The following is a 144,179-nucleotide window of genomic DNA, read 5'->3' on the forward strand; positions in this document are numbered from 1 at the left end:
GTTAGCACAACAGTATAAAGGAGACCATAGTGGAAGGCAAAACCAAAACAACCTTTCTACTATTAGCAGTCTATAAAGTGTCTGTAAAAGCATAAATCATTTCTCACCCTTGAGCACATGATTTTTGTTTAATATATTATGTTCCCTTAATTGGTCCAGTGACCATTTTCAGGTCAACATCATAGGTATTGCTAACCATCACAGGGGTTAGCATTCTGTTTGTTTCTTTCTTTCTTTCTGTCTTGTTTATTTACCCTTAATTGTTTTGCGTATGTCCGCAAGTTCCGTCGTGTGACAGCACTACACTTCCTTGTACATTGTTGTCAGTGTTCTTGGTGAATCACAGCGCTTCTGATTCTCATTCCATTGTTATCATCTATGATGATAAATGTTCTTTTTTAATGTAACTTCATTGTGACTCATGCCAAGATTTCAAAGTACAGGCTGTAGGTACAAATTATGGAAATACAGGCATATTTTTCTAATCTCTTTCACTTTCTTCTTCTTCTCCATTATTTTATATTGTTTGCATGCAATGATATTTTTTTTGGAAACATAATTTTCAGAAATATGACAGAGGATGCATTTCGAGTGAAAACGACCTTCGCTGTGTTTCCCAAATAGAGGATTTTTTGTCACTTCCTGCCTCTCGGTATACACGGAGCTATATGGCTCTCAGAATTTGTCATCTACCTCAGAGAAGTCTCAGATGTTCTGGAACATTCATTGTAAGAATTAAACATCAAAACTGTGCGAAACAGATGCGAAGGGAGCATTCTGGCAGTCAATGCAGCATGCGAGAGGCGGGGAATGGGGGCAGGTCAGTCAAATGGTAGTTTGTGTCTGAGAGGGTGATTTGACACATACGAACATAAATTAAATGCTACAGCATAGTAAATGGAAGTTCTGTCCTTGAAAGAAACTAAACAACCCTCAGGACGCTGCCCAAATACAAGTATAAGCCAAACAGATCAATAATTTTGTCAGCAGATGACAAAGGATTACACTTTGTTACGGTTAATCAAATGAGAGTTCAGAAAAATTGTATCAACCAAGAGCAGCAATTGAGTTACAGCCACTAAAGGACATTTCCCACTAATCAAATTTACCTCTCTGTGTCCAAGATGTGCAAAATTTTTCAATTTTTTTTATGCCATTTACACCTAACGAGTAAAGTAATGCTTCACAACAAGAACATTAGGTTTCCTAAAATAAATATTAATCATTTTATGATAGCTCCTTTACTTGGGGAGTTTGATGTTTCTTTGCCTTGAAACCACTAATTAATTTAACTAAAGAAGTGCCAAATAAATTCCACCTCAGAAAAAACAACAACAAAAAGCTATCAAGTAAATTTAACGCACAAGCCGAATCCAAAAGTGATATATCGATATCAAGCAAAAATATTCAATGAAGACACTGATGTAGGAACTGGAGCTTACGGGCTATTTTGCCAATATGGATTCACTGACTGAGTCCTGTTCGATTCACAGTTTACATCCAGGCCAATATGACGCATCCCAGCCAACGTCCAAACATATGTATGTAAGTATGTGGGGAGATTCTACACTCAAGGCATCGTCTCTTCTTCACATTTGTTCACAGATCCAGGGAGTGACGGAGGGCGACTTCCTCACTTTGTGGTCACACTCAGCTTCTCAGACTTGGTTTCCGCGACAGATGGCGATTCTCAATAGCAGACAGATCCTTCTCCCTACCAGACAGATCCGAGAGAGCTCTTACAATTTTTGACTCCCGGGAAGGCGTCTTCCTCTCCGGATCCCCCAGGTTCGCTACATTAACACGTCCCAGCGATGCTCCCCCCCCCCCCAGCTGTGGCACCAAGCCGCTTCGCAGTCTCTACATGAGGCTCCACGCCTCTCAGCTGCCCAGCAGAAGCTCCTAAACAGTCGATCCGCTGCTCCAGAGTAGTCTGTCAAGCTGCACCACTGCTGTGCTCCTACACCCTGTGAGATACCTAGTCCACCGAACATTTCCATTTACTCTTACAAAATCATTTGATCGTGTTCTGCTATTTATACAACCAGTCAATGGCATTATGCACCAAGAATACTAATTGGGGCCTTATTGTCAAGCAATTAACAATTAGACAGATATTTCCTAATGTCTGATTTCTAATCTACATGCATTAGCTGAATGCACACACTAAACATCGTATTACCTGCACAGACTGCCCCTTTAACCCATCCACTTTAATGGCCTTCAATTCCGTTAATAAATAAAGCTTACTTAATTTTTTTTATCAGCGCCTGTGAATAACTAAAATGATCCCATTCCTCCCTGCTCTTTGTCCACTGGCTCAGTTATACCTTAAGGTCCTTCTGGCAGACAGTGGACACTGGCGTGCCATTTGGTTTGGATTTATCTAGAATGGAGCAAGGCCAGAGAGAAATTTAGTGCTGCTGGGAATGAATATACCTTATATTTACTACATCATCCTTAATATATACTCTTTTGGGGCAGGAAGGCCATTAATAAAACTTTGCAACCTGAACTTAATGCACTTAATGAACAAGTTTTTTTTTTTTTTTTTTTTTTTACACCAGAGTTTGATGTGCCTGGATGCCATTTAAAGTTCATCCATAAAAGACACATTAGCATTTTATTGAATACACTTGGCGCACGTGGACTCCGTATTTGGATTATCATCTCCTGTTAGGCAGGTTCATCACCAGGGGATTTCGTTTGTGAAAGTCACATGACCATTTGGAAAGTCACATGACCATTTGGAAAGTCACATGATTTTCATGGTCTCCGTGTCAACAGCTGATAATCTAAACCCATAAATGTTTTTTTTTAATCTTTCCCTCCATCAGGTTAACATGCTGCCCCCCTCTGATTAATTTTAAATTTAGGCTGGGTTTCTATTGAAATGGGACTGCACTTCAAAACTGAAATATTGCATGCTCCACTAAAATTAAATCAATTCAAGGGTGGAATTATGGGTGATTTCATTCACTTATTTATTTTCATGGTTTTATTGTTAACTATGCATTTGTAGATGATGACTTCATTAAAATGTGAGGAACATGGGTCAAGAGTTTAAATTCCCGCACGCTGTCCTGCCCTGCAGCACAATACATTGAGCGGAGAGCCAAAATACAATTTCAGAAGCAAAATAGGCCTTAATTTGTATTTGTATTTCAGTGAACAGATTATGTCAATGGTTTTGGGCAAAATGAAATTCAAAGCCTTTTATAAAACACAATTGATACCGAATGCTGAAGGCATATTTACTTTCTCGAAAAATGGATTAATGTAACAACTGGCTTGTGGTGCCAATAAAGCTTAACCCTGACACTCCAGTGGAAGTTCATTTTCAGGAATATCCCTCCGACCGGTTTCACTTTCCCAGGATCTGTGTGCTCCTTTAGTCTGAAACCTGCATGCTATCTGCCTATTTGATGAGCCAGCAGCTAGCTAGCTATTTAATGCTAGCTATTTAATGCTGCGCTACATGTCTGATGCTGTTTAGTTCCTATTAGAGCTTTGCAGCAGATTTGAGAGGTGGCTGGTTTCTCAAGCAGCCGATTGTCCTCGTCTCGGCCTGCAGACACAATGGGGCGATTCATCCTTCTCCCCATTATCCCCGACAAACGGGCGACTCCGCTCTGGTAGCCTCTGCGGTTGGTCCAGTGCCTCTGTTATGGCGTCAGTGATTCAGTGCTAATTGATCTGGACGGACGCACGCTTGTTAGGCGGCTGCGCCGTGGTGAAAGGGGCCCCCGCATTGAGAGATCACTCCATCAGAACCGCTGTTGTCACGTTGCCAAGCAGCTGAGTTATCACATAAGCGCTCTGCTCTGTCGTGTTTCTTGGGTAACAGAACCGAGGGGTGGGGGGCAAATATAAAGGCGAACCGTCAAAGCCAGCTATTCCTATTCATTACATTTTATTTAGCAAACGCTTTTATCCAAAGTGACATTTAATTGAGAAATCAGGGTCAGCCACTCCCTGGAGCAATTGGGGGTTAGGGAGCCCAGTGGTGACATCACTCTGCCCTTAATCAGCTGCGTTGTCTCAGTTTGGCAGTTTCTGTTGATTTTACATTATATTTTTATATTACGATATTACCTGATCATTTCAATAGTCTTGTTGTTTGAATGCACCATAGAGGTGACAAGCAGCTGGGAATCGTTCTGAAATATAACTTTTTGTTTTAGCTTTAAAACTGGAATGAAGGAGCATTATGTGCAACAAAATGTTCTTTCCATGGAAGCCAGGTGACAGCAGAACAGATGTTTTCTAAGAGGAGGGCTTCTTTGCTGAAACATCATTTTTATTATTACAACCGCACAGCATCTTCAGTATTACAGCAGCAGTTCTGTGCATCTTGCCTTTATTTCAGGTTCCTTGATTTCTTTCTGCCTTTAGCTGTGAAGGCAGACATACTAAATTCCAGAATTCCTTTGATCAGCTAGTGACCATTTGAAGGACAGTGCCAGGGCCTGTCTGTCTCGGCCACTAAATGTCAAAGGTCAACAGGTGTTTCAATTAGTGACCTCGTTCAGGCCGCGAGCTGAGCTTTGGCGCTACGTGAGTGTCTGAGTCCATGTGCATGTGTGTGGGGGACGGCGGGGGAGGGGGGGGTACCTCAGTTTGACATTTAATATACTGCCTCTGCATCCAGCCCATCTTTCCCTCCCTCATACACCATCGCTCACCGCCGCCTCTCTTTCCCTCCCTCTCGCAGTCTCTGTCATTCTCACCCTCCTCTTTTTCTCTCCTGTCACGCTCTGTCTTTTCGCCTGCCGCTTCCTTGCTGCCTCCCCGTTGTCTTTTTCTCCTCGCCTTCGTGTTCGTTAAATTCCTTCCTTTGTCCGCGACCCCCTTTCACCTCGTCACACCGAGTGGTCCTCATCCTGATCTGCCCAGTACAATCAGTGCCCAAAGTTTTGGTTAAAAAACTCCTTCTGCGACTGGATAAGCCAACTTGAGAACTAAATCCCTAAGATGCCTTGTACATAGGGCATTGGAACCCACAGCTCCTTAAGCTACACAGTCATAGCCTGTCCTCGCTGTCTTATGAAAACCAAGATTTCTACTTTTTCATGATTGTGCCTTTTTACTGTAGATGGAAAACACCCATTCTCCTCTGCCTACCCATAGTATTTGACATCTGACTGACATCCAACTGACCAATGTTTTGTGTACATACAAGAGACGTTGACATTTGTATTCATGAGGGTCGTTTGTGTGGATTATTGTACAACGCTAATTTTAAGAACTTTAAGAACATTGATAGCTAGACAGCTACCTAACTAACGTCATTGTTAATTGTGAATATGAAGCAAGATTAGGTATCTTGTGGACACTGATATATTTGCCAAACTGACAACAACCACATACATCCATTTAAAACATTAAATTGTTCTCTGATGGCTGTGCATACATAGCTTTTTGTTTGCAGTGCTAAGAGTGTCTCAAAACGTTTTAAGTTTATTTTGTAAAGTAGTTTCAGAGGGGAAAAAAAAGGTTTTCCACATTCCTGAAATAATGAATTTTTGGAGATACATGTTTTTCATTGGACAGCAACGATATAATTTCTGAGCATAAAATGTAGTTAATGTACCAGAGGATGGATGTTAGCAACCAATAAAGTCTGTAGTACATACATGCATGTTTCATTAATGTTTTCAATGTGATATTTGATATCTATCACATTTGTATGTTTGGAGCTAGCTATGTTTACAACGCAATGTCGCAACCGATGGAAAAAAGGCATTTATATTCGCGATTTAGGTGCATAAATGTTAAAAGGTCAGCAGATCTTTATTTAATATGAAAGATAAAAATTACATGGCAAAGGGAAACACAATTTGTTTGAGAGCGGTGCTTCTTGTTACCAGAAAGCAAAATAACACTCAAGGATATTGATTTATTACGAATCCACTTTTCTCTAACATTTTCTTGTATATAGAAGTGAAGCCCCCTTTGAATACTAGCTATAAGAATAAATAAGCATAAGAACATATAGCTATTTCAAGCACAAACAGTGACAGCAAGTACATTCTGCAATTTCCTTGCTGGAACAAGGCAAACAAAGGAATGTCACAGACGCACCCAAACCTCCCAAAAGCATTAATTTCATAAGGACGGTAGAACCAAAAGCCTTGCTTGCATTTTGGATGCTGTCCATTTTATACCTTCCTCAGAAATTAGTCTTTGAATTTGTTTGGCTCCTTAGTCAACATCACGTAAAAATTCCTTGAGCCACATTATATTTTGTAAGAATTTACTTGCTGCTGTTGTTGCAGTAATTTTTCTTCATGAAACCGGATTTAGTGAAGTAGCTGAACCTTGTCATTTTTGTTTAATGTCACCAGAGGATGAACCCATTTCTCTATACTGTCCTTAGGTTCGTATTAAAGAAGCACAAAAAGTCACTAAATTAAAATTGGCAGTTGTGAGCAAAATATTTGTCTTTATTTTTAATTTAAAGATCATCCATTATAAAATAAAATACTCCTAAATATGAGCCTCTTTGATAACACTCAGAATCTTTCTGGTTGTTCGGAATCTATCAAGAGATTTCATGAGCTTTGAGAATGCTTTAGTATGAGAGTTTACTTAAAATATATTTTGTCCTTGTTTCAGTTGGACCTTTTTCGCCATGCTGTCCTTTGTCATGACCTGGCCTGAGTTTCAGCCATGTTTGTGTCACAGTCCCTCCATTAGAAACCCAAAGGTTTATCTAAGAGCTTTCCAGAGTCTTTCATACATAGTCACCCTGAAGCCAATAATGCAAATTCAATGTTTCAATAACTGTCGTGAATAACATCAGCCCCTGTGCCTTGTCTTGCCTGTTGTTTATTTGATTGTCAAACAGCAGGTGGTAATAAATGAATTGCATATTAGATGCAAAACGTGTTGGAACATTAACCCTGTGAGTTTTGGCTGACAGACATAAACACCTTCAGTGAAGGAATATCAAATTATATATTGTGCTGTGTGTGTGTGTGTGCGTGTGTGTGTGTGTGTGTGTGTGTGTGTGAAATAAAATAGCCGTGCAATTTGACAGGACTTGTGATTATTTGAATATGAAAGATTTCCTCATGATGTTTATGGATTTTCGACAGCAGATCTTGATTAAACTGCAGTCGTTTTATTAACAATCAGGGCTACAAATACTCGACCCCTCATCCCACCTGTCAAATTCAATCCCCCCCCCCCCCCACCCACCCCCGCACACAACTAGTATGGCTGCCTTAATGATGCCGACCTGTGCTTCTGTGGATGTTCTCCCTCAGCCCCACTACATATAGAAAAATGACTTTTTATCTCAGAATCACACACAAAGGCTCCTTATTGTATATGCATTGGAAACAGACTTCGGACGTGATAGAGTCACCAGCAGGCCACCAGGCGAGGGAACGATGGAGGATCTGATTAAGTTGTCAGGGAGTTGACAAAGAGCACCTTCCCCTCTGCCTTAAAAACATGGGTGACTATAGCCTCATACTGGGATTTCACTATACGGTTACGGATTAGTCTGAAAGCTTGGTCTTCCCAGGCTCTTTCGCAAGCAGGAGTTCCAGTTCATTCTTGTAATGGAAAATCCCTTTTACATAAAGTGTAGTAGATCAAAGTAAAGCCGTAGCAAAGCACAGAAAATCACCAATAAATGCTACTAGCATAAGGCATAAAATGTCCTTATCTTTGCGTACATTTCGTATTTCACACATATTGTGTGTAAGTCGGTTTCTGCCAGGACATTCCCAGTTACTCTGATTAATGGATCCTGACACATGAAGCACTGGTCTCCCTACTGGTGCTCTTGGGGTTTACATTTACATTTTACATTACATTTACATATTTAGCAGATGCTTTTGTCCAAAAGGATGCACAAATGAGGGCAACGGCACATTGCGAGCATACATGCTCTCATGGAGTTGAGTAGGCATTAGTGCAGCTAGGCTGAGCTTCCAGTGAATGTTCAGGTTCAAGAGTAAGCAGTTATTGGAACAGGAGCTACACAACAACTCTGACAAAGCAAGAACCTAATTCGACTATTCAAGGATCAGAAGTGCAACATAAGAACATTCAGGAAACGTAAAGATCGGGTTAGTAGAAGAATTCATGGAATAGACATCTCTTGAGGTGTTTCTTGAAGGTGGATATGGAGTCCCACCACTTCACCAGAAACATTCTTACTCTTTTACCATCTAGCTATAACCTTTCTCCCAGCCACTGCACCAAACCCCCGATCTACAACTTTTTAAAATTGTGACTTAATGACCTAGGAAAATTATGGCTGCTGAGACTAACCCAGTTGAGATCCGCTGCCTTAACCCATATCCATACCTATTAAGGTGCTGGAAACTCACTTGATAAGCAGTTGTCTGGGTCTACTGATTTGTGGGCGTGGTGGTGCAGCAGAGTCCCAAGACCTTGTGAGCTGTGCCATGTGAGCTATACCATGTGACTGAGAACGGACGTGATGCATGCGGTTGCTGAGAAAAACTGCTCCTCGCAGTTTTTGGAAGGTCCGTTTAATGAAATCAGAGCAAGACTTACTAATGTCAAAATTACAAGCAGCCAAATGGACACATTGCTATTTCTGATGACGAAGACTACATTAGGATAAAAGGAATACTTGGCAACAGAGACATTAAAACTCACTGGCTAACTAACAAATAGCCAGCTAACAAAACAATGATTATCGCTGCTGATTTCGTTGTTTCTTTAATTAATAATTAACCTTTACGGTCAAATCCCGAAGCAAGTGAAACAGCTGGCTGTTGTCACAGCCGAGATGACGTAACTACACCAAGAGAGGATAGACGATCTCCTTACTTAATTTAAGAGCAAATTTGCATATCTTACTCGTTATGTTTTTTTGTTATTTTTGAGATGACCAATGACCTAAAGTCAGGCTCCGTCGTCATAGAATACCAGTCAAAAGTCTGAACACACCAATTGAAAATCATTTGTTTTTCAACAAGATAATGTCCATATGCACCCTTGAGATTATGTAAGTACTGTATTATCTTGTGAATAAGGAAAGAGATGAAATGCTGAGACAGATGACCTGCCCCCCACAATCCCCCCGACCTGAACCCCATACAGCTAGTTTGGGATGAGTTGGATCGAAGAGTAAGAGCAAGGCGCCAACTTGTGGCCAGAACTTGTGGAAACTCCTTCAGGACTGAAGTATTCCAGGTGGCTACATCTGGGAGCTCATTGAAAAAATGCCAAGAATCTGTAATGCTGTCATCAAAGCAAAGAGGGCCAATTTGAAGGGTCTAAAATTTAAGAAAATTGTGAGATGTTGTGAACACTTTTCTTAGTTGCTGAAATATTTGATATGTATTAATTTATTGCCTTGAGGCCTTTAACTGTAAAGTGAGTGACATAGCTAAAATAGAGACAAATACGTTAAAAGCAGGTGAGTCCAGACTTTCGTCTGTCACTGTGTGTTGCAGTATTGGGAACCAAAACTCACTCAGTCCTCATGAAATCCAATGAGGAACTTTTGTTAAATTGCCAAAATTCACAGCATCTGCAGAAATTTTCTCAAAAACGTATCCGTGGACTGAGTGGATTTTGGAAATTTGTTCTTCGACTGCAAAACAAAAGTGTTTGTTCAAGTCAATTTTTTTAGAGACCCTGTTTCAAAAACATTAGTACAGTAAATGCAAAAGACATGAATTTGATTGAACTTTTCAGTACTTGATCTGTCTGTAAGTCTATTGCCATGTACACTGCATTTGACAGTTTACGACGCCCCTCTGTGACAGGAAGCATGTTAGGCTCTGCCTCCCTCTGATCCCCACACTGCACTCTTCCACCACCACTTTGCACACACTAGGACTTTAGGCGCCGCACAAGGGACGCAGTGCTAATTTGGACCCTTGCATACCTCTCACCAGAAACAACCGGCATCCATCAGGGGCCTGACGGAGGTGCTAATTCCGAAGCCATTTTGAGATATCCTCACGTCGCCTGATACCAAGCCGTATTTTTAAGCAGTGTGCAGCGTTCAAGAACATCTATGACTCTCTTTCAGTGTATTCTTCAGATATCTTGACCTATTTATTCCTTTCTAATGAGGAACTGTTCATTATTAAAAAAAAATAAAGCAAAAACAACATGTTTTCATATGAAGTAAGCAATCATAGAGGACATGTATATATACACTGTGCAGGCTGGTGGTGGTGGTGTAATGGTGTGGGGAATGTTTTCTTGGCACACTTTAGGCCCCTTAGTGCCAATTGGGCATCGTTTAAATGTCACGGCCTACCTGAGCATTGTTTCTGACCATGTCCATCCCTTTATGACCACCATGTACCCATCCTCTGATGGCTACTTCCAGCAGGATAATGCACCATGTCACAAAGCTCGAATCATTTCAAATTGGTTTCTTGAACATGACAATGAGTTCACTGTACTAAAATGGCCCCCACAGTCACCAGATCTGAACCTAATAGAGCATCTTTGGGATGTGGTGGAACGGGAGCTTCGTGCCCTGAATGTGCATCCCACAAATCTCCATCAACTGCAAGATGCTATCCTATCAATATGGGCCAACATTTCTAAAGAATGCTTTCAGCACCTTGTTGAATCAATGCCACGTAGAATTAAGGCAGTTCTGAAGGCGAAAGGGGGTCAAACACCGTATTAGTATGGTGTTCCTAATAATCCTTTAGGTGAGTGTATATACAGTTTGTTTTGTTTATTTTACCTCCCAAATGTATTGGTATCCAAACATGGACATAGCTGTGGGGTTTTCTATATTTTACACTTTTAATCAGTACAGCTTCTTTCCTTGACACTAGTATGATTAATTTTTTATTTTTTTTTCCAAAACTTCAGCTCTGCAAATGGCTCACGGGAACACAAACTAATTAAGCGGCATGTTTGCAAATAGCAGAGACATACAGACTTTGGGTACATTTAATTTGAGGCTACGTCCCTGTGCTGGCCCGCGGGCTGGGTTTGTGCTATGGCTGCGAGGGGGAAGGGCGAGGCAGAGGCGGGCTCATGCAGATGGACCTCTGACAGTTCTAGGACTAACTCCTGCCCTCCATGGGGAGCACATGCCTCTAATTCACGGACCAGCGACCAGGCTGCATCCTACATTACACATATGATCGGTCCGTTCAGCTTCCAACCACTTATCCATGATCGGGTCACGAAGAATCCAGAGCCTATCTCAGAACACTTAGGGTACAAGGCACATACACCATATTCTCATTTTATGCATTAAAATACAGCAGATTACTAAACAATATCACAGACTCCACTGGGTTTGTGAGATTAATTTACAGAGCCAGCTTGTAATTGTCCTCCTAAGGAATTGATTTATTTTCTAAGATATGGAAAAGAATAGCCTCAAATTGTACATTGTATTGTTTATGACCTTCAAGACAGTGGCTCAGTGGGCCACACCCCTGTGTTTGTGATCAGAAGGTCACCACTTCAACCAGGCCTCAGCAGAATGGTCACATGTCCACGGCCCCTTGAGCAAAGCTCTTAACCCCCAGCACCAGGACATCTGCACGCTGGCTGACCCTGTGCTGTGATGGCCAAGCTTACTGTTCCTTGCATATCTGTCTCACTGAGAAGAAGATGGGGTAGGCGAAAAGAGAATTAATAATGAAGTTAAAAAAATTCTTCTATTCTAGTAGAAGGAAATGCAGGGAGGTATACAGAGGTGGAGCCACAGGGGGACTGGCTGAAAGCTGATTGGCCTCCACAGTCACCCCCCCCTCCCCTGTCACTCATCAATTCAAAACATATCTTTGGCTAATGATAAGGTTGTCCCCACTTACACCCCCCACCTTAAAAAAATCCTAGAATCACCCCGGAGGAAATGTAAACATTAAAAAGCCTGTCAGTGTGAGGTGTGACAGATAAGTGATATTACAGTTCGGTGTGTTACCCCACAGATAAAGTCAAAACAGATACTTAAGTGTTCAAGGACCTGAATGGGCTCTGGGACTTAGGGAAGAAGGATCCACCATCCAGATCCTGGAGCCTTTCCCAAGCGGCGGAGGGCACCAGAGAGGGGAATCTTCTCCAAGGGTTTATCACAACCACAGACCAGTCCATCACACGTCACAGACCAGTCCATCACACGGCACAGACAACAACAACAACAACAAATTTATTTTTGTATAGCGCATTATCACAACATTACATTGTCTCAAAGCGCTTTACAGCATCCCCACCCAAAGCCCCCAGTGAGTAAGCCATAGGCGACAGTGGCAAGGAAACACTCCCTAGAAGGAAGAAACCTTGGGAGGGACCAGACTCAAAGGGGGAGCCCATCCTCCAGGGGCCGGCAGGGAGAGACCAGTCCATCACGCGGCACAGACCAGCCCATCATACGGCACAGACCAGCCCATCACACGGCACAGACCAGTCCATCACGCGGCACAGACCAGCCCATCACACGGCACAGACCAGCCCATTATACGGCACAGACCAGTCCATCACACGGCACAGACCAGTCCATCACGCGGCACAGACCAGCCCATCACACGGCACAGACCAGCCCATCACGCGGCACAGACCAGCCCATCACACGGCACAGACCAGCCCATCATACGGCACAGACCAGCCCATCACGCGGCACAGACCAGCCCATCATGCGGCACAGACCAGTCCATCACACGGCACAGACATACTATGGGCAATTCAGAGACACCAATTCATTTTGGATTACTGGGAACTGGTCTACCTAGAGGACACCTACACTACACAAGGAGAAAATAAGAATTCAACACACACTGGATTCAAACCCCCAGCAGCTCCAGTCTCCACTGATGCCTCACACCTCCACCGAGCGTTTGAATCCTGTGTGTGTCCAATTCCTATATTCTCCTCTTTGTCAATGTTTGTCTATAACTGTTTGATTGACTGTATTAATCCCTATGACCCTTTAAAAAAAATGCTGTGTATGTTATTAACTGTATAAGCATTGTGTGTACTTAAGTGACTTCAAATTTCTTTTAATTTTTGACGATAGTTCACTGTGATTTCTGTTGTTCGGATACAGCATAAAACGCCAATTCCCAGCATCAAATTAAGAATGTCACAGGGAAGGTTTTGTTTATCTGGAAGGTTGTTTGCTTTTATGATTAAGCACACATCGATATTCATAAACCCCCCACACTGCAGTGAGATGAATGTGAAAGATGTCATGTCACTGCATTTAAAAGATTAATACCTCCTCAGAGTGGGTAGCCCCCTGAGAGTCTGTTAGCATGATCAACAAAATTTAATCCCAGGGGATTTTCATCCAGGTCTCTTTCCCAGTTTACATTCATCTTGTGACTCCTTTCTTACTTGGTGCACAACTACTGATTATGCATCCAATCCCCGCTCCTCTTCTGGGTCTGCATCAGTTCCATTTTAAAGCTAATAAGATCTACAGCTATTTAATTGTACCCTCAAAAAAACGCAGTTTTTCATTTTCACTCACTACTCTTTTCACACGACCGTATTTTATGCTTGCAATGGGAATTCGCCTAACTCTTACAGACAGTAAAACTGCTGGTTTACTCCCACGTATGTATGTGTGTATATAACCATTGTAAGAGGGAGGGTAAAGTCAGGCAATAAAGCCAGTGTAAATACCTGTGCCTTGTTGCAGATAATATAAAACAGGCTTTAGAACATATCCTCAGACCTGGATTCCTGAACCCATACCCAGCTGTAGCCCTTCCCAAACCTAGCATCCATTTGGCGTTTCTGCAAGTTCCCCGTAATTTGCTTCATTCCTCTCCATGGAGCGAGTCTCACACCCATATTTTACACTTTCCTGCGTTTAAATATTTACTGATGTAACTCAGCTCATCAGTACGTCCCCTATTGGGAGCCACGACTTCTGTATTTTTAAAAATCAAAATAAAAACTTGAATATTTTGGTCTTTCATTGGCATTCATCAAGACCTTCTTTTTCCCTATGATTTATTAATACTTAAGAAAATAAAAAGGTCGATCTGATTCGTTAATTTGAGCCATGGCATGTCTGAATAATTAGACACCTGGATATTAACCCACCTTGCATGTATAATTAATAGTATCAGTGTCAGGTGGACCTGATTATAATCTTAAATGGTAGAAGAAAGACTTAAGGTTGTTCTGTTCTAATGCAGACCAAGGAAGCACCTCTTAAGTCTACCTCTAGCCTTGAGAATATTACGGCCTCCCCTGAATTTTAAATAGGCGGCTCTTACGGCGCATTAAGAAGCACAAATGACTTGCGTGTATCTGACCCTTTCAGAAGCAGGAGACCCAAAGCGGCGTATGAATGATTATTGTGAATCCAGTTAATGGAAGCTGCTCTGGATAAGAGAGTCAATTAAATTAAGAGAATGTAAAATGCAGTGTGGTTTCCCTTTATCATTTATTTTATATGCTTATTATTACTCGTTATATAAATACACAGTAAGGGCTAAAAATGTGCTTGCAGATTGTTAATATAATGGCACACGTGACACTTCAGAGGCGTCGTGTTAAATTAGGAACATCTCCGGATCTCCCACGGCGTCCTTCTCGGCCGGCCAGCAGAAATGATGCTCTTGTCGTCGTTTCCAGGTGGATCCTCCATGCCCCACCAATCTCATCTCCTGGCCTCCCGGAGAACCTCTCCTGTCACTGATAACCCACCCCAGGGTGTTAGAACCCCCTCCTTGATGATGAGCCCAGCCATTTTTTTCCGAATGAATTGCCTCCCCCCCCCCCCGACACCGTCCCCCAGAAGCACATTTGTTCTTCATTATTTAAAGTCATTTACTGGATGGCCCAGGGCATCTCCAATGTGCCAGCAAGCTCTCTAATGGGACCTGACTGCAGGAGGCAGCTACCGGAAGCAAGGGGGTGCTGGGGAACAATCAGGACTGATAAATCACTCCCTTTTTCTGGGGGGGGGCACCCTTATAGTAGTCATATTTTACAGTGGGTGGTAGGAGGGCTTCTATTTTACTTATTTGTCTTCACAAACTTTAACGACTCCCTCGGTACTCTGAGCATCTCTCTGCAGCCCTCTGGGGGGCACTCTTGCCTTTTGCCCCCTGTCACCCGTGGGTGAGTTTGGAATTTTTTTGAGGTGGGGGGCATGACTCATACAAAGGGGCCAACCTTATCATCAACCAATGATGTGTTTTGAATCAGTGAGTGACAGGGGATGGAGCATTATGGGGGCCAATCAGCTTTCAGCTGAGGCCTGTCCCCACCCCAACTCAACCAAAAACAATGCAATGATACGCCGCATTTATGATCACTTGTTTCTTACTATCAATTATACATAATATCAATAATGAATAAGTGGTGCATAACTTTACAACAAATTTAGAGGCTCTGTGGAGTATGAACAAAATCATTTTTCTGATAAAACGCCTCCTTTGTTCTGTTTTGTTTGTTTTTGTTGCTTAATTAATTGCAGTGATTAACTGCTTGAGTTTTTATTTATTATAAAAGGTGATTACTTGAAACAATGTAATAGCTATTTTAAAACTTCATAAATTGATTAATTAAGGCATGATAATGAAATGTTTTTTGCTGTTTTTTTTGGAGAGGTATTTCAGTTCCTGGTGATGTATTGGCTCAAATTAATTTCTTTAAAATTAAGCTTGGTAACACTACTTGAAGATGTCAGCTATATTGCATTATAGATATCTTCATAATGCATTAGTCAGTATTAGAATTAAGAATGAAGGTATCTGTAGGGCATTATAGATGAGAGCTCCATAAAGCTTTCATACTGTAATTCATAATAAACATGTTATAATGTGTTATGCCTTATACAAATAATTATTGCCATGTTTATAATGTCTATAATTCCTTATGAATGCATTATAATGTGTTATGATTGTGTTCATAGATTCTTATACACATGGTATTCATAGAAAGTGTTACCTTAACTTTCCTTTAATAAAAATTCCTTTAATAAAAAACTTTGCTCATCTGGCTACCAGAGAGAAATGTTTGACATTATCTCCCTTTTCTTCTCTATATCCTTGTGCCACATGGAAGAAAGGGTCTTTCTTATAGTTTTTTTCTGGTTAATCTGGTCCTTAAATTTTTCCCTGAGATTCTGGTGCCTGTAGTATCAGTTAAAGCAAAATGTGCCTAATCTCCACAAGTTTATAACTGGTTAGGCCACAGTCATAAATGGATGGATGGATCAGTATCAGTTACAGGCATGTTGCTGATTTATTTTTTCAGTTGTTACATGTAAAACAGTCAACACAACTCAAACCCACATCTATGCATACTATATCTCTCTTAATGGTGCTTAATATTGAAGGTAGTAGGAATAATTCATTTTTCCATTGTCACTGCTTTTATGACAAATTGTACTAATTACAGCAATGAGTCTCGCTGCAAATTTACGTATGAGGGTTGTTTGGTTTTGTAGGTATGAAATTTACCACAGCCGGCATAAGCAACACTAAGAACATCTCCTTTGTTTTATTGTAAATAACCACCCTGTATTGTTTATAAAAGTCAAATAAAGCACAACACTTGCTTAATGTGAGATATGCCTGAGTGTTTTATGATAACCTGCTGAAATGCTCGCAGTGAGAATTTTCGGGACAATTTTAAATAAACGGTTATTCGATAACCAGATCAATTCAAGTTAAAAACAAGTCATTGAGATCTACATGAGATTTATTACCATCTCAGTTAACCACATTACATTAAAAGTAATTGATTTTCTGAGCTAAAATCTCTTCTGGTGCCCTCACTGAAGTCCTTCCAATGTATACCATGCAATCGGAAAATATGAGCTTAAAAGCACTGCAGTATATTACTGTCTAGTGACTGTGAAAGTCACCAATGACACGTACCGTGGGTAACATTACGTGTTGTCTCCCGTCTTACTATAAATTATTACTGTCGGGCGGAAAACAGCAGCAAGTGGAGAAATGAGTTACTGTCTCCCCACTTCTCTGCAGGCAACTGGTCCATCATGACAGCAGATCTGGTGACATTCATAAGTACTAGATACATCAGGGGTCCAAAATGACCATACTGCACACACAGTCATAGCCACCTATGGCGGAATGTCTCATTTGTCCATCAGACTTTGCTGTCGTAGAGAACATTTGGAAGTGACCTCACACTTGTGAGGATGAACAGACCTGGAAAGTGAAGGAAGGGTCTATGGGGTCAGAAGTTCCGGGCTAATGATCCATGACAGTTCTGTTGTGATGATGCACAGCAGCACCTTAAATATTTTCTGAACCCAGGACCTGGAAATACTGGCAATAGTACCACCTTAAAAGCATTTAAATCTTCTAACTCATAGATGTGAACGGCCCCTTACAAAGGAGAACAATAGCTATTGCTGTTTTAATAGCTTCTCCTATTGAGAAGCTGAAATCGTGTCACAATTAGGCATGTTATCAGTGTTATTCTTGTGTTTTCATAACAATTATAAAAGATTTATAGGGGATAATGGGATTAGTAATGGTGTCATGCAGGGGCGGATGGGCAACAAAAATTTACTGCAGACCCTGGGGAGTGGGGTGGGGGGTGGGGGGTTTAGTCCCCTTGATATATTTTGCCAATCGCCGCCAATGGAATAAAGCATTATCCAATAATCATCTCCTGCAATCGACCTGGAAACAAATTGAGTTACAAACCAGTTACCCAATGGTATATAGACTATATGATGTTAGGAGTGAGAAGGAAGGACCCACTGGGAAGATTCCAGAATTTCCTGACAGCCAGTCCATATCTGGTGTCATGTGTATTTCTGGCACTGAAACACAATGGATCTAGGGACTTTCCGTGGACATTGCACTAAAAACTGGTTCCTTAATGACAACATTAAAAAGACAGGTGAATACGAATAAAATATACATAATATACATCTAGATAAATGTACCAAGAATAGTGCTGTGGCCTGTTAATGTGTTCTCAGTGGGGCACACCGTCATCGAGAAAAAAACATAATCATTCTCAAATATAACTTGGCGCAAAAGTCATCCAGAGGACAATCTTTATGTTACATGCTGAAAGAAAGTCTCATCTAAGGTCTCTTTATAAAGAAATGGTCATTTTGATCAAATTTGCATATGAAACAGGACGATTACGTTCTGCATTTGGGAACGATAGAGTAGCCTCTTCCAAGTGAGCACTGGAATTTGGGTTGTTCCTCCACTGCGCCCACTAATGAAAACCACCCTATTACACGGTTGGACAATATAAGTGTTTTAAATCAAGGCAATGTTAATACCCCTGGACGAGTATGATCATGGCTGAAAAAGGCCGGCTGGACGTTTGAGGCGGCACTGCAGTGTTGTGGTCCGTGATTAAATTCTTGATTATTCCCGTTAAAGTTTGAGGTTGAGGTGTTTACAAAACCTCCCATAGTCACCAGTAGGATCCTTCATTCCAAAATCTGCTCTTCTTTAGTACTGTAATGGTTCAGTTTTTATTATTTACTGGTATTTTATCTTTAATTTATGTCATTAACAGCATCGAGCATGGAAGCTACAAACTGAATCTCGTTGTACTTGTGCAATGACAAGATATTCTATTCTGTTCTATATACAGTGCATGGTTCTGTAGCTCATAAATTTGCTTAGATCATAAAGTCTTCCTTAACCCATATTTCACGCAAGTTTATACCTTCTACAAACTAAAATGCAAAAAGGAGACACCTCCACCATTTTTGTCTGTACTTGAGAAGAAAAGAAAGTTCTGGAAGACTTAAGTAATCAAGGGCACCCTGTTGGTTACTAATTGCAAAACATTTTTAGTGGCTTTAGGCTGATTATCACTCCCCCCCCCCCCCCCCCCAACACCGCTCGATGAAATTTTAAAAATAAAAACCTACCCATTCACCCCGGTTAGCTTTGGCCATCGTACAGCTATGTTTGGGATTGTGATTGACACTTGCCATTTTTGGCGGTTTTGACACGAGCACGAGTGAGCAGTGTGAACAGAGAGTGTGAGTCCTGGGGTCTGGGTTGCAGAGGGTGCAAATGGGACCTTATACACAGCGCATTTTTACTTTTCAGAACTAAACATCATAAAATACAGTTTTTTTCTGTGGTTCTCATATATTTATGACCATTAAACTGCTTCTTGCCTAAGGCCCCCCCACTAATATGGGGGGGGGGTCATAGATTTCAATGCTGGCATTTTGCAGTTCAGGACTTAGCAACATCTGCAATATAATCTATAGCTAGATTTTACCTCATATCCATGTTTGCATGTTGGAAGTGTGTGTCCCTCTGGACGGGATTGTCGGCTGATATGATGTGTAGAGCAGGAGCAGTTTGCCTCCAGAAATTCTTTCCGGCACAATCACATTCTGACAAATGCTACTGATTTTTTATTTTATTTACTTATTTATTTTATTCTTTTCATATTTCCGACAAACAAATACAAACCAGCAGGGAACAGATGGTAATTAAATCCTTTATGAATATGGATGCTTGAAACTACTTCAGAAGCTCCTAGCTACAATGTTCTTGCTAATAAATTATATTATTTCCATGCACATGAACAGAAAAGGTCGGGTAGAATCTTTTAATCTATGTGTAGGAATCAGTTTATCCAGGTTTTACGCAGAAAGAGGAACAGGGCTGGGATAACTGATCCTCCTGTACAATGCATTTTACGCAAGTTAAGACTGGGACGACAATCCTGCACAAATCCTCTCATTATTTTGGATAGGGTTGGGCATTCATTATTTCTCTCCTCTCATTTCTTTTCAAGAACATCGGATCAGACCAGCAGATTAGTGGAATGGCTATCGCCGGCCTCCCTGATCCAAATTCCTGCATCCCACATCAGTTAATTAGCTAACCCGAACCTCGTTCACCCAAGCGAGAGAAGATGGGGGGGTGGGGGGTGGTCTCAGAGTGAAGTTAGGGACATGGGTCTGAGATGACAGGCTAGCTGGGCTTGATGGATGACTGTTTATTTGCTGCATATCCCCCTCCCCCCCCGCAAGCGCTGGAGTAAAATGAAGGGTTGATGTGTGTCATAACTGCCATCGGAATGTCACAATACCTTCCACTGTTGGGCTTCTTTGGCCATTCATACACAGCCATCCCCTGAGAATTCGGGGAGCGGGTTCTGCTTTGCCCCCGCCGGCATGTCCACACGGCACTAATCGGGACCGTCACTGCACCATCAGTGCCTCCTGATTCCCAATTACTGCGACGCGAGGGATGAGTGAAACGGAAACTGACGTGTGGACTCTGCAGACGACGGCGCCGTTTACCGTGTTTCGTATCCGGGCTACGATTGCCGGGAGGAAGCTCGAGAAAAGCGGGAACTGCAGTGATTCGGGTCAATGGAGGATCGATCTCAGTACAGCTGGTTCAGGTCCAATAAAGACAATCAGGCTGCACCTTTAAGCAAAATAGCCATCCATTCCTTTTGTCATGCCAGCTTGTTCTATGCAGGGTCACGGGGATCCAGATAATGGAAGCTATGGCCACAAAGCAGAGAATAACCCAAGATGGGGCAGCAACCCATGGCAGGAATAAAACCATCCGAAATTAAAACCGATTTTTTTTTTTTGCATTGTCTAAGGTGGAGATGGAGGGCTAGCAAGTCCCTGGATGAACATGTTTTTGACGCTTCTCATATGTTTCAGCCCTTTCCCAAGTGAAACTTTCATTCTTTCTCCCATCCCATGGTTCAATTCGCCATCCAAGCCATAGAAACTCTCAAAAAGCCAGCGGCCTGCTTTTGTTGAAGAAAACTAAAAAAGCAGCGAGGACTGCAATTAACGAGCGGATTTAGAGAAGTTCAGCAATCTCGTCCAAATTGCACTGCGATAAGCGTGGACCTTTTGTTTTGCAGGTAGACTGTAGATGGAATGCAGGAGGATAATAATAGAGATTCGTTGAACTTCCCAGCACACGCAACCGGATATAAAGAGAAGTATATAGCAGGAATAAAACTGGGATGCTGGGCAGGCTGAATGGCCAATGGCTGGTTTCTGAATCACGCATAATTGTACATGGGGGGGGAGGAATGACGTAGGTTGAGGTGTAGCCAAGTAAAATGCATCCACCAGGTTTAGAGTTCTTTAAGTCTCACCCTTGTCTTCTTTATCAGTCTATCTTTGGTTGGCGTCAGTAACCTTCCCACCTCACAGCCGTGTCCAACAGGAATTAATTGTTGTCACTTTAGCAAGGAAGAAGGGCTGCTCTCTTTTGACAGCCTAATTAGTCTTATTTAGTGCTGGTTCTGGGCTGTAAACAACCGGAGCAAAGATAATGAAACGGCCAAAGCATCCTGGCTACCTAAGAAGCGGTAAGGAGATGTTTGTGCGATTTATGGGTCATCAACACCAGGCCCGTATTAACTAGCCTTGCAGCACCTTGATTTAATTAACACCGTGTCACTGAAAGCTCCAGGTCCAGGCTTATGCCCTTTATTTACGTTACTTACAGCGTTTTTTTTTCTCTCCCTGCCTTTTCTGTTCCTTCGTTTCCGCACCTTAAGGATCATCTTTACAAGCAAACATCAAATGCGGCAAACGGTACATCGCTTCCCAGTTTCTCTTCTGGCGTTAATCTTAAGATGACTAAGGGACTTTTAAGAGGCTGATGCTTTCCTGTTGCTTATTAATCCTTCGATTACTGGTGTCAGCATTCTTCTTTGTTAGCTTCATGGAATACAGACATAAAAAAGCAATATTTCACTCGTCCTGCTAATGTAACAAATGAATGCTCTGTTTCCATATTTCATTACTGACAATGAATTCAAAATATATTTATTCAAAAGTCAACTATGGACCCAATACCCACAGCAGTGGCTAACGGTGTCTGCAAAACAGTCACGTACACACACACAAAAACTAGTTATTTTGAACAGGACCCTATATATTGCAGTCACATTTTTATATTGGTATTTTAAAACATAGATCCAAGACTCTTGGGCTGTGTTTGTAATGTATCTTGAAGGCTAATGACCTTCAAGACAATAGCAGAAGAATAACCAATGTAGGCCGAGCCAAAGCCGAACAGTGAGCTTTCCAGTCAGTAACCACAGAGTCACCAGCTACACATTTTCTGGCCATTCTTCCAAAAGATTGTTATAAATGAAGATCAGGTTCAAACGCTGATGGCTTGCGTTGAACCCATGGTGAATCCAGTAAAAAGAACGCAGGTCGTCAAGGTTCAGATCCAGTCTTCATTATTTTTATTTTATTGCATTGTCTATGAACTGATGGTACCAGTCATCTGATTGGGTAAAGCATGGTGTTTTAAGTATTTTTAAAGTAGTGAAATACTAAAACTAGGGTAAATAACTAGAAATTGGTGATCAGTGTCAACACACAACAATGAAATGTGTCCTCTGCATTTAACCCATATGTGACATCGTAACATAGCAGGGGGCAGCTAATTGGTCGGGGGTGCTTTGTTGGTCGGGGATTCAAACCTGCAATCGTTCAATTACAAGTGCACTTCCTTAACCATCAAGCCACCACTGCCCACTAATAACTATAATGCAACTCATCCTATCATTGCTTGCGAGTGACGGTAACCTTTCAATGCTCTGATGACCCTACTCTTTCTACAAATAATGTCAGGAACTTCCTTGCTCATAAACAAGTTAAGATAAAACATAGATATTATCGCATGTCATAAAATCACAGGTTACAATAAAACATAGAGCACTAGTCAAAAGTCAGGATACACCTGTGTTTAATGCATTTGTCTCTGTTTTAACTATGTTATTCACCTTGACCTGAATAAACAGTCAGATGCAGTTTAGATGCAGAAACCTTACAGATCAAGTAGCATCTAGTTTATCCTGCTACTGAAATGTTCAGTCAAATTCAGGTGATTTGACTTTACTGTCCTTTGCACATGCTAATATTTTTGAAACAGAGTCTCTAAAAATTGTCTTGAATACACACTTTTGTTTTGCAACTGAAGAACAAATTTCCAAAATTTACTCAGTCCGTGGGATACGTTGTTGAGAAAATTTCTGCGGATGTAGTGAAGTTTGGAAATTTACCTAAAGTGCTTCATTGGATTTCATAAGGACTGTGTGAGTTTTGGCTCCCAATACTGCAACATACAGTAGCAGTCAAAAGTCTGGACACCTGCTTTTAATGCATTTTTCTGCATTTTAGCCATGCAATTCACCGTATATTTAAAGGCCTCAAGGAAATGAAATAATACATGTCAAACATTTCAATGACTAAAAGAAGTGTTTACCATCTCAGAATTTTCTCAAATTTTTGATTTTTCCTAACAGCTCCTTTTGCTTTCATGACCGCATTGCAGACTTTTGGCATTTTTTCAACCAGCTCCCAGATGTAGCCACCTGGAACGCTTCAGTCCTGAAGAACTTTCCACAAGTTCTAGGCACAAGTTTGCGCCTTGCTCTTACTCTTCAATCCAACTCATCCCAAACCAGTTGTATAGGGTTTAGGCTGGGGCAGGGGGGTTGTGGGGGGGCAGGTCATCTGCCAGAGAACTACACCTCTTTCCTTGTTCACAAGATAATACTTACTACATAACCTTGAGGTGAGCTTAGAGCTGTTATCTTATTGAAAAACCAAATGATTTTCTGTAGGTGTGTCCAGACTTTTGACTGGTGCTGAATATTTCCTTTACAAAATACATTGCCCTCAATCTTCTTTAAATAATTCGTTCACCACCCTTAAGTGGGACCTGCTCCTATATAATGTGCACATACCTAATATCCTTTACTGCAGTGACTTTTTAAACAATGTAATATGCAATGTAATGTATTCCTTTATGTAATATATACCTAATCAATGTAATATATACCTAATCCAATGTGTGTGTGTGTGTGTGTGTGTGTGTGTGTGTGTGTGTGTGCGAGCGGGTTTACCTATCCTTATGGGGACATAATGTCCCCATAACGTGATAAATTTCCGTTTTTTTTCCCTTATGGGGACCGGTTTCCTGGTCCCCATAAGGGAAAACTCTATTTTATAAAAATCGGTGACTGCTTACCCTACATGTGCGTGTGTGTGTGTGTGTGTGTGTGTGTGTGTGTAAGTTTTAATACTTTCTCTTATTCTTTACCCCCCAGGGATAAAGGAACCTGCTCCCCAGCCACCGCTTCTATTTACGTGAATCTCCAAGCCAGCAAACTGTCCGCCATTCAGCACCATTTGGTCGGGGAACCACTGCACCTCAGCTCAGGAGCCTGAATTGCTTTAAACGTCCATGTGCAGTTTAAAGAACAAGGTGACATAATTGAATTTCAGAGCTGACTTCACTGAACAAATAAATAATTATATCAATCAATGACCCTGCTGTTTCCTCTTGCATGCACGCCGTGTGCTAGGAAAAGCAGGATTCATAAAGGCCAGGGCCTCCATCAAGGACCAAATGTAGATTCAGCCCATTCCGCACATCCTCAGTGTTGGCTCATCGTTTCCGTAACAGTCCCATTAACTTGCCAGCTATCACTGATGAGGGGGGGCCGGCAGGCAGGCCCTGATGGGCACCCCCATATTAACTGCCTAGCTTCATTTTCCACAACACCCTTTCCACCCCCGCACCCCCCCCCCCCCCCCCCACTACTCTCCCCAGCCACCTCCACACTTTTTGCTAAGCCTGTCAGAGCAAGTGCTCATTTTTCACAGTTAAAACGTCTGGGCTAATTGATCAGAAGAACGACATGCTTACCCCACCATGCAGATGTGACAGGCGGTTAAAATTTTCCAGACCACTGCTTTTCTACCCTCAGATGGCCTATTGACAATTCCAGCACTCTTGTCCTCAATTAATCTATCAGTTACAATGGGGAAGCTTATGTCTATCTGATTATGGTATGAGATGACTATTAAGGAATATAGATTGTTCTCCATATACCACAGTATTTCATGCACTGCACACTTGTGTCACATTAGCCTTTGAGCCGTGGATGTTGACAAAATACATCCACAGTCCAAACAGAAGAGCAATATTGCTTTGGTGATTCAAAAGACATTGTGATTCTTGTATGATGTTTCAGATATTGCTTTTAACTGATGGAAATGCAGTAAACTGGATGGGGATTTCACGTCATGTACGTCACTGTCAATCTTTTAAAAAATTTTGCTCATTTATAAATAGTCCGATATCTATCCTTGCTACGTCCCTCTTTTGTGTAAAAATAAAACTTCCTAATAAAGTCCTAGAAAGAGCCGTAATCTGGAATGTTCTGACATCCGTGTCATCGCATACTTATCCTCAATGAATGTCTCAGTCTATTAAAATTTTTACAGTGCAGTCCAAAATGTAGATGTGAGTAGACAGAGAGCAGATTAAGGAAACACACACACACAAACTCTTTTGCATAATGTCTAGATGTCCTGGCAGCTTACTTCCTCATATGGTTAATAAAAATAACTCCAGCAAGCCTTCAGTGCATTTTATCCACTGCTAATGATCTTTGAATACAAGACCTTTCCTTGTTCCTAGATGGCGGAGCACATGACCCTTACAAATAGTGCACTGGAGTGGGCTGTCTTCATGCGAAGGGACCTGAAAAACAACACGTGGGTACGTGGTGTGTCATATGAACACCGTGTCGTCTATGATCACCCTACTGGCACGGCTTAAAGAAGCTGTAAAAACACAATCAGACTCCAGGACTATAGATTAGCCATCATGAAGTCAAATTTCAAGCACAATCTGTCTCACTAATAAACAAGAGCTTCACAAGAAAACCACTGTCCTGAAGAAAATTAATTATTACCCAAGGAACTTCTAGAAAAATGGATGAGTGCTGCAAAAGCACAAGATATATGCCTCAATAACCTAAAGATGTATAACTGCAGCAGTCATCATTCTCCTGCTGTACAGATGCTTAATTCATTAGTGCTAAATCGAGGATACCAGCAGCCCAAATGCATCATTATTCCTTCAATATTTAAAGCATCTCACATTGAATCTCATTAAAATAATGATTCCCAAATCAGGTGCTTTTGTGGAATATGGTAATATTATATTTTTTTATTAATGTGTTTCAGAGGTGTGCTGTTATTTAGTACAGTGGCTGCATCGTAGCCTGCAGGGCTATGGGTTGGAATCCTGTTCCCAGTCTGTGTGCTTGAAGCTTCTTTGTCCTGTATACTCTGTCTGGATTTCCTCCAGCTGCTCTGGTTTTTTTTACATAGTCCAAGAACGTTTAGGCGATGGATTGGTGTCCCATCCAGGGTCTACTTCAGCCTTGTGGCCGGTAATATATATATATATATATATATATATATATATATATATATATATATATATATATATATATATACACACACACATACACACATATATCTCATGCTTTAACTACTTAATTGTATGCCCTCTGTTCAAGTCCGATGTTTAAATGTTTATCTAGAAATTTACATTTACAGACTTTGAAAGCACACAGTGGAAAATTTATTAGATCTGATTGAAACACGGTCAGATCAAGGTTTTCAATAACAAGCTGGTAATATAATTATTTGATCAATAGCAATCTCCTGCTGAAGAGTGATCTGAGAAAAGAAGAAATAATGACCTATTCACGCTCTGCATCCTACCTTGCGTTTCTGGGTTCCTGAGGGGCTTATAAGAGTGAATGGTGCACGGATTGTACATTTTACAAGCAATAATATGCATGAAATCACATCTTAGAAATTAGGACCCTGCTGATGAGATATGACCACCTGAATCAGCTGTTTATATGGTTTCTGACTAGATGAATTAAGCCATTACTATCACATGCCTCCTGCCTCTTGATGCACCAATCAGCTTCAGGCAACAAAACTATGAACAGTTTGTCAACAACTGCTGGGCTGTTGAACATCCTGGGAGTTTCTTGTTGTCACAGACGTCCTAGATATGTTGTGTTAATCGACACTACAATCCAGTTAGAAGTCAATGTTTTTCTAACATTGTGAACAATGTTAGAAAAACATTGTTCACAAGCATGTCAAACCCATGATTTTAGTATGTCTAGTTTTGTGCTACATGCTTTTAAATTGTGTCAGTATGAATGAATTTTCATCTTGTAAACGTTTCTTAAAGAATCACGCCTGATCTGAATTTACTCTGGTGGTTCCTTCATTTTCTGATGTTCACATTACAGTCATAGTAACTACTATGCCGTTGTGAAAATAAAATGTGGATTTATCAAGGCAAATTATGGTGAACATGTCATGCTTATGTAGAATCAGCATTAATGATGAAATAACCATCTAACATCTTGCACCTCTTGGTCAGGAAGACAATGCTGTGACGTTATGCTGGATCTATAAACAGTAAACACCGGTATCCTGTCATCTTCAACAAATGTCACTTTTAATGCCACATATTCTGAAATAAACTAACTTCCACGGCGAACCAAGAAGAGCAGGCGTTTCTTACATTATTGGATGACGTCAGGAGATGTACTTTAGACTAGCATCATGTCTACGAGGAGATGTTCTACATGCTCCTATCAACGCCGGCTTTCAAGGTGATTTCCGCTGCATCTCTTGGGATGGTTTTTTTCAGGATCATTAATTTTAAAGGCATCGCGCTCGTATTTGGACGTGACAAATCGGGGAGAGATTTCTTTTCAAGGCCGCCATTTCTCCCAACAAAGCGGAGGCCCTCCCCTGGCGTGGCAGGCGCCGACTGGTGGGGGCAGCGTCAGAACCACTTGGCAGTCCTGTCAGTCCCGAAGGCTGCCCCCACGAGGGAGTGGTGACTGCCAGAAGAAAAGAGTGAAGTAAATCAATCAATACAACTCCCCAAACTGACAAAAAAATAGCAGAGGCTCAATTTACTGGGAGCAAAATGGAATGTCATGACTTAGCGACAGTGAAGAATAAGTGGAATTATGAAAAGAAGACGTATCATGATTTATTTATCAGGTAATCCAAGCATATCGTGCATGTATTGTTGTCTCTATATAGTTCGAACTCTTTATGGCCGAAAAACACACACACATCTTTTATTGTATAAAGATAATCTGTAAAAGGAGTTAGCATTATTAAAAAGAATTGGGCTTGCTTTTCTCTAATGAAGATAATAATGACTGCTCCGACCATACCTCTCAAACAACAGAGGGTTAGGGATTATTTACTTGTAAGAATTGAATATTTTTCAGTCAGTGCTCATAAATCTGTCCCTTTTGATCAGAATACACCTTCAGTGTGTCAGGGGTGTTGACACTGACAGACAACGAAATGTATTTGTATTGTCTGAATGAAGTTATTTTATATTGTTTTATTTTATTTTATTGTGGTGCACATTTTCCTAGTGAAAAGTCTCCAAGTGTGAGATTTTCTGGAGGGCAAGTCAGGCGCTGATGTAGGCTAATTCATATTTCAGGATGTTTGGATACATTGCAATCCATCTGCATTGTTTTATGAAGTCTACAAAATAATTTTGACTGCAAGATGTAAAAGAAAATCTCTCACATCTTCCATCCAGTACTGTTGCTTTCATAAGGTATAATCTCTTGTCCTGTTTTTCTAAATGAATCCATCAATACACAGTGAAAAAAATTCACAGGACAATATTTCTGCGATTGGTACCATGTTCTGTAGCATGGACATGTGACCTTTGTCACAAATACTCTCGTGACTGTGCTCATAAGTGTTAAATTTAGAATTGTATGACTCTTTTGTCAGTGCCAACAGGTCCTCACCCCCCCCCCCCCCCCCTGTACATGTCAGTGCATTCCGTCCAGTGTTCCTCTACCTTCTACCGTGTCCTTGCTGGGCTAGATGGATGGTCTCTCCATGAGCTGGCTGTGGATATTTTCTGCATTGGGAATAGCAGTATGTCCAGAGAATCAACCTGTTCCTATTATTTTGTCCGCATTTTCAAATCAGTACGGACTGATGATTTACATGCTGTGCAGCATTTAACGTTACAGTCTTTCCCCTCACTCTGAGAATGCACATACATTTTTTTCCCCGCAATCTGGAGATTACTACATTATCAGAAAAGGGGTACAGCCCTGGTACAATTCTGTACCCCTAGGTACAAACAACATTAATGTACCCCCAATGGTACAAAAATGTTCCTCAGAGTTCATTTCTCTACCGTAAAAGGTACAATTACCTACAGCTAAGGGTGCAATTGGCAGAACCTTGAGGGTACAGCCCCAGTGACAAGTAATTGTCCCCTCGAAGGTACAAAATGTTACTTTTAAAAACTGCCTGGAAGTTTGTTTAATAGGGACCTGCATGTGTTTCTAAGATTTACCAGAGAGGACTCAAGATAAACTTTGAACACATATAGAGTGCATTTTTGCTTGTTCTATTTTCTTTTGGTTTTTGAAATTGTTCAGATTGTTGTGCAGTTATACCCAAATTTCACTACCTATATTTTACAAAGAAATGTACATAGGTTCACAAAATTATGTTCTAATATATGATTTCGTAAAACACAGCTTTGCGACTGGTGTTTAAAATACAAATCTCAGACCTGCCACTTTGAATTTGCTATGAAAGTAATCTTTCTCTTCTGCAGGTCAACTAAAATTACACAAAGCATCTTGAGTGTCTCATAATGTTTTTTTTTTTGCGCGGGGGGGGGGGGTTGATAGAAATAGAACATAAGCTGCTATTTAGTTATTGTGTAACAGGGTGATACATTTATCAGCTTGTATATTTAAGTATCCTTGACGTTTCCTCTAACTGTAAGATGATGGATGTACTGTGTAGGGAGCAAGAGCATACATTATATACCACCACCCCCCACTCCTCCCCCAATAATGAAAACCAGCCAATACAACCCCCTGGACCCATTTAAATGGGCGGATATCTCAACCCCCTCCCCCCACAATGTTCAACCCAAAGTTATGCCCTTGGTAGGGAGTATAGTTAATGTTGGTAATTAATACTACCAGAGTTACTGAAAGTCAGTGGAGCTCGACATATTCAGCCATGAAAACTAGCCGTTTTATTAAAGAATTATAAGTCTTAGACTGGGGATAACGGATAATAACACACAATGGCATGTTTAAAGTTTTCTGTACACAGCACTATAGTTGTTGCAGTCTCCTGCTTTTCACAGACAGTCCGGCGATCGTATTTCGTCCCTATATTAAATTAAGGCGGGGTGATGCAAATAGGTACATTTATGGATCATACATGTTATTTCAAACAGGGACGGCCACTTGCCGTGGCTCTGTAATTGGTCGGGCCGGGTTGTTAATGCAAACGACGAGGGCGTGCCCCGGCTACCCCTGCCATTCGCCGGCGTGCGCTTCGCTCGCAGCCCGACGAAAGCTACACCTTGGCCGTGTGCGGGTCAGCGCCGTGCCGAGGGGCGGTCTTTCTCTGGGGCTTCTGCGTTCTAGGGATTACAAACCTCTGCGGGACTGAAATTTATTGTCTTGCCTCGGTTCCCACTGTTGCGCTTGTGTGTCTGTGCCGAAACACAAGGATTGTCTCCCCGACTTACAAACCTGCATCGTTCTTTTAACAAAACCAAGCTAAACGAACAAGGTAATGGCCCGATCCTTCTAAGTGTGTTTTATGCTGTGATCATCGCTTTTTTCGTGCATGTTATTGCCTTGTTATCCTACAGACTAAGCTGCTGCAGCTGCAAACTTCATGCGTACGATACATGTCACAGACCCCCGTAGTGTGTGGATTTCATCGCTTTAGTATATACGGCTTTCTTTTTGTGCGTTTGGTGCAAATGCATTTGTTTTTTAGATTAAAGTTGTTACATTCGTCTGTTTCTACGTTGTATAGCGAGTCTGCCGGCAGTTTCTTTGATTGTAGGGCACTGTGAATGTAGTGCGGACTGTCAATACATCGCCAAAGCCGTCTCAGGTACTCTTCAGTGTCAAACCAACAACATGCATTTAAAAATGTGTAAAAGCGAAAGTCAAATGTTCAATAACATCGCGTTAAAGACAAGTAGCCTAGTCCAGTTTTTTTTCTTTTAATTAATTTTTAACTGATTTCCAGTGGCAGACTGATTTAATAATCTTATAATGACAATTAAATAATGTCTTAAGGGAGAAAAATGTAGTGAACTATAGTGAATATGACGACAATACAATTTAAGTACTATTTCTGATATTAAAGACGTTGTATACAAATGTACTTGGGGGGTATACAGCTATACAGTTACCCGCAGACATGAGTAGCACCAAAATTCATAGGAAAAAATAATGATAGGTACGGGAATTCTGCAAAGAGTTAGGTTATTTTACTTTATGCGTTAACCTTCACGGCTACTTTTTTATGTGTTTCTCACTGAACGTCGTCGTTAGGACGTCCAGAGGTTTTGTTGAGACCCATGCTGTGCTACTTCGCTGTTATATTTACGAATAACCAGTTTGAATCATTTTAAAACGATGCCGATATGAACGCTGTGAACTGCGCTCGACCACAAGCTACGTGAAACACTGCATGCAACTTCTGCGGACACTAGAGTTTATTTTTATGGGAAGACCGAACAGCTTGGAGAAGGAACGCCAGTGTGGACAGAGATTGCCGTTATTTGTCTGGTTTATAAGGGGAAAAGACGCCAGATCTGTTTGTTCATGTTCATTCTAAAACCCATCACCGAATTCATCATTCGGGGAGCGATTACAGTCATTTATTCCGAAATCACCATCAGAGGTCCTTTATTTTGAAATAATGGGTGGTCTTTTTGTTTTTTGAGTTTTTTTTTTCTCGATAATTTGTTTGAAATTAATCGTAATATAGAGGGTAAACTACACATAGTTGACAATGGCATTTGTGATCTGTAATATAAACGCATCAGATTATTTTGATTTTGGAGTTAAACGGTCAAACAAACGAGTTCAATTGTTCACCTAATGTAATTTTGGTTAAGCAAGATTGCAAAAGCTCCGTTCTTTAAGGTCAATATACGATCATTGTAGTGATTTGTGTTAATATAGGCTATTGCCATCAACTTTTTTGGCTTTCGTTTTCATAGCATATATGGTTTTTCGGTAACTCTAATGATGGTCTGTTAAAAGCGGAGACTTGATATTTGAAAGCACTAATGAGCAATTAACAACGCGTTGCCTTTTTTGCAATGGGCGAACAAATTTAATGGAGATAACATCAAATGTTTTCAATTAAGTCATCTTGCCCAGTAAATTAGTTAACGAATACCTTAGAATTAAAACCTATAGGTCGTTAAGTGGGTTTTAAAATACAGCGATTAAGTTGGGTCTGCAAATGTAATACTTCTTAGAATATGTCATATCATACTGTGCAATATCACGACTTAAACAGCAGTTTATACAGTTGCAGAAACACCGATGCTTATCCTCGTCGATATAGGCTATAGGCTAGTATATAACCTCACTGGGAACCAAACATACAGGTACCTGTATCTAACCACAACAACCCATTTTGTTTAGTCTTTTTTCATCATCAGGCGCATGAACCAAAACAACAGTATCTGTGTTAGCAATATGTATTAAACAAGCATGCCAGAAGGGAGTTTTCTCCTTTTTTCCGAATAATGAAATATCTCATCTGGTTTCTGTGTTGCGTAGGTAAAGCGGTAGGCAAACAAATGAAATGGTAAGATACATAAAGTTTAGCTGTTTCATTATAAGATAACCATAAACGATCCTGTTGATTTGAGATTACCTGGTAGTCAGCTAGACCCCGACCACGGAGCCTGTGCAGCATGAAGATTCCATATATATACAGTAGGAGTTCATGTGTGTCATGGTTTTCACATGAACATTGTGATTTAAAAGGGTAATTTGACTTCGGTGTTTTTCAACAACTTTTACTGTGTACTTTTATATGGCGAAGCCACGAGGCAGTTTGATATTGATACGCTTTCCATACAGTTAACTCTTTCATTAGGCGGTTCTTGCAAAAGTAAACTGCAGTCTGCTTATTGATGGCCATATTTATTCAATGTTACAGAATACGGGTGTCGTTTACTTTTAAAACGAGTTCGTTCCTCACAAAACCTCAACTGAATATAGTTTAATGTGATGTGTCAAAGCTTTAAAAAGTGTTCAGTGTTTTGGTGTCTGATTTTATGATAATTATTAATTATGTACATCACATATAGACACCGAATGTGTGCTCACGTGAATGACAAAAACGAAAGAAGGTCATACTGAGTTTTAATCCATAGAAAAGCCTATCACACAGCATTGGTCTGGAACAGATAGGATTGACATAGCAGTTTGGACAAAAAATGTTTTAAATCTTTTCAGTGTAACTTAAATGTCACCTGAAATGAAATGTAGATTCTCCAGGCCGCCATTCTGACAGTCACCGTGTTTGAATCTTTTAAAATTTGGTTGTTTCTCTCCCTCCCAAAAATCACCTTTTGTTTTAACCTTGAATTTGATTTAATCTTATCTGCATATGTTTCTTGCCTGATGTATATTAAGATAAATTGTTAAATGCAGCTGATTTATGTGTGTGTCGGTTAGTGGTTGCAAATAGAGGACCATTCATGCTGCGGTGCTTTGGAATAGTTCAAATCTGTATTAGTTGAAAACTCAGATTTTCCAAACAATTTCTCAAGTACAGCCACAGTTGAAGAGACGGTAATGTACTGTTCAGAGTAATTCCACCATATTTTCCAAAGGGGTTCTGCTCTTATGGTGCTGCTGACCATTCTGCCACTTTGTTTCTTGATTATGAAAGAATATTGCAACATTTTATATGTGAAATATCATCTGTCTGAAATACCCAAATAGTACCCAGTCAGTATTTGCATTAATCATTTTGGAATGTATTCTTGCTGGAGGTCATTATCTGACTTGAAAATATGGAATATCTGTTGTGGCTAGGTAGTTTTTTCTTTTTTTTTTATCTAATCTGCAAGAAAAGGTGTAATTTGTGAGCTGATACGGTAGTAGTGATCTTTGTTACCTATCTTTGCCTTTGCATCATTCTATTTAGTGTTGAACTCCTTTAGCTTGGCACCATAACATCTGCTTGGGCACTTGTTTAGAGGTCAGAAAGACCTACTGTAATTGGCAACTGTAAATCAGAGGAATGTTGAGTGTGTTTTAGACATCAACGTCTTTGTTAACATTTTGTGGGTTATGCCCACAATAACCCAGGTATCATGATGAGGCAGTCACCTCAGACCCCAAGCAATGAGTGAAGTCATGGATGAAATCCTATCCTGTTGTATCTGCTGCTGCTAGTCTTGACCTTGTGCACAGAGGATTTGCTGTGGAGTAACAGGTCTTGAAAGCCGAATGTCACACTCTATCGTGGCTGTTTATAAAATCTGTTTCAAGAGAGATGATCATCAGATGACATTCCCGTCACCATCCCACAGAGAGTGAATTTAAGCTTGGTGGCTTGTGCAGTTGCTTCTCGCTCTGGGGCTTGCGGATGATACAGGCTGAGATGGTGCAGACCTCAGTTCGTCTTTTTGTTCTTTTTGAGGTTATAAAACTAGGGGATTTTCCCAGTCTTGATGTGATTTTCTCTGTACTATATTTGAATGTAAAAGTTCACTGTGGCAAAAATGTTCTGCAGCCTGGCCTTTATAACTACAAAGTCGGAGATTCAGGGGGAAAAAAAAAAACATGAAATTTTTGCCACATGTCCAGCAGAAAAGGTTAATGGCTTCTCTTGCGTCTCTGAAGTACTTGGCCTTGACAAACAGAGAAGCAAAAGATGCAAAATTTTAAGTGAGCGTTGTACTGTAGAGTGCTTTTGTCCATTTCGAGAAGAAGCTTATCTGGAGAAACATGATCAAATGACCATTCCCATTACTTGTGAACAGCCTCTTCTTTTCGGATGCCTACCTGGACCTCAGTCACTGATGGCCGTAACTTCATAGGTGTAACTGGAGGTGCTCCTCTACTAGGATTGTTTTGTAGTCACATCTGCCCTGGATAGACACAACTGCTCATGGCTGTACCTTTAATGGCGCATTTAGCTGAGGGTGTAATTTCATTTCCATTTTGAAACGGTGCAGTTTAGTGTTAAATTAGGTGACGTCAGAGGGGAGCCAAGGATGACTGTATCTTCCTAATGGTTCCGGGGGTAATGAGCGCTGAAATCGCCTCGCCACCGGCACCAGATTGCCGTGTCCCTTCGGAAAAGATTGCTCCGCACTCCGACGGCAGTCCTCGGACTCGACTTCCGCCTCCCAATCTCTCCTCATTATCCGATCAGACGGGCAGGTGGCTGCGGTGTGTCTCCTGCCCTCTGGTTTCAGCTCAAACCTCGTGGCTGCCCCCCCCCCCCCCCCCCCACCTCCCCTCTCCCCATGAGCTGTCCTCTCTGGACAGATCACCAACCTGCAACGGCAAGCAGATGGCAGTGCCACACCTACTGGACGGGCCCTTATTTGTCATCCCAAAAAGAAAAAAAAATCACTCTGTCATTGCTAACCCAGTTTTTTTTGCTCCTGTGTCCTTGCCCTTCAAGTCTAGTGACAGATGGAATGGGATTCAAAAATAAAAAATTTTAAAGTTAATTCGCTAGTACGGTCTGGAGTGTGTGGTGTCGTATCCATGGATACTCTAAGGGATTCATTTCCTCGATCCTGATGAGAGGACTGTTACCAGATGCCTGGTGTCTCATCTTGTTCTGCACCTTGTAACTGAATGCACATGCTCAGGTACCTCGCTTTACTGCATTATAGGGTTAGCAAGGTTTTCCAAGTGCTGGAGTAAAGGAAGAAGTCTGACTGCTATTGTCTACTGATATTTTTCGTTCAAATGTACCCTCCTTGGCACAGATGGGTCTCCTTAGTCCTGTGGAATTTTTCTCGAAAGCTTTTCAGTGAACAGGCATGTTTTACTAGTTAAAACATTGTTCGAAGGTCGTTTAGTCAACTGGGAAGAGAGACCAGATAAAACAAATTTGGAGCATTAAAAAACTTATTTAACTGCATTTTACGTGTCCTAGATTTCTCATAGACTCATAGAGGTTATTTAATTGTAATCTTTTTTTTGTTTTTGTTAAAAGTAAGTGTAGGAGGTAAAGAAACACTGAAGTTGGACTGGTGACAGGTATTCCAGCCTGATTTTCGTAGCGAGTCTCTTCAGGCTGGAAGGCTTCCAGCAGCCATTTCTCAAAAGGCTTCTCCTGTCAGGCCGAGTCTACAGGCTGACGGTACAACACTGCAGCTTCAGATGACTAACAGGGGGGTGGCGTGCCGCTAAGGGGCCCCCAGGAGCGACAGCGTTTTCCTGAGGAGACAAGAGTTGCGTCACGGTTGTCATATTTCCACTTCCGTCTCGCAGCACTGTGGCTCCAGGAAAGATGGGCCTTGGTGGATGAGGATACTGTGTCTTTGGTCAGAGGTTTGCTGGTTTAGGTCCTGGGGTTGCCAGAGTGATCTTCACCATTAGGCCCCCGAGCGAGACCCTTAAATCTCAAGAGACTGTTCTCACTGACCCTGCGTTCTCAAAATAGAAATGTATGCTGCTTTGGATAAAAGCACATGCGAGAGAAATTAAATGTGTATGTTTCAGGACTTGGGTGGTTACAGCTATTGGGCTTGCCAGGTGGGTGCAGTCTTTGGTTTAATGACGGTTCGCCTGGGCTTCCTCCAGTAGCCACACCTGACCGCTTTCACTGACAAGGTCGGCTCTCTGTGCTTCCTCCCCATAGTCAAACGTTTAGGCATAAATCTTATTACTCCGGGGCTTCTATGTGTCCCCCAGTACGTAAGCACTAGCCAGCGTGGCACGTTTTTATAAACGCATCAGGTCTCATGTCAGTGGAATATGAGCAATGACTTGAAAGCACTTTGTTCAAATGCTGGATTCAATTTAGTCCTCAGGAAAAAAAAGGGTTTGCTTATTTATCAACAGACGTCAGTATTTTGGGATGAATAGCACGCTGTCCATCTGGAGGATCTGATAGTGGTGTGCTATTGGTGTAGCCCCTGCATGAGCCATGCCTTTACAAACTGTAATGAATGGGGTTTGATAATCTTCTGATTAAGGCCGCTTATTCACTAAAAAAAAAAACGGTGGTGAGGTGGCGCTGAAGCTGCCCCCTGGTGGAACCGTTCAGGGGGTGCAGATGAAATGGGATTTTATAGCTGCTGTATGGAATCACCCCAGGAAGTCTTAAAATGATGCGTCTGTCTGTCATACTCACGTCTCCAAGGTGACGTGACGCGGAACGCCATCTTACGGTTTAACGGTTGAAACGTGGCCCTCAAGTGTTTGGGCAGGAAAAGCAGTGTTTCGGTGAGGGAGACGGTCAAGGCACTTTTTTAGCCTCCAGCTGCCCCTCCAGTACAGTATGTTGCTGTTTAGTCACTTGTGAGAGGCAGCCAATGGAGACCAAACTCAGAGGATCAAATAGCTAGAGCCTAACTGTAAGCAGGTACCGACAGGTAAAACTGAAAATTGGCCCAGGGCGCGTTTAATAAGTCAGAATGTTTTGTTTTTTGATTGCCAAATGATGACAAAACAAATTTCTTTTGTTTTATGGGTATTGGGGTATCCCTTGACCTGATGAGTGGGGACCACACTTTCATTTCCACACTGGGCTTCCACCGTTGATTGTGGGATTTTTAATTGTGTGTTGACCTTTTTAGGAATTTCCTGAATCATACCAAGCTTTATTTTGGTACTTAGTTTGGTGGAGTTTGAGGGTGAAAGTAAACAATATTTTAAGTTAAGAATGCTGAAAAAAATTTTGCATTTAAATGGATAACTACAAGGCATACGTTGGCATAAAAAAAAGTGTAAGAAATCCTTATTTTTGTGAACAAAAATGAATGTGACATTTCTGGATAGAAATAATTTGCAGACCAGTTTTGACACTTTCCTTTGGTAAATGTCCATACTTGCCTCTACCTGCTTTAAGTTCTGGAGGCTTGTCTGATTGACCTGAATCATATAGGCTTTTAGTTCTCGGTTTTACCTTGAGTTTCATAAACGAATTGGAAGGTGAAGTGCAGCTAAGCTGTGCATAACGGGGAACGGTACACAGCCCAGGGTGCGGCGTGAGCCTCGGGATTCCCGGAGCACCAGCCGCTCCTTGATGACTTGACGTTATTGATTTCTCTGACCCCTGGGGTATGAGGACCGTTCCATTTTGCATTCCCAACGATCTCTTAATCACTCCGCTAATGAAGGAAAATCGCCCCGCCTCATCGATTTAGCTGCTTGCCACCTATGAACTTTAAGGCCTTCGCTTTCTCTCTGCATCCTTCTAATTACATAAAGTGGCTTCTCTGAGACGTTCACGTCGTAACGTGCACGGGCACTAACTGTAGCATGCCCGCGGATGAATCTGTTGTTGCTTCAAGGTCCGAGCATTACAATGCCTCATCATCACCCTCTATAGACTGAGCCAACTTCGTTAAGTAAAGCTGTACTCCGTTACGATGATTTGTGGATGTTTAAATGCTCAATGCCGTAGGCCATGCTCTGTTACCACCACCGGTCGTCCGTTTTATGCCAGTCTCAGCGTGGAAGCTCTGTGCCCGCCTCTCTTCTCCCTCATCCTGAAGTGCTGGTACTCGTAAACAAAGGCTGAGTCTGTATGAAACGCGGCACGGAGAGCGTTCCAGGAATTTAAGTGAAGGAGAGCAGGGGCTAGTTGTTTTTGGAAGGTGACGCGCAGACTCTTGGAGGGCGCCAAAAGAAACTGCTCAGTGTAGATGGGGGCCCACGGTTGTTGGATAGGGTGACGGGAGCAAAGAGAGGAAGAGAAGAATCAGACGAAGAATAGAGGATGTACCAGAAGGAAGAAACGAAGGGTGCTACATCTGGAGAAGCCAGAGAATCGATCTCCAGAACTGTTCTTGTGTTCAGAAGTGAGAAGGTTGCTCCTAACACTGAGTGGCTGTACAAATAAAACACTTTAATTTGAAAAGAAACAGTTAATTTAGCTGTAGCTTCCTTGGCTCACTTGAATCTGAATGTCCTGCTGTCTGATCTACTGACACTTTCATAGCTGGTTGTATAAAAATATATCTACATGCCCAAATTGATCAATACACATTCAGTTGGCAAATATATGATTATACAACCCCCCCCCCCCCCCCCCCTCCAAGAAACTACACTTTAAAGCCATGCCTCATCATCTATTCAGATATTGTCTTAAATATTTGCATTGTATTATTCCCCAGTGAAGGATCTTGATGAATAATTGAGCCAGTGTAAATACTGAGATTCACATCACGCAAATATGAGCCATATTAGATTTGTCCGTGACCCTACATTCAATTTCGAGCTGTCCAAAAAAGAAAAAAAAAAAGAAGTGGTTTCCTTCAGTTTTGTGGGAGAACTTACCGCGGGTCCTTCCAGAGTCACTGAGCACATACTATATATATGCTAATTCAGTCCATAAAGCAAAGGAGGTGGGGGGCATGTGACAGCCCGGGAAATCGTACCCGAGTCAGTCCTCTCCTTACTTATGTTTGGATGAAACATCTGGCTCCCAGAAGCGGTACGCGCCGCAGTGTGTGTGGGTGTCAGCAGGGCTCTGCGGTTACTGGGTGGGGGTGGGCTTTGCAGCCCTTTTCCTCGATTTCAGAGCCCCTCGCCCCTTCAAGCCCCCGCTCTGCTGAAAATGGGGCTATTTTTAAAATGGGCTCGTCAGGGGAGGGCTGAACTCTCCTGCCCGTGGTTTTCAGACAGCCGGACTGGAACAGAACCCCCGCCCCCATTTTTTTTTCTCTCAACATCGGCACACGGATATCAACTTTTAACGGTTACTGAACTGCGTGGCCCCTTTAAATAGGAGTCCTGTCAGGAACTCACCCCCCCCATACCGCCACCACCACTTCCAGTTGATCTACGTGGTCTGTTCCCCTCGTTCTGCTTCCCCTACATCATCACTGTGGTTACGCGGGCGGGGGGCAAACTTGCAATTGATGGTACATGAACAGCTCAAAGTAAATAAGTCCCACTCAGAAGACTGGTATTTCCTTCCAGTGCTCCATCTGTCAGACCCCTAGACGCGTATCAGCGACTTATCCCAGGGAAACTCGGACGGCCGTCGCCGTGGAAATAAGTGAAAATTTGGCTGGACTGTTTATTACTACCTGTGGAGCCTCTACATGCATTAAGTCTTCACTTGTTTATTTAAATATTTATAATATGTTTCTGTGTATATACACATATACATTATCTACGCTAGGCTTGGGTAGCAGGACTTCAAAATACCGCATATTGCCGTGATACCGGCGAAACCCAATCTATATCATTTTTTTCCCGCTCCCCTGTGTGTTTTTATGAAGGACAGGGCATCCACTCACAAGTGATGTAGGCTAATTTTATAAGCTGGAAAAACAAAGCCTGATTAAAATAAAAACAATGGGTGAATAACCGGAGGAAACGGGGATGCGGAGCAACGCTTTAAGGGAGAAAAATGATGATTGAGCGGCTAATTGAATGCACGTCGAGGGGAGAAAAGCTATTAAAATACATGGCTTATCACAGCCAGTTACTGTTGCATATTGTCTGATTAATCATTAGTCGGGGCGGTTGCCTATGTGGCGAGGGAGAGCCTGTTTGTTATTAATTCGTATTGGGTGTTTCAGTCAACGAGCCCGTTTCGAACCGAGAACCGGAGGAGCCATTCATAAGGAGGACTTTTTTTTAATTACGTTCCCCTTAATTGACTGTCGCTGCTAATGTCTGTGTCTATTTTACAACCATGCTTCACAAAGCATGTGGTATGTGTTGGATATATTGAGCTAATCGGGGAAGTTTATTTTTTTTTTTACGTCCACTCACTCGAATTTGTTCTCTGCTTGCTTTTATTTCTTTCTATATGTACTTTAGGCTGATAAATCCTTTTGCTAACCATGGTGTCATCTGAGTACTTGACGTCTTGTAATTTTAAATCCCATCGCAGGTAAAACCTGCCGCTTAGATAAACGCAGCCGTTGGGAATCTCGCGCCAAAGCCCTGTGTTTTTTTTATGGTTGGCCAGCATGGGAGTGATTAAGGATGGGGTTTAAACCTGAGGGCTTCCAGTTATCCCAGCTCGGTTTTCCGCAGTAGCGTTCAGCAAAGAGTGCCTTACTGTGCAGATGAGTGCAGTTGGTAATTTGGCGTGAGGGTTCAGGTAAGCAGCCGAATGTACGGATCGGTCCCTAACCCTGGTGCTGGACTTGTGTCGGTGCGGTGTTGCGAGACTGGCACGCGCGGTCGCCTGCTCCTCGCTGACAAGCCGCGGTCTGTCGCGTCGCAGTAATGCTGGCTTGTGATACCGGACATGGCAGCTCGCTGCGGCTGCGGCTCTGCGATCTGACTGGGCTGAGGAGACCTCATTCCACAACCCCTTATCAGGAGCGGTGGTCTGCTCCTCCGGCTGGTCCAGACTTCAGCCCCCCCGCCCTCCTCCCTTGAGAGATCAGTGTGCTGACCTTTTTAGTTTAGCTGGCAGCGGGGGAAGGGTACAGCTCCAGTGAGAGGTGCCCGCCAGCTGGACCGCAAATCTGTTAGCGCTCAGGTGCTGGAGTGCTGCGAATCAGCCTGTCATATTTGAATGAACATGTCCGGGGAATTTGCTCGTCTGCCCCCTGACATGCACAAATACTTTAGAAAAATCATTGCTTTTGTCTGCATTTGGGCATGAATGATGCTGCTTTTCGGGAGAGGGTGCTATCTCTGACCCGGTCAGTTTCTGAGGTTTCAGATGGGGTCTTTAGAGCTAAGGGTGAGTATGTAATGTTGAGTATGCTGAAGTAATAAGCAAAGATCCAGCTTATATGATCCTCCTGATGTCTCACCTGAGAATGTTCCGTTCTGCTTTTTAGTGGCCGCAGTGGAAGGAAAGTCCGACATCTAGCTAGTAACATAGTCTGGCTACTTTTAGATGTCCTCAGAGAAACCTGTCAGCTAATGAATGTTTGAAATACACACGACATTGTCTTGCGCACCGGCCATGAATTTGGCAGTCGTCTGCGGTAAGGAAAGCCGAGACTTGTTGCTTTTGAACCTTTTCCACCATGTCAAGACCCTCCTGTTGAATCTTGTTTGGATTGTCCTTGTCGCCGGAAGGACTGTTGCAACTAATGACAATCACTTAGTTTGGCTTTGAAGGCAAGTATTTTCAGGTTAGCATCTTTTTTTTTCTAAACTGATATGAGCCCTACAGGCCTACTGTAGATTGATTTGACGTTGGTTAAGGGAGCGGCCTCACATCATTCTCCTGCCAGGATTGAAGCTCGGGTGAGTGGGGCCATGGTGCATTGTGGGTAAAGAACAGACCGAGCATGCATCGAACTCCTGGAGTGAAAGCAGATGTCACTTCAAGAGGCCTGCTGATAATGTAGCAGACTGCTGTGCAGACACAGTAGTTTATACGCCCATTAGTCAGCACCCTTGTTAGAACGTCTGGGTAGATCAGGAACAAAGAGTGGTATACACAGTGAGTCTCCAGAGTGAGTATTCGGGAACCCTGATGTGGAGCTGTGTCCCACCAAGAGGGAGAGTGATGCCATTTTTAAAATCACAACTCACTCCTACGGGATTCCAGCACCTATTAAAACATTCAAGTGTGTGTGTGTGTGTGTGTGTGTGTGTGTGTATAAATGCTTGTAATTTACATTAAAATTAAATACACTTGTTTTTAAAAAAAAAAAAAAAAATCTGGTAATGCGTGACTGTATATTGAAGCAGTTACTTAATGACATGCTCTACTTTCAGGATGAAGAAATATTCAGGTATCCGAATGTAATTTCTGTTGGGTTTGGTACATGGAAAGGCTTACTCATTGTTAGTCCCTGCACAGACCTGTTAGAATGAAATATTATCCAGGTCCCTTAGGGCTAATTCTCAGAGGCACTGTCAGTTTGCTGTTGAAAGATTTCTGTAAATGTCCTGTTAGTGCTGCTCCTAAAATTTATTATTATTTATTATTTTTTTTAAGTGTCAGTCACGTCGACAGTATAGTTTCCATATAACCAGAACAGCTTGCATTTTTATTCTTTTGTGATAGTTTGTTTTTCCCAGACATAATTTAGGAGCCGGAAGGATATTGGAGGAGAGAGTGATGGGGAACCCTCCCTGTGAATCTGCCGTAGTGTGGTGTCTGTTGCAGTGTTTGCTTTTAGGGTGTAGGCTTGGATGCACAGCAGGAAGTTTTGTACATGCATTAGCTGAGCAGAGCAGCCAGGCTTGGGCGGCAGCGTAACGCAATCTTGGCGCTATCGTCTCGCTCAATTCTGCTTGCTTTGCCTAATCAGGATAGATTAAGCTGGCAGTCTCTTCCTGGAGCCTGCTGTGACTGTTCGCTTCCTAGTCTGTTTACAGCCCCCCCCCCCCCCCTTGCCCAAGAACAGATTTTTGTGGCCTTATAGAGAGTTTGCTGAAAATAGTTCGGGGATGAAGTGAGTTCCTGCCAAAGGCTTTGACAAAACAGACTTGATTACAGAGCCGGGTGCGTGAGACCTTGTCAGCTACACGTCAGGGCTGTACAGATGCTCCAGGATCCCCAAAGTAAATAAATAATCCACAAGTGGTTCTCGCCGCACTAGCTAAAGCGTAGTATGTGCCGAAAGGGTGACTTAACGATCTCTTGTCCCCAAGGGTCCTACACCTTATCTGCTAAACTTTTTAGAACAACATTTGGTGTCGTGCATTTCTACAAAGCACCTCTGAGCCAACCTTTTGTCATTTTTTTAAAAGAAACATTGAATTTAACATTTTAATTACATCATTTGGGCTACAGAGAAAAATTAATCATTAATTAATTTAAAGTTCATATGCACTGCAGTCATATTTATAGCTTGTTTATTGCTTAATACATTGAGAACTGGTAATAGCAGACAGCAAAACAAGCTGACAGATATGTGCACACTCTTTCTGGGGGAAATCTTACATACAGCCTGAACCAATCACCAACCATCGTGACCCTGCCAATGGGGGAAGCAGGACTAGTCCATAGCCTATCCCTGCGGGTTTCCCGGGATCATCTTGATCTCCCGATTAAGGGTCAAGCTGCCTCCTGGTTGGTTGTTACCGATGTTCCTCACCTGGGGCAGCCTCAGGGTAAGCCTCCCCAGGTCTGTACTCTTCAGAAAGGTTGCTCATGTTTCTGTTGTTGCTCTGGGAAAAATTAATGCTCCGTGTACTGTATACCAGATGTATCTGAAAGATTACCATCTGACTAGGTACATACTTGAAGATTGGGGGTGAGTGTAAACATTTCTACATTGGGCCAGTAAGAATGTAAGGTATGGTAGTGATGCTGAAATGTCCATCTTGGTTTTGTGACATCCGTCTCCTTACTTGGCCATATGCCTTTCTCCTGTCCCTCTAAGACTGAATTTTTTTTAACACTAATGATGGTTCATTTCCATGCACAGTGAGAGTTAATGCATGTTATATCCCACTAACAGTACCACAAACGGATGCTTAAAGCTTTGCTGAGTCTCCTTGACATTTTTACGCTCATTTTTAATCTAAGGAAAGCTTTTAGTGTTGGTTGTCCTCTGATTTTTTTCATCTTTGTGTTCTCCATCATATTCAAACTGGCACCTATTAGAGAAACATTTTGCCAGATGCCTTTCTTGTACAAAAAAGTGGAAATGCACTTGTAATTTTCTGTCTTGGAAATGGGTTTGATGCCTCCCAACACTGGCAAGAGCAATACCTGAAACCTAAATTGACCACTTTAAATGCACACTCGCCCGCATGCTGTTAATTCTCACCAAATCAGGACACAGCAGTAATGGTGCAGACTGCTGCTTAGTGATCTCACTGTGGCTCACAGAAAATGATCAAATTTCCTACTTTTCTTTCCAGCATGCAGCTGGCCCCTACCTAGCTCATTTGCAATGAATTTACTGCTTATTTTTCATTATAGCCAGCTAGCATCAAAATCACACTTCATTCAATCATCCACGCTTCTGTCCAGCTACTACTGATCCGCTTAGGTTCACTGGCATGCTGAGTGTAAACCAAGAAATACCAGATGTACCGCAGTGTAGATTTTGGCCTGTCCATCGAGAGATAGTATCCCTCGCGCTCGCATTGATTTGCGTAGGCACATGCTATGGGTAATTTAGCTGCCTAAATTTACTTGGACGGTCTTCATGTTTTGGGACAAGGACAGACTACCTGGATGCAGTCCATGCAAAGAGAGAATATCGAAGAAAAAAAACCGGTTGTTGGTGTTGAGCACTCAGCTCTGGCAATGAGGCAGCAACGCTAATCGCTAAACCACCTTGGCAGCTACCTGCCAATCCAGATTTATACTACGATATTCTGCATATGTGCACTATTTTTGTTGCTCTCAACTCTTCCAGTCTTCTTACTTGGTGACTAGCAGAGCAATAGCAATACTGGAATCCTTAAGTTGGGGGGGGGGGGTGTACTAGTGTCTTTGGCAGATGGGGACCAAGCAGGACGGCATGTTACAGATCCTCTGGTACATTCAAATTGGGTATTCTGCTCCTGAACACCAGATGGAAATTAAGTGCATTTATCAAGAGTGAACCCGTTCCAAGGGAATTTATGTAAATAGTAGTTATCGAGCGAAAATCCTTTTCTAAGCATATTTTGTCAGCGTAGCCTTGGTCATGTAGTCATCAAGGAGTGATTTGTGGTTTATGGTCTGAGATTTGCAATGTATCCAGGAAGTGTTGTGATGGACTCTACATTTCATGTCAGTGTTTGATGTTGCCACTCGTGTGAATGGTTATCTTTATAAAAAAAAATTTAAACTGATTTAAGGTGGCATATATCACTGCAGCTGAGTGTCAAGTAGGAGGGGCAATGTTGAGTAGGAGAGGTTTATCATGAGGGGTAGGAGGGGTTTATAACGAAGGTTAGGGTATCATTACAGGCCCCTTGTTATAAACCCCTCCCACGTTGCCCCTCCCACCTGACACTCGGCTCCTGGCTGCATTGATATGCCTCATTTAATGAAGAGCTTGAAGTGTCCATACCATGGATGTTCATCTTTTTCTACTCTTTGGGGGATTTATTGTCTCCCGGGCCTGTTGTGGTCATTATTGGCAGCCAATAAGAATCCTGAATCTGGTTTTGGCTGCGGGTGCTTTTCTGTGCCCTTGAGCAGTTTTTAATATGATGGAATAACAGCGTGGAGGGAGTGAAGCCTTTATACTTTACCCAATTATAAGAATGTTTTATTAAAGCAAATATTGGCGGGCTTTAAACAGCATCTCAATTCTCTGATGTACAATATGGAAGCACATCGGTACTTGTCTACTGTCGATGGCAAATCTCCAGAGCTGCTGTAATGATATTCAAAACAAATAATGATGTGAATTATCACAGGGCTACTGTATTAAGCAGCATCTCTAATAGATTTGCTGATGCAGCCGTTTTTCGGAGTGCTTCATGATACTGTGGTAACGCTGAGCAGAGGTCATGCAGAAACAATACCCACCTTTAATTGTTGCTAAAAACCTCCTTGTACATGCTTTTCTGCCCTAAATTCATCTCAGGAACCTGAACAGCACTTGGGAATTATCTCTTTCAGATGCTTCGTTGGATGTTGCTGTTCGCGGTTGTGAGCCAATCGGGAAAGCAGCACAGGCCCCCTCTTTTCTAGATCAGCTGACTGGAACCCTTCGTCTTGATTGGTCAAGACCCAGGTAGGAATCATTGAAAAGGGTAATGATATATAGACGAATGGTTTGACCAACTGGACTTCAAACGTACTCTTCACCTTCATGAATTTAATAGGCATGAGCTGTTTCTCATTTAATTGCATTGGAATTTAATACTGGCCATTTACAAGTGATTAGATGTAGGGTCCACTCAAATATCTGTCATATGCCCTTCATCCCAGTATGGTGTGCTCTGAGTACTGTACCTTTTCCCATCGTGTATTACTAAATGCCTGCCTATACATATCAAATGGGGAAGTTTGCCGGTTTAGTAGTCTACTCATGCCTCTGTAGTTCACACCTGGTTCTGTGTGTTCAATGTTTTGCTGCCGTATGCTTTAAAATAGGAAAACCCTCCAGGCTTGAGGATGAGAGCTATTTAAATCGCTGTAAGTGAGTCTGTTGGATCCCCTCTCAGTGACTACAGTGGCATCTGGATTAATGGGTACAGGCTTCGAAGTACTTTTTAAATATAACAAGAGTATGACAGCCATGACAGTATAGATTCAGATTGCTCTCTATTTGCTACGTGCAGGTCCTACAGTATGATAGAGATGCCAGGTAGCTAAGGAAGTTTCGGGTAAGAAGGAGTTCCAGGTTAAGAAGGCTCTGCCACAGGTCCTCACCTGTCTGAGCTTGGGACGGGCCTACAGTGCCCTGAGGCTGAACAGAAGTTTCATAGTGCGTTTAATGGCAAATACCTGGGAGGAACATAACCGATCTGCAGCGCAGTCCAGAAGACAAGGCCTTTTCTGTCTGTTAGTGCCAGGTGATCTGTAAATTGAGCTGCGACTTCCGGTGACAAGGTAAAGGTTTGGAGATTCTGGCAGGCCGTCACAGAGGGGTGGGGTGTGCGGTGGGGGGGGGGGGGGGGTGAATGGGAAAGGACAGATGGTCGGCCAGATGCAGAGCAGCTTTGACCTTGGAATAATCAGACAAACTGATTATTATGTCGTCAACGCCTCTGCATATCTATACGTCGGACGTGCATCAGCTGGAGACGGATGCATTCCTAACCATTTATCCAGTAGACTGTCACAGTGGGGGGTACTGGGAGCCTGTCGAGAGAGACAGAGGTCAGAAAACAGGGCACACCCTTGAGGGATGCTGGGTTTGACATGTGGCGCACGTTCGCTCACACAATTGCATACTAAGTGCAATTTAGAGACAACAATTAAATTAACAACATGCTTAATTTTTTTTTCGCTTGTTTTTGGTGGAATGTGCAGAACCCACTGGATACCCATTGAAATATCGTGTCTGTTATAAACCCTTCTCCTAAATCACTGCGTGGTATTGTGCAGTGTTTCAGTTTCCTCAGGATGATCCTTTATTTCCTACAGATCTCTATTGCTCGATCGGCTTGATCAAAAGCATCTGGTTTGGTCTCATCCTCATCTCCCTTTTGCATGATAATAGCACCAGGGTGACTGATTTCAAGCCTTTGCAGATCCGTTCGCTTCTTGAACATTGTTAGCTAACCAGAAGCAGTCTATAATGTACATAGCTTCCCTCCACCACACATTCTGCTTCTTCTAAAGACGTGATGTGATCTTATACATGCCACAGGGAGGACGCTGGAGGGATTATCCCTGCTCCTAAAAGCTCTACCTTTGGTAACCTGTGACTGTGGGTCGTCTACGGAAATGCCATCTCTCTCTTATCTTCTCCATAAGCTGCCGCCTTTGCCGCTCAGGGTGAAACTCAAAACTGATTCCTAATCCTCGTTCCTGCGTGCGTGGCTACCAGAAGCTCCTTGTTCCATATCCCTTCTGACTGGATTTATTCTGGTTCTGGGGAGTCATTTCGGGGTGTGAAGGTGTTGCATGCATAATTGGAGTGAGGAGATCTGCAAGGTACACTGTGAGAGGCTTTATTAGGCTCGCTGCTCTAGCTTGACGCACTTGGTAACTGGACTTCAACACATTATCCGATCACACATTCTTCCTTAGCATTTTTTTGTCTTTATGCACTGATATGTTTCCTGTAGTCCTGTTACTGTTGAAGAAAAAAATTATTTTACAAATCAATCCATCCATCTTCTAACCACTTCTGACATCCTGGTCAGGGTCTAGGTGGACCTGGAACCTCTCGCAGCCAGCGCAAGACACAAAGCTGGGGCTTTTAGGAATGCTGTGTAAAAATCCAGTGTTTTTGACAGTCTGAGTGTGCGTGTTCTAGATAGCCTGCACGTGTACTAGCAGTTCTCTTCTCCAGTTAACAGCTCAACTGTGAACATGCACATACAGTATGCATCCTAATTTTATAGGGCTGCACTAACTGTTTGCTGAGCGACATCCTTTGAACTATAATCTCAGATTACGGTTTGAGGCTGCAGTGAACCAGATTGGGTGAAAGACTGTCAAATTGCTGAATTTTGAATGACCTGGAGTTTAGCATGCGACACCTGCTGTAATTCTCATATATTCCCGTTAATTCCTATGGAAGGTTTCCAACTTGGAATATTTCCAAAACTCTCAAACTTAACTTCCCATGAAATGGAAAGTTTCTGGAAAGGTTCCGGAAGTTTTCCACCCCTTTGCAACCTTTTGTGTGGAAGCTGGATGCTTGTTAAAAGCAGTAGAGCAATATTGTCACAACATAATTGTAATTGTTTTTTGATAGTAATTTGAGTCTTCTCCACAGGATGGAAAGAACCCTTGATGGGGACGGTTGGGAGGAGGGATGTTTTTTGGTGACTACAGAGATGCAATGGTAGAGGGCCATCACGAGAACTTACCGACCAAGCATGAAATGGAATGTGACACACTGTGATGGGTGGCGAATACAATAATCCTCTGAACTGTAAAATGATGGAAAGACAATACTGACAACTGTGAGCGAATATCGAGCCCTCTGAGCTGAGCAATTTATTTTACAGTACAATTGTTGTCCTTATGCTATGTCATTCCAGCTAAATGGAATTTAAGTTTGACCCCCCCCATACCTGCTTTGTTTGTTCTTGTGTTATTTCATTATTTTAATTTAATCAGTGTCTTTGTTGCCTATTCAGTGGAGTGGGCTTGTTCATTTGAAACCCTTGATTAGAATAAAAGAGTGATTATGGTACGTCAGCCATTATTCCCAATGTAAGCTGAACTTGATTGCTCATTTGTTTAGTGGAAATAAAGTGCCTGCGCGGTGTGTTAATTAGCTAAAGTGGACTCCCCAGTTCCCAGATAGTTTCCTCTGTGTGTATCTGTATGCACAGGAATGGGCTTCAGCTGATGGTAGTTGCAGGATATTATGTGGACCCCTCTGCATTGCCACTGGATGTGACAGTGGTGTGTCTGTGTTGTCACTGGATGTGACAGTGGTGTGTCTGTGTGTCTCTCGGTGGGTTAGGCCCGTTATCAGAAGGCTCCCGGCTCGATTCCTGTCCTCGGCGGAATAGTCACATGTCTGTTAGGCCCTTGAGAAAGACCCTTAACCCCCCCTAAAATGCTCTAGGGGCTCTCGGTAAATGGCTGACCTTGAAAAGAAACATTTTAAAAGGTTATTCATGTCTGTCTGCAATGCCTTCAGACCCCATCCATCTTGCATATTTAGCTGTACAGCTAGGGTTTGTGCTTATAAGCTCAGGGTGTAAGGCAGGGGACACCCGGGGTGGGGCACCAATCCCAGTAATCGCACTAATGCTTTACCTCCAGTCCACCTGTATCCCAGTGTATCAGCGCCATTTTCAGCCTCTGCTTTAAATACTCTTATCTCTGAGCTCTAATGGGCTGTTATCTGTCCTGTTTGGCCAATATACTTAAGATGTCTTAATCAATGGAAAGGCAGGTCATTGCATTGCATTTTGGCTTTTGAAGCCTCCCTTTTTTTGTGCTGTGAGCGTTCCCAGCCTTCCAAGGCTCACAACACGCGGTTAGGCAGGGATCTGGGACGATGGAGGGGAGCCCACGTCGATTAAGATGCAGAACCGGGAGGTATAAGCAGCTGTTCCCATGAGGCTCGCCTAATTTCTAATTTGGAAAAACCGGTGTGTTGAGCACCTGTGACGGGATGGAGAGGCAAGGCGCAGATAATTGTGTGTGTGTGTGTGTGTGTGTGTGTGGGTGTGGTGGGGGGGTTACATATATATTGCATTGTTGAGACCAAATGTCCCCGCAATGTCATAAAAACCTGTTATGTTTTATGTTGTGGGGACTTTTATTTATTTATTCAGTCCCCTCAAGAGGAAATTCAATTTTATAAAATATCTGACTGCAATCAAAAAAACTACAAATGCCAAACTTCTTGTACTTTGTTACTTGTGGTTAAGGTTAGGACTGGGTAGGGGTTAAGGTTGTCATTGTTGTGATTAGGGTTTTTCCCTTGGAAATGAGTTGACAGTCCCCACAAACAAATGAATACAGGTGTCTGTCTGTCTGTGTGTGTGTGTGTCTATGTGTGTAATATATATTATATTGTGCCCCACCCAGCTTCGTTAATGCTTATCATGGGATGGTCGTAACTTGTAAGGGCAAGTACATCTCTTTATACTGTTAAAACTTGTTTGCAGTTTTTTTTTTTTTTTTTTTTACTGCTAGCGTCTGGGGTCAAGGTTGACGTGCCACTTCCTGCGGTCTGATTTCTCCTTTTTCATCCATCACATGCACATCCCTGGAGCACGAGTCACGTTACCATTTAACGGCCTCTCAGGGACTGATGCTGCGTCTCGTGCTCTTGGCCATGAGTTTAGTCAATTATTTTAAACCGTAACAGCTAAAGAGATGGGATTTTTTTCTGAATTAATTCCGTTTAACCGGCTGAGAATATGTAGGGCTACATGCGTCTCAATGATACTTTTTGCCATTTGCACAAGTACGCAGGAGTTTTTGCTTCTCTGTATCCCGTCTTATTCTCCTGAGCGAAGGAGAGTACAGTGTGATATCTTATTTGTCTGGTGCCCTTGTAGTTAAGGGTTTTGCGGCGACGTGATCACATTGCCGGAAGTGGGATTTGATCCGATGACCTTCTGTTCACAAGGTACAGAGCCACACACCCCATAAGGTGTTTGAGAGGCCAGGATGTTCCCACCCCAGGCCTCTGCAATATGTTTAGTTCGTCCCCTGCGTTTTGTTTTTTTTTTGTCTGGGGGTGTAAAAGACATTTCCGTCCTCTGGACAGATGTAGAGCACAAGATGTGACACACACGGACAAATGCTATTCTTGCAATTCCTGTTTCTGCCACAGGGATGCGTTCTGACGCGGTCACCACACCTCCATCTGCTCAATGGCGTTGACTGTCTTGACCCGTTGCCCTGCACTTGTGTCCGAACTGCCGTTCATCTCCATCCGTCTTTATCAAGGCCTCTTGCCAGGGCTGTGGAGTCGGAGTCGGAGCATTTATCTACCGACTCCACAGCCCTGCCTCTTGCCTGCCTGCCTACCTGTCAGAGTTTGACTCCGACCTCACTTCCTGTCCCCTTGTGGTTCTGCCCCTCCCCGGGGCAGCTCTCACACTGGCATGATATTCCTCCCCCTCTTAGTGGCTGTTCTGTCCTCTGCTATTTTTCTCTTTCTCTTCTTTCTTTCACACCATCCCATCTATTGCTTCTCCAGATTTTGATTGCATTTCTTTTGTCCCTTTCCTAATATTCTGTCCTCCCTTTCTCCACCCTCATCACTCTGTCCCAGTCCCATTTTTTTCTTCCATCCATTGCAAAAGTCTCCTATTTAATCAGCTGCCCGAGTGTGTTGTCCCACTTTAGCCTCCCAATAGCCTACTGGGACTAACCCCCCCTCCCCAACCGGGTGCTGCAATTCATAGCCCCGTAACTCCTGCTCCGGTCCCTTGCTCTTTACTCCATATGACCATCAAAACCCGTCATGTGCCTGTTTCTCTCATGGTACAGTCAGTCCGGCATACAGTATAACATGCCTCGTGGTTACTGCAGGACCCCTGAGATAAGAAGTACTGAACCTGCATTTCTCAAGAAGTTTTACCCAGTATGCGCACTATTAAAGTATGTGGTGGGGGTTCGGGGGACTGCTGGCAAAGCAGTGAGATAATAAAGGAAATCTGTTTATTTGTGCAAGGCAAATATTTCCCGTGTTTGCAAAAGGTCCACTCGGGCCTGATCGCCAGCAACGGCTGGTTCTCTGTCTGGGCTTGGACTTCTCGGGACCTCGGAGGCCGTGAATGAGCAGCCTGCTTTTCTCTCTGCTTAGCCATTTGGAAGAAGTCGCCCGTGTCCCCCCCCCCCGCTTGCCTTTAATCACTGCTTCAATTGGTCACGCTGGCGTCGCGAGCGGTCAAGCAATTACAGACCACCTTAAAGCCTTCTTGCCATCCCATGTGCTTTTTTCACATGGTCGAGGGTTACGGAAAGCGGAAAGTTTCCGAGTTAGCAGGCTTAGAAGGTGATAACATTTTCCAGGGAAATCCCTTGCCGGGACGTGGAACTTTCTGCTCCATACGGGTTATTACCTGAATGAGAGAACGGCAGCCTCGGGTGTTTCTGCTGCCGGGCTTCAGTGACGCGGCTGAGCCAGGTGCCGTTTGCCGTCGGCGGTTACAAGCCGACCGAGGGCCCACTGAGGGCGGAAGGCAGGCGTAGCCGGAAGCCTCGTTAAGCCATCAGCCGGTTTTGGATTTGGCGTTTTCGAAACTGGCAGTTACTGAGGGTGTGTTGTTCGAGTCATTATAGGGTCATGTTCAGTAAAACTTGCTGCTCCTTGTTTGTGCCGTGTGCTGGCGCGTCCTTTGAGGTTCTCTGTGCCCGGGACGGCGCTGTTAAGCTGTGCACGGGACTTAAGCCCAGCATGATTACACAATTTGCTGTGTGCCCTGCAGCTTCTGAAGGTTCTCTGTGCCGCCCCACTGGATTCTGGGAACTCTGCTTTAGGTTTGATTTTTAAATTGGAAGTGCAGTCTTTTATATTTATTTTTTAAGTGTTGGAGAGGGGAAAACTCTTCCTTTTTATTTATTTTTTGAAGGCAATTAGTACTATCTGGTATATTTTTAAAATGTTTTATTTATCTATTCGTCTATTTACCTTTCTATTCTTGGAGAAAGTGGGATCTGGGTTTTAGCAGAGTAACACGTGCGGCTGCACCGCACTCTCACCCCTGCCATGGGATTCGGAAGTTCTCCCGCCATCTGTAAATTGCCAGGAGGTGGGAGGAGAGGCAGGAGTAACACCTCTGCCCCTCCGCACCTCTGCCAGCTGTGTTGCGACACTCAGCGGCTCCGTGAGGCAGAGGGCTGCCTTCACTGCCTCTGTCTGAGAGCAGGTAACAGCAGGTAAGTAACTTGATTGGAGGAGAGTGTAAACACTGGCCCAGAACGCTTCAGATTCGACCTTCTGTCCAGAAATGTCACTGTGTGTGTGTGTGTGTGTTACCAAAGTTATAGATATTTATTACACTTATTGCCAACCTATGGGCCTCTGTCTGCCTCCCATATATATATAAAAAATGTGTAGGGAAAAGTCAAGATTTTAATGGTTCTACCAAAAATATTGGTCAATTTCACCTGACACACACGTCCTTTTCATAGAAGTCTTGAAAAAAGCTACTAAACTAGATACCAAAATCAAGCTTTTTTTAAAAGGAGATGTCATAAGAAACCCTGGAACCTTCATGGTAAGTGAGATCCACCGCTCATCAGGAAAAATTCCTAACCTGGGCCGGTACCACCCGATTCCGTATGCTGCCCACGGGCAGAACCCGGGCCCAAGGCTGGGGGGTTTTCACTGCAGAATGCACTGGCTGGCCCGCCTGGGCGCAGTGGCGGAAGTATGGTGCAGCTGACAGCCAGTGGGCGGCTTTTGTCAGTTTTACGCTAAACGGCTCAGTTTACAGTTACGGAGGAACCAGTGAATTTGCGGTTAAATAATATCTGTCATGTTCGGTGGCTGCACACCTAGGAGGTTTTCTGACAGGTCACTGTGCTGTACGCTTAAATTTTGATGCTGTTCAAGGGGCCAAACGCCCCCACAGATGTCGGCCCCATAAAGATAATGACAGTGTGCAGGGCACAGAGCCAGCTTAGTGCCAAGCCCACCGTGTCATTTGCCAGTGACCCAGTATTGCCCTCCACTACCCCGCTACCCAAGCGTATTTAGCCATGCGGGTCGGCTCTCGCTGCCAAGCTCTCTCCTCCTCAAGCGTCGACACGCTGGGCCTTCCATGGAATCTCGGCGCATTTACTGGGAAGTTCAGCGCTGTTGAATCACGTCCGAATCGGCCCGGTGCGCCGGGCACCCATGGATGGTGCTGCTGAATGCCGGCATGTGCCTTCAGGTGCCAGCAGAGGAGAAGCTGAATTGAGCCAAACTGATCATGGTTGCTGACTGAACACTCAAGAAACACATGCAAAAAATAGGTGTGAAAGGACCTTCAGATGGATAAGATTTGGAGTAAATAACATGGTTTTCTGTGCTTCTCGTGAACTGAAAGCATCAAATATGGATGTTCGCTTCTCTCTTACCTCAACAGCTGGCTGATGCTGAAATTCTGGTTTATATGGACCGACACCTCTGCCTAGAGTCTTTGTATGGCTTCAAAACCGGCGGCTCAATTAGATTCAAACAGTAAATCATCAATAAGTGGCATTTTTATCTTTAAAGTTCAGTTCCCTGCGGGCAGCCCCCTCTGTCCGGCTGAGACGCGGCTAAACAGAGGCACGCATGTGGGCCATTGGGACCAGCCGGGCCGGGGCTGCCCACGACCCCCATTTATCTTCCATTACGCCGCTGAGAGTCGCAGCCCTGTCGTGTCCTTCACATCCTGGGAAAAATGCGACAAAATAAACATCCTGCCCGGTTCTTGGCGACAGCAGCCTGACCGTAAGCGTGTGTTTGTTTCTGTGGTCATGGGAGCTGCAAAAAAAAATCTCAGTATGGATAGGAATCATTTCAATAATCTGGACTTTTTTTTTTTTTTTTTTGTATTTTAAAGTTAGTGAGAGGGCATGTGGATACAGGGATTCACTGCTTGAGCTGTTAATTTTTACAGGATTTATAGGCTGATTTTAAAAATAAAAATAGACCCCCTGACTTTGTATATGGTATCTAAATGGTGCGTTATGAGCACTTCTGATGGGTTTGTAATATGTTTTCCCATCAGCCGTCTCTCCTTAACAAATGCCAGTGGTTAATTGGTGTCCCTTTAAATGTCGTTGTTGTTGTTATCCTGGGCATTCTTATTGTGCTTTGGCTGTCCTGAGACTCTGCGCACTGGAGTTCCACAGCATCGCCGTCTGCCTGCTGTTTCTGATTCGCCACCTGCAAGCACCCCTAGCCCTGGCCCATTGATTAAAACCCACAACCCCACCCCCCCATCCAGACACTTTGAGGTGTCATGAGACTATTAATACTATAATGGGGGTGCTTGAATGTTGGATTTAATAAGAGGAAACAGGCAGACTTTTGCCAGTTAATCGGCCATGAGTGAGTGCAGTAATGGTTGGTTAGTTTGTATGTCGGTCGCTCGTTGGTTGGCTGGTTCGTTCAATGGTTGGTTTGTTTGTCAGTTGCTCATTCATTAGTTCTTTTGCATGGAGCAGGACTCAATGATTAAGGCCGATGATTCTTAAAGTTAATCAGTTGGCAGAATACACTGTTGGTTGCCTGTCTCTATCGTGTTGCAGTTTTGTAATCTTTATTTTAAGACGGAACCCAAAAACAGATCTCTGGGAAATAAAGTTTTCATGTGTGACACGGACAGCATGTGGCTCGTCACCTGACTGCGGTGCTCTCCAGTCATTTTCCACTCTCTCCTCCCTCCTTTCCCACCTCCACGCAGGAGATATTGGACCCCATGTCCAGTGTCGGCTTTTCTCAGTCGTCCCTGGCCTCCACTTAATTTGTTTTCAATTTTGCTTGAATTATTGGCTTAAGCATCTCTTCCCTCATTTTCCAAGATTGTTGTTGTTTTAGCGTCTAGTTGCTTTCCCCATCTGCACATGTGCTCTGAGAAATGACTGCCAGCTTTTACAGGCAGCCTGCAAGTGAAACCTGGTTGGATACTGATGTGAGCCAGTTGTTTTGCTGGCCAGTAGTGGCTTGACGGCCAACGGCAGCAGCTCATGTGACTGAATTCATGTATTTCTTGACACCAACACTGAGGGTTTTTTTTTCTTCCTCAGATCAGTTGATGTGTCTAGGAGAACATGTCAGATCTCTCACCTGATAAAATGTTTTTTTCAGAGGCTAAGATTCCACAAACATTCTTTTAGTGAGTTGTATGCAGTGGCAGAGCCCGGGGGGGGGGCAGAAGCTTTGCCCAATGAATCTCATCACTTTTGTGGGGGGGGAAGAAAGCACATGTCTAAGATTGTCTGTCTTAGGTATGGAGTTCATTAGGTCATTTAGTAGCTGACACAGAAACTGCAGGATATGCTTGTTTTGAAGTCGATTCTTGACCTTGTGCTGTATGCATGTCAACAAAAGTTGGCTGTTTTGGTTTGAGAGCCAGCAAGCAGCACAAGGGGGTGGGGGGGCAACTCGTAGCAACTCCTCTTTCCAAGTTTTGTGTGATTATAAATTCCTGTGACCCCGGGCTCCATTTCACACCTCCCTCAGCACGAAAGCAGCCGTTGACTCGCATTGGGGGGGCGATTAGCGAGCTCTCAGCTGTCCTGACATCAGTCTACTTGTGCACAGCCTTCTCCTGATGCTTAGCCCATCTGCGCTGCTCTTTTTGTTTTGTTTTGTTGTGAAGACCTGTGCGTTTGTTCTCCAGGCCTGCAGTACCTTTTTAAAAGTGAGGGACTCGTAAACGTCCTTTAGTTTTTACCCACAAGCCACAGAAAAGTGAGAGTACCTGGAGGTCCATTAAATATTTTTGCCAAGAGGCAGAAAGGATATATTTTTTTTAATTATTCTTATTTTCTTGTTTTTGAAGAAGATATTTGGAGAAAAGCTCTTACACATTTATGGGACTCTCCCAGGCTTTGAGAAGCCCCAAGACAACACAACAAGGCGGCTTATAGGTGCTAAGGCATTTGAGTGTGGCCACTTAGGAAAATGCCTTTCCTTTCCTTGCCTGCTGAGAATATCCTATTCAGGTTTATGCACTGGTCCCAGATCACCCCCACCCCTCCCAATATGATGATGCTGCTGGTATAAGAAAACAACACATCACCCCCATCATGGGGGCCTAAATGTGCTTCTCTTGATTTTTGTTTATATGTAAATTGCATCATTGTTTGTGGTCCTGAGCCCAACTGCAGGTGCAATTTCTGAGTATAATACCCCCCAATTACACAACACTGCCAATTAAACTGCAATAATATGCATATATTCCACCCCGCCCACTCTGAAAGGGTTCTACAGCCCCGTGCCTGAAAGATGATGCTCGACTCCTCATCTGTTATAGGGTTCATTTAACCTTCTGCGGCTCCAGCCCCTGCCTTTCTGTAGATTCATTATCCTTCATGACGTTGCTGTCGTGTGATTTGTGTGTGGGAGTGATTCTTCTCCCCCCCCCCCGGAGAAGTTACAGCCTCAGGAGAGGGATGAGGACCGCCTGCACCATGCGACGACGGCAGGTCCATGGCGTGGCCCGCGGTCCAGCTGGGAGTCATTTCGCCAACCCCCCTCCCCGCCAGGTCGCCTCGTTCCTCAGTGCTCCGTTCTTATCAGAGTCCTCGGGCAGGAAAACAACCCCATCTGTGCAAACTGGGAATAAACAAAGATTATTTGTGTGGGAGAAGAATAACAGACTGCTCTTGGCAAGCATTTTTCTCAGGCATCCTAATGAACGGTGGGCTGCTTGGGGGTGGGGGTGGGGGGTGTTTTCAGCAAGGGCAGCAGTGTTAGGCTCTCATGTGCTCCTCCCTTAACGATTCTGCTGCCTTGTCCATTCTTCTGCCCATCATAGCAAACTGGGAGTGATTATTCTGGGGGGTGGCATGTGGTGGTAGGATGTTGTGGGTGTGATCGGAAGGTCGCTGGTTCAAATCCCCTGCTCAACAGTGACAAGGGCTTAAGAGAGAGTATGAAATTGGGGGAGATGCAATTTAATAACTTATTGGGCAGTGAGATTTTACCATTGACCCTTTAGAGTGAGACCCTTAAGCACCAAATCACTTCAGGGATTGTCTGACCCTGCATTCTCCAAAAAAAATAATAATAAAATAAAACATATGTATTTGATAAAGGCATCTGCTAAATAAATAAATGGGAAAACTCCAGCACACATGCATCTTCCACAGGCCAGTTCCCACCAATACACTGGTTCTGTAATGGTATTTGGTACCATGGCTCTTCAGGAGGCCTCGCCGGGAACGCCACGCCCAGTTTCGCTCTCTTTCCACCACCGCGGCTCTGGATCAGCACAATCCCGCAGGTAGTAATCACTTTCTGGCTGAAAGGCAGCCTGAAATGAAGCCATACATCATGGGATAAACGGCGGAAGAGGAGTGGGCCGCGGCGGAGCATTGCGGCAGGGCTGGGAGATGCGTGTTGGCATTAGTCATTAGTCCCCCGATCCCACTTTCCTCCCTCATTCCTCTGCAATGTCACCCTTTTTTTTTTTTTTTTTTTTAAACGCACCTTCTTTATCATCTTAAATTCCCCAGTTCCTTTCCTCAGAATAAACTTTTTCTTTTTGCCCACTAAATCAGTGATTCCCCCCCCCCCAGTACTCTGGGACCCCTAGACAGTCCTCACTTTTGCTCCCTTCCAGCATACCAACACCAAGCATTCAGGAACACTGAATACCTGGCACAGGTTCCCTGGGAGCTGGGTGAGACAAAAAATGTGGACTGTCTGTGGGTGCTGATGGACTGGATTAAGAAGCACCGCTTTGTGTATAATTGATACACAAATAGCTTGGCACAAGGGCTGGTTATGGAGGCCACCTTTGTCCAACATTCACCTGTCTGGGTGTGACATCAGAAAGCCTGGTCGCCATGGACACCCACTATTCAACCCCCCCCCCCCCCCCCTCGAAGTAGTATAAGTAGTACAGTCGCACAGATTGATGACCTACAGTACCTTCAGTTATGATATTTTGTCATGCAACTTCAAAATTTGTTTCAAAGAGCGTCTTTTTTTTTTTTGGTTGTATATTAATCATACTTTTCAGAGTCGACACACGTTCATATAAGCTTTTAAACGGTAATGCATCCAGCTTTCAAGTTTTAAGGTTAACCTGTGCGTGAAGAAAATGATTTTATTGAGCTATGGTTTAGTCTTATCGGAGCACATTGAGCGTACGTCTCGCTCAGCCCCAGCCGGCCTGCTGGGGGAGCCGGCAGGCCCTGTCTGTCGATGGCGGGTCTCTGCTAGGTCCTCCATCAGAACAATGGGCTGCGGAAATGAGCCTGGGAGGTGGCATCAGTCTGTGTTAAATGGATGTCACAGCATCTCTCTGCAGAAAGTAGGGCAGCTCTCTGAAGGACATCCGGGTGGCACTGGGGTGGTGACGGAAATGGAAACGCACACCCCCCCCACCACCACAGCCACCTTCATTTACCGCGTCAATGCGAGAAGGTGCGGACCACTGTGAAGGGCACCCGGGGGCTATTAAAAAGGGGGGCAGGCGGAGTTATGGAAGACCTCCATCATGGATTCTGCTTAAATAGATACATTTCAGTCTTTAGGGCCAAACGAAGGTCACTGTTTAGGGTCGTCACAATCAAACCCATGTTTTATACGATTCACCTGCAGTCGGTTACGTTCTTTCTGGAAGGTTGCAGCTTCAGATTTGCAGCTTCTAGGCTCCTGTTTTTAGGTTTTATTCCTCATTTTTTTTCATGGTGAAACGTAGCCCAGCATCTATAGTTGTGCACCCCCCACAGGCAGGTCTAGACCCTATTTACGGGGAGTTCAGCACTGCTCTTTTTTTGTGTTAGCCCCCCTGAAAAGTAATTTACTGATTTGTCTTTTATCCTATGTATTTCAGACCCCCCACTAAAAATGTTATCATGGGGGACATAGGGAGTGGTGTCCTATAATTGACAAGTGCCCCCCCCCACAGGTATCGAATCCTGTTGACACTGCTGGCAACAGGATGTCACGTGCAAAGTCTTTGTCACGGTGAGTTTGTGGTGCTTTCTGAGGTACCACTAACCGTTTAGGGGATGCCTGCTGGCATTGCCCTGAAATTTTTGACTAGACGAATACATTTCTCCGTCAGGAGGTGGCTTGTTTACCGCGGCGACCGTCTGCCCGTCGTCACAAAGGCCATCCTGAAAGAGGCGCTGGTGAATATGTGCGAGCATCACACCCTTTGTGGACCCGTTGACTCGCAGAGAATTTGGCAGGACGTCGCGCAAAACAGCAATTTGCAGATAATGCAAAACAGCCATGGCATGCTTGTCATCCCCGTCCCCGTCCCGCCCCTGTTTTTCCTTCCCTGACTTGGTCATCGAGCAGCACCTCACGCTGCTGGCCGGGTCAGCGTCTGGACGCCCTGCGGGTCTTCCTGGTTGACCTCCCAGTGATTGGCCGGCCCCAGCAGGGGCGTGTGAGGGCACCGCTCTCTCTTTCACCGCACTGCAAAGGCCTTCTGCTGAGTCAAGGCGGACCGTGGGCCACGGCGCTCTAAGAGGGGTGAGGCCAGATTAAATTATGCTGAGGCCTTGTGTCCCGCTTGTAAATAGCCCTGAGCTTAACATTCTACGTTTTGGCTCGTGAAGGAGCCACTGTTGTTAGGAATGTTTGTGGGGAGATGCATGAGGTCCAAGTGTGAGTGTTTCGTTGCAAGCTTGTAATCTCTGCTGCCTCTGGTACTGTAGTAAAACCACAGTAAATCAGCTTTTGTTGTTTATTTTGAACAGGAACGACTAGGGTTTTTTATGGTGAGGGGCATAAGAGGGGCTGTAATTCATGCAGCAGGTCCCTGCTCTGCACAGTCCAGGTAGGAATTATCTTGACACACCCCCTGCCTCCTCTCCCCCCCCCCCCCCCCCCCCCACACACACACACACAAATGGCGTCTGCCCCAAATCACCACCTGTTTACTTGGTGGGAGGCTGCTATGGCCACATACCCGAGCCTCACCCGCGAGTTCAAGGGCTCCAAGACGGGCCAGCCGTCTGGTCGTGGGGACCGGGCCCGGCTCGGATGAAGATGGATGAAGCCATCAGGCCCTCAGATGATAAATTACAGGATTCAGCGGCGCTTCTCTTTTATGTAAAGGAGCCGCTCTGAGATGTGACACTTTCATCAATCAGACAGGCTCCGGCTGTAATTTTATTACAATCACAGACAGAGAAACGGTGAGAGGCAGACAGAGGCGGCACGGGGCTGCTTTTACTCACTCGCACGGGACTTAGCCCTCTGAGTGGGCTCGCTCCCCCCCCCCCAGCAATTAGGCCTCCGTGTCCCTGAAAGTCCAAGCTGATGAACTGATGTCCCACCCCTTTGTGAAATCGGTTTTTGGCTGTATTGGATGTTGTGCGACTCATTTGAGAGGGAACGTATGCTGCCCTACAAAGTCAGAACACCGTAACTGCATGTTTTATCGAAATTATTAGGAGTTATGACCGAATTCGGGTTAACAGCTTTTCTGGAAATGTAATGCAATCAATAAAGGCTATACCGTCTAATTGTTGATCTGTATTGCAGGCTTGTTTGATATTACGTACCATCAATAATAACGCAGGGGGCGCTGTGCTGCCACTCTGACAGGTTAGCGGTAGCCGCCCAGATACCACGCTAGCATTGGTACAGCAGATTCTTGCCGAGTCGCCAGCTTATGTGGCCGAAATTTTAGCTTCTGTCACGGGGAAGAAGGCTGAGCCAGACCCCCGTTTGTCCTCAGACAGAACATACCCAAGATGGAGCCTCCAGTCAGCAACAGTAATGTTTATATTCATGACAAATGCAAGAAGAAATGCTTCATGGAATCCAGACCTGGTCTGCAATTCAGATTTACCAAATGGTCAGATCTGTGTCATTATCCTTCACATTTGAATGTATTGTGAATGTATGATAATAATTTCAATAATTTAAAATATTTAAAGTCTGGTAGAGGTGGTTGTTCTGAATGTGCAGTTGACAGCCAGGCCTGATATTATATTACTCCAGCAGGAGTGGAAAGCTGATGACTTGATGTGTGTGCTTGCAGAGGTCAGTGCACGGTGCGGCAGATTGGAACGGAAATCGTTTCTCTGTTGTGGAAGTCGTCGTGTGCACGTCGCCCCCTGCTGGGATTTGTTTTGGCAGTGGCTCTGCCAGCTAAGCTGTCCGCCACGGCCCAGTCTTAATACCCACACAATGACTCCGGGGAGGCCCCCCTCTTCCCCTTCCATCTCTCAGCCTCGGTGTCTGTCCTTCGGGTGGCATTCCAGGAACCCGTGAGGTGCTCACCATCCCTGCCTAGTTTTGGTTCCTCTTCTTTTTGCAAATAAAGCTTATAGTTCCGTGCTTCTCTGAGCCGTCTGTAACCCTGAGAGATGGGGGTGTGGGGGAGAGGCCAGCGACACGCTGGAGCATACCGACACAGAGCCTCCCAAGCCCGGCCCATCAGGACGGAGCAGCGCGGGTGCCATGCATATAGGCTGCAGACATCAGTCACGCAGCTGCGGCTGGCTCTGGGTGGCCTGTGACCGGGGGCTGTCGCGCACCCACCTGCCGGCATGTCACCTGTTCTCCCTGCCGCTGGGGGGGTGTGCTGCCCCCACGCCCACCCCCACTCCAGTTCCTTAATGGTCCCGCCCCTCGCCATGATCGAATCTCCGACGCCAGTTAACATAAACGGATGTTTTCCATGGTGGAAAACAACGGAGCTCCACAATTCGGACAGAAACGGGTAATCAAAATTCATGCAGTACCGGCCATGGTGGCTATTCTGGAACATTCTTACCTTTTGCTGTTGGGCTATTTCCCTGGGAAAGGAAGGTTTGTAGATGGCTAATCTTTCTCTGCCCGTTCTGAGAGAACTGAGAGACCATGCATGGATCCATTCTAACGGGCAGTGGGGAGATGTTTTGTGAAGAAGCGTACCCTGTACCCTGTACCCTGTCTTGGCTTGGCTTGGCCTTACCCTCAGGAGGCCTGTCCTGGGCATCGCCTGGCACTGACGGGGTGACAGCATCACTCCAGTTGGCCTTTTGGGAGTTTAGTGACATCTCATTCCCATGAAGAATTCACTGTTCAGATTTATGGTCAAATTCATCTCCTCTTCATTAGGTTCTGTCATGTATTTTTAATGTTATTTTCACTATGATTTCTCTTGCCGTTGGTCTTTACTAATAAAAGCTTAGAATCTTACAATAATCCTAAGTGATAGATCATATTACTGATAATTCACATCCTCTTACATGACAAGGGCAGCAAGACTAAATACTAAAAAAACATCAAGAAAAGAGTTTTTTGTTTTCGCCATTTCATGGCAATTCCGCAATGGCCATGTTTGCATAGGTTTGAAAGTTTTCCTGACTGTACCCTTGACCTCGAATTGCCAGCTGCTTTGGGGTTTCCAAACTTCTAAATTTCTATCCACCAAGACGGTTACCTTGATGCACTAATTGGGTACAAGAAATCACATCCTCTTCAGCTGCTGTCCCAGGGCTTCAGATTGTCCGGTAATTGACACAGAAATGGGAGAAAATACTGCTCAACTTTTCTTCTGCAACATTTGATCAGTAGAGATCCCTTCCCTCTGCCTTCTTCAGGTTGTACTTACTTTCACTGTGTGCATGGCTTTGAACTTTGATAGTTTGAATGTGTGTGATCCTTTTTTTAAAGGACACTCCTTAACAGAAATATGTATTAATTAGATAAAAGGCTACTTATTTGAACGACTGTAACTGTGATCATTTTTGGGAAATGGGGACTTGCTTGTAAACCTATGGTTGAGGTAAATCTTTCCTGGATGGACTAAAGTGCCATGTACATTCAGGCTCAAACATAGTTGAACACAGACAATGCTGTATATAAGGTTTAATTAAGAAAATTTTAGCTGTAAACAGGTCACCGATTAGCGCTCTGGGCGATTTATCTACCCTGTACCGTCTGAATCGATACTCTCTCGGCTTCTGGCTGCCTGTTTGATTTAATCAAAAGGAGTCTGAGGATTTCAGGCACATTTTTTACAGTGCTTTTTGCCCGCCCACCCTTCCTCATTTTCTAAGTAATCACCAGCTCCCAGTGTGCTTTGCAGCATCGCAATGATGAATGTAACTCTTGCTCTGCCTGCTCCCCCACGTCCGTTTTGGCAGCACGGCGCCTTTGCCGTTTCGTGTGGGTGACCCTTACCAGGGCGTAGCGGCAGTCGGGTGGCCTGGCGGCGGTCGGGTGGCCTGGCGGCGGTCGGGTGGCCGGGCGGCGGCCGGGTGGCCGAGTGGCGGTCGGGTGGCCGAGTGGCGGTCGGGTGGCCAAGTGGCGGTCGGGTGGCCCGGGCTGAATGTGCGGTGCTTTGCATGGCGGTTCTCAAAAAGCGTTCATGTTTCAGTGAACGTAAATCAGGTGCCCCACAAGGTTAGGCTACAGTGGTATCTAATTTTTCGTACCATCCAGACTTTATACCAGAGCTGGGGTGTACCTAGAGATTCTGGGCCCTCTGACTAAATGTCACCTTAACACCCCACCTCTCTCCCCCGCCCAGTTTTACAATTTTACATACTCAGAGCCCCCTGCCCAGGGTATCCATGCCCCTCAGACTCCCCTGAACCATGGTATATGGTATTTTGTTGACATTTTTAAAAGCAATGCCGTTCTGGGGTGTTTTTTTTTTTTTTTTTTTGAATCTTTGGCAATTAAAATTGGGGGTGGTGTTTAGCATTTTGTATGGCGTGGGTGCACCCCACAGCACTGCTATGAAATAAAAATCTCTGAGCTGAGCCGAGTTGCAGAAATAAGGCGAGATGGTTTTGCTCTCCAGCCCATGGCGATTCAGATTCCATATGGTATTGGTGGATGCTTGGCCTTTGAATAAGTTTAATGAAGTAAAATGAACCTGAAGCTGATGTGTTTTTACGGACCGGACAGCTTTTACAGCTAATTGTTTTATTAAATGGAACCCGTCCTTTTTGAGGTTCTGAGCTTGGCCAGACCAGGTGCCCTCAGCCAGTAGTTGCTGCTGTTTAGCTTTGCAGGAAGATTGAGAAACTTGGTGGTTCATATCCTCTGGGGCCTTACTGCTGGCTGCTGAATAAGTCCCTCTTGTGGATCAAATGACTAGATCGGTTTGTTTTGAGTGTGTCTGAGTTTTACATAAAAATTTCCAAATGGAACTCGAGATTAGACCAATATTTACTCATCTATTAATATACATGTATAAATGGGATTATGTTTTCTTTTTGTTTGCCATTCTTTCCTTCCCCATTTTTGCAAAAAAAAAACTCTTTGAGTGTCTTATGTGCTAGAGAGGGAAGCTGTGGAATAATTTAAAATCAGTGCCTGTAAATATAGGACTCCGTTAGTACAGAGTGTTTGTCAAGTAGTGACTGGTCTGATTTTCAGTCGGTCAGTGGGATTTCGACTCTCATCCCGGTGCCGGTTTTTTTTGCGCCCAGGGCAGCCGCACCGGTAGGCCGCCCGGCAGCCGCGACGTGATTTTATTCTGCTCCACCACCTATATCAGAAGGCCAAGCGCACAGTGCTGATTAACTGTAGATCTGTTCATTAGCGTGGCGCATGAAGGTCATTCGGCACAGTGATGCTAGTTTATTGGAGTTCGGATTGCGCCTAGAACATGATGTCGCTGTATCACAGTTATATTTCTGTCCCTGTTACCAGGGCTTGTCAGTGCTGTAGGTGACACAGGTGGGCGTCTAGAGCACCATCTTCTGGGGGGGTGCTGGCTTAGCAAGCTGCTAATGCCCCTGCAGGAATTTGCAGGTTCAAGGTAAGATATGTGGTGTTAACATTGTTTGCATTCATGCAAATATGCTTAATTTTTTGTATGTAGTGTATAGACTAAATTTGGTTAAAACAGGGAACAGTTATTCATTATTAATGCACATTCGCATTTTTTTTCCCCAATTGTCACAGAACATGACATATAATTAAGGCTTTGGTTTTTTTCAGTAGATGCTCACTCTATTCAAAATTGGGGGTTTTATTTATGAAGCAGAGAATCGGTTTATTGTGTTTCATGTTTTTTGTGTGTGTCTCTGGCTGCCTGCTGAATTCGGTCGCATCTCCTGAAGCTGTCGGCCCGACATCTGCTTGAATGTCTTCCATCTAGTCGCTAAACACATTCCTCAAGATAAACATCTCTGTTGCCAGCGATGGCGGAGTTTTATGGCTCATTTTTACATCCTACCTGCTGTAGCCAGCAGAAAATAAGGAGTAAATCAATGCTGGGATTTTTTTATGTCATCCTTTATAGGCTTAAAATCGTGGGGCTTGTCTCTGAACTCAGTCTCCAGTCGCTGGACTTTTGGAGATTCTCTGAAGCCTGCTGAAGTGTAGTCAAGGTGTGGGCGTGTCCCAATGGAGTGGGTGTGTCCCATGGAGTGGGTGTGTCCCCATGGAGTGGGTGTGTCCCCATGGAGTGGGTGTGTCCCCATGGAGTGGGTGTGTCCCCATGGAGTGGGCGTGTCCCCATGGAGTGGGCGTGTCCCATGGAATGGGCGTGTTCCCACTGAGTGGGCGTGTTCCCACTGAGTGGGCGTGTTCCCACTGAGTGGGTGTGTCCCCGTGGAGTGGGCGTGTCCCCACTGAGTGGGTGTGTCCCCTAGAATGGGCGTGTCCCCAAGGAGTGGGTGTGTCCCCTGGAATGGGCGTGTCCAAGCCGCATGTACTACGTATTTCTTTGCTTCTTTCCCTGTAAGCTAACATATAGCTTTTAATCTGTCTTAAAGTTTTACATAGTTCAAGTCACATGTGCAGAAACATGGGTGGTATCAAATTTTTTTCATACTGCTATTCCAGTAGACATTATACCACGATTTATCGTATTCCCAAAAGCAACACTGTTCCGGGGTTTTGAAATATTGATGATAAAATTTGAATGAATGCATTCAAATTTCCTCATGATGCATTCGCGGTATATCATGTTACCATAATAGGCATCAGACCGATGTGACGCACACTGCCTTCACTCCTCTTCTGTACAGTGTGCTCACTAATAAAGACACAGGTCTCCAAATTGGGAGTGTCAGTCCACTGCACGTCACGCTTGCTGTGATTTATGGGTCCTGCCAGTTATTCCAGTATGGCTGCTGCTCTATGTAGATGCTGTTTTTCCAAGGGGAAATGCTGCTCTGATGCTATAGCAAAACAGTATAATGTACTGTATAGTATAGTATAGTATAGTAAAGGTACAAAGCTTTTATTCCCATTGTGTTACACACAGTGAGATTGTTAGTGGCTTCCAAAGCTGACGCAATCCCAAATATGAAGCAAACAGTATATGAGAGTTAAACAATATACAGAAGTAAATTATATATTAAAGTATAAAAATAAAACAAAAATTCCCCGGATCTGCATGTCCCAGGTGGTGCAGAGAAATACAAGCAAAACGTGGGTCTAGTTAGCAAAACTGTTTGTTTAGGTTTGGGAGGTTAAAATCTACCTGGCCTCTGCTCTGCTGTTCGGGGCTGGCTGAGAGCTTCCCCAGGGCCATTGCAGGTGGCATGGTCTTCACGATCGGCCCTACTTGGTGGTTACTTTGGTTACCCCCCCCATCTGTGTGCAGAACCTGCACGTTCTTCCTGTGCTTAAGCCGATTCCCACAGGCTGACATGGAGAACTGATTCATTGATGGACTTTGGCTTCGACCAGGACCACATCTTACACGTGCTTTTAGCAAGCAGGTCCATTCTTTCTGTTTTCTGTAATGTTAGCATGCCTGGGGAGGGGGAGCAGCCAGTCCAATATGGCTCCCCAGAGGGATTTTTTTCCTCATTTGGGAGTTTTTGGTGCCCATCCTTTGTCTCCTGGCTTTCCTCCCTTCTTTTGTTCAGCCTTTCTCCCTGTTTCATGTAGTATCCTGTATAAATGATGCTGTACTGTATGACCGTTTGCCCGTGGCAAGTACCTTGGGGCGACTTTCATAATGAAAGGTGCTGCATAAAAATGAATTGAACAGAATCTAATACTTCTAGTACTTCCTCAGTGGTTCTTCGTAATTGGTGTTTATTTTTTGTCATATTCTGTGTTTTTGTGTGCACCCTGTGATGGATGGCCATCTTGTCCCTGCTGTCCCCTGCCTTGAGTCCTGTGATGGATGGATGGATGGATGGATGGATAATTTTGTGTATCTGGTCCTTCTGTTGTAGGTCCTGTATTGCTCAAGAGGAACTTATCCTTGCATTGTGATAGTATTATGTGGGTCTTACTCTGATTAGGAGTCTCACTTCCTCTCTGTCCTCTGAGCCGACAGTAACTCCTGTGCTCACCAGTGACGGCCCGCTAACGACTTCAGCACTGCTGGCACCGTTTGGTGTCACTCTGCACGCAGTTTCAGTCTTTATTGCTACTTTTACTATTTGATATTTTTAAAAGCTATCACAGATGGCGTACGTTTTAGTAATGGATGTGCATATTGTGTGCCTGCGTGTGTGTGGTCCATTTATACATTACATAAAAAAAAACCTGTTATTTTGATGACAAGGGGACCGTTTAATAAAAATCTGTGAATGTAAAAAACTAAAATTGCCGAAAGATTTGTATTTTGTTTTGTTACTTATGGTTACTTATGGCTGGGTAGGGCTTAAGGTCATCCAGTTGGGATTAGAGTTTTCCCCATAGAAATGAATGGAGTGTCCCCATAAAGATATAATTACAAATCTGTGTGTGAGAGAGAGAGAGAGAGAGAGAGAGAGAGAGAGAGAGCTATTTTAAGTGAAACTGCCAGCACAGATGACACTTGTCCTGACTGGCGGGCAGATCTCGCAGCTTCACAGGAGGCACGACTGTCCTCGTTTCCACCCAGGCCAGCGGTGCTGGTTGGCACGGAGACGGGCAAAGGGTCGCCGAAACGACAGTGGAATGAGGCCGGTTGTCAGCCGACTGGAGCAAGTGATGGGGCGTCACTGGGCTATCTGGCAATAGACAATTTTCCGTGGCACAATATTGCGGGGGGGCCCTGGGGTCAGCGAGGGGGCGGCTGCCACGGATTGCAGGGGCAAGAGTTCAACTTGTCTGAGCCAATGTTTTACAAGCCTGTAAGTGACTAGCGAATTAGCCATTTATGCTAGAAATACAAGGTGCATGATAAACAGAGCAAAAATATCGGGTAAAACCTGAGGAAGAAAAAGCCAGAGAGATGGAACAGTTTGACCTGTATAAACAGTGTGTGGAAATGTGAGAGCAGGGTGTATGAGGCAAATCTGCCTGCAGGGGCCTTGCGTGTTGAGGGATAGATGTTAGCATGTATGAAGGCTAACAAATCAGACTCGCGCTACCTGTCTGCGAGAAGGCGATGTGTTCTGGTGTAATTAATCAGCTTGGGAGAGCAAGGCCAGAAGCTTCCCATCCGGCAGAGCAGGCAAACAAGCGGCTTGACGAGCAGACAAGCCTTTGGCTGACCTGCTCATCGACGGGAAAATGAGGGGGCCATCAGATCGGAGCAGGGAGCCGCAGGCCGCTAGGCTACAAATACACCGGACGGTGTCCACATCGCTCTTGCCACTGTAATTTCATGATAAAATGGATGGTTTCCCTTGGCCAGTAACTGAACCTCCCCGCTTCACATCTGTCTAGGTGCTTCAGCCTGTTATTGGTCCGGAGCCATCGTTTACACTCAAGAAAATGAGTTGGTTCACAAATCGAAGGCTCTGACTCTCTCTCACACCCACATGGGGAACATGACTCCAGCTGCCTTTAACAACCAGGTACATTTTGTTAGGCACAATCAGGAAGGGCAGGTTCCTTTTTCGAATAATAAGCAGTTCAGTTTTGCATTTGGGGTCTTTCCATTTTATGGCAAAATCTTTCATCCAGCTGTCCAGGTGCGGCACGAACTGCCGCAAACGCCACACATCGTAACAGAGACCAGGAAGTCACAATTAAATGGAAAATATTGTTTATGAAGCTTCATCTTTTCAACATTCTGATACCAAATTGTATCTTTATGACTCATATTTTAGGTGGAAGAAGCAAGGAAAGAAAAACGACCTCTCTATAAATCTCTCTCTCACTCCGTTCCCCAAATCCCATTAAAGAGGGTTTCATTGTAATTGACTGAGAGACAGATAAGGCGCGATGGCTGTGTTTGGGGTAATGAGCTTCCGTTTGTGATTTGTGACTCTGAAAATCCTATTTCCTTAGCAGGCTGACTGAATTAAAACTTTCCTGTTCCGTGGTTCTCAGGGCACCGGTCCCTCAGGGCATTGCAGGTTGTCGACGTCTGCCTGTAAGGTTGTGTGTTATTCAGCTTATTTGCATAGATTGATTGCAACAACAAAAGATTTTTTTTTGCTAACTATAATTATAATAAATGGAGCTAAAACAACAGTTTTTTATGGTTTGTATTTCAGATGTACTGCACATAGATAGCTAGGGATATTACTTAGGGTTTAATGACTGTGGTCATGATCGTTATGGGACACAGCTAGTGAGCAAAGATGTTTGTGCTACAGTAACGTTTAACGTCCGACACAATAACATAACCATCAACTTTTTTCTTTACCCTCATGCTCCAGTAGACCGTCGTCCCCCTTGTGTCGAAAGTCAAACAAGCATTTTGCTATGGTTTTCAGTAGCAAGCCAGAGGTGAAAGGTCAGAACGATGTCTTTGTCACACGCCATGGCCTCTTTAGGGGGGAGGGGGACGGACAAACTGGCCCGACAGGACGTGGATCTCGGTGAGTGTTGGATCCAGAAAGCCCCCGGCGAGGAGTGAGAGGTGTTTCCTCCCAGCGTGTAGTAATGAGTGTGATGGCACCTGGCACAGAGTGCTTCCGTTGGCCAGTCAGGCTGCTGGCCACTGACTCGCACCTCAAAGCGTAACCGGGGGTGACTGGTAAACGGCAGCCAGTGGGGTCGATACATCAACACACGTGCCCCCTCTCTCACGTACGCACACCGTTTCTATAAACAGACGAATACCGTCTCAAACTTTAGGGGTGAAAGGTTTAATTTGCCTTATTTGAAAAGGTTTTATAATTCTCCGTTTCTTTCTTGGCGAATTATCCATGGTGACAAGTTTTATTGCAGAGTCCTTAATTCAGCTTAATAAAAGCAATAATACAATACACTTTAGATCCCCCTGTCTTATCAAATTCTGTTGCCAGAAGGCGATTGCTAACAAGATACTTAAAAAGTAATTGTTTGAGCTGAGGGGTGTAATATTACCGCAATGGGTAATTCTGCCCTGTCTGTTTTCTTTTGGGATTTTTAAGTTAGTGATCTAAGTAATAAGGATGAAAGGATGATGCCATCTACTTAAGCAGTTTGTTTTCTCAAAATGCACACCTCTGAGTCTAAAGAGTTGCTGGATTGCTATCGGTGTCTTACCCATCTTACTCACAGCTGGGGCTTAATGGTTAGAGCAGCAGCAGTCACTGGCACATCCTGCTCCGTCTGGGGGCCTGTGAGCGACTGATGCTGGGATACTGAGACTTTGAGGTGCACAGTGCAGCATCCCAGCCGGCAGCCGGAATCCCCCGCAGCCTCTACACCGAGGATTTTGGCTCGTTAGAATTTTTGTCCCCCCCCTTCCCCCCCAACGAAGTGCAATTAATCCAATTAGTAATCCATCAGGACCGGAGGCCAGGCTCTCCGCGCTAATAGAGAATATGACAGCAGGCCTGCATTATTAATACTTCCATTTGAGAGGTCCCAGAGCGGCAGGGCAGTGGCTCCTAAGGGCCATCCATCACTGCAGTCGCGCAGCTCATGCGCAGCCTGGCGGGGCTTTTAAATAAATTGCCAGCCGGGTTGGGGGGGGGGGGGGGCAAGGGGCATGGAGCAGGAGCCGTGGGTTTTGGCATTGGGCAGAATGGATGCAGAGAGGCGAGAGGGGAGGTGGGTCGCTGTGGAAAGCGCTGTGGTCAATGAGGCATGGCTAAAATGCTGTTTAGCATCACGTTGAGTCAGGATTCTGTGCAGGGCTGCAGTTTCCGCTACCATGGAGTCAGTCGCTCCAGCGGAGATAAATCTGGCATGAAGAGAGACTTTCCTGCAGATTCTCTAGCTGGCTTTGCTCATACCTACAATAAAAGTTGATCTGAATCAACTTAAATCTGTGAGTGGCCTGCAGATCCACTCCGTTGCATCAGTAATCTCTCTGGCTGTGTCGTAACCTTCCATTTTACATTCTGATGGAATTTTCCAAATAGATTGCATTGCTAAATGTGTAAAAGGTTTAACATGCTTTTCTCTCTCATTCCAATCAACAGATTTTAAGTGTTTTTAATGCATTCACTCCTAAAAGTACTCAGTCAGAAGTTTTATTATAGTCATTGTCAGTGTCTTCATAATAAGTGTTTTAAACTGTTTGAAATTTCTCCTATTTGTGCTGCTGTTGTCTTTCCATTGGGGGACATTGACCGTGTTGTTTGCCGTAAACTTTATCAGCTGATCCCACTTCCATGAAGCCACTCGGTCACAGGTCAGGTCTTTAGCCTGTTGCCGCAGCCTCCGTTTAACAATGGCTACTTTTGTGCTGGATTCACTTAACCGGAAGTGTGCATGTTGCTCCGATTGGCTGCACATACAATACCGTTGCCCCCTTGAAAGCGAGGGAGTCGTTCTCAGTAAGCCTCCATGCTGGAGGCCTGTTTGGCCCTTGCCTGCACGTCATGTCGCTTCATTGGGTCATTACTTAACATCATGACACTGCAAGCCAAATGCTGCTTGTAGTGACTGGATAGCGTGTTGGCGTGAGGTAGACTCGTTGAGACTCTCTCTCCAGAGTCATCCGGGCCACCTGTGCCTACGCTCGGAACGCCCTTTGCCGAGTCCTTGGGGGATTCAGGCCAGACCCGAGATGGATACCTGTGGTGCTGGATGGATCAAACAGATGGCATTAGTCATTTCAGCCAACTAATGGGCCGAAATGAAGTCGCCCTTGTTAAAATAGCCAGAGGTCAATCATTTCGCTTCTGTAGTGATGCTTGTTTTTAAATAGGACTCTGTTTTGAGAAGATAGTCATGTAGCACTACTGTTACATCCTTAAACTTAATCAGATGGTCTCAATCAAAATAACTCCACGGGAGGCCTGGTCAACAATGAGAAACATGGTTTACAAAATTTGACAGAAACCCTCATTTCTTCTCTCCACAGCACCCCGACCTGCTGAGACTCCTGGGGAAAAATAGAAAGGCCGCTGATTGGACACCGCTGCCTACCATTCCAGCCGCGTGGGACAGTGAGTGCAGCCTGAACTCTCTTCTTACTAAAGTGTTATTTGAAATAAACAGGTCCATAAATGGGCAGAAGTCGCACCGTTGACTGCACGTTGGCCTTAATGTTGCTGTGCCAGTCTGCTCGATTGGTCAGTTCCACAAATGTATCCGATTCCGGAACAACGCTCTTTCATTGCATTTATTCTAAAGGCACGAAATTGAGAATAAGAACATTATGCTAGATGTCTGCAATGAAGGCTTTCTGCTTCATGTGTCAGGAAAACTGCTGGCCAGCTGCAAAACACAAAACAAATATGTGTTTTTACCTATAATGTGCACATTTCAGAAGCCTAATGGTCAACTGAAACCACCGTATTTTCAGTAAAGGGAGCCCAGTGACTGATTTATAGTCCGAATTTCATCTCCCTTCGATTTGGGACGTGATCTCGCATCTTCTCTAAACCTTGAGCTGCAGTGGTCAGTTGCCTTTAGTGCTGGAAACGGTTTCAGTGAGAGGACGTGTTTTTAGGGGCAGACTGGCCAGACCGTGCTGCTGATCGAGGGGAAGGGCCAGAATGATTGGGGTACCTCCATAGGATATATATGGGACTTTATTCAGGGGCCTTGTCTTCTGCCATAACCCCTGCAGTGGGTGCAAAGTGGAGAAGGATGTCCCTGCGAATGGACAACTGTCATCCCAGCAACGTGTGAAGTCAAGGAAAGGGATTCGTCAGTCTGATTTAGAACTGCCGGCTCCCTCCCTGCATCGGGCTGCGTCATCACTCACCCAGCAGACCCAAAAGATGGAGCTTGTTTCGAAACTCCCTTTTATTTTACAGTGGTGTCATTTGTGTAGTTTCTGCCACTCTGAGCCGTGGTTTAAACAAAAGCAAACGAACAAGCTCCAGTTCCTCAGCATTCACCAAGTCATTGGCCACGTGTGATTCCTTCCAGTCTGCAGAATTGCGATTGGCCATCTCGCTGATGGCCGCTAGCCAATAGCAAGGCTTCCTCCCTGGACTGATTTTCGCTCCGACAAACGCGAGTTCCCTAACCTTATCTCCAAGCCAACAAATGCAAATGGCCTCCCTTTTGTCCTAAAGAATTCTTCCACAATGTAACGGGGGGGTTCTCCTCGCTTAAATGTGCCGTGACAAATTGGCACAAGGAAGGAGCAGATGGTGGCTGGGAGGGACGAGTTGTCACCGCATTGCAGAAGTGACACAAATTGATCTTCCATCGCCGTACACGCTCCGCTGGTGTAATCCCGAAATTCTCCCTCCCCCTCCTGCCCCATTACAATCAATGATCTGAGCTTCTAGATTGTACAAACTGTCACAATCTCTCTGCGTCAACTTCTTTGGTGGTGGTAAGGGGGGATATTGCAGGGAAGGTGGCCACTTTTAGCCCTGACATGATTCAGTGGTGTCTCTGTCTTGGTAACAGAGCAACCAGCAGCCGTAGCCTAAAGTGACCAATCACACTGACAGCCTGCATTATAGCTGCTGTGACACGACGTCTGCTGTCTGCTGTACTGCTCCTGGGGCATCTGCTCCATGGGCAGCCATGGAACCACACTGCTGAGCACCGGACTCTCGATTATTTATGGATAATAAAAGCTAAAGTGCAATACTGTACCTAGAAGGGGAGCCTGATGTCATGGGTGCAGAGGTAGAAATAGTACGTGTCTGATTGGTTGAAACAAAACCTTGGTCTGGATTTTTACTTTCTGGACCTGACCTTTCCACCTCTGGATGTGTGTTTTTTGTGTTATTTTCTCAAAGTGCAGGGTAGGCTTGCCCGTATAAAATATGCCATGAATAATGAGTTTTATCTAGCTTTACTTCCACACACTGAGAACATGTGCTTTGATACCTCACATTTCCGACACTTGTTAAAAATTTCAGAAATGCTTCTGTGTGTATGAAGTGAATGGCAACTATCTGATATTTTTCAAAGATATTACGGTTTATTTGTTATGGATTCAAAAGGAATAATGAAATCACATCGCATCAACAGAATAAAATGTGTAGTTTGGGTGTGGCGTCAGTACCAGGGACAGGGAAGTTTTTGTGTGTGTTGTGGGTTTTTTAACATAACATTTGTCCTTTGTAGTCTTTTATATTTCTAATACTGGCACTGGTCTGGCCAGTGTTAAAAGGCAGAAGTCCTTCCAATTGCATTTGGGTTTCAGGGTAAGAAGTTTCTCTCTAGCTAATTATATCGAGTAAAGGGGGGAGGCGACGGCACCCCTCTCTGTAATTGAGTCACTGCTGCAGTGGAGCGAGATCAAGCGCAGGTTTTGTCGTAGGTGTTGCTGATAATGGCTGGCTTTGGCTGCTGTCACCTCGAGATTGGTGGGGGCGCCTCTCTTCTCAGTGTCAGCCCGAGATTAATCTGTCGCTCTATATATCGACTGCGGCGCGCGGCGCACCGTCTGTGGGCGGCCGTCGATGCTGCTCTGCCGCTTCACGGCCCAGGATGTGCAGCAGAGGGTCTGAGGGTGTGTTCCTGCCTTTCAGTGGGTAGCAGTGTCACACCTCCGGGATGCGGGGTTTCAATCCTGCCTCCTCTCTCTCTTTTTTTTATTCTCTTTTTTTTCTTCTTTCATTCTTTCTTTTCTGTCATTCCTTCTTTGCTGTTTCTTTTGTTCATTCATTCTTTCTTTTGTTCTTTCTTTCACTCTCTCTCCCTTTGTTCCTCCCTCCCTCCCTCCATCCCTAATGTTGTGTGGGTTTCCTCCATGCAGTCCAGGTTGCTCCTGCAGCTTAAACCCCCTGTTCCCCGTGACCCTCCCTGCATGTGGAATCGCTATGGAATAGCTGGACTAATCGCTTTATAGTCTTAAGGCCATTGGCTCCGGTTATGAAGGGGTTGAATAGACCCAGAGATTCTACAGACATCTGCACTTTGGAGACCTCCGTACACAAGTGCATTTCTGTTCTCCCTGAATGTTTCTTGGCCTAAATCTTCTGCCCTTGCGGTTCCGTGAAGAATTTATGGTTCCTGTGCAGCCCCGGGCAAGACGTCCGTCACACAAAGAGCGTCTCGGAGGATGGTTGCTGGGCCCTTAACATTCATGCCTTATAACTCTGTAAATGCCGAGGTCTCCGTACACATCCTTCATCGTTTTCCGGATGATGGTGGCTAGTCTAGTGCATCGTCGGGTTCCTCCATTACTGATTATTCAGTATAAGGTTCTGGGGCCTCAATCCCATACCAGGAGTCGCTGGGGACACCATGAATGGGATACAAATCCATTCTGGGAAGGGTGACTCAGAAATCGCATGTTTGGAAACCTGAAGAAAACCAGGTAGAAACTTTCAGAGATTCAGGGGAAACATGAGGGGTCTCCAGATGCAGAGCTGGGGTCTGAAACCAAGCCCATGGTCTTGGAAGGGTGTGAGACCACGGTGCTACTTACCGGTTAGCATTTCACTTAGTGTTCAACTTTATTTCAGTACTGTGTCAAATCAATGCATCCGCGGCAAAACAGTATTCATAAACGCAGACAATAAGCCACACGTCAAAACAGAGCACTTCTTTGAATTTGCTAAATTAACTAAATTAAAATAGTCAAAAATAGATGTATTTGTTTCCAGTGGGCTCATTTTAACAGATGGTTAAATTCAATTCACTGGAATATTTATTTCCTTTTAATTAAATTTAAATATTTTGTTGGGGCTATTGATTTTTGTATTTATCATTCTGCATAACTGCAGCATGTGTTATTTGTATGATTAAAAGAAAATAAAAACATTGTGTGAATAATTTTGGTGATTTGGTGAAATGAACAGCCGATTCTGCTGAAAATTAGCATTGTATGTGTTTTTTTTCTTGGTTTCTAGCTATTCCTTTTAGCACAGATTGGGGACATTTTCTCTCTGCCCTTTCCTTTCCTACATTTTCACATTGACATTAAAGTCTGGGTCAAGTTTCAATCCCAGGCCTGAATTCTTTTCATTTCCCAGTCCTCCCCTTTAGAGCTGATCAGAGGCAAAATTGAGCATTTGGTTATATGAAGCGCGTCAAGTTGACACATTCAGTTTCATATCAGAACTTATCGACGCTCTGTGCTGACAGGTTGCCGGTCTCATTCTCATTAGTTTTAAACAACGTGACCAGACTTTTATTGTCTCGCGTCTGAACTACTTTGTCACTGTAGCCATTTTTTTTTAGCTCAGTACCTCTGCTGGGAGGTACCCTGCCGACATCACCGGCTTTGCAGTTTCAGCGTCCAGATTCCGGATCAGTTATCTCCAGATGAAGGCAAAGAAGACCAGGACGGCAGATCCTAAGTGGTGCCTTATGGCACCAATATGGCTGTGTGACGCTTGCATGATGCATTGCTGCGGCACCCTTGAACAGATTAAGGTGTTGCAGTCAGACTCTGTGTGCTCATACAGTGTCTGTCCTAATTTTAGACAGTGAAAGTTAATTTGTATCTTTCTGCCTCCAGGTTCTTGCCTTCAGGGTTTTACAGAAACCAAACCCTCACTGCTTTCCGTAAGAGGCATTTAACCTTACTTCAGCCATTGATGTTGTTTAGTGTTGCTAAACGAGATCGAATACAGCAGGTGTTCTGCGTAGTATGTCTTATTGGTGCAATATTATTTTTCTCTGTTTATTTTGTTTATTATTGTAGTTGGACCCCAGCCTTTTTAATCTGGCCCTCTTTGACTGACGCAGGTAATGAAAAAATTATATTTGTCTATGGATTTTGCTTTTAGGGTTCACACCCACTAAGCAGTGCCAATAAGGCATCAGCGACCAGCTGAGATCGCAAGACCTGGCTCAGATCGACTTTCCTACGTTAATGATCCCCATCCCCTGTTGTCAGAGACATTCTGCGTCTCTTGAGTGACAGAGTCTGCCTATTTTGGAGAGATCTGATACTTGGATACTGCAAAAGCAGACATGAATGGAAGGATTGAACAAAGAGCATCAAAGATGCTTACAGTGCTCTAGTGGTTTGTGTTTGTCTGGACAGCACCACCAACATCTTCATGCTGCTCAGGTCGCTTGTCCTTTTCGTTTTTCCCAGAAGTTCTCTGGGTTTTACTAAGCATTTTAGTCCAACAAAAATACTTGGCAATTTATAGGTTTTGCTGAGGACACTAAAACAATGATTTGATTAGATTCTCAATGTCTATTTTTTTCCTTCTATAATAATTTTATGATTCCCGGCTACCTAAACAATAGTCTTGGACAAGTGAACTTTGTGCCAAAATATGGTGTTTCATTTGCTGATGAGTTTGGGAAATTCCACAAGGGCATAAGGTAGAATGGCTTTCTGAAGGATTATAAGATGCCTGCCTGTACTGCTTATAGGGCCTCCTTTTACCAAGAGAACAGCCTGAGGCAATTCTGAGGGACTCCGCACAGAAACTTTCCTTGAGGAGTTTGGATGCTGACATTGTGGCACTTGTAGCCTTCCTGTTGGTTTTAACAAATTTTAACTGTCCATATCCCTATGAGTGCTCTCACTAATGAGGTGCTTTCTGCCACAGGACTGCCACTTAATGGATCTTTTTTTGTTTATCACACCATTTTAAACTATAAACACTGGACTGTGGTAAATCCCAGGATGATGAGCACCAGTGATCACACCGTCCAGAATCCCTTGGATCACGCATAGTGCCCTGTCTAAAGCTGTGTCAAACAGTAGCTGAAACTCATGACCCTGTCTGTGTACTTTTTGTACCGAGTCACTGGTTGACGAGTCTCTGTTTGTAGGAGCTGGTTGTTGGCATTAAGCAGGAGTTGTATGTGATGAAGAGGCCACTGAGTGTTAGTATAGGGATCTTGTATGGTAGCTCTCACATTTCTTGCGGTAAACCTTGCAGATGTGAAAATCCGCATGTGCAGGTTATATATCAAGGAAACTGTCAGCACAGCAATGTTAAGTCACACTAGAGAATCCCCCCCCCCCACCCAGAATGATGGTATATAGCCCGACCCTGTCACCTTTCCAGAACTGTACTGTATACAGTGGAGCCAGAATTCTCCATACGTACAACATGCTGTGTTCCCAGCATTGACTTGAGTTGAATTATGGGTCCCAGTTTCCTCTCACAGGCAAACTAATGAGGATTTCAAACCCAGGAAACAAAGCGCATTCGTCACACTCTTGCACATAGTGGTGTTTCGTCCAGCCACATGTGGATCCTGCTGTCCCTCCCATTACAGGAGGAGTCGTTTATCTGTGGTTTGTGTAACCTGCCGACGTTTGTATAACCTCGGGTTGTTTAACGTGCAGAGTGGGAGCTGATCTATAACAAACTCTCCCCACCTCAATATCCTCTCGAATAGTTTTTGATTCTGGTCAGCCAGTCATTTATATGTTTGTTTGTTTAATTGTGTATTGGGTCAATTGATGGTTCATTTGTATGATCACCCTGAATAGGAACGTTCTTACAAATTACTTTCTCTTTTTTCCCCTAAAAAATGAGACTTGCATTTGCCTGTTGCTTCGGTGATAATTTATGATCTTAAAATCTGCAAGTAAGATGAAAGAAGAATGGAGAGGAACGTGAAGGGCAAGTGAGCAGAACCCCAATTAGCACTGTACTTGGAAGGGACAAGAGCTCGGATTTAGTTTTGGGATTTGACGAAATGTGATTATGTTCAGTGTTTCAGGAACCCTAATATCTACACTGGGGGCTGGGCTTGGGGGGGGGGGGGTTAGGCCTCATTTAGCTTGAATCCATTTTCCACGCTGTGGAGGAAGAATGGTCCAAGAGTCTGATGAGGGATGATAAAGCTCCACCTAGTGGAGGAGATGTGTAGTCTTCTGATGGCTTGAAGTAGCTTATCCAAGTTTTGTTTGACGCTGACATCAGGAGATTGCAGGTCATTTAGGCTGATGGTCACAGACATATCATAATATTTTGGAAAATGTCGGGGGGGGGAATCGGGATTAAATAGAATTTTTGTCCAGACACGAAACTCCTGGACAAATTGTGTCCCATATTGGTTCAGAACGGGACACAGTATTTTATTTTTCATTAACGGACAGTCCCATAAAATGCAGGATAGGTGACAAGTCTAGATTTTCAGTTTCATTAAACTAGGATAGTTGAGGCCTTGGGCCTGTGACTGGGTAACCCCGTGCATTAAAGAAGCCCTGTCTGCAGGCTATTGAATTATGCATAAAAATATCTTCCAAAGCCAGGTTCATTCAAACAATAATATATCCTGTTAAATAAACAATACCAGTAACTAGATTTTTAGATTGGGGGTGTGGGAGTGATTTTAATTCTGCTGTGAGGTTAATGGATACTATGGATTGAAAGCATCACATAAGAGCAGTGGAGTTGCCCCCGGGTCATGTTCAGTGGTTTATTGATGACATCGTAATGGAAAACCAGGTCACGACCTGCGCCTCCCTCCGTGTAGCCCTCTAACACGCAACACAGTTCTCCAGTGAAGCAGCTCTTGCAGTGGGCACAAAGGATCACATGTGATTTTTTTTTCTCATGGAATTTTATTTACACAAAAATGGTCTGAGGGCAGACAGAACAATGATTGGTTCAGAGAGAGAACCAATCAGATTGTAGAGGAGGTGAGTCCAACCAATCAGATGTCTTGATTTCCCCCTCCTGTAATTGCTTGGACCCACATCCTCTACAATTTGGTTATCTCTCTGAACCAATCATTGTTCCTTCTGCCCTCAACATTTTTGTGCGGTGAGAACTCCCACGAGCGTGATTTCTGTCACATGGTGCTGGAACCTTGGCTTCATGCCGTTGAGCCAGCATGAGACTAAAGGAGGATGGAAGTGCAGCTCGGTGGGGGTTGCGGAAGAGGGGAAGAAATATATGTTTATGTTTACATTCATTAGTGGAAAAGCAGACACAATGATGAAGTGCTCAATCTAACAGGGACGGTGAAACGAGCAGCCATGACGGAAGCATCCCTCCGAAAACAGCCACACCTCAGCACCGTCTTGTATGTTGATTTATGTTTTGCTGCGTTAGAGTTGACTGTTCTCATCGGAAAGTCATTCTTTTAAGAAGTGTGTCTCTCTATCCCGTGCTGATGAGAGATGGAATGAACAATGCCGCTGTCACGCTTTCGTGCCTCTCGCCTGTTTTCTCCCGGTTATCTTTGTTTTTGCCGATGGTTGACTTGGTCGGCGGCAGTTTGATGTCTTCCGGTCACCAGTGTCGCAGTGCAGAGACGTATACCCTCTGCTGCCTCCGACGTGCGTCTCGGATCAAAGCGAAGGATGAACAGGGAAATAATTTGGGCACCAGCAGCTGATGTGGTACTTTTTTATTAAAATACTCTACATTCCAGCATTTCGTCAATTTACGATAAATCTCAACTTCTCTATGGCCTCCCAGGTGCTTGAGGAAATGGAAGCAATTATTTAACTGAAAACTGCTGAAACACAGTAATGGCAACATCCATGGAAACAAGTGGCGTTACTCCGATGTATATTTACAAAATCCCCAGTGAGTTCTGTTAAATGGTAGTGACTAGTGCTTTTTTTAAAATCAAAACCATAATACTTTTTCTGTAGTAGCTAGTTGACAGCTGTTCTGATATATATATATTTTAAGTTTGTGTTGATCATCGCTCATCTTTAAATTCAGTTTATGGTGAGTGGAAGAAATGGATATTTTAATTTTTTTTGCTGATAGTCGCATCTATGACCTCATTTCCCATAATGCTATGAAGATCCTCACCAAATGACGACAGACATTGGGCCTTATGGGTAACCAGCAGATCTCCCAGTTCACGAGATTTGTGTCTGCTTGCCTTGTTTCTGTCAATGCCCACTGGGCTGCCTACACAGTGATATGGTTTTAGTTTTCATTGCCCCATCCAGCATGTCGGGAATGAGTCCAGTGTACTCTGAACCAGAAGTAGTGAAGCCCCATTCCCCCCCCCCCCCCCAAATCTGGGAGAGCACTTCATGGTTCCCTTCCAGTATTGTCTTCTTAGTAAAACACTCCCAACACCATTGTTTGGCTGGAGATGATGCCTCACAGAGTTCTGCACAGCCCTGCACCGAGGGGCTTGGGCTCGTATGTTTGCGCTCAGCGGGGTCCTCGATCTCGCCAGATGTGCGCGGAGCTGGCCGCCCAAACTTTTAACGGGACTGAAGTGCAGCCAGAGGACATGATGTTTGATGGCAGTAGATGTGGGCACCATGCGGAGACCTCTAGGCACTTTATTCACCAAGGGCTGGAGTCTCCTCAGTTCTGCTAAGTTTTCCACCCAAGGGCAGCGAGCGCTAATGACCGCTCCATGGGACACGTCCTACCTGCGCTTCAAAGCAGTGTTTCCCAGCCCGGTCCCCAGGGCCCCTCAGGCGGTCCGCTTGTGGGACCTGGGAGAGCAGAAATATGGATTCTCTGGCAGGGAGCAGAAACGTGGACCGTCTGGGGGTCTCCGAGGACCCGGTTGGGAAACGCTGCTTTAAAAAGATTCCTTTCATTAGCGCCTTTTTCACTTCAGAAAAACTGAAAGAGACTGGGAACACACCATGCACATCTTAAACAGCTTTACGTTAGGGACAATCTCTGTTCCCATGTGTTTTTACAGGAACGTGAATTTGGATGGTGGTTCTTTTTTTCTTTATCAGCATTTCTTTATACAGGGGTTTGAGAAAAAGCAAACTCACTTAACAGTATTTGACGCTTTCGTCCTTCGTCTCCCTGACACATGCACAACGCTCAGGTCTTGCCTCTCATCCTCCACCGTCGTTCCGTTTGTGTTTGCGTGCTCCTGCCCTCCTCACAGCTCATGGGCAATCACGGATCCGCCTAGCCCTCAGCCTTGCTGTGGGGTTACCCTAGGTGCACCCACCCCCGTCCTGCCATCACAAGCGAGCGGGTTTTCCAGATTATCGAGCTGCCCTTCGTGCACCAGAGGACGCCGCACCTGGTGTCTGCTTCACAAATCTGAACTCTAATATTAACATGTATAATCTCCCAAACTACCTGCAATGTGTTCATTTCTGCTCAAGGCCTCTATGTCCTTGTCTGTACTATGCATGGCAAAGTTTCCCGTTGGCAGTGAATTAATAACTTGATAGTGAAGACGGGATAGTTAAAATGAGATGAGATGAGCCATGTTTTTGTTGTGTTTCTCGAGTCTGTGCCAGTCTTGCATGGAGTGAAAGAGAGATTGTGTGGCCAAGCTACATTCTTTCCAGTGGTTCCTTAAAAGCATACATGGTGTTATCTTACTGCGTCGGGAGCCTGTCACCCGTATGCTAATGGCTTTGTTCATCTCCGGCTCCTGAAACGAAGAAGATGAATAATACGTCAAGGAAAATTCCCCCAATTTGATCCTGCAACTGCGTCCCGCATAGATAAAACATCCTGAAGATGTCAGATCTGTCTGCCAAATGACATGCGGTTGCCGTGACGGTTTTAATCATACGTTGAAATAGACTTTTAATTTACATGTTTAAGGAGCGGTTTAGGGTCTCCCGCCGCAGGTTAGGAGCATCGATTTCAAAACTCTGACGTGTCGCTCCTCAGAATCGCTTTTGTGGTTTGCAAACTCCAGCCGGCCGAAAAAATCTGGCTCAGGGTGCAGCGATTTCAATCTGAAGCGAGCGTCCCGAGCCGTTCCCATTGCAGAGCGGACAGCAGTCAGTACACAAAAGCTGAAATGGAGCTAAGGAGGCGGATCGTATCCCTGCTGTGTCCACGCTGAGCTCCATACTGGTGGGGGCGGGAGGGGGGGGGGGGGTACTCACTCCTCGGAGGTTCCAGCTCATTGATTCGGTGTTAAATCCCAGGCCAGGCTGTAAGAGGAGCAGAGGGCATGCCTGCGGACTGACCCGTCTGCTGCTGGCTGGATGGTGTTGGGAGAGGGGATACTGTAAGTGGTATCAGCAATAACAGGATTTCCTGTATGTCGGGAAAGCCCTACCTGCTGGATGTCCATGTGATCGACTCATCCCTTTATATTCCTGCTTCTTGCGGAAAACAGTAAGTAGTAAGTGGTGAACCCCCTCCCAAAGTGAAGGTAAACAGGGGTCGCCAAGTCATGCTAACTGTGGAGGATCTCTGTGTGTCAAACTCATCCTTTGCTACCAGAGATGTTTACACCGGATGTTTGATCTGATATGATGTGTCAGGTAGAACCTGAGGCTTTCTAACCCCATTCACACCGCAATGGGAATCTCAAAGTCTGGAAGACATCCAGCTATCTCACGTGGTAAAGCTCTCCTGGTTGACCAGGAATGGCCTCTTGCGGCATCTCCACATTTAACGGAAGCTGAAATCTGCCCACGGCACAATAAAATAGGAGACAAGTGCTCTGATCAGTCTGAGGGGTTTTTTGGCAATAGCCTGCTCTCTGTGGACAACAGTGGAATCCCTACTCCACAATTAATTAGCCGTTAAGAATCACTTAGAAAAGCTATCTCAGTATCCAGCAGGACTTCTGATTTGTCCTTTGCCTCATATATACTTGATTCGGTTTTGATCAGCAGCGCCAATGGAGCTAAGTATTAGCATTCTAATTAGAGTCGTTCTTGTCTTGGGGGCAGTTCCCTGCACAGAATTGATTTGGCAGATGAGCAGAGCAGCGCCTGATACAATGAGACAAGCAACTCAAGGACGCGGGCGTGTAGCACTGCTGATCTACAGCCACGTGAGCTTCATTATGACGTCATGGTCCGATAACGTCGGGGCGGCTTGTCACGGCTGCTGTAATCTGCAATATGACATGGGCCAACTGGCGTGGGCCAGTTACTTAACATAATACATCTAAAATATGTCTATATTATATAATTTCCGTATTATATAACTTTTCTTTTGTTATTGTACCCAATTTCCATACACTGTGTAATTTTTATATAATTTCGTAAATCAATTTGAATCACTATGAATCAAATTTTTTTTCTTGAATTCACGTTTGACTCATGGATTGATACTGTGTGTGATATTTAAATTGGGGTTTCCACAGAAAAGCGAGTTAAAGTCCACTGTCAATTACGTTCTAACAAGTCACTTGTAGGACGCGAACTCAGACTTTTTAATGACAGCATCGGCCTAAAAAAACAGATATTAACTTTGACAGAAATAATTTAGTTAGAAACCATTCAGTAAGTCTGACATTTATAAGTAAAGTAATTTCTCCCTGAAAATGAAATTGCTGTACTTATTATGCTTATTCGTAATATCATTATTGAGGTAATTTTTTTCTTTAAATGTGATATAAGTTTTTTCTGGTCTTCATGCTGTCTTGTTTTTAGTTTACTTTTCCCCCTGATTTATTTTTGTCTTCTGGAAATAAAGCAACAGCAAAGAATTAGCTTAAGGAAAAAATCCATATTTACTGTCCTGACAAGCGTGGGTTTAAAGAAATATCAATACGGCCAACTGCAAAGAGCATGACCTTGTTTATCTCTGAACCAAACATTTTAAAGTATTTTTCCAGTGTGTTTTTTATGCATTTTTTACACTTTCATAATTATTGATTTGATCTCAGCATTGTGATCAGTTCTGACTGTTTTGCACTCCGTATTTTAAGCTTTTATCTAATCGTTGATTTTAAATTCTTAAAGCTAAATATGGCATTTCCGATTTTCCATAAGCTGCAGTTCAACCATTTAAGAAATGCATTGACCAATAATTTTATATAATTGTAGATTTACTTTTAGTGCTTCTACCTATTAGTTCTAAGTGTATTTAGCTTTTGACTGTACTATATAAGGCTCTTACATGAGAAGGATGTGGCTTATAATACTAAACATGGACCTAAACATATAAATTCATATTGCTATTTCCTGGAGGTTGGTGAAATACAAGGGCGTAGCAAGAAATTCTAGGCCCCTTGACACGATGTCCCCTTCACCACCACCCCCCCCCCCCCCACCCGGAGTCAGAGCAGATTTTTCAGAGCAGCCCCCCCCACAGTAGGTTTTGGGGCCCCCTGCATGGGTATCCATAAGATTCCCTTGACGAATGTGACTGTCATGGAGGCAGTTTTAAAGCCTGTGAGACTTTGCACATGCGAGAGTATTTCATAACTAAATTAGAATCGATCACAAAATTAGCGCAGGCATTCCATCTACAGTTAGTCGCAAGCTGATCGAGCTTCACGGTGCCACTGTGTCTGAGTCCCCCGGGTCATGTGATCAGCCGTCGGTCCCCAGTCCATCACACAGGCAGGCACACAAGCCTTAGATAGAGCCGCAGTAAAGGTATTGGTCCATAGGGGGCAGAGGCTAATGTGCTTAATCATGTTTGAAATGACACAGGAAAGCCAGGAAACGCTATCCTGCTCTCAGGAGTGGTAGACGTGGGGGGTGGTGGCAGGAGCGGGGGGGGGGGGGGCTTACTGGGTTCATATTGCTATGAAACCCAGCACACATGCCTGTTGCACTGGGAACTCTGGGAAACATCAGGCAGTGTTGGTGATCACCCGCGGGGGTAGTAAATTTGATATTAGGCGCTCTTTAGCAGATGCGGGGAGTTTGTGGGAAACTAGTTTGGGAGAGCTGCAGTAAAAAGGTTAAATAAATGGAAAATTGCAGTCAAAAAATATAAAATGGCACCATGGCCTGTACCAGGAGAAGAGGCTGGAAAATAAAATGAATTTGTGTGCGCATGAAATTGTGTGCGCATGAAATTGTGTGCGCAGTTTCGACGTAACTCTGAGTCCTGGTTGTACTTTGTACTCCGCAATGCCTTCTGGATATTTCTCTATAGAAGAAGCCAGTGCTGAATCTAAACCACTGTAAGATGGTTCGTGGCCTCAAAGGCCCACAATCCTCTGTTCTACAGAGAGAAACTGTCTCTCAGAAAGCTTAACAAGTCAACATTAAAGAGTGGACCAGCACCCCAAAGAGCACGAGTACAAAGAAACGGGATTAGCGGAGGTTTATCTATCGACAGCTTCCGGCTCAGCGTCATCTCTGTCCCGTCGCCTGCTAAATGATAGCTATTGATTAAGGGAAAAGTAGAAACTTTAAAACACTGAACTGACGAGTGCATATTGGCCTGGACTGAGCGGAAGTGCCGTAGCGCGCGGAGGTGCTACAGCATCTGCCGTAATGAACATTCCTCCCACTTCTGCCAACAAGCTTGAACAGCAAATGCTTTGATGCCAGGGCTGGGGTGTGCATGCAGAGCAAAGCTGCTCTTAAGTCACATTTATAAAATGTAGTATGATAAAAAATACATTTTACTATAAAAACTTAATTTAGCTAACTATGCAATATGTATTGTAGAGACATAGATGGGTACATGGTGTCGCAGTTACTCCCATCTGGGAGTCTTTATAATCCCAAGGACAAAAGTCGTGCCGTGTGGGCTAGTGTGTCAGATTACATTCTACTATTAATTCAACTACAAACTAAGGGAGGGGAGATGAGTTGATTAGGGATGCGGTGATTAGTGGCCTCTGACCGCTAGTGCCAGTCTAATCAGTCCTTAATTTAACGCGTTAGTGCAGCTCGTTGTGGGCGTTGGAGCTCTAAACTGCTGCATTGTGGTCATGAAATCGAGCAGGCAGTGGTTTTTGAGGACGGGAATGAGCCCGTCTCCAGCAGCGGCCAGAGACTGTCCCTCTGGGCTCCGTTGGGTGTATTTATAGCAGTGGCGGAGTTATCTGCTGCGGGGCAGGCCAGCCGCCACGTCTGTCGCAGAATCTCCGCGCTGCACCATCGCCACAGCGCACGGGAGCGAGGCCTGTCCACCGGCGTCCGTAACTTATCTTCTTTCAGCTTTTTGGCTCTCTGAGAAAGACAGGGAAAAGTTTCTTTCCTAGACTTCTAAGGCTTAGCAAATTTAGACCACAACGGAGCCGGAGGGGTTTGCATAAGCTCTCGTACAAAGCACTCGTTCCCTGCCATAAGTGATGAAGATCACTCTTGTTATGTGTTAAGCGATGCTTCGTGATGACTTTCAAAATCCAGGGATGTCCTCGTCAACACATTCATAAGGAACGGACATCTCTCTCCCGGTTCCCCTTTTAAATGGACTTAACTTGTCTGGGTTGTATTAGTTTTCAGTCAAGAAGGACTGAAATCAATACCAGGGTAAGCCTTTCTGGAACTTTCCCTTGTTTTCGCGGCAAGTTGAGACCCCAGCAAACACAGGCGAGAGGGTGTGGCGATGCTCTTAAACATTTAGCACGTTAGCTGGCCAGATAGAGTCGGTTTCCAGCTGTGAGCCATGACAGGGCCAAACCGCCAGTCTGGGTTTTGATTGGAAAGTCGCCGTGCGTCCGTCTCGCTGCTCTGTCATCAGAAGGGCCCCTCCCCACGGCATCGCCAGTCCATTTACAGTAACAGTGTCATCCGTCTCGCCTGCTTGATGTACTGCGTGTTGTCAGGGATGGGGGCTGCAGGTTGGTGCAATTTATGAAGTAAACCAGATCAGACGCTCACTCTAGAAATTTATGGCTTTTTGATTATCACATGAGCTCATCACCGGGCGCCACCATCTCCGCTGGGTCTGAATGAGGCTGTCGTGTCGTAATTGATGGTGCTCCATGTCCCTGTCGAGTTTGCCTCTGATTCCTTCAGGACCGTGTGCTGATGTCCCTCATCGCCACTCAGAACCGCTCATACACTTTAAGCCATATCTGATTAGAGCAGAGGACGCGGTGCCCCCTGTTAGCCCCCTGGCCCCCGCAGAAAGGCTGTTTGCGTGGTGCCATCCATCTGTCTTGGGCCTTTACCTCAAAAAGGAACAGATGTCAGAATTAGCATTGCAAGACAATCTGGACCCGATTCACCGCCGCATATGTAATTAATAATTCTGCCAAAGCGAACGTTACTCAAAGTTACAATCTCGACCTTTGTCGGCAGCCATTTTTGCTGTTTTTTTTTGTCGTCGTCCTAGTCCCCCCCCCCCATTTACGCTGTCCTTCTCCTTCAGTCAGAATCCAGTGTCTCGCCATCTTCCCGGTGTCACCGTCGGCACGTGTAAGCCCCTCCCCCAGGGGGCACCTCGCGCTAATTGTGTTCGCTCACCTGTGAAAGGCCGCTGTCTGTGAGTAAATGAGCCAGGTGTCCCTGTGGGCGAGGCTCTCCTGCTCTGATCCCCTTCTTGCGCCTCCCGCGGGGGCGCGCTCCCTCGCCGAGTGCAGCAGCCGCCCTGCCGGCTCCATTAATAGGGAATTTTAATGATGCCTCCGTGCTCTGTTTACAGTCACTGCTTCGTGAACCTGAAGTGAACCCGTTCCTGAAGGTAGCATCCTTTAATGCCACGCTGCCTTATGCTAGTGAAAGTGGCTGCTTAGATTTACAAATTCTCGATTTAGAGGGGGGGAAAATGACTGGATTTATTAAGCTCGTCCTTCGCGAGTAACCTTCACTGAAGTATCATTCTGAAGTAACTTCTCGGATTTCCATGACAGTGTGTGATGCTTTGTCTCCCCTCCCAGGGCAGGTCCGGCATGGTGTTCTCCTAGAATTGGGACCATCGCTCCTGGATATGAGTGGTACCCCGGGGCCGCGGCCCCCCCTCGCGATGCTGGCCCTTGTGGTGACCTCCTGCCTGCTGCACACCCCCGCTGCCCCCGCCGCCGTGCCCTTCCCCAAGGACCTGGAGCCTATCAGCGTGGTCAGCAGGCAGCGTAAGGACGCCCGCTCTGGCCTCATTTGCATGCAAGCTGATACCCCGCTCTCAGTATTATTCGAAATATGAGCAGGAAGCGGAGAATGAAGCATATGGACGTACCCCCATAAGGCAGAACTCTAAATGTGATCATAAAGTATTAAAAAATATCAATTAAGAATATTAATTCAGTCTTCACTTTGGCAGTACCGAAAAAAATATCATTAGATTTCGCAATTATTGGAGTTGTGGCAGAACAATTAGCAGTGACGATTAGCATAAATTTAGTGAATATTAGCAGGAACGTAATGAAGCTCTTCCATTAGCAGAAATGTAATATAAGCACCTCGTTGACTGGCTGTCATATCCTAGGAAGTGAGACTTCTTCCCTGTTTGTTTATGGCTCTTTCCCACCGTGGCTGTCAGGGGCTCTTGTCGGAAATGTGCTGGTATTCAATTTAATTAAATCCACAAAATTCTCAAGTATACCAAATATCGTAAACGAGTTCACCGGCATGTCTGGGGTTTTTTTTGTTTTTCAAACAAACCAGTGAATGGATTCTGATTTCCTCCTTGAATAATTGCAGGGCACGTTCAGAGCCCTCATGCATCAGTGATTAAACTAGTCTCACAGAGAAGTATATAGATTCAGGTGGGGTGTGATTCAAGTTTGGGATTTGTGCACCATCTCCATAATTTGTTTATGAGCAAATCATTAAGGCAATGAGTCCAGCCATGTTCTATACCCAAATCAATTAATGTTTTGAATAAAGCATGGCGCCATAATTAGAAACGGCCATTTCGAAGTAGACTCCATCAGTAGTCAAAGAAGAATCATCCCTCAGTAGTTGTTGGCCAGTGCCAAAATTGCTATACACTGTAGTTGTGTTGCTGTGCTCAACACGTATAAATGTTTAGCTGTAAAATTAAGTATTGAAGCGACAAAACTAAACACTAAAGAAGCCATTTCTCCGCTGTTCTTCCACACATTAATGTAGTTTAGATGCTATATACTCATTCATTTTAAAACAATCATACCTTCAAGGTAGTTCCTCTCCATTCTCTGGAAATAAAGGGCAATCAGAAGAACATGAATACCCTGCCTGGCCTCCCAGGTGAATAGGATGGACCAGCGGTGTCATGGCCCTGTTCTGTATGCTCAGCATAAGATGATCAGGCAGTGCCACATGAGCCATGCAGCCAGCGCAGCCCCAAATCTGCAGGGTCCGCAACACGAGGCCCGGGAGCAGTAGCCAGCAGCTCTCCTGCCCGTTTTAAAGAGACACGGGTTCGTTTTAATTATTGTTACGGCACAACACATGCTTATGGTTAATCCAGGGGTGGATTTTACCGTCGCCGGCTTTTGGGGGAAGGTTGCCAAGCCACTAGCTACTGGGTTTAGTGATTCTGCAGTAATACTGCAGGAAACTGAACAGCAGAAAGTTATACCGGGTAACCTTTCTAAATATTTCAGTTTGTATTTGCTTTAAATGTGATTAATAACCATGTTGTCAAGTATCAAAGGTCTGGCGGTTAATGAAACTAATCAAACGGTTAATATTAAAATACGAAGTTATTTACATGACCTAGCAGAGAAATGCATTGTTTAAAAAGATTCCAGCTACGCTGATTTCCACTGGAAATTGTTTTGCTCTTATTATCGATGTCTGAGTGCGAACAGTGCAGGTTATTAAATGCCCCCTGTGCTTGACCTTTCATAGGTACAATACTTCAGTGGCTTTCAGATCTGAAAGATCTCACGAGATACATGGAACACAAGCCTAGAGTTTGAGTCTCTTTCAGAAGCCTGGGACATCCATGGTGACAGCTTGATATGGTTAATGAACCTCAGGAACATGATAGGCATGTTGTACAAATAGGGACCGAACCAGAATCAACTTTATTCGCTATGCACAGCCTCAGGAGAAATACTTTGTTTTGCTGTAATTGGTCACATTAACATAAAATTACAAAAATAACAACATTGTGTGGTAAAGAGAAAAATATCCAACCAGCAACATAGAGTATGTCAGGCCCGTAGCCAGAAATACATTTTGATGAAGGGCTCAAATGCTTAATATTACTGCGTGCCTGATTGGTGACACAAAATATTTTGATGAGGGGGAAAATATTTTGATGCTGTGGAGTAAAACCCATTATTTTACTCCATAGCACTGTGTCTAGAGTATATAGAAAACAAGACTTGGATAAGGCTCTATGGGCGTTAGGTTTGGGGTTGGCGCCCCATCCTGGGTCGTTCCCTGCCTTACGCCCGTAGCCTCTGGGATAGGCTCCGCACCCCCCGTGACCCTGAAAGGGATGAACTGTGTCAAGAAAACCGGTGGGTGGATGGGTTTGGAGGTAACATTCGGTTGAGTCGTCATAATATTCGTTATATGATGACAGTAGTGAGGAGGTGCGGTTTCATGTCCCGGCGTTCCTCCTCTCTCCCGCTTCCACAGGCTCCTACCTCTACCCCACGTTCCAGGGCCTTGTGTCCGACAACGACACCCTGAGGCTGGGCCTGGATTTCCAGCGGATGGTGCGCATCAACCGCGCGCTCTACGTCGCTGCTAGGTGAGTGCGGCATCCGCCACAGGGCACCGCCCCCTCCCCCACGTCACATGTCCCCGCCGGCGCTGAGCGTTCCTCTCCCGTGCCTCGCAGGGACCACGTGTTCGCCGTCAATCTCAGCGCTGCGTCCGAGCGGATCGTCCCGCAGCAGGTAAGCAGAAGCCACCGGATCATAAACAGGGAAACGTTTCTGGCAAGCGTGCGTATAATTTGTTTTCATGCCCTATTGCCGGTATCTTGGAACTGTATCTTGCTGTCTTGGTCTTAATGTCGTGTCTTAAATTACCATGGGTGAGTTTCCCGAAGCGTTCTTAACGCTACGTCGTTCTTAAGTTCTGTGTTAAAAGATAGAACTAACGAACAACGTAGCGTTAAGAAGGCTTCGGGAAACTCACCCCATGTCTGTAATGACTCCACGCATCATACATCTGAACATAACAATACAAGATACTTTCAATTTGGCTCGGAACACTTTATTGCCAGTATGTGCAAACGTTCCGGAACTGGTTGTGGTTCGGTGCCAGGACACTTGGTTGAAACATTTCACTATGCAATATGTACAAAGCTAAGGAGCACAGTAGGAATACCATGTGCAAATGAAAGTGCAAGGGAATAAATGAGAGTAAATGTGCTGATTTCTTGGATCTCTTGCTTTAAGCGTTGTTGTGTAGCTCCTGCTCCGGTAACTGCTCACTCCTGTACCTGGGCATTCGTTGGAAGCTCGGCCGAAACACACTCATGCCTACTTGATTCCTTGATATTATGGGTTTGTAATGTGCTACTCACCTCATTGTACGTCACTTTGGACAAAAGCATCTGCCAAATATGTTGTATGTAAATGTAAATTTCACAGACTGTACTTGAGATAAGGAAGCCCGTTCAGACGATGGCAGGTTGGGTGTTTAACACGCTCATGATTGGCTCCCCATTACATATGAGAAGAAAAAACTTTTTGTTGTTTCAAATCAGTGTCAACACTCAAAAACTGACCATCGGTTCACTTGAAGCGCCTTTCAATTCGAAATGGGAAACAATATGATTCAAAGTAGCAATTGTGATGTGGAGTGGTTCCCCGTAGCAGTACCACCACTGCACCGTGACTGGGTATACAGTCAGGAAGGCCGTCCCAACAAAATCACTTTGTGTTTGTTTGATCCCGAGATCTGGATATGGGTGATGTCACTGGATCAGGGGTGTATATAGGGGCAGAGCCACTGGGGCACTGGCCCTAGCCAAAAGCTGATTGGCCCATTGAGTTCCACCACCCCTGTCACTCACTGATTCAAAACATATCATTGGCTAATGATAAGGTTGACTTTGTATGAATTATGTCCCCCAGCTTAAAAAGCCCTAGAATTGCTCCTGCCAAATGTAGACATTATCATGTTTGAGAGTCATACCATTAAGAACTTAAAGGGACTAATTAAGTGAGAGAGAGAGTAACTTCGAGGTCATTGACAGGTCAGGGACTATTAATGCGCGGCTCATTTGCATTTTATTTATTTAGCAGATGCTTTTATCCACAGTCGTCTACATTTGCAGGGTCAGACAGTCCCTGGAGCAATTAGGGTTCAGGGCTTTGCTGAAGGGCCCCGCAGTGAAATCGCTCGCTCAACCTTGGGATTCAAACCAGCGACCTTCTGCTCCCAAGCACAGCATCCTAACCGGCTGAACCACACACTGCCGTTTACCGGTAGCCTGGTGGGGGACGCGGATGGTGCATCACCTGCCAAGGTTCCCCACTGTCCTGTCGAGTTGGAGCTGAGGAGCTGGCTTTCCTAGAATCCCCCTCCCCCCCTCAGGGAGAGGCACCGCACATGGGAACACTCAAGCTTACCAAGTGGATTTTTTTTTTTTAAATCTCGGGGATCAGGGGTTCAGCAGTGAGCCTGCGCTATAATTCTTGCACTGCTGGGAAGGCGGCAGTGTTTCATCAGCGCTGATCCGCTCCAGAACCCAGGCCCTGTTACAAATGAATTACACAGCAAAAAAATAAAGCAGCCGCCTTTGGTTGTTTTGTTTTTGTTTTGTTTCTTTTTCGGGTTTTTGAAATGTATTTTTTTGTAGACTGTTTCGCTTCCTTCATTAAATCTGTCAACCGGTAACCTGTAGTCAAAGCCCCCCCCCCCCCCCCGATTTGCCCAGATGTCTTTTTTCTGGGCTTGTTGTTCATAAATCCGTCAAATGGTGATTTGCGATCGCCATTCCGCCATTCTCCGTGTCCCCGGAGCATCTGGAGGGGGAAGCCTAACCTTGCGTACACGTGCCTTGCAGAAACTGACGTGGAAGACGAAGGATGTAGAGAAGTGCACCGTGAGGGGCAAGAACAGCGTGAGTATGGGGGTCCCTGTCGCGGGTTGGGCTCGCCGGGTGTTTCGGGGACCGATGCCGATGAGGTGGGCTGCTTGCCGGCGGAGGGGCGGGGCCCAGTTGAGGGATTATGCTAACGGCAGCGACGTGAAAGGATGCGTGTGCGTGCGAAGCGCCGCTCCGGGTGATACCAGTAAGTCACCCGCTCCACCCGCATCGCAGGACGAGTGCTACAACTACATCAAGGTGCTGGTGCCGCGTGACGACGAGACGCTGTTCGCCTGCGGAACGAACGCCTTCAACCCCACCTGCCGCAACTACAAGGTACCCAACATGCGGTGCTCGCGGCACCAGGGGGGGCGGAGGGGCTTGGGTACCCTGGCAGATACAGGGGGCCCAAAACTTTACAGGGGCCCTTAGATACGTAAAAGGATGCTATTATATCAAGTATATCTTGTTTTAAGCTAGAAATGATACCATTACTTGGTAAACTGTTTAAGCAAAAAGGTTTAAATAGCTTATTAACTACAATCTAAATGAGCTTGTTTTCAATTGTAGCTACATGCTGGCTTCATTAAAGCTGACTAATTTATCGGCCTGATTAAGGAAATTAGTCTGATACCAAAGCACTGGCTCTCCATCTTGAGGGGACAGCCAGGGAAGCTGCCCCAGGTCCTGGCCCCCCAGGGTGGGTGCAGGGGGGGGGGGGCTTGGTTGAAATAGTTTTGTCCCAGTCCTCGGAATTATGCCTGACGAGACTGCCAAAGTGTGATAGCCTCCGTTTTGAATTTCGGTGCTAAATCGAGCCTAGTAAGGACCAAAACAAGCTGGGCGGGGCAGCCGGACAAGGAACGTGAGACGGAAGATGTGAAACGGCACGATGTGGCAACAGCAGATGTGAACAGTGGTGTGGCGTCTGCTTCCCAGAACGGCTGTTGGCGTTAGTTGAGTAGTTTACGTGAGAGGTGCCAGTCTAATTCCAAGTATGTGATCCAGAGAGCTAAATATAGAATGATGATATACAAGGAGGTCAGCAGTCATCCTCTGTAAATCTGCCAGGTATAGAAAACGTTTCATTAAAATCCATACTGCCCCCCCTTGTAAACACAGAGGCAATAGGAAGCAGTAAAGCATTTTCTTTGGTGATCTATCAGCAGTACTTTCAGAAAGGGCTTTATGTTTGGAGAAGTGACCGGGGTGGAGTTACGTTTTAATTAGCGTGATTCGCATTTTTTCCATGGAAAGCGACACCCCCAGGATTTCGGTGGCGCTGTGTGGCAGGTTGTACTCGGTCTTAGGGTGAGACCAGTGTTCTTTTCCTGCAGCCCAGCCACAAGTGGCATTCCCATTCGGTGCCAGGAAGTGGTGAAGACGTCTTGCAAACAATGGGCACAATACTGAGCGGAACTGAGCTGCGTGAACCGGGGGCTTAATCGCTGTTACTGATGGCCGTGTGATGTAATGTGAATAGAAGTAGTTCTTTGCTTTGTGCCATTACATTCCCTTGGAGTCTACTGCTCCTCTATTGAGGTTTATCGACTCTCAAGGAATCCAAGAAAAAGTTATTGAATGGTTTATAGTGGACAGCAGTCTAGAGCATTGTCTCTCAACCCAATTCTCAGGGACCCTGAGACAGTCCACATTTTTGCTCCCTCTCAGCCTCTGGCACACCTGAACCAATCAAGAACATAAAATACCTGGCCTGGGAAAGGAGCAAAAATTGTGGATTGTCTGGCGGTCTCAGAGGAGTGAGATGAGAGAGACTGCTCTAGAGATTTCCCTGAAGACCATGCTCCATGTTGTGTGCTGATTGGCTGGCTAATTCTGTATGCTACATTCACCTCTTTCACATCAGTTCCCATGCAGAGTTTTGAGAGTGTGGTTTTGGACTTGAGGATGCTTTGACTTGATCCTTTTAGATGTCCACTCTCGAGCAGGACGGGGAGGAAGTAGTGGGACAAGCCCGTTGTCCCTTTGAATCCCGGCAGTCCAACGTAGGCCTCTTCGCAGGTGAGTCTTCGGGAGCCCATCCATACTGTTCCAGGCATTGCCCTGTGCAGCATGTGCAACCTTGCCGATTTACCATTGGTGGAGAGAGATGGTGGGCGGGGTCCTGCTCAGGACAGACAGCCATCACTGCACTAGCCAACCAACCAGTGAGCAGAAGCAAACAAATGACGATTCAAGAAAACTTGGTCTGTCACTATGTAACAAAAATACCTCTTAGACATGGCTTATACATAACACAAGTAATAAAAACAGTCAGTAAAAATCGCAAAGCCAATCAGAATACTTATTTCGAAGCATTTAAGATGCTATTAGCCGGAGGCATAAAGTACTTTTTATGTGTAATCTCCTTGGCCAAAGGAACTCTGTGACATTGTCTTGTTGGTAGAAATTGAAAAAATCGTACGAAGGGGATGAGATGGAACCTATTTTATGAGCAGCTTTCCCAGAGATTGACTGAGAGTGTAACTCAGACCGTCAAAGTTGGCTTCATTCCGTTATCCGGTGGTAATGATGTCAGTGAGCCCCACATGATCAGTGTTCTGGTTCTATGTACAAACCGGCAACATTTTTTTACATGAAATTTTGCTGTGTGTTTTAACTCTCAATGTACCATTGACATAGATACATTTAAATTAAGCACGAAACAATCTCAGCTTGCATAATGATAGCTAACCCCTGTAACACACACCATTTAATAATATGTTAAATGTAGATGGTATGTTAATGCAGTTTAAAAGAGAGTTCGTTTATCATTAGCAGTATAAGTATCATCATTCATCCGCCTGACATAACCACATGCCCCAGGAAGTACAGGGCACATGACAGGGGATACCCTAGACAGGATGCTAGTCCATTCCTCACTTGGGCACTGTGAGCAATTTAGAGACGCTACTTCCCCAGAGTGCCTGTGATTTGACTGCGGGAGGAAACTGAAGTACCCAGAGGAAACGTGAAAACAGAACGCACAGCCAATACTTATAATAAAATGCATAATAGAGATTGATGGATGGATGGATGGATGGATGGACACAGCTATAGATAGATGGATTGATTGATTGATTGATTCTGTATCTTTTATTACCCACAAAGTCTATCTGAAAAATGCTACGTCTACGATGTCATACACTTTTGTCAACTGTACTTTGGTCCATCTGAGGAAAGGTTTTGTTAGCCCCTGTAGAGATTCGCTAGGGTCTCTCTGCCATTTTTCTGTTTAGGTGGCAGTTTCTACTCGGCCACGATGACAGACTTCCTGGCGAGCGATGCGGTGATCTACCGCAGCCTCGGCGATAGCGCACCAGTCCTCCGCACGTTCAAATATGACTCAAAGTGGCTTCGAGGTGGGTCTCAAGGCCTTGGCATACCAGGAATCACATCAGCATTTTTCTACTCTATGGATGGCCAACCTGAATGCTGCCGCAGTTGATCCAGCTCCTTTGTTCCTTCTCAGAACCTCATTTCCTCCATGCTATTGAGTACGGGAACTATGTTTACTTCTTCTTCAGTGAGATTGCAGTGGAGTACACGACCCTAGGCAAAGTAAGGATCTTCAAACCATGTGACCACTAATAGCAGCTATTTTTTCATCTGGCTGTTGTAGCCTTAAGACATAACACAGTTCTTCTGTCCCCTTTCCTGACCGTCCTCTCTGTCACACTTGTCCCTTTCAGGTGGTGTTCTCCCGTGTGGCCCGGGTATGTAAAAATGACAACGGCGGTTCTCCACGGGTACTGGAGCGCTACTGGACCTCTTTCCTAAAGGCCCGGCTCAACTGTTCAGTGCCGGGAGACTCCTTCTTCTACTTCGACGTCCTGCAGTCCCTGACGAACGTGCTGCAGATTAACCAGAGGCCTGCCGTGGTTGGAGTCTTCACCACGCAGGTCAACAGGTCAGCTGATCCTCGCTCACCATGGCAACCGCCTTTTTGCAGTCATTCTGATTGACTTAACCGTGGTGCATGTCTGCCACGGGAATAGTTAGCCTCGTGATACCAGTCCTTCAATGAATATGTCGGCGATGATGGAGGCTGAAGTCTCGATCTCTGTGTGAACACGCCGTGCAGCATCACCGGCTCAGCAGTGTGCACCTTCTACATGGACGACATCGAGAAAGCCTTCGGCGGGAAGTTCAAAGAGCAGAGGAGCAGCGAGTCGGCCTGGACGCCCGTCCCTGAGGAACAGGTTCCCAAACCCAGGTGAGAATTAGTGGTCATGGGCTTTTGCACCTATCTTCTCAAAGCTGCTCATACCTTTCTCCTGCGGATTATATGTCTTTATCTGATTCATGAAGCCTTAATATTCAGGTTTCGTGATACATCTGAGACTGTAAAATGATTTGGTAGGGGTGCGAACTGGGCTGAAGGACGATGACATTTATTAAGGGGAAGCTTTTTGTCACAGGCCAGGTTCTTGTGCCGGCGATGGCCCCGCGGCTTCCTACAAGTCCTCCGTCTCCTTCCCAGACGACATGCTCTCTTTCATCAAGTCCTACCCGCTGATGGATGAGGCTGTTCCCTCAGTCAATAACCGGCCCTACTTTACCCGTACCACCAGCAGGTAACCCTGGGCCTCGGGCAGCTGCGTTCTGGCTCTTAGTTTCAGCCGCTTAGCCGGCTCTGGCAGCCATCTTGGAGCAACTTCGAGGTTGGGTTGGCTTGACTGGAGTCACCATGCTGGGCCTCGTGCAGCTAATTAGTGGCCACCCGGTTGCCGTCTGAACTCGGAAGTGCCCGTGCGGTGTGTCAGGCTGTTTGACAGCTGCGCTGCACCGCACGCGTAGCTACGCTGCTGCCAACCGCCGAGACAGACGGCGAAGGTGGAGGCAGGATGCGGTTTCACATCTGCTTCGCACTTTATGAAAGCGCCCCCTTTGTTTTGATTTCTCCCTTGAGTAATACATGTTCGACAGTTAAAGCTGAAAGTAAATGCATCCAGAAACTTGTGTGTGAAGTATTGGATTAAATAGCTTGGGAAAGTTTTTGGGAAAGTAACGTGCAGGGAATGTAATCAGATTCGTAGAAAATAATTCAGAGGATTATGGGAAAATGTGCAAGCTAATTGTAAAGATCTTTTGTACCTATTCTGACTGCCACCCTTGTCTTCTCCAGGTTTAAGCTGACTCAAATAGCTGTGGACACCTCTGCTGGACCGTACAAGAACCACACTGTTCTGTTCCTGGGCTCGGAGGACGGCAGGGTGCTGAAGATCCTGGTTAGCTCCAATCACAACACTTCCTTCAGCCCGCTGCTCCTGGAGGACATCGATGTTTACAATCCTGCGAAGTGAGCACCTTATCTGAAATGCAGAAATTCTTCATTAGCTTGTCTCCACAGGCTTTGAGATAATTACAATTTCAGCTAAAGTTGACTAGAACTGATAATCTTGATTAATTAGATTGAAACGTTGCCAGAAATGCCCTCCTCCAAGTTCTGTTGTGTTGAATTTCAAACTAAAAGCATCCATCCACTTTCCTGCCTGACTGGTAATCACATGTAGAATCTATACCTTTATCTCCTTAGCTTCCTAACCATCCTGTTCGCTGTTGTGTTTGTTTCTCAACGCCTCCTGTTTCACACAGGTGCAACGTGCGCGGTGAGGACCGGAAGGTTCTGGGCTTGGAGCTGGACAGGGAGCACCACGGCCTGTTCGTGGCCTTCTCCAGCTGCATTATCCGAGTGCCCCTCAGTCGCTGCGCGGATCATGGCACCTGCAAGAAGTGAGCGTCTCCTCTGTCACCACTAGTAGGCCACTCACCATTGGGTCTGACACTGAATTTAACTACGAACCCTTCGATAAATCTGTTAGGAAATAGGTTTTTGCTACAGCTTAGTAAGTTTTATGTAAATGTGCTGGGAAGAAAGTGGACATTTTCTTTTGGTTTAAAATCTGTTTGAATGATTGTGGCAGGTTTTTATATAGTATAGTATCATCACAAGAACTTTGTATTATGCAGTGTTTTTTTTTACCTCTCAGATAACACTGTCATAATTCTTGTGTATTTAAACGTAAACTAAAAACAGGATTGGATAGAGGATTGGATAGAGGCCAAAAGTGGTATGAAGAAACTGGCTGTTTTTTTTCTCGTTAACGGGATCACAATCCTATTACCAGGAACCTCGAGAATGGAGCGCTATACTGTATCTCATAGCGGGGGGTTAGGGACCTGATAATGACTGCAGTCTTCCAGAGTGCGACTTCAACCTCATTCAAGCTAACGAAGTCGAGTCTGACTCCAGTGCTTAGTGTTTCTATCACATGTAACAAGGAAAAGCTTTGACTTCCTGTGTGAACGAGTGCTGGGTCCCACACTGTTTGCACTAAGAGAAATTGAATGGATTTGAAGCTGGTGATTGATTTTTGAAGTTTTTCCTCGCCCCCTTAAATCTGTTATATCGCAGATGTTGTAGGAGATATTGTTGTCATGGCAACTTCCTATTCTTTTGGGAAGGGTGCTATCTATTGGTCAGTTAGTGAAAGTGGAAAGAAGTTTCTTTGTGTTAGCCAGAAGATTTTGCCAGACTGAACATATGGCAGGTGAAAACAGCATAGGTGTGAAATGTTGCTCATTGCTGTACATTTTCTTCCTCCTTGTCTACATGACAATTCTGTATTTTAAAATCCGTTTGAATGGTTTTCATATGTTAAGCCCATGACTTTCTGCTGTGTCCTCAGCTGTAGTTTTTAATTTAACTGAAGTGCATCGAGGTGCATTAGCTGGTCTCTAGAAGTGGGATCCTGTTATGAAGCCACTTAAGGGGAGCGTGAAGAAAAGCACACAGGCTTTTTTCCCCATGTGCTATGGAGGAGTGATGTCTTCCTGGCCTGTAAGCCTGAAGGCTGATTGGCTCCCGGGGTCCCCCTTTCCCTGTCACTCAAAGATTTAAAACGTATCATTGGCTGATAAGGTTGAACCCTCTGTATAAATATACTGCCACCTTAAAGAAAAGAAAAGAAAAGGAAAAAAAACATCTTAAAATCACCCCTACAGCCTTGTCCTCGGGCCTCAGCCTGTCTGAGTCGCAGTTTCTGCTCTTCTCCAAAGCGCTAGTCGTGTTTGTGAAATGATACTTCCTGACCCCTTTCTTGTCGGTGGTGGAGGTTGCTGTAGTTCACGTATCTCTGCATAGAGCAGGCTGCTCAGGTCTAAGTCGTCATGTTGCTGTCGTCTTACAGGAGCTGCCTGGCTTCCCGCGACCCCTACTGCGTCTGGCTGAGGAATGGAAGCTGTGCCACCGCGACTCATGGCCTCAGGTACACGAGACGCACTAAATACGGATTAACAGTAGCATCCTAACCCTGATTGTTATTCCCCGAATCATTAAGGTGTCTTTCCACCTCTGGTATAATTTGAATTGAACCGAACCTTCCCAGTCTTCCCTTACTTTTTCATTGAGAGACCGTTGGCTTGCTGTACTTAGCCTTTAACTCTTTGAAGCAGGAGGAATAGGAATGTAATCAATCAAAATGACCCATATGTGATTTATTTACCTATTCTGATGAACTTGAAAGAAGCCGTTTGATACCGAGAGCTATCGATCACTCAGCTGCCTAGACGGCGAGGAGTACAGGAGCGAAAGGCCAATCAATCTCCTCCTCGTCTCTTTCTGCCCTGTTGCATGTAATCGAAAGCAGTGTCCAACCGAGTGGATTTCAATCACGGCCTGTCTGGGGAGAGGCTTTGGAAACGAGGCAATTCGCTCCTGTTTGGCTTTTACCAGCATTGTTCCCATACACGATGTGACCCACCTTGTGTGCCGTTTCTCGCTGCATAGGTGGGCCGTAAACCAAGGCCCCGTGTTTGTGAGCCCGTGCATCCGGAGGTCTGAGAGTCCATCACCTTAGATTCTTGTCTCCTGGTGTCCATGCTCTGTGTGACACACGTGGCCAGACTGAGAAGCGAATAAAGAAACGAATAAAGAAAAATAATGAAGCAGGAGAGTTGAGCAGCCAGATGTCTCCGGTTGCCACGGCACCCATGCCTGGGTGTGCAGATTAGGGAAAACGATGTGAAAAGACCCAGAAAGAGAGTCTAGAGAGGTCTTTGGATGTGGCAGTGTCGCGGTGCCCTGATCACCCCTACAATCGCGAAGATGTCTTGAAGTGAGAAGTGGATAAAGAACAGGAAATGCAGGTGAAATACTGATTCCTGGAAAAGGAAAAAAAAAATGAAAGTGTGTGTTTTTTTTCCTTTCTTTTTTCAAAATTTCGGGTGAAGGATGCTGCTGGGATCCTGTCAACTTGGAAGGAACAGATAAGCTTAGAATGAACAGTAATGCCTTCTGTCTTCCCATCTTCTATCAGGCTTTGCTGGGTGTTAGCCTGAGTGCCAGGCCATGTCTTTCGTGCAAATATAGTACCGTGCAAAAGTCTTAAATATTCAAAGTAAATGATGTTTGACTTTATGTTGGTGTAAAGCTATGATGTTTGTCAAAGAGTGTTAGTTTAACCTTTACAAAACCTCTCCTAAAGTAACCCCTCCAATACACCCATGTGTTTTTTTAGCATTGGGTTATTCTGCTACAGAAATGTGCTGCAGTTTCGGTACTCGCATGTTTGTGCTGATGCTTGTATAAGCAAACCTAATGTACTACCAGTTGTACAAAAGTATAGCACATATACAATAGACATGTTCTACCAGTTGTACAAAAGTGTAGCACATATAATTATATACAGTACACATTTATTATTATCAAGTATTAACTATGTTACTGGTTTATGTATTTACTGTACTTTTTATAATTATTTTGGAATGTATTCTTTCTACTTACAAAAAAACAATCTGTAGCCTAGGTGTGTGGTAGACTGTATCATCTCGGTTTGTGTTAGTAGACTCTACGATGTTTTCACGAGAACTTTATATGTATAGTTGTGTGTCCAAACTTAACTTTCCATTACAAGGTAAATGTGGCTCCACAATCATGGCAGCAGTAGGGACAGTCCGGATAATAATGTTCTGATCACAGCCCGATTTTCATCTTACCAGCCTCACATCTTTCAGGTTAATGGAAAAAGGAATGAAATAATAAGAGAAAAAGTGTGGCAGGTTGATTGAATACTCCGCTGTCCAAAAATTGAATAAACCGCATTTATGTCGAGGGCAGATAAAGTGTTTGGATGAAACGAGTCATTTTGTTTACTTACCTTTCTAATGGGCGGTTGGGACGGCATTTAAGGTCAGTCTTTTGGAAGCGAAGGCATCCGCCTTGCCATTAGTCATGGACCGCGTGTTTCTCTTACCGTCTGCCAGTCTCCGAGCAGTCAGTCGTGGCCATAAATGGATTCCCGTTTGTTTACGTGACACCGATCTCAATTGAAATGGCTCCCCGAAACTTTGAGCGATTCCATTTTTTTCACCAGAGGGATTTCAATTATGAAAGCGGCCTTTATTTTTTAATAACGTGCATCTGCGTTGCAGTGGAAGTGCCCTGCAAGTATAGCTCAGGGGGAATAATAGATTACAGGATCTTGCTTCTGGTGTCTAAATCAAAGTACAGACATTCTGAGGGAAAGTAAAATTGATATTCCCAGCTCAGCAAAGAGCGAGTCATGAGACAAATGAAATTGCCGCTACCAGGGTAACGGGGGATGCCACAGAGGACTCCGGATAAAGGTAAACATTGTTAGCCAGGGTCTCCCAGTTAACATTTGTTATGTCCTCGAATGTGTGGCAAGCTGTAAACCCTCCCTGCCACCTGGCTGTGTGTACAATTGTCTGACCTTCATTAACACCCCCCCCCCCCTTCCCTATGCCGTTGCCCTGTTTATCACAGCAGGCTTCAGTTCAGTCCCCATCCCATCCATCAGTATAGGTGAAGCATTATGTTCCAGCCTTATCCGGAGTGACACACAGACTGTTCCTTTAGCCAAGATGTCGCTTGTCATTACTTTATCCTATTGACACGACTGTTACATGGAAACGACTGTCACAGGCAAAAGGGACAAATTATGCAGAGGCTCTAACAGATTGTTTATGCCCCCCCCCCCCCCCCCCGATTTGTTTGTTTTTCAGGGCTGGGTTTGAGCAAGATATTGAAGGTCTGTTGAGGGAACACCAAGACTCCTGCCATGGTAAGGGCTGACAGTCCTGGTTTCCTACGCCTCTTCCTTATATGCGACCATTTCTTCCTATACATGTACATATGCATTTTGTAACGCATTGTGCTGGTCCATGTAGCATTAAAAACAGTGACGATAAATTTAAGAAAGAAGTCGGCAACATGAGCCGTGAAGTACAGGCTGTCCGTAGGTTACGTCAAGATCCGTAGCTTTAATAGGCTTTATGGCAGTACGAGCTGCCCATTGTTCTTAACCCTGTGGCTGCCTGTAATTGCTCAGACTCTGCTTCTTGAAGATCTTCCTTCCTTCTGCTTTCTGTAGATGTCCAGGCCACCACGCGAAAGCAGAACACTGCCGCTGATTCGGCTTATGGTCAGTTTGTCAGTTTTCTTCATACTTTCTCTTTTAATAGAATAGAATGTGTTCTGGGAAAGCAAGCCGACTACCAACTGTAATGGCAACGATATCGAGGAAATATATTTTTTGATGCTGTTGTCTGGGGGGTGATATACTGTATGATGTATGGAGCTCAGATAGTCCGTATGTTTGAATTTGCTGGTTTGCCCTGTTTCACTTTTCATCATGGATCTGGTTCTGTATGTTGATACCAAGCTCACTGGATCGGTTTCCTTTGCTGCAGTGTAACTCATTTTTTTATGGGTTGTAGAAAATTTAATGCCACTCAGTTTTCAGCTAGAGCACAAGTCAGGAGCATGATCCTTAATGCGCGTTATCAGAAGTTCCCAGAACTCAGTTGATATTTTTGAGTTACTTATAATTCGGCAAGAGTTTTTCGTCCCTCCTATCTGTATGGAAGGAGGATCTTTTTCTTCTTCTTCCATATCCATCAATATCAAATCCAGATCAGTTCCATATTAAGCTATCCAGCTCATATTTAAGTTCAAAACCCACTGATGAGTAGCATGAATGTTTCGGACATCAGCGTGTCTGGGATGTTGGAGAAGACAAAGCTACTAAAATTGTAAGAAAACAGACCACAGCTAAGATGGCGCTTTGTTTTTAAACAGATTTGCATTTTTTATTGTCCAGTGACAGGGATCCTAAAGCGCCATCATTTCCCAGAATTTCGCAGCTTCAAACTATTGTCCAAAATGTCAAAGATTTAAACTATACAGCAACTTCCCTAATTCCTCTAACCCTAAGTCTTACAATGACAGTGTTTGTGATGTTTTATTTTCTTTACCTTGTTTGTCCGTTTAGAATATAAACATTTATATAAGTAATTAATCAGAAATTAATTGGCATCAACTCGTGTCTGAGCTTCTTTGCTGATGACCTGAAACCAGCGCCGTGCCGTAAAACATCATTTTATTTCATTTTCTTTCCTTGTGGTAAATAAGACAGCCCTCCATTTCATTTGGTGTCATGCTGCGATGGATGCTGTGAGTCAGTGTGCAGCATTTGCGGTCTATTTTGCCGCGATCTCATCCCGGGGATTTTAATTCGGTTTGACGCGCTCCCTCGCGAAGAGAGGTGCCCAGATGAGCGAGCGCCTCGGCCCGCACTCCCACAGCGTCGCTCATTTTCTTTTTACGCCCACCCCACCCCCCACGGCAGAAATTTATCTCCGTAGGTTTCCATTTTCCCTCTTTGAGGAAATTAGCCGTTGCGTGAGAAGCCGTCGACAGCCATTGAGGCCGAGGCGAGCGTCATTTTTTGCTCCCCCGCTGTGAGGCCGCGGCTGGATCGTTACACCGGCACACGGCGGCGGGTCAGCGATCGCTCTTCCCATTATGAGAAAATTCCACCAACGTGACGCCTCTACACCTGCAGTCTCCATGCTTTGATCGCTCTCAGACAAATTATATGAATTCGTTTGAGGAGGGGGGGCTTAAATTAGATTAATAACGCTGCCGCGCAGCCATTGTCCTCCATAGCAGCTCTAGCCTCTGCTGGCACAGTGGCTTCATTTACCCGGTACAGATGGAGCTCTGGGGCCGACATCTCACAGGAGCTTTCCGGCCGGTCCGTCACCCCGTCAAGCAGTCCTGGATCTGTGAGGTGCGGACGCATCCCAAGGACAACTGGTCCCCGGGTGCAGGACTTAAGGGACGCCCCTATCTTGATTAAACTTGGAGTGGGAGACCTTGAAAATACCAACTTGCCGCCACAAATTTAAGAATCTTTAGCAGTTCACCAGAGTTCACCAGAGTGCCCCAGTTTGTAATATGGTTTCCATTAAAATTGCATTGTATAATTCATATCTTAACTGTAGACTGCAAAACATATGAAAATGATGCCATCTGTCCCTCAGCAGTTTAGGGTTACGGATCAGTGCCTGTGTCCGGAAGGTCACTGGTTCAAATCCTACGGTTGGCAGAGAGGACTTATCACGGTCAGACCTTGGATGCTGGCTGGTTCTGACCCCAAAACTGTCAGGCCTTGGATGCTGGCCGGTCCTGACCCCAAAATTATCAGGCCATGGATGCTGGCTCTGACCCCGAAACCTGTGCATATGTGTGTGTGTCTCTCATTGAGACTACCCCATTCTCTATGGACATGAATAAAGTACCTCTACTTTGAAATGTAATTTTTTTGAATCAACACATTATTTTGGTCCATCAGTAAGTATCGTGCTACTGTCATCCTATAACTTCATAACCATATTTATAACTATACTGTCATTTTGCTTTCAAAGTTTGCTGGTTGTGAAACAAAACTAAAAGTCTGTAGGCACCCAGAAACTTTTCTATGGTGTATTTATTTTTATTATAGTTAGGAAAGTGACTTTCACCAAATCAGGCTGAAACTTACGAGAGGCTTACATAATCCAACTGCAGTATCGGCCCCCACAAGACAGGCTGAACAGCCCAATAATTATTTTTAATTATAAGAAAGCAGAGGCTTGTTTAATAGCTGCTTTAAGCCATCGAAAACATTCCCCAGATAGAGAACCACTAACTGTTCAGTTGTAAGAGCACCTGCAGAACTTTGCAATTTACAATAATTGATTTACTCTTCTTTATTGTGTTTTGCTGTTGTTTAAAATTGAGCGGTTTCCCTAAGGGTATGTTAGAGGCAATAATTTCAATGTTGTTGTTTTCCCCCCACGGAAAACCACGATAGTTTTGTGCTATAAATTGAACTGAGCTGGTCTGATCAGTGATGGCGGAGATGCTTGTTCAGGCCATATTTACATCAATTCCACTGCTTTATGTATCTATAATGGATGTTGCTGTTTGGTCCCTCTATTGCCCCTCCCGGTAACCACAGGGAAGACCACACCCACAAGTGCCAGCACTACCAATCGTGGGGCGGCTTTTCCAAAGGTGACAGTTGACCCACAGAGGGGTACTGGTCCAGATGACCGCCCTCCTGTGGGGGAGCAGGGGTCACCTGACTCGGAAGCATTCAGTGTGGAGAAGAAGGGTAAGGTGGTGGGGAGCAAGGGCGGGGCCCCCTTTCGCTGTCTTGTTGGGTTTAACCCTGCGCTCTACCGGATCGCACTGTGGGCCTCATGGCTTTCCTGCGGGCTGATGCAAAGGCTTCTGCTAATGCTGTTTGTCCATAAGGCTGATAACATAGCTGGCACCCATTCTTTCCCCCTATTGGCAGTTATTTTCCAGTAATAGATTCTATCTGTTGGTTTTGTGACCTGTACCAGTATATACAGTACTGTGCAAAAGTGTTAGGTAAAGCAAATGTTTCAAGCTATTTATCTGTGTATTAAGTGAATATTTGTGCAGGGAAAAAAACACGATTTAACATTGGAATATGTGCAAATTAACAATAAAACAAAAAAAATGAACAAAAATGTCTTCTGTTCTCCAAAAGTTACTAGTATCTTATTGGATGGATGGAAAAACAACCATTCAGTTTCCAGACCTCTCCTCAGGGGCACCACAGCCATTCGTCTGTTCATGAAATTTGACCATCGGTTCAATTAATTAATTAACTTAACTCAATGAGGTATTGATTAGCCATGATGTTAGTGGTGGAGTCAAAAAATGCATTTGTATATTGATATTGTGGTGACTTTTGGAGGGGTTTTGGAATGACTAAGCTGACGCTCTTTGGCAAACATAATATCATAGTTTTACATCAACATGAAGGTCATTTAAACATTTAAACTTTTTCTTGACTTCGGCACAGTACTGTATATACTTGTATGGTCTGTCCACATAGAGCTGGGGGGGGATTCTGAACGTACATATAGAGTAAGGTCTTTTACAATGGAGCAGTGATGCTTTCCAGGCATGAAGGGCAACTCAGCAGCATGATAAAATGCTCTTGCACATGTTTACAGCAGAACGCCGGCGTCCTCTTCGCAGCCGCTAGCCTCCATGCTCTGACAGCAGCCTCTGCATGACCCGGTCCTGACTTATCGTTACCGCACAGTGCGCAGCCTCCGAGCGCCCGCTGGCGTGCCCGCTGGCGTGCCCGCTGAGTAGGCAGGCGCTCTGCTAAACAGCTCCATGACAGTGTCACGCAGCGCCGGGGATGCTACAGGCCAGGAAGAACACAACGAACCTTTCCGTCCCGAAACGGGGAAAACCGAGCGAGCAGTAAACAAGCAGCAGTTGAGATGGTAGCTTACCATATGTGGGTTTGTCGTGCTGTTTACAGCAGCTTTAGTCATCATGAAAATGGGGCAGTGGGCAGGGTGACGTTCACGGCTGCCACCCTACCCCGAATCTCAGTGGGCTCCCAGGACAATACGCTGTTGTGCTGACGAAAGCCAAACTGGAGCAGAGTTAACTTACCGTGCCGCATAATAGGGTTCTAGACGAATATGTGACTGACAAAATTCAGGATTAGGTTCCAGCCAAAACGATCCGTAACAGTACCATACAGAAAGGTTCTTATTATACAAGTAGAGAAGTTCAGAGCGTGACGTGCTTGGACCGTACTGCTAGTTTTGAGGATAGATTTTTTTTCCCCACTTCTAATAAATGATAAACATAGTGTTACCCATAAGTGAAATGTATATATCAAATATATATTGCTGTTATGTATACAGTATATGTGTGTATGTATGTGTATACTGCATATTTTTATGTATGCAGTATATGCATAAATGACTTGCCTCAACATTTAATTTAAATAATCGATATTATCTGTGTGTGAGGTAATTCATTCCATTCCTTGCTTAAACTGAACTGTCGTGAGATTCTTGCCATGGTCAGAAAAGCCAAGTCGCTCCTGGAGCTGGTGATTCTCAAGCTCACAGATTAGATGGGTTGCAGCGGGTTACAGAGTTTTTCTGTGTCAGTGATATCACAGGGTGACAAACAGTCATTTCCAGGTTGTCCTTCCAGCTGTAGTCACTAGTATTGACCAGTCACTCACCATGGTCTTTGGATACTGGTGTGCTAGAATCGCAGCGCCTCATTGGTGCATTACTTTCGCAGAGCACCAATCCATAAGCAGGGTTCTCCTGAGACTCCGCCTCCCCTCTGCTCTCTGTTCCCTGTGGGTGTGGCTTCGTGTGTGAGGGTGGCTCCCATATATTCTGCCACATCATGTGTTAGGCTTGAGCGTCATCTATTTTTTTTCCACATCGTCATACCTTCTAGACCCGGTATACGGTATATGACAGTATATTGAAAAAAACAAACAAACATGTAAATACGTAAACCATGTAGGTTACTCAATCATGTAGGTTACTCAATCATGTACAGTAGGCTACTCAATCATGTAGGCTACTCCCAAACGGAGCCTGAACGGGGCTCATCAGTGTGGAAGTTGAGCGCCATGGTAAAGAGGAGACAGGTGTCTATTTTTTATGGTATTAAACATGATACCTTGGGGATTTCTAAATACCGGGGTATACCGTAATACCGTCATACCACCCAAGCCTGTTGTGCATTTCCCTGCTATACCTCTGCCTACATATCAGCTCCTAACCCCTCCTGCCCTCCTGTCGCTCCGCCACTGCTTCTCCGGGGCTAAAAGCCAAACTAATCACACTGCGTCACACAGACGAAGGCTGTGCAAGTACTTTACTCTCTTGCGTGCTCAGTAGTCTGCTGCTGGAGAAGAGGGGACTTTGCAGATAGTATTGTTTGCCTCTGAAGTAGGCTTGGGTGCACAGTGATTTCAGTATCACTCCCTGGCTCTTCTGAAATGAACCCCAAATCTCTGGTTCTCTCATAAGCTGCTCAACTGCCACGGATACACTGTGGGGAAATAAATGGGGAGCGATTAGGTGTGCGTGCCAGTAATCGTTTGTATTATTCGTTATTTTTGTAGATATGGTATAGTTTTTTTTCTGCACAAAAAGGGTGTCCCGTCCCCCCCCCCCCCCCCCAAGCAAAGTGGACTCACTCTCACACTTTTATTTAAACATTTCCTGGAGCCAGCCCACATGTCAACCTTAGTTTCGTTATTGTAGTCACAGTGGGAAATTAATCGGAGTTTAGCTCGCCTGTGTTGCATACAGCCTCTATTTCAGAGAAGTGCAGCGAAATGTAGTGCAAGTTATTAAAACTATTATATGATTTTCTCAAAAGGGAGACGTGGGAGGTAATGAGGCGGTTTAGAAGGACTCTGGGAGAAGGCCTGACCGACCCACATATCCCACAGATCAGCGTGTTGGGGGGAGACATTGGCTTCGAATAGGGATTAAGGCTGATAATTTTATGTACATTGGCAGATCTTCCTGTCATGTGACCTCCTCAGACAGATCATTTCACCTCCATCTCTCTGTACTCAGAAACCATGCACGAGGATGCCATATCAGTCCTCTCCTTACATGCCTTCTTCATTCCTTCTAATTTATGAACTGTTATAGCCCTTGATCACTGTGTCAAGTAGAGATTATAGGTTTTACTGTGTCACCGGTGCATTCCTCAACCTGCAGTTAATTCTGGGTGTGAAGCTTGGCTGTCACTTCGGCCACATTGGTGAGTTTTTTTTTTTTTTTTTCCCCCACACTCACATTTAATTCTCCAGCTGAAATCTCTGGAACAGATGCACAATATCTGTGCCTTCAAGCCACAATGAATCTTTCCCAAACTCTGACATGCTGTGAGTCATTGGACATCTTTTGTTTGCATGCGTGTTTTGCCTTCTTGTTTTGTTTGTGTTGTTGGGTTCTGTTTTTGTGTTTTGTTTCAGTAAGCCCTCCCCTGTGGCTATAGATGGGAGACAATGTGCAGAGAGCTCTCGGCTTTGTCTTCCTGTACAGCCTGTTCCCAATTAGCCAGACAATGCACTAACGTGGCTTTCGGCTCCATCCACCAAAGCCATGGAGCAATGTTTTTTTTTTACATGGGAAAAATCTTTAGTGGGTTTAATCTCTCAGTTTTGCCCCGAGACGGGAGCTATGACAGACTGACAATCTGTCAACTTCTGCATGTACCCCCCGCCCTCTCCCCCATCTGTTCCTCATATGCACCATGTCCCCCCCCCCCGCAAACTCACCTGCCTGTGTGCATTTTGATGGTCCTGTGTATGTCCTCAGAATGCATGTCCTCGTGACTTGGGCATTTCGCCGGTATAAATCAGCAAGTTACTCGATGTTAAAATCCACCTTTGGAGAAATACAGCTCTGCAAAAAATTAACAGACCGCAGTAAAATGTTCAGTTTCACTCATTTCTCAATTTATGGATATGCACCTGTGAAAAAAGTACATTTCTTTTTTTTCTTTTTTTTCGCAAACTGCAGCCTGGCTCTTCCCTGCTTCTCATTGTTGAAGGGCTTCTTCCTTGCTGTATGGGTCTTCAGTCCTGCTTCTTGGAGTCTGTTCTGAATTGTCCTAGCAGTGCACTTCACACCACTTAATGTTTCCCATTCTTTTTCAAGGTCACTTGAGGTCATTCTCCGATTTATGAGGCACTGCAAGATAAGTTAATGGTCTCTCTGGCATTCGAAAGCTGCTTCTACCCTCTACCTGGCTGGTTTTTGGTCATTGCCTTTGTCTCCTGCTTCACCTTCTTCTTGTGTACTGCTGTCTTAGAAACTTTGAGCCTGGAAGCAGCCTGCCTCACAGTGTAGCCTTCTGAACCAGGATTAAACCAGGATTAAACCAGGATTTAAAAATGCAGATTTTTTAAAAATATAGAGTGGTCTGTATATTTTTCCCAGAGCTATATACTGTCAAAAAACAGCATTTTTAAGTCTGGTAACTGTTGCCCTGTTGCATTAAACATCGAATTTGTAAACTTGTGTATGTCCATTTCACAGTATTCAGAATTCAGAGTGCATAATCATAAATGGGAAAAATGATTTCACTTCTCATTCATATTTTATATATTTTTCCCTGTCTATGTACACATATTCATTGTGAGATACGGAGTTAGCCTGTAAAGGAGAGATTTGTTCTAAAAATGCTACTAAATTTATCAATAATGACCTTATCTGTAAACACAAAAGTATATGGCAAATAGCTGGCTGGAATTCTGTATTTGATTTTAGTGATGAATTATATCACTACTTCACAATATATTAATCAATTGAATCTTTAATCAGTTTCTCATATTATACAGAATGAAGTGTCTATTTATATTGTAATTATTTTAACAGATATTGATAACTTTCAGGCCTGTGTTATATATAATGCGTAAGATTGCATTTATCAACATCTGAGGTGTTCTGTAGTATGTCTGGTCTGTATTATCTTTGCTCGTTCATTGATCAGAGAGTAGGATACAACTTTCTGTTTATTACACTTCTGACTTGATTAGAAAGTTTAGGGAGTACTCAGCCACATTACCATTTTGTCAGCACATTATCCATTTAATGTGCTGAGCTGCTCATTTGAAGCTCCAACCAGAATCCCACATGTTCCCATTTGTAAAGAATGTGATACTTTAGTGACTGTCAATAGACTTAGGAATTGTTGCTAAGAGACTGAGCAGGTTGTTGTAAGAATGATTATAATGTTGTCTTGATTGATAATCCGTGAACAGCCATAATGTTACACCATCCAATCTTCCGGAACAACAGCTAGCCAAGTCAAGGTTTCATGCCTGACAGCCATGTGGTTATAAAAGCACTGATAATGACCTCACAATTCAATGACACTTTGATTCCTTATTTATTGGCCAAATCCTCTGGGGGGTTATGAGACCGAGACACTCTCGCAAAGTGTGGCGAATCTTTGGTTTTCGTTATTCCTGGGAAATCTACAGGCTTCTCCATACAGCAGATTCTCAACCTGCATAAAGCTTGTGCTTACAGCCGCTTTCCAGTTCATACACAAGACATCCTTAATTAAAAAATTGTACGATGCGGCTTTATAATTTAGCCATATTGCCCCCTCGATATTTTAACGATCTTGCGGTGTTGTAAATTGAAGGTGAGGTAATGAGTTTCCATGAGCCTCATGTTGTGCAGAGCATGCAGGGTTTGTTGTTGCTGTCACAGGGGTGCTGTTGTTTGGCATTTGTGCAAAATCCGTCGCCTTGTTCCGTTCTAGCCTCCCAAGGCTCCCGAGCTCTGCAATGTTTCCCTTCCCTCGGCGTTTTGAACAAACCGTGAGGAATGTATGAGGGCAGCTAGGAAGCTAGCATGCTAACATGCTCGTCATCGTCTCTGGGCCTTTTGCGTCTCAAACTGTGTGCCTTAGATGCTCTCTGTGAAGCTAAAAACCCACAATTTGGGGAAGATTTGATGCCTTTATCCGTTTTGCATAGAAAAACTTTGTCAACTTTTTTTTTAGCTCTTCAGTTCAACATAGCGAAAGATGAGGTTTTTAGTCCTATGTTGAAATGCGTTTGTGTCGTTCTCTGTAATGACTTAAAACCTACTTGTGATTGATTGATTGTTCGGTTGGTTTGTGACATATTTGAAATGGTTTCTGTGACATTTAGTTCTTAGATTATTTCCCATTGATCACCAATTAACAGCATTAACCAGGTTTTTGCCAAGTAATTTTGTTTTCAGGGCCATTTTTTAATTTTTTTTTGTGTTGCCTCGGGCACCTGATAGCGTCTCATCACTGAGAGACTGCCCAAACGCATTAGAAACTGAATCATTGCTTGATTTTAACAAAATGTGACGCCCGATGCATGCGATTCCCATAACGGCTACTTTAACGGTGCTGCTTGCACTATCTGAGGCTTTACAGTGCCGGAAAAGATGTATCTTCTGTAAAATATAGCTAGATTCTCTCTCTCCCTCCCTCTCCCCCCCCCCCTCTTTCTCTCTCTCTCTCTCTGCAGGGGTTCGGCGGTCACCAGAACCAGAGAAGTCCAACCACAGTGTCCACTATACCCTTCTAATTGCATGCGTATTGGTGGCCTTCGTTCTGGGTGCGTTTCTGTCCGGCTTCCTGGTGTCCTGTTACTGCAACCACAACGTCCACAAGACCAAGCGGCTCGACAAGGACCCCGAGGCCCCCATCCCTCATGCCCTCTCCCTGCGGAGCCTGGCCCGGCTCAGCGGCCTACTGGACAACCCAAGCAAGGAAGAAAAGCTGGAGGTGTCCTCGCCCAAGCTGTATAAGTCTTTGATTCCCAATGGAAAGGAGCATCCTCCTGGCAGGGCCGGACGCCACATGGTGGCAGGGGAGCTGAGCCATTCGCTTCACCACCACAGCTCGGAGCTCTCTGGCTTGCCAACCCCTGATTCGACGCCCGAACTGCCCATCAGGAGCATGAAAGCTTTAAAGAATCAGTGGGAGAAGAACCAGAACTGTAACAACGGCAAGGACGCCAAGCCGCACAACGTGAGCAGCTCCCGGCCAAACTCGGTGCTCCGTCCACAGGTTTTTCCTTTCTCACATGGGCTGGCCAATGGGCAGGGCCTGGGATGCGCTCTTCACTTGGACGACCGCAAGATCCCGAACGCCGAGCGGGTAATGACCCAGCCGTACGCCAGCTTCACCCAGAAGGTGGTAGACGTCACATCACTGGATGAGCTCCTGAAGCACATTCACGAAGTCGGAGGCAAGAACATAACAGTTCTGACGACCTCCTTGCCACCCAATGGGAACCAGATGGCCTTCACTAACCGAGTACAGCCGCACGTCCCTGAGACAGAGTCCGCCCCATACTACAGCTCGACGACGTTGCCCAGGGACAGTCTGACGCGTCGCATGGACGTCCCCCCAGATATGCCACCACATCAGTCTACCCTCGAGAGGGCGCCCCACCATATCATCCAGAGGCATTCCCTGAACTCGACCTCCAAGATGTCGAACGGCGGAGTGGTCCCGCGCCAACACAGCTTCAATCACCGTGGCAACCACCAGCCAACTCCGTTGCTGGCCCGGATGCATTCCGCCGGCAGCGCCTGTGAGGTGCACCATCCCATTATCCCCAGCACCTACCTGACGCGCCAGCACAGCTACAGCGAGCACCCCGAGATGCACCGGAGCGTGGTCGTCCGCCGAAGCTCCTCGCTCAAGCCAGACGTCCCCCCTAAACCCCTCTTCATCCCAGCCACGTCCCCTGTCAATCTGCAGGGCAAATTCAACTACTGAAGGGGGAGACGCAATCAGGAAGAGGACGTTCCTTCCCTAAAAGCCTCCCAAAAACTGAAGATGAGGTGAAAAGGGGGAAAATGGGCTTTTTATCTTGTCAAATCTGCATCAAACTCGTTTTGCTACACATCCAATGAATGTCTTTGTACCATATTGGTATTACCTTATAAAACGCAACTTGCTTATAGAAATGTGATGGACTAGGAGAATGTTTACCAGAGGCTGCCATGATTAGAGTAGATCTGTCTCCCGTTGATGTTCGACAGTGCATCCGATACTGATGAAAACGTGAGCGTCAAAAACAATACGACTCAGAGCCTATGGTCACATAAACACAGTGTGAAACTGACGGACAAATACTCCAGTGTTCCTCTGATGTGAGTTTCTACACCTGATTGATTCTCTTTATATCATGTACATATATGCATGTGTGTGTATGTGTGTGTGTTCATCTACACAGTACATGTATACGTATGCATATATAATGTTTCTCCCTGGAACATCTGGATGAACTTCAAGGCAGCTGCTCTGTTGCCTTATTATGTCAGCAAAAGCATATCATGGAAATAGCTTCACCACTGGCTTTCAGTACCTCCAGATAGGACTTTCCTAAATGAGCCTGAATTATAACCTGTAATCTATGCTGTGGTACCAGGCCAAATGCATTGGAGAGTAATATCGGGTGCTTTCATTCTCCTGCCACATGTTAACCCTCGAATGTGAGACTGTCTGAAGTATCACTGCGAGGGGGAGTTCAGGTTGCTATGCTACGTTAGCACCAACCACACGGAAGCCGCGACCTGCTCTCCAGGTCCACAGCGAAGGGAGAAGGTTTTTCCAAAGCTGCTTCTACTACATTGTGAATATTGCTAAAAGCTGCCCTCCCCCTTGTGATGGAAACACAAATATTACCCAATGAACACTCAACTGAAAAATATTATCACATGGAATTTAAAGCAACGGTATATATATATATTTTTTTTTTCTTTTCCTGAAAGAGGACCCTAGATACTGGACTCAAATGCAGAACCTGTCTGGGGAAGGACTAGTCATTAATTTTAATGTAGTAATGACCAATGTTAAAATTAACTTTGTGGTTGTTGTTGTAAATAAATGCATAACGACTAGCCAATTTTTTATTTTATGTGTAAATGTGTGCCTTATTTAATATTTTGTGTGCTTGGGGTTTTAATAGGAGAAGAGGAGACTGTATTAAAGGTTTTCTTTGTTATTAAAATGTGTCATGGTCATTGTAAATTTGTGCCTGTAACACCTACTGAAAGGACCGGGTGGCACTGAATCTGTTACTCATGATAAAGTCATTTTCATCGTGAGGCTTCAAGTTTTGTTTTGCCATTGTACATTCATGTTGTGTGTAATGCTTCTGGATCTTCTACTGTCTAAATATCTTTGGAAGATCCAAAGACACAGAGCAAAACATGAACAGCTACTTCAGCTGCTTCATGTTGATCTCTACACTTGTGTCGGCATTTCTTGCTCATACATATAGGCATAAAGACATCTTTAAATGTCCGGTTTCACATCAGTTGCAACGATAATGCGCATAGCTCAAAATGCATTTTCCTACAGTAAGTGTGCAATGAGCACGATAGGTGTGACGTGTGCTCACTTCAGCATTACTACTGACTGGGATGAGTGTCGATTCTGTCCATCACAGAGGGCTATTTACTCACCAGGTTCGTGGTGGTGATCACTATTCTGATGCCACGTCCTGGTTAAAAAAATTAATTTAAAAAAATCTGGGTAATCTTGTCCCTGCATTCGCTGGTAACAGCCAAGCAAATGTGTCATAAATACTTTTCATCAGCTGCTCACGTCAAGGTTTCCTGTCTGCGCCTGAATCAGTCTCCGATTTGCAGCTATATAGTTGGATTCTGAGCCTTTTTCTTCTTCCTCTTCATTGACCCGTAAACCCAGAATGCAAATGATGGGACTTGCAGTACTAATGCAGCGCTTTCTTTACATAAACCTGCGTTTCAAGATGATAAACTCCTATTTATGCTAAAGATGAATAACATGAGTGCACAATGGAACCAGTCTGGGCAGAAAAATGTATGGTGTCATCAAGTTCAGTGTAATTATCCACGGAGATTATATGTGAAAGGGAACGGTCTGTCTGCTGTAAGTAATTTTGCTTTGGAAATTCTTATAATTGCACAGTGTAAATAAAGCCCCAAGTTTGTTTTTCATTGGTTTGGTTTTTTTTTTTCCTTCCTGCACTATGCCTCTGGAGACCTTTTAAACTGACCTTTTAAATACTGTATGTCTCTGACAAATAATTTAATAAAACGTTTGCCTCCTTCCCCAATATTCATCATGCAAACGTCTTTCCCTGGAGTCTCCGTTTTGCTGTTTTCGTTCCTGCTGTCCATAAATCCTGCACTCAGAGTCGTGCTGCATCCTTCAACTCCAGCAACTCTGGCCGCGGAGGAGCTGTAACATGTCTGCGGTTCAAAGACACACTCCAGCCACCATCCCCGCGGAGATGCTGCAGACCGCTGGAAAACACAGTTATGAAACCCTAATATCTCTCGTACCAGAGTAGTGAGGATGTTCTGGATTTCCATAAACATTGTGGAAAGATCTGCAAAAATCAAAGCTTGAGATAGTTCTTCTCCCCTGCTCTTGTGGAGTTTGCATGTCCTCCTGGTCTGTGTTGGTTTCCTCCCATGGTCAAACATACTGGTGAGTGAATTGCCCTGTGTAAATTGTCACTAGTGTGAATGTGTGCCACTGTACACTGGGTATCTTCTGCTTAAGGTCTCCCAATCTAGATTTTATGGTCCAAAAACTGGTACAGAATGACTTTCTTTTGAAAAGTTTTTGTTGTTTTTTTTGTTACATTACTCTGTATCCAGCTTTTTTGCACCATTTATTTGCACATATCATTGACTGCATATTTGATCCGTGTCTGTAATCATCTTCTGTTTCCATGAACAGGTTGATCATGACTGCCGGCTTTGGAAGCAGCAGCACTTGCAGAAATCAGCTTAATGTACAATCTCATAGATGGTGAGTGGGAGGAAAAGACGGAAATCCAGCGCTCTGCTCACACTTCAGAGTTTTGGTTTCCCAGATGATTCAACATCCACAGCAGAATCAACCAAGCATTTTAAGTAGACTTGAGTTTGCAAAGTAACATAATCGACTGGTCATATTAAATGATGCAGTTTTAGGTTCGGAAAAAATCGCTAACTGTCTCTGCCTCCTGATGCATCCTGTGTCCAACAACTCAGTTTTATTAAGTTGTGAAGGCAAAGGCCTTTGAGGGGCAGGACTGGAAAAACGATCTCCATCATCATGCTCAGTTTATGGTCCGTGTCTGTCTTCTTAGGGATTTCTGACACGCGTCAGGATCGTACAGCAAACGAATTAATAACAGGGCATAAGATAGCACAGCACAGTGCAAAAGGATACTTTTTATTAAATGTTGCTGCTCCAGTTCCAAGTAGGAATTCAGATACAGTGCTCTTGAATTTGTAAACTGTTTTTGTCAGCTTGTGTAGAGCCAGGGGGATACTGCATGTAGGACTCTGTTTTGCTGCTTGATTGGCTTATCTCTCCATTGCTTTTAACAGTCATTGCAATTACCCAACGGATGCGGAATGCACATTGTGGTATTTGCTCATTTTAAAGTATAAATATATGCTGTGTGACTTCATATGGACACTGGTGCCATGGGTTATTAGATCCAGACCTCTGATTCGAAAAGAAAGTTCCTCTCCGTCAAACGCAGAGCGGCCTGAGAAAGACAGGTGAAAATTGAAGTCAATAGAAACTCTGGAGATCAAAGTGTACTGAATTGCACAGCAGATGGATTCCCCCTCCCAGTCACACATGCCCGTAGACTGTAGGATTATTTTCTTTGCTGGACAGCAGCAGCTGGTAAAAGCGCTGTCCAGAGATGCCGCTGGCCCGTGAGTGACGGTAGCCCGTGATCGCTTGCTGGGCACTTTAAGGGAGACGTTGCTATTTATGGATTGGCGCTGGCCAATTTCAAATGAGAATCCGTCTGGTGTGTTTAAGATTACTTTTATTCATGCAAATGGACTTCAGAAGCCTTTACTGCGAATAAGGAATGCAAATGATTTCTGCATTCAAACACACATTAATTTCACCCCATTTTTTGGATTCCTGAGGCCTTTTTGTGCCGCTAGGGCCGAAAAGCATTTCTGCTCGTAGTCATCAATTTTGAAGTTGCAGTGCGGGAAAGTGCAAAACAGGATTGATAGAAGGTCTTTTGTTTCCATGCGGGTACCTTTGAAGTCTCTTGGAAATGTCTGGGACTGACTGCAATAAAAAGACATTTAATTATCACTTACACATATACATACCTAGTCCAAATGTTGTTTTTTTCTCCGGACAAATCCTAAGAAAAATATCTTCATGCAGCTATTTTTTCCCATTATGCTATATTTATTTCAAAATTAAAGCAGCAATTAATGATAGCTTTGTACAGAACAGATGCTTTTGGGTTTTTTTTTCTTGTTACACAATCTGACTGAACAACCATTTCCCTGAATTAAATGCAAAAAGCACCTGGCCACATGCTGTCTCTGTCACGGACGTGAACAGCGCCTGGAGTGTACCCAATCCTATTTTCCTACACTTGTCGGGGTACTTAAGGCCCATCCAACCGAATTTCGTGCGTGTTACACAAAGTACAACTTGATTGGCCACCATTTCCTAAGGAGAAATCAATGCCTTTAAGTCTGAAGTAGGCACACAATGTCCCCTGGTGTGGTTTGCTGAAGGACAAGCAGGCCACAGAACAGAATTCATTCAGGGGCTTCTTTTTTGAAGCATAACCAGCATTCCTCTCCATGATTAAGTGAAACAGATGATTTTCCAAGAAGACTGAAGAAGAGATGAAAACTGACTTAACAAAGTTTTCAGACAGGTAGATATCAGAGACAAATCTGAGAAGCTAATATATGATCATTGTGTTCACACAGGAAAATATAGGCCTGATCAAATGTTGTCAAGTCATAATGTACAAAAAACGTGTCCTATTTATAAGTACTGGAAACGGACTGCGCTGGAGTCTGTACTTATAATGCTGTTTAATTGACATTGTTTGGAAATCACCCAGGCCATCCTCAACTGGCCTATTTTTGTCTCTCCGATCTTGTCCTCATACGTCCTCTTTCCCACCCATCTGATGTTGTCAATCACCTTGGCATGTTTTTTTTTCCCAGAGTCTCTCCTGGCTTTTTGTCGAGAACATGGGTCCTTCTTGTCCATCAGTGTTGCCTCCCCGTGGCCTTTTAGAGAGGCTTCTGTTTAGCGTTGGTTAGTGAGGACCGCTATGTGCCGGAATAGATACGTTCCTGTGATGGTGGTATGTATCCAGAGGCTAGAGACGCGCCTCTCCTGCGTTCCCATGCCCCTCCCACCTGAACGTCGCTGAGGAGAATCTGTGCCGCAGACGAGACCGGGAGGCAACCGTGCGATAATCTGTCATTCCCGCTGAAATCAAAAACAGCCCAGTAATGCCTCTGGTTTCCCTCCACCCGCCGCATACACGCTCACAGGCACTAGTGTTTGTGTTTATGATGAGACACGAGCGGAGTCAGCCCGGGTGGCTGTCCGTGCACACTATTCCACTTATCTTCCCTTCGCAACCGGAGATGGAAATTACTGATGCTTCGCTGGCCGATTATGTCCAGCATCGGAGAGCTCTTCAGTGGAACATAATTAGTACCTAAGGGCTTCTGCCCCTAGGGCTGTCAGGCCGGTCCGTACCTTTTTAAGCTGCATCCCACGCCTAGAGCTGTCAGGCCGGTCCGTACCTTTTTAAGCTGCATTCCACGTCCGTCACGGGCATGAAAAGCCAGATTCAGAGAGGCTGCATCTTTAAGCAGGTGACACCTTGTTACAATGCATTATGAAATAACTTGACAGGATGTGATGTTATTACATACACCGTGTAACAATGCATTATGTAATAACTTGACAAAATGTTACAAATTTATAGATGACATTATAATTTTATATTGCAACATTACCCTATTATTATCATCATCATCCTCGTTATCGTCATTCAATTTCTTACATTCTGTTGAGTTATTACATAATCCGGCGTTATTATATACTGTAATGCGTTGTCACCCACCTATAGCTGAGAAAATAATGTAGCGTTTTTATAGCTAGCAGACCCCAAAACCTTGTGATCCCAGCTTCCACTTCTATTACAATGATAATACCAGAAAGTTGCCGACAATCAGCAACAAGCCCAGAAGTAACTTTTAATAAGCTTCCGACTTGCCACTAGGAACCTGAAAGGAGGACTGTCTGGCTTCAAAGGATGTTGTTTAGCGCGTTTTGTATGGATTCCTGAAGGCGTACATTGCAGTGAGTTTGCACTTTTATAGTGGAGAAAGTCAATAACATAAAATATAGGATGCTGGGGAACTGAGAAGTGTAATTCAGCTTAACTTATTCAATCGTTGATATAGGCATAAATGTCCAAATGGCCATTTTGTTGGATCATTTCCCTAAAAACAAGCCAACTCATTACCAATTTAATGTCGGTCAGACAGTGTTGTCATTTAAAAACCTTTTCTAAAATCATTTCAGAATTTGCAGTGAAGGCCATCTAATATACCACTAGTCTATCATGTTTAGCTGATCAGTACCTCATTGATTTATTTAACTAATTAAGCTAATTAATGACTTGAGCAGGTAGTGAATTGTAAGGAATACATGGAATAGCTGAGGTGTCCCTGAGGAGAGGTTTGGGAACTGAAGCGGTGTTCATCTAGCCATCCAGCGAGATACCAGTAACTTTTTGGAGAAGGGAAGAAATTTTTGTTAGTTTTTTATTGTGTTACTGTTTATTTACACGTTGATATATGCAATTGGTATAAGATAGGGGAGCATATGCTACCCAAATGAACAGATGCAAATAACAGAAGAGTGTAAACAAAGTGTGATGGTGGTTAAGGGAGATGAGTGTCTCTCGATTGAGACTCAAAATTCAAATCCTGTCATAGGTGGAGTGATGTCACAATTAAGCCGTTGAGCAAAGTCCTTAACCCCAAGGATGCTGGCTGACCTCACTGCCTGGTCCGCATTTCTGTGTTATTTTGGACAAAAATATCTGCTAAATGTAATCTGTTTCCGGAAGGTTGGTCGTGCATCTCCCAGGAGATCTGCTGTCTTACAGTTAAATAAGGTAACTGGTCTGAATGTATCCACCGAAATAACCAGTTGTAAATGTGTTCATTGCTTCAGATGAAAATATCACGCTAGCAACAAAATACTATCATGAAATGAATGGAGGGAACTGGAGAAGCAGCTTGTTAGAGCAGCCGTCTGGTTTTCCACACATTAAAGGGTGATTATACTTCTGCTTAGAATCCATGCTGTAGGTAGGCGTGTAGTGTCCTGGATAGATAGATGGATGGGTGACACTAAAAAAACTGCATTGTATTAACATAAAAAGTTCAGGCAGATCAATGTTTAACTACTTAAACACATGGTGTGAAAACATTTTTTTCCAGGATAGGAAGTAATTTGTAGTTCATATGTGGTAAATATTATAACTATTATAAGTATTACTGTTGTAACTACAAACACATACTTGGATAATGTTTAATGAATCAAATTCCATGTTCATACTTTATGAAAGATGGTGTAATTTTAATAAGATGGTGCTTATGTTTTCGCTTAACATTCAGTCCTGACACTCAATGATGAGCAGAAAACGTGATCGGCAACAACAGAGTTTACACAGGCGATTTGTGCGGCTACTTCCAGCAGGCTCGCTGTGTCCTCTGTTGTGACTGCTGTCTGGATTTGAGGTCAGCGCTTTGCGGTTGGATTCATCTGCCCTCGCAACCCAGATCTATCCTGTATCAAATCCTCAGCAGAGCGTTGGAGCAGATGTAGCAGCTGCTTGTGTGATGTTGCTTTCAGAAGATAACCCACCGGGCGTGTTGAAGGCTGTTTGAACCGGCCTGGTGCTGGGGGAGGTCCAGACTGCTGACAACTTTCCATGGGGTAGACACTGCAGCGGGGGCGGGGGGTGTCCTGATACCGGTTGGACAGCTGCTCAGCGGGCAAGTTCTGACAGGCAACAGACGGACTTGGGCACCGGGGACAGAAAGATAAGGACCTATAAAGATACAGAGATGCACAGACAGCTGGAAAACCAAGTGGACAGCGACAGGTGTCTCCTTGTCTCTGGGAGAAGCCGTCAAAAGTGCTGAGTAAAGAGCTTGTATGCTCCGGCTGGTACCGGTTTCAGCTGGTTGCTAAGCTCCGCCCCCCAGGACTTGAATGTGTAGCGGGAATGTCAGGCATAGCTGGCATAGTGCATAGTTTTCCTTTGAGCTTAGGCCCATACCCGGACGGAGCCTGCCCTGCCACCTTGTCCTTTCGGGGGTCAGATCACTGGGGGTCAAAAGAGAGTGAAGTGGGACACTGACACATGGAGCTGCCCGTGGAGTGTGTGGTGGGTGATCGTTTGAAACACAACCCCCTGTTACAATATTAGTTCACCAAAACTATGCAGCTCCATCAATGCTTATGTTTATTATAGCAAATAAACACCAGATAGTTGAAAAATCAGTTATCTTTTGTGTGGCTAAAGTACTATTAAATAGAACTTCTAAACTTGTAATATTGCAAATAGCTAATTTAAAATTGTAATGTTAATATGCAAAAAATATATATTGCATTATATTTTTTTGCCATCTTCGTATAGCCAAGCCCTACCTGGAGTATAAATAATGATATCTCTGAGACATTTACTGCTGATGTGTTTTTCAGAAGATTTAGACGGTTTCCTGCAGCTGGGTCTGTCTGGGCTGATCCGGATGGACTGTGTTCCACTCAGCATTTTGGCTGGTTAAGCGGAGGCTTTAGCCGGCCTGGAGGCTCATCTCCTCTGAGGGATGTGCGACGGGTCTCCAGAGCAGCAGGCCTTCACTCACACTTAAATGTCAAAGGCAAACTGAGGAGGACAAAAACCAAGATGTAGACAAAGGACATTTTATCAAGTGCAAAGAAGCATGCAAATCTTTTAGCTAAGGCGAGTTCATCTATTCTTTTTAAGGAACACAAACTTGATTAACAAAATGTTACATAATATTGGACAATTTTGAGATATTTATTTATTAAATGTTAAATATTTTATTGAACCAGATCAAGCATCCATTGTGTAATGGCTTCCTTAGCATTACTCTGCTTCGAACTACTGCCAGGGATGTTAAATCTAGCTTTCAGCATGAGAGCTGCAGGAGTCAGTTTCTCCATCGGGTTAGATCAGAAAGAGGAGCTCCAGAGGAGAGGAGTCCCGCTAAATCTGAGGACAGCCAGCTGCTGCTGTTATATCACAGGCAAACTCTCCCACCAATCGAGCTTTAGGAGTGGAGCAGTACTTTATATGATGGTGGACTCAGGGCCTGAATCCAAGGTGAGGACTTGTGCTTTATCAAGCCAGATATGGTTCACGTGGCTCCTTGACTTTGCAGGACATGGCACTTGTAAGTATGGCTAAAAACAAACCTTTCCTCAATTGTGGAATTAGATTTCTTTTTCTTTTTTTTTTTTGAACGAGACTGTTGAAAATCCAGGGCCTGTGGACATAAGCCCACTGACTGGCGGCCCTCTCTCTCCTTCCGCCTTCCTCCTTCACCTTTCTGAGACCCCCTGTGACTCAGCCAGCATGGGTCTCATTAAAGCGCAGTCATTACCCCCAGCTTCAGCCTCGCCTGTGTCTGCCTACCTGCTACTGCTGACCCGGTGGTTTGTGCCTGAGGAGGATGGTTCTACATAGAGACGCAATTAGTCCTTTAAAAGAGGCCCTTCTGTGCATCGACTTCTCAAGAACCCATCTCTACAGCAAAATAATTCCTTTTTCATGTGAAAAGAGCCTCGCAGTCACAGAATTATCTCCCCCTTGTCCACTTTTTTTGACGTGGCCGTTCCTGTAATTTGCAGCACACTGTGCAGATCTCTGGTAACTGTCTGCAGATGGGGCCTTCAGGTAAAATCTACAAAGAAGAAATAAATTTCGCAGTCACAAGGGTAACTTCTCTGTGGCATCAACAGACAGGCTTTCCTGCAGTCACCTGGTTTCACGCAGTTTCAATATAGCCACATGAATAGGCAGTAAAATGAACTCGAAATACTTACATACCCAATGAATTGCAAAATTATAAATAAGCTGTTGAAAGTAAGCTAACCCTAACTTACTGTACTAGGTGCACAACTCAAAAATATTGTCTGGTAGAGTTCATAATTCAGTGACCATACATCTACACATGAATCTTCTAACAGCTAATATCAGTCAGGGTTGTGGGGAACAGGCGATAACAGGCGATAAAGGGTACAAGGCAGTGGTATATGCTGGAAGTGATACCAATCCATGCCAAAGCACACACATGTACATGCTCACGCATGCAATCATACCCTATGAGAAATTTTTGAGATACTTTAGCCTAACTGCACATCTTTGTTCTGGAAAAATTGCAGGTGACAGGAAAAACAGGAATGCTCTACATACAGATAGAGTGGCAGTGGGATTTGAGTCCCCCAGCCCTGGAGGTGTGTGGTACCAGTGCTGGCCAGTTCAGTGACCAGTGAGCATGCAGTAAGTATACTAGAAGGATCTTCTTTGCCACCAGTTTCCAGTTGTTCTATTGTGAATTCCTTTGTCTGTTTTCTTTGTCATTTAATATAATTGTCTTTTGATAAAGCGTTGCCACGTCTTTCATGAATTTCCATTTCATCATGGTGTTATAGTGCCATCTAGTGGTGTGGAAGCCTGCTTTGCATTTGCTTTGCAGTGAGGGAGGAATCCACCCGTTTACAGTGACAGATTTGTGGTGGCCACAAGACTCAAAAAGCCGTATCCCAGTCCACTGTAGGACATTCACTCTTATTTACTCACATAGCTAAACGCGGCTTAGCTGCCAGTTCTCCTGAGTTGTATATTGTTTGACACTAGAAAGATGTAGCATGTACAGTTCACACAGAACTAGGGCGACATCCAAACCCACGGTATCTTGCACCAACATATAATTTTGAATATTCTGCAGTGTGACTCTTCTCCAGCAGGTGGCCTGCAGGCATGCAACTTGTGGAAGTGCCTTACTCACAATAGTGTTCAAAGATCACCAAATCAGAAATATAATTCAGTCTTGATTCACAAATAACTATAATACATATTTTTTTGTGTAATGGGCTCCTACGCTCTGGCAGTGATTATGGGATACTGATAATATGTGCTTTTTCTGTTAAATGTGCTTTCATTGTATTCTGTTTTGCCACAGTGGATTGAGTAAATTCTTTATGCACATACAATTTAGCCATTATGTAACTGCATAATGTGTATCTATTTGTGTACAGTAGGTAATTTTATTCACTTGCGTCATCAGATCCAAAATGTCGCTATTTGCATATAAACGTGTGCCTATTTGTATGTTAAAATGTTTTTCTTGCTCGTTTTATTAAGCATTATGCTTTGATTGGTCATAATAGCACGATTGATTGTTACTTTGTGTGTGTTTCTTTTGAGTAAGCGTGTCAGAATCCAAAATATCGCTTATAAAAAGAAGACCTGCCCAAAGTATGAATATGCTGCCCCCTTGTGACTGTCTTTATTTTTGCACTGAGCGTCGACAAACTGAATAGTAAGGAGCGTAGCAGGTGGTACTTTGAGCATGGGACAAAAAGCCATGAGCATTTGCGGCTTTAACGTGTTGTCCCTTTAACGTGAAGTGTTAAGCATTTTGTGAAATAGCTAGTAGCTTCTGCATCACACGTACTTCTAGTGATTGGTTATTACTTTACTATAAATTACCAGGGGTATCAAAGGAGTATGGATATGCTGGCAGAGTCAGAGGTGCTTTTGAATAATTTAAATTATATGTAAAATTGGGCTGGGGGGCCCAATGTGACATTTTGGCGGGGGGGGGGGGGGGGGGGGAGCAGAATTTCTAGGTATGTCCTTGGCAATTACATAGTCTAGTCAGACCTGGTGGATGGTATCAATCAGGCCACCAAACACACTTCAAATTCCTCCCACAGTCCAATGATCCCTGCCCCTGTTACCAGACTATTGTGAGTGCTGTGGTTCTTGGGAACAGACCGCTAACTTTAAAGTGTTACTTTTATTGTAGTTTTATTGTAAATATTATGTTAAAATTCAGAGATCATCCCCCTGTCCATATGTGGACAAATGTGCCCATGGCAGAATGTTTTGACTGTGAAAAGAAAAACCTCTATGCAGGGTACATTGGTAAATATCATTAACTGTAAAAATTGCTTTTTCATCAAAAATTCTTTTGTAATGCTGTATGGTGCTGGCCCCTCTTAAAATTTCAATTCAATCCAGTTTTACTATACGTACCGAATAGTAACACCCATCTTCCAACTGCTTATTCAAGGTAACATTGTTTACTGGTTATATTTAAATACAGTATATTAATAACATCAAAAACTGCATCTGTCCATGAGGCTTGTCAAAAAAAGTTTTCCTTTCATCTGTATGTAATTTTATGGAGTCAGAGTCAATCCTCGAATCAAAAGTTAATGAGAGCTTAGACAAACTAATCTTAAACCAAAGGTACACTAGTCATTTACATTTGCCTGAAGAGCACTTTTACCCCATTCTACATCCAGCAATTTACAGTGAAAAATGTTACTTTTATGAAACATCAAACAATGCCTACAAACACTGGCCTCTCTGGTCTTGGTCTTGAGCCTGTTCTAGACAGCTATCATAATCGAAGACAGTTATAATGCTCTGATTAGCTTGATTTAACTTCAGCAAAATTTGCACGCTTGGTCTTCTCTGTCTAATAAAATGTTGAAATCTCTACTGTGCATAGCTAAAACATTCAGGAAGTTGTAAAATAGTTTATGGATTTATTCAGATTTTTTATTATTCATTTGCAATTACAAATTTATATCTTGCATCCCTACATCGATCACTCGATCTTTTAGCTATAACTGTAACATTTTAGCAAGCTTTGTCCTGTCTGTGTTTGCTAATTGTTACTCTCGGGGCTCCAAACTAATCCATGGCCAGATCCGTGATCCAGCCCAGATTTTCAACAAAACCAGCCATCCTTCCCTGATCAACATTATTAAATCCAGTTTATAAAATCCACCTGGTAAGCATTTCCTGTTTGACTGGTTGTTTTCAGCAGCGCCTTCTGAGGTGTTTACTCTGTAAACTGGTTGGTAGTTGATATGAGTGTAAGTTTCCCTTCGAGTATGGCCCTTTTGCCTGGTTTTTTGGCATTATGATTTGGATTCTGATTCTGGTGGGGTTTTTTTTTTTTTTACTGATTGTCAGTAGATGCCTTTGTATTTTGGATTCTGTTTTGGCATTGGTGAATAAGTGACCGTGGAATGCAAGCAGACCTCAGGCATGTTCATCCTGGTTACAAGTTTGTGTCCAATTCAATGCTTTATCTTCCTGTGTAATACAATGTTGTTACTGTAATTTGTATCTTCTCTAAATAGCCTGTGTATCTCAGCTGAATGCTGCCACCTGCAGACCAGTGAAAGTCAGTATTGAGGTGGCAGATAACGCCGTCTCTCCCAGGGTAAACAAGTCAAAAAGCTACAGTAGGAATGATGTCGTCTTGGTAAATCTTAACACCAAAAGGCTTATGTCATGGGAAAAAGGCACTTAGACAATTGAGTAATAATTGTAAAATATCAGAGGAATAAACTAAATATGTTTCCAACATGTACCTTTCCTATGCTAAGCTAAGCTTGGGAGAATGACTTTTTCCTCAGAATTCCGACTTTAGAAAAAAGTCAGAATTCTGAGATTAAAGTCAGAATTCAAATAATATTTTCATGGTGGCCCTAATCCTTGCAGTGATTATGCAAAAAATGGAAATGAAACTGTTGGTGTAGATGATAATGTGCAATTTCCAAAATGCAAAATTCTCTATGAAATGATGTAAAAGTTGCTGTACAAATGTTACCTCCTTACTGATCATTTGTCTTTACTCCAATATCGTCCTCCTCTAATTTGCATCTCGTAACACAAATCCCACTCATCTGCATATTACTTATCCACTTCATGAACATGGTTGCTTTTTAAAATAAATTTTATATATATAAAACATCCACACATAGGGCCAGGGGTGAGAATTGAACCCCCAGTCCCTAATGGTATAGGTTATATGCTAACCAGCTAACCACTCAGTCACCCTTTCGGTGTAGATGAGGTCTATTCAAATCACGGTCCTCAAGGTCCGAGCCCTGCTGATTTTCCAGCCTTCCTTTACCTGTGAGCCGGGTATGAAGCCTCTGTGGCCAATCAGAATCAGTAATTATTAAACCAACTACCTGGGAGCATTGAAAACAAGGCCTGGATTTCGATTCGAGGTCCAGATTTGAAGATCCCTGGTGTAGATTTTCTAAAATATATTTAGACAGTAATTTACATTAATACACAGCCTCAATAAATGATGACAGTAAACAATAACTGAAGAATAATTTCTGGGAACATGTTGTACAGTGTTCCATAGTATTGGCTAAGATTTACTATTATACAGTGGGTATTGTACAGTGAATAAATGAATGTTTTGTGAAAGTCTCTAAGTGGTTCTGTTCCATGCAGACAATTGGTCATGACTCGTGGTTGAGTGTCATGGCTGAAGGTCGGGATGACCTTATATACAGTGCATTTGTCTCAGTCTGTTGTTGAAGGTGGTTCTCTGCTTGGCCTAGATGACCCACAGAGGGTGGGACTCATTGTCCAGTATAGCCAGCAGTTTCTTGAGTGTCCAACATACAGTGTCCAGTGGGTCCAGACTGGCTCCTAGAACTGAGCCAGCTTTATCGATCAGTTTGTTTACATTTTTGCCCCAACACACCACCACATAAAATACCACAATAATAATAATACTGATTTTATAAAATGTTTTATCATCATCCAATACAATTGGCTTTAAATGAGACATACAACAATAGACATTTTTTCTTTATATTCTTGTTTTTCCCTAGTGTTGGCTGTATCCAGTTTTGAATCAAACTCACCCGTCTCACAGCGATTGATGACTATCATTACAGTTCCTATTCTAACCACTAATTACTACTATGCTTTCTTTTCAGGAAGCTTTTTTTTTTCCTGAGAGCTCCGCAATAACTGGAAAAACGGCCTACAAAAAATCTTGTACAAACACTGCAGTCGTGCCTTTTACAGTAAAATCCTCCCTCACTCTTGCCGAAATCTTAACACGTTATTTCACCACCAGGGGGCTCATGGAAATATCGCCTTAAGTGTGTGCTCAGGTTTCCGATTCTCACTCGTAATGTTTGAACAACCGGAACGTGTTGGGGTTCACCTTACCGTTTGAGACACAGTACAAGCACCACTGTCATCATTACTTTTAGTCCTGGAAGCCAATACGGCTATCCTATTTCAATCTTTTATACCTGCACCCTGGGCTTGTAAATCTAGTCGAAAGTAAGTTAGGGGCCAGCAAACCAGCAGTTATCAGATACGGCACATCCTGCTGTGAAAAATTACTCCTGTTACAGGACAAGTGAGCGCAGAAATGCACACGGCTGTGGTTAGCGATGCACAGCAAGTATTATCTCGACATCAGACCTTCCGATCGCACTGATTTAGGATTTTGTGCAAATTCACTTCACCGCCAACTTTAACACCTCGGATTTGTTTATTGATCTGCTCTAAATAATTACGTTAATGAGTCCTGGTGGTGTGTGATTTCAGATTTATTTACATAAACAAAGCAGACGCGTACTTATTAGTGGGTATAGATAACGCGAAGGCATCTGCCCGTCCTGCGCGTTAAACAGGTGGAAGTTCATCATCAACTCCACTCAAGATGCTTCTCACCTACAACTAGCGCGCGCCGCTGAATGAATACACCCCACACGATCGCTATAGCAACTGGTTGCTATTAGCGACAAGACACGACTACGTCCCCCTGTGGAAAAGAAACGAGACGGTAGGCGAAAATGAGCAAGAAAGAGTGGGTTTGACATAAAGGGGGCGTGGGTATATGTATGAATGGACAAGAGCGCACGGCTGCAAATACAAAAAGCAAGTAATCGTTTAATAAGTGTTGCAGGATAAGCGCAGTTCGCCGCTTAAGACGGGCGGATCCGGGGGTTCCCGACGCGGGCACAACAGGTAAGGGAGTGATGCTATTTGTGTGAACGATCAAGCACATGGGCACGGCTTTTAATAGGGAGATTCATCATAAGGTCTCGGATGCGGGCTTTTTAAGTTTAGACACCGGGTTTTAAAATAATCTGAGATGGAGCAGTGAATAATTTTGTTTTGTCGTGCTTCTTGCGTCTGTCGCTTCCTTCAGAAAAGGTTCAGATTTGTTTTTTTTTTCCTTCAATGTTGTGCAATGTTTTCATTTTAAGCTAGGTACCTACAAAGATGTCACGATTTAAAAATAATATTAAAAAGCAAATCAAGGCATCAAGGAATACTTAAAAAACAAGCAAACAAAACAGCGTTCTTTTTCCAGAAAATTACATTTATTGAAGATTATATTATTAATTCATTTCCTATTAAAACAAAACAAACAAAAAAACAGTTGATTTGCATAGCTTTAACTTCAAGACGTCATGCTGTATTTGTGTAATACCACACCAGTTGTAACACCTGCCTATTATCTGTCAGAGGACATTTCCCATTTGGGGTTATTTCAATTTCATTCCCTCTGTAATGAGACATGTGGGCAGACCGCCTCTGTGATTCCGGCCTGTCAGAGAGGGACTAGATGTCCATTTGTGTTTCCAAATGGGTTTTACACGCTGCCCACCCCTGCATGAGCCGGGCACAGAGCATGAGGACCCAAGTACATCCAGCAGCTGACCATAACGATACAGACCTGCATAATGTCAATGACTCATCAATCCTCGCTTGCAAAAGCAGAGGAAACCATTTGCTTTTATTTTTAAGCTTGCCTTAGAGCAACCGTATGTAGACCTACTTCACCTGGGGGGGGGTTGCTGACCGCAGATTTTAGATTTTGTAGTGTTGATTTGCATTCGTATGGCCTTGTCCTGTTTTAAGATGCTGTGGCTTGGAGACCGTACGGCACAATGTACTATAATGTTTATTCTATTTGCGAAAGAGGGTGGTGTTTGTGCAAACAGACTTACTGTCCACAGAAATGATCTCAGCAAGTGAATCTCCTTATGTAAGGTTACAGTGCACATGAGGTTTACTTGCAAATATGGGCTTTTAATTTATACATCACTCTGTGCCCTGACTAATGACTGAAAGTGCACTGGGGAGAAGAGCATTTATAGACAATTATATATTATATATATATTATAATTAACATTCTCAATGAAGAACTAAAGTGATAACATCAAAATGAACCCAATAAAACAATTCATGGATAAATTCATTAATACGATCGCAAATTTAATTTGACAAAATCCTAACAAATTTTCTATTTATCATCTGATCACTTTGCAAATTTTTTTCTCATAATTTAGTCTGCGGAGTACAGATGTAGTACCTATGTCAGTCTACGCTCACAGATACAAGAGGACAGCTACGATGAACGTTGACTGTATCTTTAGAAAGCAACTACAATATGGTAAGAGCTAAGAGATAATAATTAACCAGAAATTGCCCAAACCAGGGGAACAAACATTTGTTTTTGTGGAGACAAACTGATTATTATTACTGTAGGATTGATTTGTTCTTGTGGATTGTTTATAAGTAGGTTATGAGGTTAAAGTATATATTACCAATGGATGGTCCTTTCCTCTCAGTAATATCTGTGGACAAGCAGTAATATTTAATATTTGCTATCTGGTATTTCATTTTTGAATACTGGATATACTTGTTTCCATGACTGAACCAATGGGTTACTATAATAGAATTATCTTTATTTTTAAGGTGAAACATGTTTAAGGTAAAGTAGTACTATAGAATCCTGTACGGTAGTCCAATGCACTGAAGTTGCAATTATTTATCCTTAATCTCCAGCTGCCCCATTTCAGTTATTAATATGACAAACTGAATTGACATTTACACACATCTTTAATGTTTAAAAATTTGTAGAAATAATTGTAATCAATCTCTGAATCTTGAAATATAAAATAATCAGACAAATCATTTAAGCTATCGTCTAATGCGATTTTAAGTGCTCTCCTAAATATTATGTTTCAGATGTACCTCAGTGCTCCGAATTCAAATGCAGATTTAAGTTAACTTTAAATAATTTTTCTATATCAAAATGCTTCAAATGCTTCCGCAAAATTTTGGAATGTGTCTGTGGGAATTTTTGCCCATTCATCCAGAAGGGCATTTGTCAGGTCAGGCACTGATGTTGGACATGAAGGCCTGGCTCACAGTTTCCATTCTAGTTCATCTCAAAGGTGCTCGATGGAGTTGAGGTCAGGGCTCTGTGCGGACCAGTTAAGTTCTTCCACACAAAACTCACCCATCCATGTCTTTATGATCCTTGCTTTGTGCGCTGGGACATAGTCATGCTGGAACAGAAAAGGACCTTCCCCAAACTAATCCCACAAAATGGGAAGCATAGAATTGACCAAAATTCCTTAGTATGCTTAAGAGTTCCCTTCACTGGAACTAAGGGGCCCAGTCCAACCCCTGAGAAACAGCCCCATACCATTATCCCTCCTCCACCAAACTGTACAGTTAGCACAGTGCAGTCAGTCAGGTAATGTTCTCCCGGCATCTGCCAAACCCAGATTCATCCAATGTGATTTGTCACTCCACAGAAAATGTTTCCACTGCTCCAGAGTCCAGTGGTGGTGCGTTTTACAGCACTTGGCATTTCACTTGGTGGTGTGAGGCTTGCTTGCAAGTGCACAGCCACAGAGGCCCATCCTGTGCTGAGGGCACACAGTTATTGTGCTGGGGTTCATGCCTGAGGAAGTTTGGGACTCTGCAACTGAGACGAGAGCGTTGGCGACTTTTACGCACTGTGCTCCTCAGCACTTGGTCTGTCACTTCATGGCTGAGTTTGTGCTGTTCCTAGATGCTTCAGCTTTGCAATAATAACACTTGCAGTTGACCATGGAATATCTAGCAAGGAAGAAATTTCACAAGCTGTTTTATTGCAAAGGTGGCATCCTATGATGGTACCACGCTTGAATTCACTGAGCTTTTCAGGACGACCCATTCTTACACAAATGGTGCTTGATTTTATACACCTGTGGTCTGTTGTTCTGACTAAGAGGTGTGTCTCAATACTACTCTCCAAATAGTGTATGTTGTATTTATGCCAACTAAAATATGTACAACTTGAAACCCTTAGTCCATCCATCTATCAACCCCTTATCCAGGTCAGGGTCACATGGTCCTATAGCCAAGGCTAAGGTTCACCAAGGCAATAAAACATAAGCATTTTGCATTTCCTAAATTAATTTGTTGGATTATGCTTAATCGCTGCTCTCTTGCTTTTAATGAGGCTTCATGGTGAGCTTTATAAATAATCCATCATCTCATTTACAGAAATAATGTGTTGAGTTACTCTTGCGTCATACTGTGTATTTTAGCAAATTAAAACGACACTCACTTAAATCACACAATTCTTTTTGAATTATATCTAGGCAGACAGAAGGACTTTTGGTCATCCTTATGACTTTAGGTAACATTACAAGCCTTGAACTACTATATCGAATTTAGTGGATGCAATATGAATGACGGCACAGAGCGTTGGGCTCCTGATTAGATGCTGTTTATGGTTCCTTACTGCTGTATCAGAAGAGTGCATGTACTGTATGCTCCACCTTCCATTCTCACTCACTAGGCGTTCAGGCAATGTCTGACTCCTCAGGTTAGCACCCAAACCAGAAATTCTCTGATTATGGTCTGGTTTTTCGGTCTGTAGCAGGGATTAAAATTAAGCATTTGGGGCAATGAGAGCAATGGCATGGTTTTGTAAGATACTGCTGCTATTATATTATATTTTATCCTATTACAACTTACAACTTAAATTGCTTAAAGTCAGACATTTGTCCTGATAAGGAAATATGAGCTCCAGCAGTAATGTTGGGTTTGCCTAACAGAATAAGGTTTGGGTTATTTTTATAATACAAAATATAGATGTCATACAGCAGGTTAAAAATATGGACTGACGCTGGCCATGTAAGACCCCTCGTTTAAAGAATGGATGTCGCAGGTCGTGACAGCGGTGTGAATGTCACATTCACTCTGCATGCCCGTAAGTCACCGTTATGAGATATTACTTAGAGACCCAATTGTGATGGATTGCAGACTGTCCAATCCCGCCTGTCACGCTGGGCGGGGGGGGGGGGGGGACAGGAAGGGAGAGACAGGAGGGGTTGGATGCAGTGAGCACAAAGACGACACGTGGTCCTTGTCATCTTGGCAAGACCCTCCGCCAACCCCCCCCCCCTTGTCAACTCCCAGGTGACGCTTTCCAATCACTGTGACAATCCTCCATGACCACACAGCGCGACCGCACAGCGTGACCGTTCCCTCCACGCTAGCAGGAGGGCGGCTGCCTTGATGTGCAAAGCAGAGCTGGAGCCTCCGTCAGAGTGTGTGACCTCAGGTGCCGCTCTGAAGGTGTGTGTGTCTCCACTGCCATGTACATCTTCTCCGTCTGTGAGCAGAACTTTCACCTGAAGAGCCAGACTAACAGCCTGACAGAAGATTACATTTTAAAATGTTTATTCATGTTTACATATGCACACGCTGGCCATTTTCGGAACATCTGTACACTTGCTCATTTAAGCATTTTATCAGCATGTGGCAGCAGTTCGGTGCATAAATAATTGATACTTTTATTGATCCCCATGGGGAAATTGTCTTTTTACGCCTCCCCCAACTTGCTCTTTGTAGAGTAAGCTGTCCGCAAAGGTCTGGGAACTGTCCACCTGCAGCGGCGCCCAGGGAGCTGAGGGTTAAGGGCCTTGCTCAAGGACCTACAGACATGCTGAGGCTGGGTTTGAACCGGCGACCTTCTGATTATAGGCACTCAGGCTTAGCCCACCGAGCCACACGCTGCCCCAAAATCAAAATCGGGACTTTGTTCCAACTATCACTGAACTAGAGCGACGCTTGTACGCTGTTCATTTCTCACGCGCAAGTATCATCATCAAAATCATGTGGACACAGATCAAGAGCTTCAGTTAATGGTCAGATCAAACATCAGAATAATGGACATATGCGATTCCAATGACTTTCACCCTGATATGGTTGTTGGTGGCAGATGGTGTGTTTTGAGTAGAAACTGCTTCGGCAAAGTGATGTACAAGTGAGACATATAGCTCATTTAAAAAATATGTGCTGTCAAGGAATAAACTAGACTGGTAACTAAGTGCAGCTAGGCTGAGCTTCCAATGAATGCTCTGTTACAAGTGTAATTTCCCATGAATAATCTCTGGATGTGGGGAAAAAAGTGTGTGTGTGTGTGTGTGTGTATTTGGGTTGAGGGTTGAATATGCATTAATTGTGGGGACTAAGTGTAATGTCTCCCCACAATGTCCCCACAATGTGATTAAAAACCTGTTATTCTGATGACACGGTGGGGACCGTTTGTTTGGTCCACACAATGGGAAATTTAGTTCTATAAACATCTGTGACTGCAATCAAAAAGCTAAAAATGTGAAAATCCTTGTATTTTGTTTGATTACTTATGGTTAAGGTCAGGGCTGGGTAGGGGAAAAGGGTGTCAGGCCTTGGAAAGGTAAACCACACCGAAAGGGGGGGGGGGGGGGGCACCTGGAAATGCATTTAATCAGAATGTAACAACAAGCCCAACAAAATTAGATTGGCTGGGATCCTGCTGCAGTCTCTAATTATTCCTCAAATGCCCTTTTTCATCAGGAGCCCTCGACAGCACTGTCCCCAGCTGCAGTCAGTATGTCAATCTAGCAGCGTGGGGGGGGGCAGTTTGCTGAAGGACAGCCTCAGCAATGGCAGGGGAGTTCCTGAGCAGCACCTTGCCCCCGTCAGGGGCGGCCTTGCCGGTGTCCTCCTCTCTGACACTGGAGCAGAAGGCGGCCTTCGTCTTCGTCTTCCTGCTCTTCATCTTCCTCGGCTTGCTGATCGTCCGCTGCTTCCGCATCCTGCTGGACCCCTATCGCAGCATGCCTTCCTCCACCTGGACCGACTACATGGAGAAGGACACCTTCGATTACCGCATCGCCTGAACGGGCCTTCGCCTTCTCCCGAGGTCCATGTATAAGATCATCTAGAAGACAGCTGAAGCTGATAAATGGATCCCTACTGGGAAGGCAAAACCCCAGCTAACTCTGACAAGCAATTGCAAGGATTCTAAGTACGGAATGTAACCTTGTGTGTCAGCTGACCAAGAGTAAACACCTCAGGTGCCCATGGGAGCAGCTCCATTCAGTCTGTCTCTGTTTCCAAACCCACATACATAGATCTGTCATCTTCTTCCACTAAGCTAAATTTAAATTCAATTATATCCTCAATTATACCCCTCTGCTTCTCATAACGACTCAGAGAGGTGAGCCCCTCCCCTTTTCTGAAGGAAGGATTTATCTCTCAAATGAGTAAATTAGCTTTTTTTTTTAGGGCATTAAAGTAACCGATATGCAAAGTCCTATTACTTTTCACTGTCACCAACATCAAGCAAAAATCATTTTTAACTTGGCTTGTAGCGGAAAAATGGAAGTTTCATAATACCGTGGAGATCTGAAATCTCCACTCCATACTTCTGTGGCGTAGGATCACTTGAAACACTACATTACGTAGGGCGACGAAGTCTACGGGGCCTATTTTATCTAGGTTGACCTGATATAATCTTTTTGAATATGTATATACCCATGTATAAGTCAATCCACGATACGACCTTTTCTGTGCTGAATGTTTTCTAGCTAAAGTTCAAGGAGACAGCAATGGACAGAAGCTCTGATCCCCTTGAGAAGCAGCATAGCACAGCAAGCGTAAACAGACGAAAGAGCAGAATATCGAGCGGCCTTAACCCTATAACAAACACGACCAAGGTAAACGTCTGGGAACTTTGCAAGTCTAAATGTTTACATGTTTATATATAACTGTGCTTTATGCAGGATTCTTGTGTGTTATTGAAAGCACCTTTCTTCCTCAGTATATGTCTGACACTTTCAGTGTTTTGCTCACAACAAAACAAACTCACAACAGGAATCGACAGGTGAAGCAAGGCCTCTGGGATAGTTTTGGTAATGCAGGTATGATTATTGAATGGATGATGTCAATGGCCATTGTTAGGGATGGCAGACATTTTTTGAATGCAATGTAAAGAATGTATTTTGTCTAGTGAACGTTTCATTGAAATTTATCTTACGGTGTTTGGGGATGAGAGATCTTTCAGCTTTGGGTCACCCAAAACTAGATCTAATTAAGCTACTTCGGCATTTTCCATTAAAATGCAGGTTTTACTTGAAATTCTATGTACAGTATCCTTCTGAGTACTACCTAAGTAGTATGTTCTACTGTATGTATCCTTATGAGTACTACATAAGTAGTATGTTTGAATAAGCTTTTTCAGAACTTATTGGAAATTAAATTCTAAAATGATGTTGGACTTCCCCACTACATAAAATTAGTTTATTAAGATATACTAAGAAATATTCTGATACAGTCAGGATAACTAGTAATTGAAGTCCCATTCTAAATGATATCAGTCTAAGTATATTTATTGCATATTTATATTAGTTCTAGACCAGTTGTGGAGAGATAAAGATGTGGAATAGTAAAGGTATGAGTTTTACACCCCTATCCAATGGTTGATCATGGTTTGGTCTCCTTCTCCTTGATGTATGCCTTAGAATGTAGCCTGTTTACAGTCCGTAATCACTGAAAGACATGTAGCCAAGTTCGAACCAAGACCAACAGATAGAAGGGGTTCCGATCCATCTAACTAGCGTCACTGGGGTTTTAGTGTATAAATCCATTACGTTATTGGTGTGCACTTTGACATAAGCTTTCCTCTATGTCACACTGTGGCGATTAATGTGCAGAATCAGCTATTGCTTGCGTTTCATGCACAGTGCATTTGCACATCGGTGTGGCGTGGTGCCCTTGCAGCATGCTAATGACAACAAGGAAGCACCTGAATGTTTTTTGAAATCAACAGGTAATGATTGTTAGAATTTAGATAGTTTACTAAGGCCCAGCCTACTTTTGACCATGTATTATATTTTCCAGTGTTTCATGCATTTTATAATAAAAATAACAATAAATGTTCTTGAATTACTTTTTGTGTGGATTGCTCTTAGTCACAATGCAAGAGTTCGGCATATTGGGCAAGAAGGAAGATTAAAAAGCTGTGTCTCTCTTGGCATGATCTGCTACCTGTATCTGCTCAGCATTTACCTTGTTATAGATCCGTGAGGCAGTAAGTGGTGTAGTGGGTTTATTACAATTATACCCCAGTATTCAAGCTCTGAGTATTCAAGATAATGCCTAAATGAGTAAATATTGATACAGATATTGGTATTCAAGTGAAGTATCTGAAATTCATGTGAGTATGAATTTCCAGTAACAAATCATTAGAGTAAATATTATTTTTAAATGTCTTTTTATAAATTATTCCTTATTTTTGCATAAATGTGAGTGGTAGATGTTGCTACTATTATGAAATGTAATGTAATGACAAAGAATAGATTGCTCATAAACACACAAGCATATTTATTGCCTTATTAACTCTTCGGTAATTTGATGATTTGTGTTTAAAATGTTCTTTATTGTGCTGAAGTATGTATATTTGAATGTTATAGATATTTTGGGGAGGTCAAGTGTGGTTTCTTCAATGGACATGGAATGAATTATAAATTTCCCCATAATAAATAATGGGAGATAGTTTCTGATATCTGAGTTCCCACTAACCGAACCAGTTACATTCCTACAATGAGGTGTAGGTGCATATCGAGCAGTCTGTTCGGTGCAGAACAATGTGGGGTTAATAAACCTACATCACCAAGGACTTTGCATTGCAGCTGGCCAGAACTGACCCTCACCATTGATCGCAACTCAGAGTTATGAGGATTTAATTAAGGCTTCCAGAAAACGAATATGGCCGTCTTTAGCAGTTTGTTACCTTCTTTTTAAAATGATCCAATCAAGAAAGGACATGGGAGCTGCAATTTTTCTCATTGTCATTTTGTCTTAAGGAACAAAAAATCAGCTCTATATCTGTCCATATACTGTATGTTTCTAATGACCTTCTAGTAAAGGTTTTAATATATAGTAATATCTAGGGAGAGTAAGTCAAAAGAGAATGTTACAAGGCCTTGCTTCTTACCACGAACCTCCAAATTGCATCCAGGAAAAGTCAATAACTGCTTCGGATTTCATTGGTTTCTGAAACTTTCTTTTATAGCCTGTTAGAAATGTAACAACAGATAGGAGCCAACGGTGTAAATCTACTTGTGATTGTCCGGTGAATCTTAACACTGGCCATAGCGAAGACACATCATGCTACCCTAGCTGTCTTGAGTGAGTCTGTATAATTATACTAAAAGGTTCCTCATTGCTTAGACAAGAGAATAATTACACTGATGCAATTACTCTATCCACAGGACTTCCATTGGCAGACGCAATAGTTGGCTGGGCGAAGTAAGGAACCCAGCAGACCGTTACATCCTGATGCAATTACATAATAGTGGAGCTCATGTGTGAATCATAATATACTGTTTCACAAATTCACCAAGAAGAGGGCAGAGAAATTAGCCGAGCTCTAATGTCTTAAGGTGAAACAGTATGCCTCTACAAAATGGGACGCTGCTACTTTAAGTCGATTGCAGGATAGCGTTGCGACTTGTTTCAATAGCGGGGAGCAGTGTTTATTTAAGGGTGGAGGTTATACACCAAAAGGCTAAGAGCTACACATAAAGAGGATGGACCAGGTGTTATTGCTACAATCGCCGACTTCACGTTCTGTTATCATTGCAAATAAACCCAGTGACGATGTCGAAAAACTGACCGCTTCTGATAATACTTTGACCATGCCATATTTATGGGAGCACAGACTGTAGTGTCTTCGTAGGGACGCAATTCAGTCTGTATGATCACATGCGCGACATTAGCCATTTTCTCTGTTCAACCTGGAAAAAGAACTGCACGATTTTACAAAAAATACGATGAGGCAGTCTGACGGAGAAACGTCTGAAAGGTTTTCACGGCGTACCGCTTTCGGCTTCAGACTTATCGGTCTTGACTGCATGTGATTAAGACCGCACGTCCGAGATAAGAACATAGCAGAAGAAAGGAACAACTGAAGGCGTTTTTAGTGAAGGAACGGATCAAAGGGCAAAGCATGAAAAGAAGAAAAAAATCTGGAGGTTATCAGTCCTGTTCAGTTGCTCTCATTATGAACGGGCTGGAAGGCACTGCTGCCACATTCCCACCTCTCTGTGGAGACAGAGATGGCTTGCTGCTGTATGCTTGCATTGGCCCTCTTCCTAAATGACAAACTGTTATATATATATATATATATATATATATCTGCCCCTACTCACCTGGGCTGGGCAATCATGCTGTACAAGAACTACAGGGTCAATATCTATCCGTAGTATCAGAGAAGTCAGTCAATCGTTACCCCTTCTCATGAAACAGTAATCATTATGATTAAAAAAAAAAACAAAAAAAAACACAGGCTTGTGAATAATTGGTAGACTGGGTCACTTTTCTGCCCGCGGATCATTTTTACGCAAGAAGGTTTTTCAGGGCAGTTAAAACCCCCTGAGAAATTTGGTTGCAAATGGGCCCTCCTGTGTTTTAGTTCTCATTAACCTCCTGTTACATTCTGTAATTATCTAGCCCCCTAAAAAAACATTAAACGTATCATCCAGTAGAATAAATTCACGCGCTATAAGCAAACAGAGGACGCTTGGGTCAACCAAAATTAGGACCAATTATATTATTCTGATATTTTTCCATTACATAGTGCAGGTGTTATCTGACGTTAAATGATAGTCGTCTGGTTCTAACACTGAACCATCCGATTTTTATACCATCTGACTCCTATGCAGATAGACCATAACAAAACCAAAACCAGAGCTGATATTTTTTGTTTATGGTGGAGACGCACGGACAAAATTAAACTACATGATCGATCATTATATTCATGAGAGTCAGGATTGAAGGTGATACTGCCCCTCATTAAATCTTCAGTGAAAGACTACTGGTACGTAATATTTGACACTATAAGCTTCACTAACTGATGTTTTTTATGCCTCCTTGAAGACAGAACCTACAATTCAGAGAGAAAATGATTAATCATTAGTCACGTCACCTTTTAATTTTGTGGTGAAGATCTTCATTTTTCCCCCTGCAGTCACATCTGCATATTCTGTGGATTTATTAAAGGGTAGTTTTATCAAGTTACATGACTTAACACTGATAACGCTGGGAACAGTAATGAAGCCTGACAAATCTGGTTCTCACTTAATGCAAAAAAAGCCACTTTGATAGAATGCTGCACAATTACATCGATGTATAATAGCAATAACAATTCATTTTCTTTGTCACCATCATAGCTCAATTCTGGCAGTGATAAAACTCTGGTAATGTACACCAATGACCTTATGAATGAAGACTGAAGTCACATTCATCTCTTTGGTATCTATTAAACTGTCTGTCACTTTCAATAAGCATAAAATCTGCAAATAAGGACAAGACTTAGATTGAACCATGCTTGGATTAATTCGGATATTATCTTAAAATGCAATTTTGGCCATTAAGAACGGATAATATTTGATAACTACTTTTGCTTTTTATCTGTA

The 144,179-nt window shown here is 43.9% G+C and overlaps 2 protein-coding genes across 10 annotated transcripts; both read left to right on the top strand.

The window, feature by feature from the left end:
* Nucleotides 1-30,142: 30,142 nt before the first annotated feature.
* sema6cb (semaphorin 6Cb) lies at nucleotides 30,143-118,657 on the top strand. Of its 7 annotated transcripts, none has more exons than XM_023801241.2 (22): nucleotides 30,143-30,406; nucleotides 46,310-46,424; nucleotides 73,507-73,591; nucleotides 89,937-90,128; nucleotides 92,572-92,686; nucleotides 92,777-92,834; nucleotides 94,958-95,014; nucleotides 95,216-95,317; nucleotides 96,913-97,003; nucleotides 98,221-98,343; nucleotides 98,454-98,542; nucleotides 98,674-98,891; nucleotides 99,066-99,197; nucleotides 99,403-99,558; nucleotides 100,110-100,283; nucleotides 100,580-100,717; nucleotides 102,175-102,252; nucleotides 105,011-105,069; nucleotides 105,379-105,429; nucleotides 108,292-108,447; nucleotides 111,973-112,047; nucleotides 115,186-118,657. In XM_023801241.2, exons 4-22 carry the CDS (start codon nucleotides 89,987-89,989, stop codon nucleotides 116,445-116,447), a joined length of 3,276 nt encoding a protein of 1,091 aa, XP_023657009.1. In that variant the 5' UTR covers nucleotides 30,143-30,406; nucleotides 46,310-46,424; nucleotides 73,507-73,591; nucleotides 89,937-89,986; the 3' UTR covers nucleotides 116,448-118,657. The 7 variants fall into 7 exon arrangements, with proteins under 7 accessions (XP_023657009.1, XP_072572228.1, XP_072572227.1 ...); XM_072716126.1 differs by lacking the exon at nucleotides 30,143-30,406 and adding an exon at nucleotides 40,768-40,921; XM_072716127.1 differs by lacking the exon at nucleotides 46,310-46,424.
* Nucleotides 118,658-132,377: 13,720 nt separating this feature from the next.
* Nucleotides 132,378-140,646, top strand: LOC111838371 (cortexin-3). Of its 3 annotated transcripts, XM_072716128.1 has the most exons (3): nucleotides 132,433-132,606; nucleotides 133,938-134,041; nucleotides 138,274-140,646. In XM_072716128.1, exon 3 carries the CDS (start codon nucleotides 138,363-138,365, stop codon nucleotides 138,597-138,599), a length of 237 nt encoding a protein of 78 aa, XP_072572229.1. In that variant the 5' UTR covers nucleotides 132,433-132,606; nucleotides 133,938-134,041; nucleotides 138,274-138,362; the 3' UTR covers nucleotides 138,600-140,646. The 3 variants fall into 3 exon arrangements, with proteins under 3 accessions (XP_023657030.1, XP_072572229.1, XP_023657029.1); XM_023801262.2 differs by lacking the exons at nucleotides 132,433-132,606; nucleotides 133,938-134,041 and adding an exon at nucleotides 132,378-132,421; XM_023801261.2 differs by lacking the exon at nucleotides 133,938-134,041.
* Nucleotides 140,647-144,179: the final 3,533 nt, after the last annotated feature.

The sequence above is a fragment of the Paramormyrops kingsleyae genome, chromosome 9, assembly GCF_048594095.1.
Source record: "Paramormyrops kingsleyae isolate MSU_618 chromosome 9, PKINGS_0.4, whole genome shotgun sequence".
In the NCBI taxonomy this organism is placed as follows: domain Eukaryota; kingdom Metazoa; phylum Chordata; class Actinopteri; order Osteoglossiformes; family Mormyridae; genus Paramormyrops; species Paramormyrops kingsleyae.

What these genes read in the sequence shown, in the direction of transcription:
- sema6cb (XM_023801239.2), top strand. An exon ending in TTTACCCGTACCACCAGCAG is followed by an intron (nt 99,559 to 100,109) that starts GTAACCCTGGGC and finishes TGTCTTCTCCAG; the next exon opens with GTTTAAGCTGACTCAAATAG. An exon ending in TTCCCAAACTCTGACATGCT is followed by an intron (nt 112,048 to 115,185) that starts GTGAGTCATTGG and finishes CTCTCTCTGCAG; the next exon opens with GGGTTCGGCGGTCACCAGAA.
- LOC111838371 (XM_023801262.2), top strand. Translation starts at nt 138,363, where the DNA reads ATGGCAGGGGAGTTCCTGAGCAGCACCTTGCCCCCGTCAGGGGCGGCC.